Source organism: Arachis stenosperma, chromosome 4 (genome assembly GCF_014773155.1).
Source record: "Arachis stenosperma cultivar V10309 chromosome 4, arast.V10309.gnm1.PFL2, whole genome shotgun sequence".
In the NCBI taxonomy this organism is placed as follows: Eukaryota; Viridiplantae; Streptophyta; class Magnoliopsida; order Fabales; family Fabaceae; genus Arachis; species Arachis stenosperma.
Window position 1 is genome coordinate 7282690 of NC_080380.1, and position 144179 is coordinate 7426868.

The window sequence follows — 144179 nt, forward strand, 5'->3', positions numbered from 1 at the left end:
CTGTGATAGAGTGGCATCAGATAGATCGTGTTCTTCCGCAGTTTGGTGGGGTTCAGCCCCCTCCGCATCCAGCCCTGAACATTGACTTTTTGATGTCCAAGGACGGTAGAGGCGGTGATCGATGGTTCCCGTCTACTTTGCAGAAGTGGCATCTCCTTTGGGACTCTCGTCAGGACTGTGTGCTGAGGTTCGACGTTGTTGCCGACCCCGGACCGTCGCATGCGTTCCTTGACTGGTGGAGTCAGCATGGGAAGAGGTTCTTGTCTCCGGAGACGCAGTTGGGAGATCCTAGAGCAGTTCCTATTCCATTTGAGGCCTCACAGCGGGGTCCGGGGCGAGTTCCTGACATGGATCGTCCTGAGGACGTGCCGGACAGGCGTAGGGTTGAGAGGAGGATGGGTGTGGGGACACGGCGGAGCCAGCGTGAGTGGAGGTGGCCTGATCATGCTGTGCACGATGATTACGACGCCGGTCCCGCTAGAGGCGGAGGACGAGGCCAGGGAGGTAGGGCGAGGGGTCGTGCTGACCATGGGGACGACGACGACGATCAGCATGGGCACGTTGGTGGGGGTGGTTCAGGGGCTGCTGCAGCTGCTGGTACTAGCACACACGATCAGGGTCATGCAGGTGAGTGGTATGGTACAGAGACAGGTGACGGGGCTGACACAGGTGACGCTGTACTTGGATCAGGCCCTCTTGGAGATTACTTCGTTGGTGTGCCAGCCGATGACCAGCCTGAGCAGGGGGGGACACCTTGGCGCATCTCGGGATCACAGTGGTCAGACTTTATTGGGTCAGACACGCTTGTTGGGGACTTTGGGAGTCCACGCTTCCTAGAGGAGATCACCGCCATCATGCAGGGGGACGCGACTCCACGCAGTGGTGGTCAGACCTCAGGCACACAGGCCCCGTTAGATGTTGATCTGAATGAGCCTCCATCCTCATCCGCTGGTCACCAGTTCTGTCTCGGAGGTACTCCTCCATCCGCCTTCACCGCTGCATTAGAGTCTGTCGCAGGGATTTTCGCGGCACCCCTGCATGTTGCGCCACCAGCACAGCCTGCCCCACAGGATGACCAGGATGACATCGAGGATGAGGAGCCGTTTATCCGCCGAGGTCAGAGGGCACGGGTAGCCCGTCGCTGTGGTACTGGGTCGCATCTGTTTAGATGATTCACGTTTCATGTATTTTTTTCCTTAAAGTTCAATCATGTATGATAGTGATTTGTACTTTTTTTGTTATGTTATAGTCTGTTCACCTATTTTTTTTTTATTTGTGTTGTGGGACTTTGATTATGTATGATCAATGAATCTTGAAACAGTTTAGTGTTTATTTTTTCTTATTAAATTGTGCATCTACGGAACGTGTAGCATTATTCATAATTAAAGAAGCCATATTCATTACTACTCACAACAATCAAAGTAAAAGACATGCGCACTAATGTAAATAATACTGACACTAACAACATGCGAACTAATGTAAATAATACTAAGACGAGCAACATGCGCACTAATGTAAATAACTCTAACACTAACAACATGCATACTAATGGTGTCCTGTCTGAGACGATCCTCCAACCTGTGGGCAACTACATTGTGTGTGTCCGGGTTGGCGACATAGGCCGCACCTCTTTGGCCGATTCGGATCTGCCTCGTCCATATTCGTCCGTATCCTAGTGGATCTAGGACGACCCTCTCTGGCACGCCTCTTGTCAGGGTCTGGAATCACCGTGGGCTCGTCGTAAGGTGGCCAGAAGCCCTCCGGGATTGGAGGTGTGAATCCCATCCGATACACACTGAACACCGAGCTAATCTGATAGACGCTGTGAACGTAAGAGGTCCAGGTGACCCGTGAGTATGCACAGCATGCAAGTGCGTGCTGACACGGGAAATGAAGAGCCTGGAAGTACCCGCAGTCACATGTCCGAGAGGCAAGTGATACTCTGTAAGTACCCAAGGAGAAAGAACCAGTCGGAGTGGTCTCTGCTACAGTGAACTCGGAGTTATCCCGGTCATACAGCGTCATCATAAAGCACCTGGCCGTCTTCATGTTGGCCTCAATACACTTCACCAAATGCTGACTGAATTGTTGTCCTGTTCCCATCTGGGCCTCAGCCTCTCTTCCCTTGCGAACAAAGAGTTCCGCAAGCCTACCATATGTTGCCTTCACCAGGGATGCTACAGGGAGATTTCTGACCCCCTTCAGGATAGAGTTCACACACTCGGAGATGTTCGTCGTCATGTGACCGAATCTCCGCCCCTCATCACGATGCTGAGTCCACAACGAGTAATCAATCCGGTTCGCCCACTCACACATCGCCGGATCTTCAGATCGCAGGATATCAAACCAGTAATCAAATTCAACCTCAGTCTTCGAATACGCCGCGTTCACTAGTAGCCTCCTAGCGTCTTTGCCCTTGAAGGTTAGGGCAAAATTAGCCGCTACGTGTCGTATGCAGAATGCACGGTACGCAGATGGCGGTAACCAACCGCCGTCAGGGGCCTCAAGCGCAGCCTTGATGCCGTTGTGCCTGTCCGATATAACCAGCAGACCGGGCTGCGGGGTCACGTGCTGTCGAAGGTGCGAGAGAAAGAATGTCCAGGATTCCGCATTCTCACCCTCTACTAGTGCGAATGCGACAGGTAGAATGTTGGAGTTCCCGTCCTTTGCAATCGCGATGAGCAACGTCTCCCCATACTTCCCATACAGATGTGTGCCGTCAATGATCACGAGCGGCTTGCAATGACGGAATGCCTCGATGCACGGCGGGAAAGTCCAGAAAAGCCTGTGGAAGTACGCTTGAGACTCGTCCACTTATCCTCCAACTCGAACCGGGCAAGTCTTAAGGACCACAACACTACCAGGCATCGTCAGCTGCACACCCAACACCCACCTAGGCAGGTCGTTGTAGGACTCATCCCAGTCACCGTAGATGAGGGCAATAGATTTCTGCTTCGCCATCCAAACCCTCCGGTAAGTCGGCCTAAAACCAAAGTGCTGCCATGGCGTTCAGGAGCACCTTTATGCTCACGGATGCATCGGCCCTAACCATTGGCATAATGAACGCCGAAATCACATGATAATCCAAACTCCTGTGGTCACTCGAGATGGATGTGGCCAGGCAAGTGTGAGGTCCATTGTACCGTTTGACCTCCCAAATGCCCTTGCGCTTCCGGAGACTCAGTCGAATCAACCATGTGCACCCATTCCCAAACTCGGAACACTTTCCCACATACCGGCGGTGATCGGACTCCACCACCTTGTACTGTACCCCTCACCGGATGATGTAAGTCTTCACACTTAAAAGGGCCTCATCTTTATCCTGGAATTGCTGACCAACCTGGAACTCTGTCAGACCAGTAGTCCCTTCCGCATCTCTAGCTCCGAATCCAACAGCGTGCCCTAAAACCCCCTCATGTCTCATGACGTCCAAGTCCAACGAGGAAAAATGTGGTGGATACTGCTGTGTGCCAGAGCTAGAACCACCTACCTCCAATGCAGGCCCAGTCGCTCCAATATCATCAGCGCTGTCATCGTCAATCATATCCGGCTCGACGTCATCCTCCTCTTCATCACCCAAAAAACCGTCTCCAACGCCAACAGGTGCAACTCCCACTAAAGCGTTCGACAAATTTTCCCTTTCCACTACCTCGTCACTTTCGGTGACATTGAGGTCAACAACAAAAGACGGGGAGGCGACAGGTTGGACCACTGGTTCGTACACAGGGACGGAGGAGGAAGCAACGGCAGGCCGGGAACTAGAACCTGCTGGATTCGCTATAGTGTTCGTATTCCTGTTCGAACCGCCGGAGCTGGATACAACATCAACCAGCCGTGCCAACAACTCCGGTGTCCTCACCTCTGGAAACTGCCGCCGACAAAGAAACATTACTTGCAAGTCCACATCATTATTAATCGTGAAGCAATCATACTTCACGGTATTCTGTAGCACCGTGACTGGAATGCGATAGAAAAACTTCTTTACCCGCTTCGCACCATCCAGACCGAGCTTCATTAGTACAGCGCTAACAAGGTCATCATAACTCGTCGTAGATGTTACGACAATACATAGAGGATTCTTATCTGTGAACTTTACTCCGGAACGAGTTTTTCTATTAACAGATCCTCTGTGGTGCACCAAAACCACAAAACTCTCCTCACTAGCCATCTTATTCCCTCTAATGAGACTAACTCACGTTTGGAACCATATATATACAGCCCAGTCTCACACTAATTCGAACCGGTCTGGTTCGAACTATGATTTGTGTAATTCGAACCAGCCCGGTTCGAATTACACGGAAACCGTCTCTCTCTATAATTCAAACCAGCTTGGTTCGAATTACGTTCATTCTTAATTCGAACCAAGCTGGTTCGATTTATTACCAACCAAAAAAACCTAATTCGAACTCACCTGGTTCGATTTACTAACAATTAGAGTTCGAACCAACCTGGTTCGAATTATATAAAAATACGATCTGGCTTATTGCTGAAACGATTTTTGCTTTGGCGTATTTACGTAATTTTTTGAGTCAGTTGGCTTATTATGATTTTTTACCCTAAAATTTAATAACAAATTTTCAAACATACCTATCTAAAATTTTGATTGACCTAAAAGAATTGAGAGAGTAATTAACCATAGTTAAATAGTGTACTCTTGCATAATATTAGTTAAGTAACCAGTTTGCCCTCAAAGGCTCAAACCATGCCTTATCCACAAAGAAGAAAAAAGAGTAAAATTCCACCCCAACCCTTAATTATTTTGCAAACTTTTATTCCATTCTTCATCAATTGAAAAATAACATTGTAATCTTTAATCACTATTTCTGTCGAACTTTTTGTCCCCTCTATTAATGTCTTCATCTATAATTAATAAATGTTACTTACATATACTGTTAACTCAATATGTGTCAAACAACTATTTAAAGGGAACAAATCGCCCTCTATGACTCAACAAAAACACTGCATTTTGCCCCCCTCTTCAATAATTTCTCCGAACCTGATTTTGCTAATGGTTTAGATAATTTCACTATCAGCGAAAAAGGTAGGACAAATACGAATCACGACCGTAATTGAAGGCAAAGCCTCCGGTACAGTTCTAAGGGATTGAAATTGTACAGAGATTACAGTGATGAGCTTGCTATGAATGTGCTTGATTCGTCGGAGTTGTTAGAATTTAGTAATGATAGGATTGTGAATTGTAATAATAATGGTAATGCTATGATTGAGGTTAGTGAGAATTGTGTGGTTGGTGATGGTGATGCAAAATCGAAAAGTAGAATGGATCAATTGGATAATGTGGAGAGAGCAGATGGTAATGGATTATCAAATTTGGAAGGAGAAGATTCAATGCGTATGGTAAATAATAGTGATATAAAATTGGAGAGTGGATTGTGTGGTGAGGGTAGGGGAATTGAATCAATTTGATGATTTTAGTGTGCAATTGAGGTTGGAAGACAACGAAAAAAGAGAGAATCAGAGAATCGAGGAGGGAGGGTTGTCCAATTTTAAGCATTCAGAGGGTGAGGATAATGATAGATAATGATAGGTTATTCCTCTATGACCCTTGGCTCAAATGACTTGGATGATTTTCTGCTAGATAATGATAGGTTTGATCGAAGTTCTTAGATGTCTATTTTTTTCTACGAGAAGCAAAAATGAAACAATGAAGTTAAACAACAAAAGGAAGAAGAAGTAAAGTGTTTTTGACCTCTTCAAAACGCAGCATTTTACTGAGTTATCAGGGACGATTCATCTCTTTAAATGATTGTTTAACACGTGTTGAGTTAATAGTACACGTAAACAACATCCGTTAACTATAGAGAGACATTTATAGAAAGGGCAAAAAACCCGACAGAAATAATGGCTAAGAACCGCAATATCAGTTTTCTTATGAAGTGCAAAATTAAAGTTCGCGAAATGATTATGGACCGAAGAGAGATTTTACTAAAAAAAAAAGACACATAATCAGGGAGCAATTTTTGGGACACAAAATTGACAGTGGGCCTTTAAAGGAAAAGGAGTGTGTGTGATAGGGTCTTGACAAAAAAAAAAAAAACGAAATAAACCCCACAATCAACAAATCGTTTGAGTAGACAGAGGGCAAGATTCTACGGCCAATTAGTCAAAACTACTTTGTATTAACAACAATTATCTATCAAATAAACGAATAGCAATTTCATTTCATCCTTCAAAGTCAAATCCTCTCATCATTGTTAAGATTACCCGGTCTCAGACAGGATTAGAAACAAATAAACAATGGAAAAGTAAAAAGGAAAAAAGCATTCAAGCAAACACCGAAGAAAATTTCAGCCGAAATAACAAGGACTAAGGATTAAAACATAATAAGGATAAACCACAAAAAATGCATCCGAATTATTTTGTCGCTGATAAAAATGCTCCCAAATTTTGTTATCGACAAAAATATCCTTAAATTATTTAAAAACTTAACAAAAATGCACATTCGTAAATTGAGACGTTCTTTGTTAACGGAAAAGGGTAATGTATGTGACAAACAGAACTTCTTATATGACAAGTGAAACTTAGACATTGGTATGTGAACCCGTCACGCTTTTCCGTTAACGGAGCAAGTTATTTTTATCATGACTGGGCATTTTTGGCACGTTTTAAAATTATTTGAAGATATTTTTGTCGATAATAAAAATTGGGGGACATTTTGTCGGCGGAAAGATAATTCGGATACATTTTTTGTGGTTTACCAGCACAATAATCATAATGGAGAAGTAGGTCCACTCCTATTGCCAGTCCTTGCGGATATCAAAAGTGTAATTGATCTCCAAGTAGCATATATTGTCATCATCAACAAACTGAAAAAGGCAACAAAAACAAGGAAAGAAACAAATATGAAAAACTCAGTTAGCTGCAATAGAAGTTTCTACTTTCTACACAAGAATTTAATGACTTGTGAAGCAAACAACATTTATTAAAATAGTAAAACAAAAGTGTCTCAAATTTGAATTTTAAATTAGTAGTTGAGGGTATACACATGAAATCCGGCTCCAAATTTATTAGAGCATTTATTGGTAGGCCAATAGATGCAATAGAGAATAATTCAAGTTAACTTGATATCCAAAACAATACTTAAATAAGATCATATATCATATATTTTCTTGTTCTCGTTATTCTGAATGGATCAAACTCTTTTAAAGTGAAAAAGTAGGTAAAGTGAAAAAAATGAGGATCTAATCCCCATGGAGCAAGGTAATCGGACTCACACATGATGAAAATTACAAATTTAACTGTGATTAAATTCTCACTTTTAATTTTACCAATCTCTTTACTTTAGATGATCTATTTTCTGTCTCTAGATACTAGATAGTGCCACATGAAAAAGTAGGATAAAAGTAAGTAAATTCACACACAAGTTACCGATTTTGCTTTTTGTATTTTTGTCTTTGTCTTAACTCATTATCAAAGAGTATGCAGCATGCACATCATAACCATAATCATAATATGGTAGAAGTTTACCTTGCTTTTAGCTACATATGTCCCTCTGGCAAAAATCCCAGAAGGTGTTGTCTCTTCAGGCATCTCATGCGTGTAAGGTTCTGTTTGGGGGCTGAATGTTCCAATCATCTCTTTCGTGCTATCAACTGCATCCAACCGAGGCTCAACAATCACATTAGTTCATCTACAAGTAGTTATCTCTTTGCCATCATAATTTGATTCAAAGTATTTCATCACAACTTGTGTGTATCATCATTCAAAGTATATATGATCTTAGCATTATTGTCTGCTTATTTGTTCAAACGTTCAAATTAGATATCAGCCAAAGAGAGTATAATAAAAGAAACAACAAAGTTAATAATGTTGTGTGTAGAAGTTGCATACCCTTTAGACCAGTCTTCCAAACAGTGTTGGTGTATTTGAGGCCTGAAACAATGTTATTGAGGACCTGGAAAGTGAACATAAGCCTGTATTTGCTACCTTCTTTCAAAGTAAACCACAAACCATTCGGCGTCCCTCCCTCTGGTATTGGAAGAACAATATCAGGTCTACCAGCTGTCTTTATTGCAAGGCTCAAGATCTTCACTTCTGGCTCCAGAGTCTCTGATGAATCATCAACCCGATAACGCATGAGAATTTAGTTCATGCGAGGAAATGAAGCAATTTAAGAGTGTTTTTAGTTTGAATTTCATATTTTAGAACTTATTAGTATAGAAATAGAGAGACATTAAGGGATAGAATTATACAAATTTGTTTGGAGAAGAAAACAGATTCAGAGACAAGAATAAAATGTCTCTTGTCTCCATCCCAAGAATAATATGGATATAATGGGGATAACAAACAAACAGAGAAGAATCAAGGCTCATAAAGATTATACCAATGAAGAATTAAATCAAGTTAGGGCAAAGTGACATTCATTCTGTTCTGGATCATGTTTGATGAAATGATTGAAAAAATATCTAAACCTACCTTCATCATACAGAAGTTCATACTAACCTGAGGCCCAAATACTACAAAATTTGATAGATAACAATATAGAGGGACAAAAAACTGAACAAGTTAAATTTAAATGAATTTAAATAAAATTACCTCCAACAGAATTGATGTCAACACTTCCAAGAAGCTGCTCCTTCCACCTCCTCAAGCTCTCATCATCCTAAAACATATCATTAATTAAGAGAAAAGAAAGTAAAAGAAAGAGAATAGTTAATTAAGGGAAAGTTATTATGGTACCTTATCCTTTTCAAGCTGCTCCTTTAACGTGCACTGAGGACCCAATTCAATCTTCTTATCATGATCATCATCTTCATCCTCTGTTGCAACAATGGAACTCTCACTCCTGTGCCTTCTGAGTGTTCCTCCTTCTCCTCCTCCAGAAGCTCCTTCATCGCCACTCTCATAACCCCGAGAAGGGGTGTTATCATCTGCGGCACCTCCCATTATGTTTTTGGAATTCAAACCCACTCCAATGCTCAACATGAATCAATATCCCATATAAAAAACACGACAAAGTTGTTTAATTTGTTGGATTCTGTAACAGAAAAAGAGAAGAAAAGCAACAAACAAACCCCCACCAGTGGTAGAATCTTCCACAGAACGAGAAAAAAGAAAAAGAAAAAGAAAAGAAAGAAGGGTTTGAAGTTGGAAGAGGTAGCTCGAGGTGCAAGAAAAGACGCCAAGAAAGCAGAGGGAGAGAGAGAAAGTTCTCAACTTTGTTTTGTTAGGAAGAGAAGTGAGAGAAGAAGAAGGAAAGGGTCATGTGGTGATCCGAAAAGAGAAGAGATTGAAGCAGAAAAAAATGGAATGGAGTGAGAGAACGTGGCGCTCACTCTGTTTTTTTGTGTAGAAGCGACCTTTTTCTTTTCCTCATCTTCAAAACTTCAACGGATAAATATACATTTATTTTTGTTTTATGCACAATTTTTATCTAAAAAATGTTTTGTCTTTTTGTGGTGGTTTTGTATGAAATGAAATCATTGTAACTATAATAACGTTTAGGGAGAATGATAAATTAGTCTGAGAATTTAATTTGTAGACAAATTCGTTTTTGAAGATTGAAAAATATAAAATCGCCTTTTACTATTTAAAATGTGTGATAAATAGGTCTTTTTGTTTAAAGTGTTCTTTCAAACATAATAAAAATAGTTTATGTGAGATTTATTTGGCGTGTTATGTACTTATGTATCAATATGATATTGTTAAAAAAGTATTGTGTCTATTATGATATTTGTTATGTATGTTGTGGGTTAGAATTTTTGGGTAATATAATTAGTGAGGGACATGGAAAATAGGTTATGTGGAGTTTAGAATTTAGGTAAGTATTGATTTAATAATGTTTAGAGTTAATTCTGTTAGATAAGTTTGGTTCAGTGTTAACTATCTGGATTTTTTGTGATGAACAATATTAAAGATAGATGATGTTTTTGTTGTTCCTGTTTATCATTATGGGGACTATTTTTCAAATGATTCTACTAGTGAGTTTATCTACATGGTAAAGTTGATAGATTTTCACCAATGGACTTGAATTTTGTAAATTTCAGTAATTTGATAACATTATTTAAAAGACTGGAATATCAAACATATAAAGAGACATACTGGTATGATATAAAGAGTACGGATATAGAGTCAGGGCTGTATATACTAAGGGAAAATGCAAGAATCAACCAGATGCGGTAAGCTAAGATGAAAAATAAAGACACTGATGAGTTATATACTTTTTTCGATCATTCTATTAATGATTCTGAGCTTGCAGAGGGTGCTAGTAAGAAAAATATTAAGGTAGATAAAGATGTCATTCGAATTGAAGTAGAGAAATTGAATAACTCGTCGTCTGATCATGATAGTTATGAGAATGCGGATGATGAGTTATATGCACCTCTACCTCCCGGTTATGAAAGTAATAGTGAGAGTGGTGAATATAGTGTCAGTAGGACTATAGCTGCCAAATGGAAGAGGAAACAACTGTTTGATTCCTTTAAGAAAATGACCCAACCCAAAAAAAAAATCAAAAAAACAAGCAAGACGTGTGTCTCGGAAGACAAAGTCTAATGCAAGAAAGAATGAGCCTGCTCATAAGCCCGACACAGGTGGGCTTGCAAGACAGCCCAATGAAGTTAGGTCTGTAAGAGAGCCCCATAAAACTAAGATGGCAAGGTCAGTAATTCTAGACTATATCAGTTATGTAAACACAAATTATGATGACATTGTATGGGAATATAAATCTGAAGAGTTTCATACATCTATTTCATTTGAGGAGTAGGAAAACAAATATTATTGGCCTGAATTCAATGACCAGTATAATTTTGGAGAAGGAATATTTGAGTTTGGAATAAGATTTGCTACAACTGATAAGTTTAAAAAGGTTGTAAAGGATATCTTTATTGCTGAAGGCAGGGAGTTGGCTTAGATTAAGAATGATAGAAAAAGAGTTAGGATTGGATGCAAATATGAAGATTGTTCTTGGATTGTCCATTTGTCTTACAATAAGCAATTACAATGCTTTCAAGTGAAGACATATAAAACTGAGCACACTTGTGCTAAAGACCTGAAAAATAATGTAACTGATCAACACTGGATCAGTAAAAAAGTGGAGAAAAAGATGCTAACACACCCACATATGATCACTCATGAAGCTATTAATTTTTTGAGAGAAGAGTTTGATCTTACCCACATCCGAAAATGGTGTATAGAACAGTAAAAGAGGCAAAGAGAGGATGACTAGCACTGAAAGTGAACAATATGGCAAATTGAGGAATTATTTGTTAGAAATACACAAAAGTAATTCTAACTCTTTTGCATTACTAGATGTAATTCCTCAACCACAAGCACCCCCTACATTTTTGACAAATTGTATGTTTGTTTCGAAGCCTGCAAACTCGGATTTAAGAGTGGCTGCAGACCACTGCTTCACCTAGATGAAGCATTTCTTAAAACCTATCATAGGGGACAACTACTCTCGACAGTTGCACAAGATGCTAATAACCAATTTTATGTGGTTGTATATGCAATTGTAAGATTTGTATCGAAAGAATCATGGAAATAGTTCCTAACACTCTTACAAGAAGATCTTAGTGATGTGAGCAACTATGGTTGAAATTTTATGTCAGACCAATTGAACGTTAGTTCCTTTTTTTTTGTCAATTCTTCTATATTCTATGAATTGTATTTGTTTGTAAACTTAACAAATTAAAGATGGTTTCAATTTTATTAGGACCTGCTTCTTTGAAGTCATTGTAATTATTATAACGTTTAAATTAATTTTTTAACAAATTTTAGATTTTAGATTTTATTTTTTAACAATTTTATTTTTAAAATATCTCAAAAATTAATTTTGTAAAATAAATTTCTCCCTCTATGGAAAATATTTTGTTTTGTAGTAAAATTTATTTAGATTTAATTATCTTATAATAAAATATGTTAAAATTTATTTATAATTAAAATTTTGATTAAAAATGATAAAAAAATATTAATTTATCTGACAAGAATAATAATTGAAAATGTCTAGAGAATAAAATTGGTCAAGAATAATAACAAACCGATGACTAAGGCAGGAAGAGAAATTTTCTAGATTACAAGTACAACAAAATGCATCGATTATTATTTTTTCTCTTTTTTATAATGGAAACTTTAATAAAGACAAAGTTTATCTATCTATAATCTATGCTTTAACTAAAGTAATGCATCATTATGTAGAACATATAAGACATAATAAATTCTTGAATTAAAAGGATGTCCATAATTTATTCGAAAATGGTAACGTTAGGTAGCAAAGCATGCCTTAATGATGGATATAGAAGAAGGGAAGTTTCTTCAAACGTTTGCATCTGAAAGCACTATATATAAACCAATCACCACCACTTGCTGTTCTTGGATTCATTGTTCCTTCCAAATTCATCAACTTCCTTACGTCCAAAATGTGGATCAAATCATATCATCAAAGTCACAATTAACTTTCACATGATATATGATCATCAATTCCACTTTTGAAACCTTGCATAAGATGTCAAAACAGGGGAAGATAGAGAAATGACTAGCTACAATATTCTTTTTACAATTAAGAAATAATGTTCAATTTCTGAACTAATTTTTTTTTGTATTGAATTAGATTTTCAGTCAACTTTAATAATAATAATAATAATAATAATAATAATAATAATAATAATAATAATATAACAACGCAGATACAAGAAGTAGTCAAAGAATATTTTAAGAAATCTATGCTACTAACCAAAGAAAGAAATCCTCATAAAAAGGTGTATTATATTCGGTCTTATCTTGGGCTAACTTTATCAACAATTTTATATGTAAAACCCACAATTGTTTCACTCTCTTCCACACGTGTTTAGGCACCGTGACGAGGCTGCAAACCAAATAGAAACTTATTAATTATATATAATTAAGGAAAAAAATTAAGCACATTGACTTTTAAGTTTTAACACAAAATTACAATTTGTAGTAATTTGAAATCGAGAAAAATATCAAAATTAGAAGCCAACTCATCAATAACGAGTTTAATTTGTATCATAATTATGTTCCAAGTAAAGTCAAGTGATTGAAAAAGACATGAGAGAACCTATAAAATAATAATTAATCTTAACGGCATAGTGTGTGGTCCTAACTCCTAAGGGGTTAAATTTATGATACCCGCCTCATACGATTGTGAAATGCATTCAATGACGGACCTTGATACGTCTATATGATTACATGAAATCATGATAATATGAATTAGACTGAGTGAAGTTATTAATTATTATATATTGAAAGTTGCAGCAGCATTTTTTAAGGTTTTTGTATACACTATTCGTACCCCAGGATCCATTTCCCGAGACAAATTTAATTTGACATCATGTTGTTTGACTTTAGCCTTTCATGCCAATTTGAAGAGTTTGAAGAAAATAGTAAATTCAACAGATTATGGAATTATTTGGAACTCTTTTTGTTTTCTGGTATTCACTTGTGCTTAATATGACAATAAATAAGAAAAGAGTTGATGAGCTTTTATTTTTTTTCCCTGCTGCTATTTTCGTGTAACATAATTTTGATGGTCCATTTTATAAACTTAATTAGTCAATGAGCCTTAACTTACACCGCATTCTACTCCTTCCTCATTTTAAAGGTCTCGGACTCAACTCCTACCAACTGCAATCGAAGAAAAAAAATTAATAAGTATGTGAAGGGTGTGTAGGTGTGTATTATACCTAAAATTAAAAGTTGTCCAATGCATGACCTTCTTAAATTGAATTTGTTACTAATGCTATTGTGTTAGTATTTACACGGCTCTTATGAAGCAGCAAGTTTCATGAACAATAAGGAGGCAGTTATGGATAATAAAGCAAGCACAACCAACAAAACTTTTTTTGCTTTTTTGTTTCCAGATTTCTCCGCCGTAAATAAGGCGATCTTCTCCGCCAACTGTGTCAGCCTTGATGTTATTATCTGCGTCACAACAAACATAGAAACAATTTCACAAACAAGCATGTGTGCTACAAGGTTAAGGTTCTCGGAAAATATAAACAAATTAAAAAGAAAGAAAGAAAGTTGATGCTTACCAGCCTAAATGGTTCCAAGTGGAGTAATGGCTCCATAAACATCTCAATATTTCTGAATTCGATATAAAAACCATAAGAAAATACTTATAGGGAATTAATTTTGTTCTAATATGATAAAAGAAATATTAAACCACTAGCATGAAAATATCTTTATACGATGATAACTAAGATGTGCTAGATAATTTGACTAAACTGTTTAACATAAAAACATCTTCACGTGAATAATCGCCTTAAGCTAAACATACTTAATTACAGCTTTTCCGTGGTAAGTTTGGCAAATGTGGAAGCTGAAACCATTGCCTAGAGGGACATGAATCTTTTTCCATTCTGCACCCAACAAAGCACATAAGAATAGCTTGGTATGCAAGTAAATAATATAATCATGAAGAGCAGAGAAAGAAGGAGAGAGTAATAACCAAATTTCCAATGGACACCAACGTTCATGCCATCATGCAGAGTTGGTTTCACCACAATTTGGATGTGGTTTCCAAGTATTTTTATCAGATAACCGAAGAATTCCATCACTTGCTGCAATGCAACATCACACTAATTTTACTTTTCTCTAACTATAGAATTTGTGGAGAAAAAATAAAAAAGAAAAACAGAACATAAAAACAAAATACAGAATTTTATTGTTTTTACTTTTACTATTTTGTCTTCACAGAATCTTAAAAACAGAAAATATAAACCAAATGCACTCTAATTTGTACCCTTTTTCCATGGAAGGCTTGGAAGAATGAGAGAAAATTGCAGACACAGCGGCATTCATCAGCAAGTATATCAGCTAAGTCTTGTGTGTCTTTATTCTTGAAGGCTGAATACAATTTCATAACTGCATCCATGGCTTCATTGTTGTTACCTTGTGATTCTGATTCTGAGTAGTTCTTATTATTAGCATCATATGCAATGAGGGACATGCTACCTCTCTGCCTCTCATCACAACACAAGTTTCTATGTATCAATGAATTGTATGAAACTAGAGAAACAGAATTTCTTCTATTCACAAGAACATTTCTTGACAAGTTCCTAGCTAGAGAAACATGACATGATGAATTATAGGTATGTGAAAAGGAGATTATTTCTCTGCATTTCATGGGGACAGTGAATGAAAATAATGGAGCCATGCAAGATTGGCAAAATCTAAGAATGTTATGTTCAATTCATCACAAAAAGCAAAGTTAAAGAATATTTGATGGCATGAAAAAAAGGAAAAAAAAAAAGCTGTTGGTCCCAAACTTGGAAGCTTGGTATCTCCTATGAATAATATCATTGCTTCACATTTATATTATTTCAAGCACTCTCCTCAGGAAGACACTTTTAACTTTGGTTTTAAAATAATAATAATAAAAGGTGACTTTTATTTTATAATTTTTATTATTTTTCATCAATATCAATGCATTTTGATGACTTCTTCACTATTTTTGCTCTGGGTCGTTTATACATCCGTAGGTCAAATAACAATTAGAGTTGGCCCAATAGAAAAAAAGTTTTGTAGTCTACACCCGAAAAAAAAAGTGAAATGCACTTAGTTTTCTATTTTTCATGGATTGTGAAACAAGTCCACTCAATGCAGCGTAACCTTTACTGGGTTTGATTCTGACAATAAAATAAAAATAAAATAAGATATTAAAAATAAAATATAAAAAAATTATATAAAAATTAATATTTTTATATTTTATTTAATAATAAATTAAAAAAATTAAAATTTAATTTATTATTATTTTTTTATTTAAAAATGTAGAAATAAATATATAATAATAAAAAATATAATTATAAAAAATTAATAAAAATAATAAAAAATATTAAAAATAAATTATATTTTTTATTAGTATTTTTATATTTTTTTAATAAAAATAAATATAAAATATATCAATTTAATATTTTTAAATATAATATTTTTATTTATATTTTATCTGTCAAAAATAATTTTATGTTTCAGTATTTCATACATATAAACAAAACAAACGCAGCCTTACATATATGCTAGTTTTCCAATTTTCATACAATTAAGATGCCATAGGCAATTCCACAGTTCAATCTTCGTCTAAATTTCTTTTGAAGGGACTTAAACCCCACTTCGATTCACGATATATCAAAAGTTGTTCCAAGATTTTTCGTGCTAAAGAAACATTTTTCGTGCAAAGTTTACACCAATCTAATCATCCATCATCATCATCATCGTTCATATTTCATCTTTTTCTTTACAGTTTCTTTTATTTCATTAACATCAATGCTTATGCCTTTTGACAATGCCTCAGATTGCGGTTTGAACGCACCTTTGTCCGTGCATGAATATAAAAAAATTATCGTTAGTGAAATTACGTACTACTGTTCACTAAAATAAAGTAAATATCAAGAAGAATTACGATTAATCTACCTCAGATTTTGATTAAAAAAAAAGTAACAAAAAAAAAGAAGAATTCGATATTTCTTAAACCAATAAACATTTCAGTGTTAATTATAGTGATTGAGCACGGGTGATGAGTGTGAAAATTGTTGCAGCGCGTGCTGAAGCAAAATTGAGACAAGTTATAAGTAGAACAATTCATGGAGTGGCAGCTTATTAATTCTGCATTCCAAAAACGGGATATCTATAATATCTTCAACTTTTGCTGTTATAACTTTTCCATACTTCATTTTTTTATTGAGGAATGCTAGGGCCAGCAATTTTGGTGTTTTGTAACCATCAATTGGCTATCAATAGTGTTTTTAATGGTATGATATTACATTTAATGGTGAGATATTACTCATTTTTGTTTTGATAGTTAAGTGCTGGTCAAAAAATATAAAAGTTGCTGCCCCTAAACTTTTTCTTTTTTTTTTATTAATTATTAAGGTGAACAAAGAGCAAGTCTTGGTAAACAACATTACATAAACTAACATTCAATATAAAAAAACATTCGAAACTCTTAAAAATAAGAACTTTCGAAATTCAATTAGAAGAAATATCCGAAATCCAATCTTAACAAAAATTCATTTTTAATAGAATTCATATTGAACTTGTCAATTGACTGATATAGTATTAGTTCTTTAATATTACTCATATTATGAAGTATGAATGAGTTGCTTCATTCTTTTCCTAGCTATAAGTCTATAACCAACTTTCGATTTTTTTTTTTCAGTGCTACTTTTTATCCATTATGATATTATCAAATAATTTAAGATCCAAGCAACCTTAGTTGGCTGAAACTAAATTGACCTCTTGAATCATAGATTGATGATACCATATATATATATATAAGTCCAATCTAATAGAAATAGCATTGTTACAAGCGCTTTTGTTTAATTTTATTTCCATTATAAAAGTTTGCGAGTAAACGGTGTAAGGGGACCTAGTATGTTTCTAATTTGGGACACAAAAGGAAGCACCAAATGCGTTGCCCAACACAATATAATAAAAGGAAAGTTCCAAAAAGAAAGATCAAATTGAAAACGATGTGTTTGCCAATATAAGTGGTCGTTCTCCAAATACATAAAGCATGTCTCCCAAAAGCAACTTGAACAATTAGTCCCCGCTCTTGACTTTCAAACTCAATTGCACCTCCACCTCATTACTAGTGTAAGACTCGCATTATGCGCGTATCAAATATTGTTTCATTGTAAAAATTTATTAGTATCTATTTTATTAATATTAATAGTTGTTAGTTTTAATTTGAAAAAGTCTTGAACATAAGAACTATTTTTTCAATATTAATAATAATAATAATAATCTTTTTTCTTATTTTCTCTCCTAAGAATTGCCCACGAAACTAATGGGTTGATGATGATGATTAAATAAGTCACCTCCAATAATTGATAAATTCTAGGCCGTTTCTAGTGTCACAAATAAATCACTCTATAGTTTGAGTACAAATCAGAAAAGATAATTTATTTCTATTATTGATCACAAATATTTTCAATCATCAACTAGAGATCAATACTCTTAGGGTCCGTTTGAAAATACCAAAAAGTTATTTTTTTTATTTTGACTTACAAAAGGTTATATTAATAGTGTTTAGTATATTTTTTTAGATAAACTTTTAACTTTTTAAAAAGTTATTTAAGAGCTTTTGAAAAAGTTAAAAAATTGTGACTTTTTCTATTTTTAAAAACTATTTTATCACTTGTATTTAATGCACAACTTTAATACAAGAACTTCTATAATAACTTTTTAAATATAAAATAACTTATTTAAAAGTTATTATTAATAAAAATCTTTATATTTTAAACTCTTTTTTCAAGAGAACTTATTTAAAAAATTTAGCCAAACTGATCCTAAATTGATTTTTAAGAAATATTTGCTCGAATACTTTAATTTTAACAAATTTTAATTATTAAATTAATATTAAATTTTTTATATTGTTAAATAAATTAGTCACTCATAAAATTTGCTACAAGATATTAGATTTTAGTATAGAGAGTTTTATTTAATTTGGTCCTCGTTTTGTAAGAAAAAGTTTGTTATATTATTTTGAGTGAAAATCAAACTTGGTTCAACCCCATTCAAAGTTTTCTCGTATCGTGACGTTCGTTTATATTCTCATACAAAGTACAAACTGTTCCTGCGCTATAAATCGAGGAGAGATGTAACTCGTCCTATTTAAATTTGAGCTTATCTTCACTTGGAAGAGATGAGTTACACGTCAAGAGCAACGGTGGCGGCAAGCGCCTACAAAAACAATTCGACATCAAATTAATAAAAATAAAATATGAGTATAATATAATACAGAGTTATTGTGAATAGCGTACATTTTACATAGTTAGAATTTAATATTTATAGAGTGTAATTTTCTGTGGAGAATTTGAGATATTTGTTTGATCTCTTTAGTTTGTTTCTGTTTTGTTAATTTTTAACAAATCGATGGTAGTTCGATTCTAATAATCTGAAAGTGAAATCTATTCCTCTTTTACGGGTACCTTTTTTCTATAAATGCATTAAAGATCTTCGAATTAGATGAGCATTAAAAGAGAATTGAGTTCGAAAAGTGCAAAGAACTGAAAAAAATGCAAAATAAAAATTTCGAAAAGTAAAACTGACTGGAATTGAAATGGTTTGCATTGAATTTGACTCAAAGCAGAGTCAGATAGAATGTCTCTAGGATATGAGTGTGAAGCAAAGTTTTAACCCCGATTTTCTAAGACTTTCTAATATTTATAACTCATTTCCATAACCGACCATTAATGACATGATGCTACCTTGGGTGAGAAATTTTGGATAATCGCTCTTTTGCCCAAGAACGTTACCAACAAATCTTTAACTCAAATAAGGCTTTCGATCTCTATAATTCGTGTAACTGCTCGATTCTTCATTCGAATAACTACTCGATTTGTCTAAGTGCGTGTGTTTTTTTGGCTTCTACTCTCTTTTCGACACTTCACCAACATTTCGAATCAGCTTAATCTTTCGAAAATAAATATTTCAACTAATTGTTTCTGAATAGATTATTATTAGCGAGATTCTCTCTAATTAAAAATAAGTCACATTTATTATTGTATTTGAATTTTAATTTGTAGACATAGTTGGATTGAGTTATAACAATCGTATCACAAACTATTTTCATGTTGAGCAAATTTTTAAGATAGATGGAGCACGTGAAAAACAACTTTTTCGCCATTAACCAGAAGTTCCATTATATTCGTGTTGAGAATGAAAAGAGAGAGCTTATATTAGATAGCTAGAGAACGTGAACGGAAAAAAGACCAATAACTATAATGAAGTAGTGGAGAATGAACCCCATATTGATGTTGAGATGGCAATAAATTAAACAAGGGTAGAAATAAACGACTCAAAAGAATTGAGAAAAATAAAAGATAATAGAAATTAAATAAAGTGATTGGCTTTTAGTTATATGAATAAACTTTGAAATACCATTGTGATAGTTAATGTACTTGAAACTAAAAGATATTTTTTTAGGAAAGATGTTTTAAATTCTTTTTCAAGGATTATATTAAATCAACCAACAGCTGATAATGATGGCAAAATTATTAAAGCTAGATATATAACTTTAACAATTGTTACCCCTTCAATCGACATCAATAGGAAGATTAGCAATTCATCTTTGAGACCTCATGAGCTGATATATGAATTGAGCTCGAATCAGTGTGTATGTTAAGATAAGATAAGATGTGGTTATAGAAAACCAAATAGAACACTCTAAGTTCTAAATTCTAATATACTATAGTTGACAAATCACTATCTGAAACCAAACGAAGCAGCAATTTCGGGTTTGATGAGTCACAAAAGTGATCGTGTCACAGCCACCATGCACATGTCACTCCCCATTATTACGTGTTTACACGCTGGAACCATCATTATTATGCTACTATCTCTTATCTCATTTAATTTTGTGGACTTATTATTTAATGTTAAATTGATATACGGTTCTTCTTCTTAAATCTTAATCAATATTTTGAATTAAAATTTGAAAAATTGACAATACAATTTTAATTTTATGTATTTTATAATAAATTTAATTTTGATATTATAATGATGTAAAAATATTTTATAAAATCATTTAATTATATTTATTTTAATGATTATTTATGCAATTGATGAGTATAATACTAATAATATATTAAAATTAAATTTATTTTTATTATATATTTGATGTTGATCAAAATTAATTACATCTTACAGTAAGTCAACCAAGTCTTATAAAATAATTAATTGATGAAAAAGAATAGAATAAATAGGAAGATGAATACATGAAGCATGCACGAAAGGAATCTAGGTCCACGTCATCAAGTTTGGAATGATTCAGAAAGCTGATTAGAAAACGGTACCTAAGCAAAGCATGTTAGGGTAAAAGAGGGAATCAATCACGCCATGAGAGTTGATGAGACAGCCAAACAAGGAGACATTCAAAGGTGATATCCTAGTAAGCGCTGACGTGTCTAGTCCTTATTGGATGATGGTCAAGTCTTTTTTCTTCTTCTTAATGATGATATTATTTCACGGCCAATTAGTGTGGCCACTCTCCTCACCGCCCTCTCTAAACTTTTTACCCAAGCTTTGTTGCTTTATAGGCAATCCCTTTTATCTTTACGGGTGTTCATAGATCGGATCTGATTCAAAAATTATGGATATGGATCCGATTAGTAAGGTTATTGGATCAGATCGGATCTGTACAATGATAAAATTAGATTATAAATTTTGTATATATATCCGCAATCTGCATATTTGCGTATCCATAAAAATAAAAAAATAAATAAGTAAATATTTTTTATGTTTTATTTCAACTAATAATTATCATATATATTGTATTATTTTAATTTATTATGTAAGAAAAATATGTTTTAATATTATTTTAAGAGTAAATATATTTAAAAGAATAGAAAAATGAATTTTATTGATTTTTTTAATAAAAATAAACTTTTAAAAATATTTTTGTGTTTTGCAAATATATCTGATATTCGATATCCGATCCGCAGATCGAATCCAAACTTAAAAACCGTGGATATTGAATCCAATCCGATGATTTTAATGAGGATCGGATCGAAATTTTGGTCATATCCAATCCAATTCGATCTGCGTTCACCCTTAATCACCTCCAAGATTTATTAGGTTAAATATGACAACACAACAATTCAATTTTAAGTTGATTTATTTATTAATATTAAGACATATTCTTATATTCAATGAAGATTTATAAAATTATTCCTTTTTTATTAACTAAGAATTATTACTATTATTCTAATAACCGAATTGACTAGCAAATTGATCGGTTTAACCGAGTTAAATAAAAAATTCGTTGTAATAAACCGGTAAAAAATGGATAAAACCAATTAAAAATTGGTGAATTAATTCAACTCGTCAGGATTTTAATTGCAAATATTCTATTCATATTTAGAATATGAAGCGTTACCGTTGGTTTTTGGTCAAGATCTTTATTAAAAAATGTGGTTATTAGATACAATAATTTACTACATCACATACCTTTATCAAGATCTTGATTAAAATTATTTAACATCTATCGTCCATCTTACTTAACAAAATATACACACTATAACATATTTTTCTTAGTTTTAAACTTAACTTTTAGAGTTCATTATAGATAAGTTATAATCCGATCCTAGTCCTACATATATACTGTACTCATAGTACCCCTTAGGTGAATATATTACGAATTCATGCATTATTTGAAATTGAAGTGCATCAACTTGATTAGATTTATTTTACTTATGTTCTGATACACCCCATAGTAAAACAAACAAAACTAGAAAAGGAACAGCTGCAAGAATTATGGAAGGGAGAAAAGTACATATATAGAGTAGCACCCTTTGCATGCATGTGTGTCAATAGGACATAGGAATGGACCTATCTCTCTGCTTGGGGTGAAAGGATATTATATTAGCGGTTCAGCTCATAAAAAGAGATCTACATTATTGGTTATTATTCTTGTCATTAAAAATCAGAAATTATAATTTGTTAGTGTTAAACTTTTATTATCTATCCTCTTCTTCTTTTAATTTGTATACACAACCACATTATATATCTAACCACTATATTATGTGTACATAAAAAATTAATCACTCGTATAATTAATAAATCAAAATACAAAATATATGTTGTTCTGGTCCAGCTCAACAAGAGCTGAAAATTTATTAGATGGATCTATGACCCAACAGATCTATAGAAGTTTGGACAACTGATAAAAATTTTCAAATAACTAGGCTTAAACGGAAGGGTCCACCAGACGAAAAGGAATAAATTAAAGAAGAGAGACCTACTTCTCTCCACGGATATGTCACCACAACACTAATTTAGCCGCTTATCGTACGGATATTTACTTTGACATCAGAGTGTCCTTGCAAGTGGTCCCATCCACCAATCAACTGAGGACTCACAAGCTCAAGTCCTCATCTCAGCTCCCGTATTCAGATCTTGACCCACACTCCTAATGACCACTCCTCAACTGATCCAACGAATAATCGAATAATGGCGTTGTCTATACAAACTTGACGCAAGCTGAGAATGGAAGTCTTTCACCACCCGGAGGATGAGCCAGGAGAAGAGATGAACAATGAGTGGCATGGGCGCCGCCTCATGAGTAGACTTAAGTACGGGGACCTCCCGGAGGCGATCAACCCCTTCTGATAATGGCCATTCTCATGAGCAGTCTCCCAAGAGGCGTCCATTTGGGGGTGCAGGCAACGACAACTTCTGGATCATGTAGAAACTCAGGCACATGGTTCAAAATCTCGAACGAGAGTTGACGGCAAGAGACCGTTACAACCCTAAGGTTCGCCGAAATAGCCGCTCACGCGTAGAGGCTCGGCCAAGCCATTCTCGCACCCGGTCCCCGTTGAAGGGATCGGAAGAAAGATGGCATGAGGGAGTGGAGGACGACGGGAGCAACCAAACTGACAGTCGTACCCAGCCCTTGTACTCCCGAGACAAATCGAGAAGCCGGGAAGTAAGGATGAGCGGAAAAGAAAATGTTGAGATCCTGTGGTAATCAGTGCCACTCCCTTCCACTCTTCCATCCTCAAAGTCTGTCTATCTAAGAACTTTGATAAACCGACGGACATGAGGTATGATGGTACCAAAGACCCACAAGAGCACATCACGGCCTTCGAAGCCAGGATGAACCTGGAGGGTGTGGGAGATGCGGTCAGGTGCCAGGGTTTCCCGTGACCCTGGCTAGGCCAACGATCCATTGGTTCAATTTCCTCCCACAAGGTTTATAACCATCTTCTCGGACATTTTTATGAAGTTTCTAGCACAGTTCACCACTCGCATCACCAAGACAAAATACCCGATCAACCTCTTAGGGATAATACAACGAGTTGGGCGAGTCCACGAGAAAGTATCTGGATCATTTTAATGATGAATGCTTAGAGATCGATAGCTTCACGGACTCTGTGGTCAACTTGTGACTCACTAACAGCTTACTGAATAGGGACTTTCAAAAACACTTAACTACCACATATGTCTGGACAATGCAAGAGATACAATGCGTAGCAAGAGAGTACATAAATGATGAGGAGGTTAGCCAGGTGGTAGCCGCCAACAAACGGCAGCAAACTACTCCTTCCTCCCGTCACGCTAGCAACCCAGAAAAGCAGAGGGATGCTCCAAGAGATATAGAACTGGGGAAGCCATTTAAAACCTTTCTCCAGATAGAAAAATTTACGAATTATACCCCCTGATCGTCCTGATAATGAAAGTTTTCCAGTGGATTGCGGACAGAGACATCTTGCCCAAACCAAGAAAACTGAAAGACTAGACCAGAGGGAACAAGATCCTCTATTGTGATTATCACAAGGATTTTGAGTACAAGACACAATATTGTTTTGACTTGAAGGACACGATAGAGCAAGTTATCCGAGAAAGAAGCTGAATAAATTTCGCAGTTCATCTGGGAACCAAGAAGAAAAGAAAGGGAGTGTTTTGAAGAGGACCGGGGTCGGACTGTCAAGCTGAAGCAAGACCCTCCAGAGTATTTGGACACAATCCCAACAGTGGTGATGAATGTGGTGGTCGGTAAGAATGCCCCACCAAAGGCAAGGTCAGCAACAAAGAAAGATGCCAAGGTACTTGCCGTGACAACCGGGGAGAAACTTTCTCCTAGAGAACTACCCGAAATATCATTTGGCCCTGGAGACTGCTGGTGTCACAACCTCTTGGAGGACCTGCTAATAGTGGTTTCAGCGATAATCGAGACAGATTTGGTTAAGCGAATTTTAGTTCACACAGGAGCAGACTTGAACACATATTTTAAAACATATTCTACGCCCTAGGATTGAAGGAAAGTGACCTCAAGGACCACTGCCACGGAGTCGTAGGGTTAGGCGACAAATATATCAAGTTGGACGGCTCTGTTGTTCTGTCGATCTATGTTGGTTCCGGGGTAAGTAGAAAATCTACAATGGTTGAATTTGTAATCCTAAGAGACTCCATGACGTATAACATCATTCTTGGGAAGAGAACAATTAACGACCTGCTAGCGATCATTTGCACGAAGCTATTAACAATCAAGTTTGTGCCAGATGACGGGTCGGTAGGAAAGATTCGGGTAGATCTGGGGATGGCTGTCGCTTGTGATAACGCTAGCTTATCCTTACGAAAGAGATCCAAAGAAGCAGCCGACGTATTCTTGGCAGATCTCGACGCTATCATTGACGAGCACCCAAGACCAAATCCCCAAGGCGAACTGTAAAAGTTTTGGGTAGGGGAAACGGAAGACAAATTCACATTTGTGAATCGCAACCTACCTTACGAATTGAAAGGACCTCTCATAGAAGTCATCCGAGCTAACGGAGACCTCTTTGCCTGGATTCCAACTGACATGTCTAGGATAGACTTAAATTTCATGTCCCACCAGTTGGCCGCAAGACCAGAGGTGCAGCCCGTCACGCAGAGGAAGAGGAAGATGTCATCGGAAAGGGCAAACAAGATAGCCAAACAAACAGCTAATTTATTAGAAGTCGATTTTATCAGGGAACTGGACTACTCCATATGGCTCTCGAGTGTAGTTCCTATGAAGAAGACAAATAAAAATGGAGAATGTGCGTGGACTACTCGGACCTTAACAAGGTCTGTCCAAATGACTCATTTTCACCCCTTAATATAGATGCCTTGGTGGATGCAGTAGCGGAGATAAGTTTTTGAGTTTCATGGATGCTTACTTGAGAAACAATTAGATCCCGATGCACCGACCTGATGAGGAAAAGACGGCGTTTATAATGCTAGGAGAAACATATTGTTACAAAGTCATGGCGTTTGGCTTGAAAAATACAAGGACAACCTACCAAAGGTTGATAAATAAGGTCTTCAAGGACCACATAGGTAGGTCTATAGAAGTCTACATCGATGACATGCTAGTCAAAATGGATGAGCCAGATAGTCTGGTAGCCGACCTATAGATCATCTTCGACTTTATTCAAAAACACAATATGAGGCTGAATCCCTTGAAATATGCTTTCGCCACGGAAGCAGGGAAGTTCTTGGGATTCAAGATCACCCAGAGGGAAGGGGAATAGAAGCTAACCTAGACAAATGAAGCTGTGCTTCGCATGACAAGCCCCAAGAGTGTGAAAGATGTGCAAAGATTAGCAAGCAGGTTGACAGCCCCATCCCGTTTTCTCGGCGCATCAGCTGCCAAAGCATTGCCTTTTTTCAACTTGATGAAAAAGGGAATGGCCTTTGAATGGGGACCATCTTGCGATGAGGCTTTTAAATATTTTAAGAGGATCACCAATTCTCAAAAAGCCAAAAGAGGGGGGAGCCCTTATGTAATTAGAGTCGGCGCCAAAGCTCTAATAGGTCAGAATGTGCCTTTCTCCTTCAAGTGTTAGCCAGAAGGGGTGACGACTTCGAGCCGGTCTCATATTGAAGAAGGTTTCCTTAAATCTGTGGAAGGAGTCTTCGAAGAGGCCGAAGATCCTCCAGTTCTGCATGGCTCAAAAGGAGAGGTATCCTGTTTTGTGTTTACCCTCTTGAGAAGGGTTTTTGAGGAAGAAGAAGATGAGAAAAACCTCTACAATGGTCGTGAGTTCCAAGTATTCACAAACCATATCAAAGCAACAAATGGCGGCCCAACTGTTTGGGTGGAGTTGCGAAGGTTCGCGTATATTTAAGAGGGCCATAACGAAGGGGGGAAGGGAATTCGAACACCTAAGGTGGCAAACATAAATTTGTACACCCACACCCAATCAGGGATGCAAAGAGTGTCGAGATTGAGTTGGCAATTGCATTCCCTGGGGCCCGGTACTAGGAGTTCGTAATTTGCCTCCTCGAGACCACTTCCACACAGTGCTCCTGAACCGCAGAGCTCTTGTAGTTCCTCTGCGGTTATCCTGAAAAATGTGCTCATGACATCGGTAGTGCACCACATGTAATGATTCACAGAAAGTCACTATGCCATACCTACAGTGGGGCACCGCTTAAGTTAAAACGTGAAGTTGGGGACAGGTCCTAAACCAAAGCTAAGTCATTCTACACTAAAACGTTGTAGCCTAAAACCACCATAGCTTAAACCATGATAATTACACCTATATATGGTATCCCTTAAAAACTACTTAACACATACCAGAGCAAGAAGCAATAGCAGTAAAAAGAGATATAACAACAATGGCAAACAAGGAGTAAAATAAGCACAAAAATAGTCACTTACCAATATTTGTGATGAAGAAAAATAATGAAAGCAAAAAATGGCAAGTTTCCTACGGTGGCAGAGCAAAATCCCCAAACAGTACCAACAGTAGCAGTTGTAGGAGAGAGGATGAGGAACGACAAGAGTGGTGATGGTAGTTGTGTGAAAGAAAGAGAAAGAGGAAAAGAAATGATAGAATGAAGTGGGGAAAGTAATTATAACGGAAGGAGGAGAAGCGCAAAAGGTCAAGGGCAAAATTGACTTTTCCACGCGCTTTCAAATTACTCTTAAAAGACATCTAATGCTTCGGGTACGAAAACCGAAGCGACGTCTCAGAACAACAGTTGGGGACAACTCACGCGTACGAGGAAAGCACTAGAAGCGTGAGTCCCACTGGCGAAGTCGCCATTAGATGAAGTCTATATTACACGAGAACACGATCTAAGCTAATGCACCAATCGTAAGTTCTACAACTTGACGCATTGGAGACACTATTCTGGCCTAGCTCAACAAGAGTCGTAGGTCCACCAAACAGATCCACGACCCGTCCGAGTAACAACATGTCCATCACATGACACGATCTTGTTAGTAGAAGTCTGAACAACTGGTATAAGCTCCCAGACAACTGGGCTCAAACGGGAGGGCCCACCCAACGAAGAGGAATAAAGGAGAGGGACCTATCCCCTCTCCACAAGTACGTTACCATAACCCTAATCTAGCCATTTTATCATACGGACACTTACTTTGACATTGGAGTGTCTTTACAGGTAGTCACATCCGCCTATCAACCGAAAACTTATGGGCTCAATTTCTCATTCCAATTTTCGTATTCAGGTCCTGATCCACACTCCCAACTACCACTCCTCAACTGATTCAACAAACAACCAAACAAATATTAAAATGAATTAATTAAACAATATAAATATTTATGCATAGATATATATATATATATCTATATAAAAATATATATTAGTTAATTTAATGGTTAATTTTTTTGTACACATTTTTATTATCTAATTGTTAACTAAACATATATACAAATTATATATATTTTTTAAATTATTCAATTAAAAGATGTAGAAGAATCCGTGTGGCAGAAAGAAGCTATATTTTGATTCATTTGAAACAATTGAAGTAGCTAGTTTTGCCCTAGTCTTGATAAAATTGGTTAGATTACCCAATTTACATGTTACTTATAGAAGTATTATTTTGGTTTTTCAACAAAGAATAATTCTATTATCAATATAAATGACATATGGATTTCACTATCCATCAACAAAAAAATAGTCGTGACATAAGTTTTACAAAAATATCCTATCTATGATTATGAAAATTTGCACTTAATTAGGATAGTTATGTTCATTAATTTCTTTTTTAAAATTAAGAGCTTCAAATACAAATATAACATCATACGAGTTTGGGACATGCAATTATATAGAAGGAGACATTTTAGCTTACGTTGATGATTGGAATATACATTATCTTGGTACTATAGATGATGAGGGCTATCATGGATATCCACGATAATGTTCAATAATTTTCTAACAAACATAATAGTGTCTTACCGCTGGGGAGTAATAATAATAAGACGTATATAAAAAAGAAATAGAAACAAGAGAGAAATACTAATTGTGTGTATGGTGATATGTCGCGCAATGCATCTCTCTTGTTTTATGAACTTAAATTACATATTCTAAGAGCAAATAAGTGAATATATAATAGTATTCATTCTGTCATGAAACCGAAAAACTGACCTGAGCTTTGTTATATACAATTAAGAGAAATTTTAGGAGGTTAACATTTTTCTTTGATTTTGCCTTGAATCAATACTGATTAAATTTTTTTTTACATTAAAAGTGTATTATTCTCTTAGCATTATCTATAATTAAAATATGATTTGTGTTTTCATATTGCATATCCTTATTTGTGCAATTTATAATTAGAAAATTTAAGATAAAATAATTTAAAATAAAAATTTAATTATTAAATTTTTTTATTGGATAAATTTATCTTTTTCCAAGAAGGTAAATAGATTAATATTTATTTATGTATGTATAAAAAGATCAATGGTAAGAAAAAAATTTATTATTTTAATTTTGACAGATTATTTCAATTCATAATAATTTACATAATTAAAAATTCTGAGTAAAATAAAAGAAATTTAATTTCAGTATATTGTTAATTAATATATAAAATATTTATATACTTATTTAAAATTTTAAGTTTAATTTTAATACACTAATAGTATAAATATTTTATGAAATGAATACTACATATCCAAATATTTTTGTTAACTAAGTCCATTTAAGTTGATCTAACATCAACAAAAATTAGTTGTAGGTAGTATTACTTTAAATCTTATTATTTAACTTAGTTGGATCAGAATTGATTCATAAAAGACTTAGATGTGTCGTATTGTTCTTATAAAATTATTTAATTATATATGCTTTTTAATGATTATTTACTCAGTCAATATAAAAGATAAGGGTAAAGTATTAAATTGGTCCCTTACGTTTGAGATGAATTCTATTTTAGCCCTCAACATTTAAAGTGTCCTATTTACGTCCAAAATAGTTTGATTAGCATCAATCAAGTTCTGTCGTTAAGTGTGAGTGAAATTGTTAACGTCGTATTCGATGTGACAAACTGAAGAGGTAGGGATTAATAGACGTGCAATGGTTCTCGCATTGAGACGGAACACATACTTACTCTAAGACTGACTCTTCTTCTTCTTCTTCAGTAACATTTAAGTTCCACCAAAGCAGCTAGTTTGAAACCCTTTGTCTCCAAAAAAAGATCGTGTCAAATATTCCGTTATCAAATCTCCTCAACCCATTTGGTTTTCACAAGAAGAAGAGTTAAGTCTTAGAGTAAGTATGTGTTCCCTCTCAACGCAATTGTACGTCTATCAACCCCTACTCCTTCTTCAGTTTGTTACGTCGAACACGATATTAATAATTTCACTCACACTTAATGGCAAGACTTGATTGATGTTAATCAAAACTATTTTGCACGTAAATAGAACACTTTAAACGTTGAAAACTAAAATAGAATTCTTCCGAAATGTAGAAGACTAATTTAGTACTTTACTGATATAAAGTTATATAATTAAATATGAATTTAATTTTAATACATTAATAATATAAAATATTTTATACAGTTATTTAATCATATTTATTTTTTAATAGTTAATTACTCAGTAAATATAAAAAAAAATTATTTTTATAAATATAATGTTATATAACTGAATATATGTGTAAAAAAATTTTATATTAATAATATATTAAAATTAAATTTATTAAATATATATAAAAAGTTAATTTATTTTGACATAATAATATATAATTAAATAAAATAAACATTTTATATATACATATTACAGAAAACATTATTAAAAAATATAAATGTAACTAAAGAATTATGAAAAAATTAGTATTCTAAAATAAATTATGAAAACAGTGTTATTTGGAGAGCATGATACGATCTGACATGGCACATCAAGGGCCTGAAGTGGGCCCCATGAAGGGTGTACGATGTAGAAAGCAGGGGGTATGGGGGTCCACGTGGATTTTTCATCTTTTTCGAAAGGCCTAAGCGCTGTTTGGCAATGAAAATGGCCCATGTTCATGGTATCATAAGCTGTCCACGCAATTAAACCTTCCTTCTTTCTTTCTTTCTTTTTTTCCTATTTTCTTCCGATGTGGGCTCCACATTGTTCATATGTATTTTGGACCGTCATGATGACCATTCATGATGGGATTGGGCGGGTCCCAATCATGCACCGTCCTAAGTCCTTTCCTTTGTACCCTTTCCATTGGCTATTCCTCTTAACTCCTCTAACGTTAATGTCAATTTGACAGTTAATTCCTACAATAGGCTTTAGAAAAATACTTGAAGAAGGTAGTACAATACCCATTAGTTAGAAACTTAGTTACAGTCCACTTCATGTGAAATTGATAATTAAAGATGGTTAAATAATTTGACTAATTTGACTAAATTTTCTTCTAATAACTATCAGTTATCAACTTCACGTGAAGTCAATTGCATCTGAGTTTTTACCTACCCATTAACCAATGCCTTAATTTGTAGATGTGTAATAATAATATACATGTAATCTATTGGGAGTCATTTTATTAGGAGAAGAGGTAGCTTCTAATATGGTGAAATTGAAATGTACATTTAATTTGTTCACTATTTATGATTGATCATTTTATGGGGTGTCTAGCTGTCGAACTTTAGGGGTATGAGGAGGAGTGGGTCGAGCTATAAAGAAAAGAAAAGAAAAGAATAGAATAGAGCACATATTTTGAGAGGCAAGTCCTTTTGAACATGAATGCATGATAGTAATCAATCACCTACGTGGCCCTCTCCACAAAATAAAAAGACATGCCCGATCTTACAAAATTGGGTCTCGTACATTTTCGCTTGTCACCTTATGCGATATGAGTAAACAACAACATTCATAGTTTTGAGAAATATATCTTCTATAAGGGGTTGGATCGAGATCCAAAGTAGCTTTTTTCTTACAGCGCACAAGCTCTCAATTATTTGAAATTTCCGATCCATATTAAAAAAAAAAAAAGAAGATACGGTTTAATTGATGAGTCTTAATAAGCATGCATCATCTAATTAATCAGGAATCACAAAATCTAATCTAGTGATAATATAGATTTATAGTGTCATTTTATGCAATATTTTTTTATTAGATTTGCACCATTGAATTACTTGGTGCATCATCACCGATTACATCAACAGGTTGGTCATTTTTTTCTGGTAAAAAGAAACTCAACATCAATATTATTGGCAGAGTTCAATGTAGTTCAATACATGAAAGAAAATCAAGAAAGTATACAATTTAAGAGTAAATAAACACACAGTTACTTAAGTGGTTTCTATGATGATTCGCTCCACATTAAAACATAATCAAGATTCCTAAACGTCACCTTTTGAAATCATCTTATTTGTGAACATGATTAAATTTTTACTAATCCAAAATGAATATATGTTGGCAAAGAATATAAACCGATCGAGGTTCGTCATGATGTTGAAACTCTTGAAGAATATAATCCAGCACTATTAATAGTTAATTTGGTATCTTCTAATAATAAATAATAGTGAAAAAAAAGCTGCGACGAATTAGTATTTAGTATGAAGATGAAGAGATACCGTAGAAAATAAAAAAAATAGATACGGGAGAAAACAAAAAAAAATAGCAGTAAAAAATACACGTATTAAATTCACGGACAAGAACAATCTTGTTTCCTTCGTATATTAGAAAAAATGGTCATGTATTTATTGTCAAAATGGTAAAAGAAATTTGAATGAGTATACGTGTGTACATATTGTGATATCTTGAAGGGGAAAGAAATACACGAAAAGGAAAAAATGAAACAAAATGAAAAAAAAAAAAAAGAAACATATACAACTAGCTAGACACACATAATTGGCGTCTTTTAATTTGTGTCAGTGTCATGAGCCGTCTACATGAAAAAGATTCTTCCAATAAGTGATGACACCTCACTCACACACACACTCTTTGAGTAAACACGTATTGGCCTCTATCTCTAATCTCTATATAAACCTCTCTCACCTTCACCACCTCCTCACAACTCAACACTCACTCCTTTCTCTCTCTTATTCATTCCTTTCTTTAAGCTTTGTTTCTTCAATTCTTTCCAAATGGCCAGTGTTGAGGTAAATTAAAAACATACACACAGTTTCTCATCTCTTTCTTGTACTAGATACCCTACTTTATTTTCTCTACTTTTGTACAGGAACATCATGGAAAATTAATTAACTAACCAAATATTTCTATTGTTCTATATATCTTTAATTATATTGTCAATGTTAGTTTGTTAATTAATTAGTTCTGACGATCGACCAATCAGTTTTATTTTTCTGATGTGCGAATATGGGATCAACAAAATAATACGGAATATTGATCACGCGTTAACAGTAATCAAGACACTTTACTACTTTTGTTTTCTATTTTATTTTTATTTCCCGTTGGTTGTTTAATTTTTTCTAACTTTACTTTATTGTTCTTGTTATATATTTTCTCATATACACACACATAAACCAATATAAAAACTAAGTGGATGGTCATGATTAAGCAGCTTAAATCAGATCAACGTGTTGCATTCATAGGCTTCTTGATCAGGAACGATTTTCCACTGGATCCATGTGATCTCGATTTCTTTCCTGGTCACGAATTTAATTTATTATTTTTAATCAAGTTGCATGTATCCAAGGTAACAAGATAATCGAACAAGTAGGGATGTAAAAAGTAAGAATAATTTTATAAGTAAGATTGAACCTACATCTACTATTAATAAAAAATAATCTAGGTAACAATGATCAGAGCATGACATGAATGGATGGATGTTGTGCGCAGGTAGCACAACAAGCACCAGTGCAAGAAAGTAAACCAACTGAGGTTGAGGTTCAGGAGGCAGCACCAGCTGAACAACCAGCCACCGAGGCCGCGGCCCCGGAGGCTCCAGCAACAGAAGCACCGAAGGAAGAAACCAGCGAGGAACCAAAAGAAGCGGAGGCTCCGGCAGTTTCAGTTGAAGAGGTTGAGAGCAAGGAAGAAGTAGTAACAGAGGAAGCGAAGAAGAGTGATGAGGCAGAGACAGCAGAGGAAAAAGCTGAAGAAGGCAGTGAAGAGAAAGCAGCAGAGGAGCCAAAAGAAACTGAAACGGCAGTAACGACAGAAGAAGAAAAAGAAGAAGCAGCTCCGGTGGAAGAGAAGAAAGCAGATGAGGCAGCAGTGGAAGCAGAACCGGAAGTTGCTATTGAGAAGGCTGAAGCTTAATTACACCAGAGTTGGTTGTTGGAATCGGGTCTACCTTTTCTTCTTTGCATCTTGAGGTTGGAAAGTTCTTTTCTTTTTTCTTTTTTATGTTATATTTTCTATGGTGCTCAAGTCTTGGATATTTAGCAAAATGTAAGCACACCACTTGCATGCCAAGTTGGTGGATATGAGAGAAAATTGTATGGTTTGTTTTATGATGCCTCCTCCTCTAGGGTTACGAGTTTGTTATGGTGTGTTCCATGTATTTCTCTAGGCTTCAATAAAATATTCTTATTTTATATTATATCATTCTCTTGCTTTCTTTTTTTAAGATCTTTCATTGCCAAGTAGTTTTCTTTTCTATGATAGTTATAATGGCTATAAATGGACCATCAACTATGAATTTGACATCTAGTTTTATTTTGAACTATAACAAGTTTAACCGATAAACTAATGACAATAAATTTTTTCTTTTATCACAAGAACATAAAATGTACTTTCCATAACAAATAATATAGATAAATAAAAAACTAACTTCTTAGAATGTTATCGCTTTTTGACGGTGAATCTCTACTTCCAGTAGAGATGAGAAATTTTCCTACAGGCTGTGGTGATAGCAGCATGTTGTAATCCTCTGATCTACGAAGGTGAAGGGAGGCAGTGACCAATTTAAGGTTCCTGCAACAAAAAAGAGAGCAAATCGTGTCAGGTTAAATAGAAAGCCCAATACGGCTAAATAGAAAACGGTCAAGAAGGGTCTTGGAGCAATAATGGGCCAAAAAAATATACAAATGACCGAATTTTTTTTCCAATTTAAAAAAAAATTATAAAATTATGTTTTTATCGTAGCAGTTAGTGTGATAGTGTCTCATTTTGATGCTAAAATTAGTTTTTAGCATTTGTTTTAAAAAATTAGTACTAAAATTTTAGTCCTAAAACACAATTTTAATCCATTTAATACTTTAAAAAAGTGGAGACACATGTTTGTCTTCTAATCTGAGTGTCCCTTCCAAATACAGCCCTACTGACACTTTTTATAGTCACGGTAGAAAACACCTATCTATATCATAATTTCGTGTGTGTCACTGGGTGAAAGAAAGGACTTTTCTAAATCAAAGACGCTGAACTTCCACAAATTAAGTGCAGCAAGAGGATATTAAACAAAATAATCAATTTGGTTAAACATGCATAATGGATTTGAATATTTAACTAAGCACTACTATTTTGATCACAGTTTTTAAAGCAGAAATAGATCTACCTTTAAGAGCATGTTTAGTTAAGTGATCATAACGGGTAAAAAATTTTCATAGGCACGTCAAAATCATCCATCCATAGTCCATAGAGATTTTGACCTCATGTTTGCTCAACATAACATTCTTGAAAAGTTGGCGAAAAACCGAATGTAACTATTTAGCACAATTACCAATAAATAAATTAGAAGAAAGAAGCCAAAAAACTCCCAACTCCCAAGTATTATAAACTGCTACATAAAAGTATGAAGAAAATAACTGAATTTCCATTCTTTCTTCTTTTTCCCTAAACTCATCTAGAAGTATTCATACCAACCAGAGAGGAATATCTAAAATCTAATGTAAACCCATATTTAAGCCCTTGACATCTAATGATTTTCTGTCACTGAAACAAGTGCAGTTTCTCTCCTGTGGGTTGCCTTGGCTGGAGTAGACGAGAATGCATAAACCCATAAATAGGTTAAATAGTGAGAATGTTAGAAATTCTCAAACTCCTAATAGATTAAAAGGAGGAAGAGTTGCCCCTTGAACATGATTTTGTCCAAACTTACATGTCACCGGGGAAGATGAACCAAGACCAACACCTATTTACCAGAACAATGACCACATCACCACCAATATAATGAAATTTTCTTTTTTAATCCTGTTTTATTTTTGACACTAGACCCCGATATAAACATTTGACAGAGCAGCGATGACATTCCAACCCTGAATTGATTCGGGAAACAGAACTACAGAACCTTCTCACATTATCCAATTCAAGGATAGAAGGAACAATGATGCTATAACTGTACAAAGCAGAGCAGTGATACTTCTCTGTGCAGTCAAAACGAAAACCACTTGTAGCCCCCAAATTGCAAATGTATTCTCACCAGGTACCGAAACTGCAACCGATGTGTTCTTGAGTGATGATTCTAAGGCGATCTTGCATGACAGCCTTGGATGAATATGGCGGGAAACACAGCCTGTAAAAGCATGTGTGCGATGAAGGAAGGCGGTCTTCAGTTTCCATAGACCTGTAAATGTACAGACGGGAAGCTAAACCACGGAAACCTTCAACTGGCAGATATTTCACGGATGTCCAAAAGAACAGAAGAATCTTCCGTTGTTCTGCTGGCATTCTACCAACAATCTGCCAAATTTTTTTGGACGGAATATAATGTTAGATTTATTGTATTTCTGCAATTCATGATCCAAATAGAAAAATTTATAATATTAAATAATCATACAGTATAGCTCAAACTGGAAAGGATATGAAAAAAATGCAATTCATTAGCATATGGCTTCACAAAAGTACAGTGGCCAAACTATAGAAGTACTTTTTTTTCTTTTTTCTTTAAACAAAGCATCACCAATTATGATTAAAGTTAAATATTTTAAAATCATAGTATTTGGGGGCAAATGAACTGAAGGGAGACATCTGTGTGAGTGTGATATGTACTCTAGAACTGGTACCAGTAAGTGGCTATTATGTAAAAGAGTAGTGTGTAGAAAGAGGTGTTCTCAGCATGCGCTGAACATTAGAAATTTCAGAAGAATGCATATGTTAATCTGAGAGATTCAAGGAGGGAGTTAGGTAGCACCTAAAAAATTGAAGATATCAGGACTAAAGGAAGAGAGTTAGCTAACAAAATAGAAGAAGTTGTATCATAAATTCATAGTTGTATCAGTGGCTGATTTCATGGCTTGAACCTAAAACCGTGAGGTCATTCGGAAACAACTCAACTGTTGCTCCAAGTTCTTCAAAATGGGGAAGTAAAATTACATTCACAAAAGAAAAAGTTAACAAAAAGGGAGAGGAGAGAGTGGAGCAGAAAGGATGTAAAGACATGTTAGTTCCAGAAAACCAGTATCATTAATACCTCCCAAAACCATGATATTTGACAGTCAGTCTCTTTATAGCCATTATACTCAGTATGCGCCTTCCAATCTTCGACAGAAATAGTACTTTCGCTCCCATGGAGCATCCAATCAAGGTCTTCAAGCTCTAAACTTTTAAAGAAGAACGGCTGTTGCCTTGAGTTAGAAAGGATATCACCAAAACCCTTGGCAAAATGTGATACCTGCTCAGATATCGATGTCTCAAAATAATTTTGAATAAGAAGAGAAACATACTTCTCCCTGTTCTTACTATTCACTACAAGGTTTTTCCCACCAGAGCAAAGTTCAACCACTTTCCTGTGTCCTAATTCATCCACCTCTCTCACAAACGTCAGTCCTAAAGCATCTGAATCAATGAAATCAGCATCCATCTCCAATATTTGCTTGCAGCTACTGTACAAGTAAGGATCTGCCGCCTGTATATCTTCTAAAGTAACAGACTTTCCAGCCAATTGCTTGAAAAACAAACGGTCAAAAACAATACCCACTTGCACCTTATGCATTAAAGCTAATGCAATAACACGACCAGCAAAACTGAAGTACTTTAGATGCAGAGGATCTACCTTAGATGCTGCAAACAAGAAGACATAGTAAACTTGGCTATGCATGAGTGCTTTATTAATATTCACAGATGCATTATATAGAGCAAGTTACAAAAATGCTCAACATTGAACAAGGAGCCATAGTCTCCAATGAAAACACATTTGATTCCAGTTTAATGGTAATCATACATGTTCAGAATACAGAGTTGATAAATCTGCAAAAAGAAAACACAAGAAATGGCAATCCAATGATTCATCGATTCTTGAGAAGCTAAGTAATAATAAGTAGCTGCTACATCTGAGTAACCAACAACAAAGTTGCATGCCCAGTGTCCACACTGAGTTAATGGGTGGACTGGCTCAGTACCATTCTGAACCTTTCCCATTTAATACAGATAACAGCATATTTGAAGATGAAGATTGATTTATTAAGAAAAATATGATTACAAAAGAATGTAACCGTTATCCAAATATCAGTATGCATGGGAAACACCACCAAGAACAAAGTATTGTCCCATAAAATAAGGTAGGCAACAAAATCAGAGCAGAAGTTGTTATAATGTCTTATCATGAATCATGTATGTTTGAGTAATACCCCAAATCAATTCCTAAGAAATTTTTCGTTGGACATTTTAACCCTCAACAAATTTTAATCATCAAATGAATCCCCAAACTTTAATTATGTTAGAAAAATCAGTCCTCACGTCCGATTGTTTGTCTATAAAGGACTGATAGGAGAATTTAAAAATTTTTAGGAACTGTCTCTTTACTAAATAACGATAAGAATTGAAATGTCTAACTTCTTGCCAAAATTTGACGCGATGATTAATTTGTCGAACATATAAAAAGTTACGGATTAATTTGGTGATTAAACTTCTTTAAGGATTAAAGTATCCGACTAAAAGTTCCTCGGAATATATTTGGGTTATTAATCTTTTATACTATCACTATACTATGCATGGAAAACAGCAGAAGAAAAATGGTTGGACATATAGAATTAAGATGTACCAGGATTAGGGTAAAATCTCCTGCAATCATTTGGGCATGCTACAAAAAGAGCATTTTCTGGATTAAATATTGCTTGACACACCAAAAGAAACCATTCCCTCAGCACACCCGGTCCAGTAGCTTCCTCATTTTTGAATTCCATAAATAGCCCAGCATGCAGAGATGCAGGCTTTGCTTGTGCTATATACTCGTAGGATTCGGCCAATAATTGAGACCTATCAATAAGCATCTCATGTAACTCCTCATAGTCTTCTTTGACATCAGGAAACAACAGCATTGCCAGATGCCTCCTCACCTCAAAATTAGTCACAGATCTGTGATCAAGAATCCACTGGTGATCATCACTTCTCTTTGCATATTGGATGACAAGTATACAAAGCATACTTCGTTGATTCATCAAAACCTTCCAAAATTTTTCCTCCGCCCCATCATATAGCTTGGAGATTTGATACAATTCCTTCAAGATAGAAAGATATTGAGAACATCCAGAATACGTCAAACCCACATCCCGATCCCGTCTTAGTTTGTCAGACAAGAATTCCTGCATAGAACGAAGGCATTGTTCCATTTTCTCCAACATTTGAATAAATATAAGGTGAAGGTAATCCACCTCTTCTGCAAGCAAGATCCCCTCATGGCACTTTTCATCCAACCCCATACCCCTCATAGCTTGCAATTGGGTAATTCCTTTCCTCAAAGGGGTCAAGAAAGCTGCAAAGTCCGAAACATCGGTCTGCAATGGCCCCGAACTGTTGGGGCGCTGGATGCATAACTCCAAATCCCTCAACAACCTATTCGAAAGCTCACGAACAAAGGGGCAGATATCCTGCAACAAAATAGACCCTCCACCTTTACCATGCTTACCTGCATAAACATGGCAACAACCAGCACTCTCTAACATAGACCCCAAAGTATTCCGGCAATGCAGATACAGAGGATCATCACACCCAACCCTCATAAGCAAACTACACAACTCCAACACCACACTCGCACACTGACCTTGATAAGGTTTAGCCATGTTATTGCGACAAGAATTCAAGAAATGCCTGACAAATAAATCACCACGTTCCTTGTTACCAGCATAAGGAGAAACATAAAGAGTTACCAGCATGGAAGGGGCATTCGAGGCGATGAAAATGTGGAAATAAGATGCTGTAGCATCATCAACCTTAGGCGCCATGTTCATGTAACTGGTGATGAGGCTCTTGATCACCTTGGTAGCCTCGTGAACAATTTCGCCTCTACAGAGCCTGAAAACAAGACTGACCATGTTTTCAAGAACCTGCCACGCCTGAGGGTGCTCCGTACTCCTCATGCGACCAACCAGGTGGAGGTTTGCGTCGTTCTGAACCCCACACTCTTGAAGAGTGTTCTCCCACTGGAGTTGTTTGCCTCTGTATGTTAAACCCTGCTCGAAAACAGGTATACCGGTCAATACCATGATTCTCTCGTGGATCGATTTCACAGTATCGTGAGGAGATGCTTGCATCACCACAGTGTTCCCTCGCGACATCATTCGGACGAAGAACTGTAACCGCGACCCGGACCTCGACCCGCTCCGAAACTGAGCGGCTCGCGACGAAGAAGGAGTCGACGACGAAACCCTAGCATCCGCCCCACGGTACCGCGAATTTGAGGCGTTTTTCGTCTCTTCTCGCTTAATCCCGGCAAGGAATCCCGCTGCATAGGCGACCTCGGGGTCGCCGCCGGCGAAATCCGCGCTGGCATCTGCCCCATATTCATCACCGTAGTCATCGAGCTTCCGCTTGGAGGAGTGGTTGGCGCGTTGGAGTTGGAAAACACTATCTGCAGTCGTGGTTTCAGTGATGGGCATGTTTGCCGCCGCCGAAAAGTCACGTTGCGGAGAGAGAAACAAAGCGATGTCAGTCTTTGAAAAATACGAAACGCATGCAACCAAATCGGAAGCGATTAGAAGCCGTTTGGCTGCTTCTTCTTCCGGCGAGAGGTTAAAAGCGTCTTTTGACGGAACAGCGTTTTAGAAGAAGAAGCGATCACAATTTCTTGGCATTTTTTTGTGTTGGGTTTATCGTCATCAATGAACTCTTTACGAAGATTTTCAGTACATCATGACTCATGACCAACAAAAATATAAAATGGAGTAAATACTCAACAATTTTTATTCTTTTAAATTTTACAAATGTTTCTAGAATCTTAGATCCGACATTTCATATTTTCATTACTTAACAAAATTTTATTTTTTTAAATTTTATCAAAAGTTTGTCCTTTTGTAGTTTTAATTAATTTTTAAAAAATATTACTGTAAAACAATTATAATAAAAACTAAATTAATTATTAATTAATAAAAACTAATTATTAGTGTGGGAGAGGGGGCTGCTCTGGTGTGGGAAGGACACACAAGACTCGTGTTGCAACCGCTTTCTTGGGGCCGAGCGTGCTATCCGACGGTTCCCAATGAATTTTGCTTACGTTAGTTCGCATGGCTTTTGTGTGATATTTAATATTGAATAAACTGTCATTATTAGGCAAAAATACCCAAAAAAAAATTAATATTATACTCATAAAAGATAGACTTCATGGAACAAAAATAATTAAACTCTAAATTTTTGTTAATTTTTTAATAAAATTTTTAAATTATCCCCTTATTTATTTTCTTTTACAAATTTCTACAATTCTCACTACTTGATTATCACTACCTTTTCTTTTCCTTTTCCTAGCCACAATTTACCGTCATTTATGAATTTTATTGCTATACGGATCGTGCTACTCTTGAATGTTAGGGGAGTGGATCTTCTCCAGTGAATAAAAAACTGGATGGTGTGCAGTGTTTAATCTAACTATTCATCACACTCTCTCTCTTATTTATTTCTGGTCCCACTATTAAAATCAAATGTGAAAGATTACACTGTATTTTGTCAAGTGTTAAAAAAACTGGAGAGGATCCATTTCCTGAATGTTAGAAATTAGTATCCAAAAATTTTAGTCACCTTCTCTATTATAAAACCTTATCCCTTATTTTTCGAACCAACCGCCTCTACACCTCGCCTCCCTTGCCATCACGGACCCTTCCTCCCTCTCCTCCGCCGCTTCCGTAGTCTCACATCCACCAACCTCACAACCATCTACCTTTTTCGAAACTTCTTCATCGACGATCTCAATGTTTCTCTCGGCCAAATCAGTTCTTTCGACTTGCCATTCCTCCACTTTCTGAGTCTTTCTTACATACCGACTTTTTCTTTCATTAGGTTGCGAAATTTTACCCTAAAGTTTCCAAATTTAAAATTATTGGCATGTTATTGAATCTTTGAAGTTACACTCACAGACTCAGAACTCATCGCGAGCTGCTTTTCTATTCTTATAGTGTTCATGGATCGGATCTGATCTGCATATCTGCGGTATTTATCCGAATCCGATCCGAAAATTGCGGATATGGATCCGATCCGCAAGACTTTCGGATCGGATCCGCACATTAATCGGATCGGATTGCGAATTTTGTGTTGGTATCCGCATATCCGCGTATCCGCAAAAATAAAGAAATAAATAAGTAAATATTCTTTTTATGTTTTATTTCAACTAATAAAAGTATTTTTTTTGTGACTAACTAATAAAAGTATGTTTAATATTATTTTAAGAGTAAACATATTTAAAAGAATAGAAAAAATGAATTTTATTGATATTTTTTAATAAAAATAAGTTTTTAAAAATATTTTTGTGTTTTGCGGATATATCCGATATCCGATCCGACCCGCAAATGTGCGGATCGGATCGGATCCAACCTTAAAAACTGCGAATATTGGATCCGATCTGATCCGATAATTTTAGTGCGGATCGAATAAAAATTTTGGCCATATCCAATTTGCGTTCACATCCTTGAAGAACTCGACCTTCGGTTATCGAAAGCGTGAGGCCAGCCTACCATTCCTGGTGATCATGGTGGTGGTGGTGGTGGAAACGTGTCAAAGAGCGTATACCCATTCGTGACAGGTTCCGAGTCATGCTTCTGAAAGCGTCGCGAATTGAGTTATAGGCCTGAGTTTGAAGCCGAGTCACGGCAATTCCGTAGTGCATAATGATCCCTCTACTGCTAGACTAATCTAGCGCAAACATTGCTGGTGGAACGAAGATCATGTATCCGCCGACGCTGACTTCGGCAGACTCCACGTAGTAGAACGTGTTGAGCTTCCAACTCCTGCAAGTGCTTTAGTGACAGTGACAGTAAGTGAAAACAAGGAAGAGGAGGGAAGAGGTAGTGGTAATCAGAAAGGTGTTGGTGGCAGCAGTGAGAGTTGTGTAAATTTAAAAAAGAAAATAAAAAAGAATAATTTTAGAATTTTATTAAAAAAATATATATTAGAATTTGATTATTTTGTAACACGGAATTCATCTTTTATGAGTATAACATTAATTTTTATTTTCGATAAATACTTTTATCAATGTTACAAAATTTATGATACAAATAATAATTTATTTTTTAATATTTCTGTCATATGAATAGTTTTTTTAGTGATCATATCTAATTAAATTAGTCTAATAATTTGTTAACAAAATAAAAATTATTTATGAAAACATGAGTATGAAATCATGTTCTTTTTTCTTCATTTTATTTATGTTGTTGCTTCTCCTTTTTGTTATTATGTTACTCTAGTGTTTTTTTTTTTAAAAAAAAAACCTAATTCTTCTTCTTTTAATTTTTTTACTTCTTCTTCATTATTTTCTTCCCCTTTTTTTCCATCAATATATTTCTTCTTCTCTTTTTCATGTTTGTAATAGTCTAATAGATACAAAATTTTAGATGAAAAAGAGAGAAAAGTGGTCAATTATGATGGTCTATGAATTGAAGAAATGCTGGAGAAGACTACTGCCATACTTTTACTTAGGAGTGTTCAAATCTAAACCGATTTAAATTAAATCGTTTATCCAATCCAATCTAAATCGAAAACCGATTAAAATCGCACTAATTCGAATTTAATTGGATTCTATTTTTTACAAACCGCTGAATTGGATCAAATTTCGGATCTATTTTTCATAACCGATCCAATCCAAACTGCACAATGTGTTATAATAATATTATTTTATTATTATATTTACAATTATACTTATAACATGTTCAATTTGTTATATATTTTTCTATTATTCATGTATTATTATTATTTAATAAATATTTTATGTTCAAAATATTATTTATTTATTTATTTTAACTAACCTATAATTTTATTTCTATTGTTATGTTATCGTTGGCTTTTTAAGATATTGTTAAGACTTGTTATGTCATTGTTGGTTATTTAAAATTTGATGTTGAGACTTGTTATATGTATTTAATTTTTTTAATTTAAAAAACCGCAAATCCAAACCGCTTGTAATCGGATCGGATCGAATTTCCAAAAAAAAATTATTCAATCCAAACCGCACCGCACATAAATTAAACGTTCGAATCGGAAGACTTTTTCCTTTAAAATTGAACTAAATCGCACCGCGAACACCCCTACTTTTACCTACCTTTTATTCTTTTTTTGTCTTTTCTTTTCTTTCTGTTTCTGTTTTCCTAAAGTTATTTTTCTTGTTTTTATAATTCCAGTTTTGGGAATGGTGGCCGCATAGAATAAAAAGAGATTAAATATTCAAAGTACTTTTTGTAAAGATGTAGAAAAGAAAAACGGAAGATAAAAAGGAATTTTTCTACAATTTGCAAGCATTAATTTGGTTTCTTTACATATAAAGCGAGTGCGATTCATTCAACAAAGGATACATATCTACCCATTAGTTTCAAATTATTTTATTTTAATAGACATATCACATATTGCAAATTTCTGATGGAAAAATATTTTGTTCTTTTCTCTACAAGGCAAATAGTCAAATACATTAGAATGTAAATCAATTCATACTATATTTACTACTAGATAATTTCAAATAAAATATTCTATGTAAATCAATTCATACTGTATTTACTATTATAATATATTTTAAATTTAATGTGTATATAGTTATCCCTTAGTTTTTTAAATATTTAAAATGAATATAATAATTAATTTTACAAACATAATATTATATAATTAAATATTTATATTAAAATCTTTATCGTAAAAGTGACTAAAAAATTCATCGAGGAATTATTAAATAATTACATGGTTTATTAATTTACATTTTGAAAATATTTTGCTGTATATAAAACTTGCAATTAAATTATAACAATTAAACACACAAAATGTATAGATAACTTTGTGAAAAAAAATTATACCAAAGGAAATTCTCACAAAATAAATACAACAAACAACATTTCTCGTATGTGTTTTTAGATTTTTATATATTATAAAGTTGTCTATAATTCTATATTCTACAACTTTGTGTGTGAAAAAGAGTGTGTGAAAGTGTGAATGGCATGGATTGATTGAGTGTGTTTTTCTCATTTCACTTTGGGAGTGAAGTTGTGGAATTCATTGCGCAGATTCTTGGTACTTTCCATTTACTGTTTCTTTTTCAACTCATCTTTTTTGTTTTTTATTACTAATTGCATCAACCCCACACCCCATACCTAGGCTTTATCTCTGCTAGGTGCTAGCTACTTGGTTTACCCTCTTTTTCCTTCCAGTGCTTCAATCTCCAGATATTTAACCAAAAAAAAGTAATAAAGTTAGATGAAAAATAAAAATTAAAAAATATATTGTATATAATATATTTATTTTTAATATTTTTTATTATGTAAAAGTAATTTTTTAATAGAATATAATTAGAATCAATTAAGATCAATTAGCATTATTTAATATATTTAAATATTTATTATAAAATATTACGTCTTTATTATTTTGATTCTCTTACCACCTATAAAAAACCTTTTATATTGTATCATTCTAAATAACTTGAATATAGCGTGAGAGTTAAGCGGAAGGAAGCAAGCAAGCAAGAATGGATGCAGATGCATTGACAAAAGCGTTTGTTGAACACTACTACACGACGTTCGACAACGACGGCGCCGGACTGGTGAACCTCTACCAGCAGGACAGCTCCATGCTCAGCTTCGAAGGCCAGAAGATCCAGGGCGCCAAGAACATCGCTACCAAGCTCACCTCTCTCCCTTTCAACCAGTGCGTTTACTCCATCACCACCGTTGACTGCCAACCCTCCTCCGCCCCCAACGGCATGCTTGTCCTCGTCAGCGGCAACGTCCAGCTCGCCGGCCAGCAACACGCTCTCAAGTTCAGCCAAATGTTCCATTTGTTACCAACACCACAGGGAAGCTGCTATGTTTCGAACGATATATTCCGGTTGAACTATGGTTGAAGATAGACTATGGCATATGTGATGATGTAAAGACTATCTTTGAAAGATACAAAGCTAATTTCTTTTATTAATAAGTAGAAATAATAGCATATTTAAGTGAAAACTTTCAACGTTTAATTAATTGTATCGTCAAAACTTGGCTGATCATATTTTTTTTTGTCAGGGATCCAGGCCAAAAAAAGTCTAGACCTAAACAACAGCAAGCCCAGCCCAAGAAGAAATTAACCCTGCACCTAAGCTAGTCGAGAGTGGAGCTCCCTCCTTGCAGCAGCTTTCTCCTAGCAACTTGCAGTCACATGACTAAATGAAAATTGTGCATAGTATCGTTTGGCTTATACCAGTGCTATTGTATCCCTGTTTAGTAGGCTTGCTATCGAGAAGACATTATCCCAAAAACTAGAAGAAGCACGAACTGTTGTGCAACTAAAAATTGCAAAAACCCTGAAGGAATATCGAAACCTCTATGCCGTGCAACATTGCTTAGCCAACAGAATGATATATCCTGAGTCTTTAAAGTTGTTAATGCTGTATGGATTAGCTCTTTGTAGATCAATGGCTCTTCGCGGAGGGTTTGGTGATGCTCCCCTGGATGAAAGATGTGCTTAAATATGAAGCCTACAACAGAGCTTTTCCTTCCGAAGCCACAGCAAGGACGTCTCCTTGAACACCCTCCAGCAGTCAGCAGCTCAAGTTGCGATCTCGATAGGTTGCCGAAGCTGTAACCGCAGCTGACCCACATCAGGAACACCAATCTTCGTGGCCACATTACCTTGGGATGCATGCAGACCCACTACCACAGATCAGACAAAATCGAAGATGGATTGGGACTCAATGAAACTCAGCATTCTTCCCTTAATGCCACCGATCTTTCAAGTCTTCTCTCCCTCTTTGGAACAGCGCCAGAACACCCAGATCCAAACAAGGAAGGTAAGGAACCAGCAAACATGCTGTATCCTCGTCTCCCCAGGATGGAAGTTCCAAAATGCATAACCGAATTACCCTCAAACTTTCAACCTACATACAAAATAATTCCTTTTTGATTCAATTGATTCACTGCCAATCCAAAACAAATTACATGCTCATGATCTGTTTGCCATTTGCAGTGACATGTCGTTCTCTCTTTTCAAAATGTTCGTGATGGTTTGCAGCTTGCACCTGAGCCAATCCTGTTGAAGAGAACCGTCGGCTGAAAGCTTGGCTACTTCATGTGCTAAGGCATTCCCGTCTCTAGGAACCTAGTTAAACCCATAATTTGAGATGTGTCGTGCTAAATCCAAAATGTCATCCAAAATAACTTGAATTTCTACAATTGATGCCTTTGATTTTAGAGCTTGGATGAGAATCAAACTGTCAGATTCAAAAATAATTCTTTCCAATTGAAAGTTTTTTGCCATTATTAGTACTTTTCTAACCGCTAAGGCTTCCGCAGCTAAAGGCGAGGTGGCCGCTATTTTAGAGTTTGAGGCTGTGAGAAGATTTTCAGCGTGATTTCTAAATACTGCTGCTATTGCTCCTCCAGAAAGGGCTGCAAGAAACGCTGCATCAACATTGCACTGAACCCACCCTGGCAATGGCGGTCTCCAGGTAACCCTTCTAACTGTCCTTCTATCATTAACAAAACCTTTTGCTGGTTCTTCTGCCATTTCTGCAAATTCTGTTTCCATTTGCTTAGCCTTATAGATTACTAATAAAGGATTAGGTTTAGACCTCTGATGTACTGCATGATTTCTTGCTTTCCACACCTCCCATGCCAAAAAACCAACCCTGCTAATACACAACTCATAATCAGTTCCTGTACATGCCTTCATATTTTTTAAAAGATCCATAATCCATTTTCCAAAAGATGAGACTGTATGAGCTGTAGGAAAACACTGAATTTGAGCTCCAAACCACGCAGCCCTTGTCCAGGGGCAAAGCAGCAGTGCATGCTCAGTGGACTCTGGTTCCTGCAAATAAATAGCACAGATAGGACTGCTAGAAATTTTTTTATTATAAAGGTTTTGAAAAACCGGTAATATGTTATGTGAGACCCGCCATAAAAAGGTTATGATCTTTTGAGGCACTTTTAAATTCCAAATGTCCCTCCATAATTCCTTGAAGTCATCACTGATTGATGGGCTATTGTTATTACCAATACTCTGCTCTCTCCTGGCAACATGATATCCCATCTTGACGGTGTACTTCCCATCTATTTTAAAAAGCCAACTAAACGTATCTTCTCTACCAATAACACTTACCCGGGTTCTAATGATCTTTCCTATAATACCTCCATCAAAATGTTTCCTTAACTCGTTAATATTCCACCCCTATCCTTCATTAATTAGCTCCTTTACAAAAGTGACGGCATTATTCATAACATGAGGACTCTTCTGCATGTTCAAAATCCAGTTATCTTCCTGGATTCTCACTTTCTCTCCATTTCTAATTAACCATCTCCCATTTCTCAAAAGGAAATCCTTACCCTGCACAATACTTTTTCAGATCCAAGATGCTCCCCTGCCTGCCTTGGTTACTTTAAAATCCTCATTCGGAAAATATACAGCCTTAAGCACCTGAACCCACACCGCATTAGGGCATTTAAACATTCTCCATGCTTGTTTTGCTAAGTGTGCAATATTTTGACTATAAAAATTCTTAAAACCAAATTCTTCCTCCCTTTTGCTAGCACAAATTTTATCCCAACTCCTCCAATAAATATCCCTATCCTTACCAGTAGAAAGCCACCAAAATTTTGCCACTTTCTGACTAAGACGGTGACAAAAACCTTTAGGAAAGAGGACAACATTCATAGCATAGGCAGGTATCGCTTGAATAATCGACTTAATGAGAACCTCTCTCCCAGACTGACTAAGGAGTCTTTCTTTCCACCCTCGAAGCTTATCAGACACTCGCTCCTCAATCCACCTCAGAGCTTCATTCTTAGATCTGCCCCACTGAGCTAGAAGACCAAGATACTTACCTGGTTTATCCCAGGCAGGTAACCCTAAGATATCTTCTATTTCTACTCTATTTCTGATCGAAATCTGATTACCGAACGTAATCCCAGACTTGTCAACATTTATTCGCTGCCCCGAGGCTTCCGTATACATATTTATAGTAGTTATGAGCTGATAAATCTCCTCCGCACTATCCTTCAAGAAAATAATGCAGTCATCCGCAAAGAGGATATGAGAAATGGCTGGGGCGGTAGGGGCAATTCTAACACCGAAGATTCTACCCTCTTCTTTAGCCTTATCCATAAGGATAGTAAAAACTTCAGCTGCTATGATAAACAGGTATGGTGATAGGGGATCTCCCTGCCTTAGTCCCCTCTGTGGCACAAAACTTTTTGACAAAATACCATTGATCTTGATTCTATAAGTGACCTGTGAGACACAACTCATAATCATTTTAACCCAGTGCGGATTAAACCCAAAGGCTCTCAGAGTAGCTTCTAGAAATGACCATTTAACCCTGTCGTAAGCTTTGTTCATATCAATCTTAACAGCTAAGTTTCTGGAAGCCTGCTGCCCTCTTTTATTTAAAGCGTGAAACATTTCCTGCACTATCACCATGTTATCTTGAATGAGGCGTCCTCCCACAAAAGCACTCTAGATAGGTGAGATAATCGTATCTATTATTCTTCTAAGCCTAATAACCAACACCTTGGAAATGATCTTATATATAAAGTTACAACAGCTAATCGGTCGAAGCTGATTCAGAGTTTCTGGGTAATTGACCTTAGGGACCAAAACTATAATAGTATCTCCAATGCTGCTTGGTAGGATCCCTTCCTGAAATAACTCTTAACAGCTTCACAAACCTTTTTCTCGATAATTGCCCAATGCTTTTGAAAAAATAAACCATTTAATCCATCTGGACCTGGTGCCTTAAGACTTCCAAGGTTGAAAGTAACTTCCTTAATTTCCTTATTAGAGACCTCTTTCATAAGCTCTCGATTCATATCGTCAGTCACTCTAATAGGGATTTTGCCAATGCATTCAAACATAACAAGGTTATCTGAAGCTTTAAATAGATTCTGAAAATGAAGTACTGCCAGGTTAACTATATCGTTCTCCCCACACACCCATTCTCCACTATTATCCTTCAGTTTCTCAATCCTATTCCTGTCCCTACGTTGAATGGTAGATGCATGGAAAAAAGCAGTATTCTTGTCACCAAATTTCAGCCATTTCACTCAAGATCTTTGATCCCAAAACTTTTTCTCTTATTTCCACAATCTAGTAATCTCCACTTTCATAGCATTAATTTCCTGTTGTTGCCTATCCGAGTACTCGTTTTCCTCTGCTTGTTTAAGGCTATGCAAAAGTTTTTGTATTTCAACATCAGCCCTCTTAAAGTTAACTTTACTCCATTTGGCCAAATCATGCTTACAATTATTCATCCTTCGAGTTAAGATTGTCCAATGCTCAACCGTACTATTACAAACACTGTTCCATCCTCTGCTTATGACATTACCATAATCAACATGGTTTGCCCAAAAAGCCTCAAATTTAAAGCATCTACTCCTTAGTCCCCTGGGTTTAACATTGAGAACTAAAGGCGTATGATCAGAACTAATAGCTGGTAAGGCTGAAAGAGTGGCATGTTGGAAAGCTTTTCTCCATTCCCAATTAGCAAGTACTCTATCTATCCTTTCTTTAGAAACAAAATCATTCCTTGGGTTACTAAACCATGTGTATTTTGACCCTTGTAACTCCAAGTCCATGAGAGCATTCTTATCTACAAAACATCTGAACGCTTCGACCTAACTAGTCGATTTTGGATGCAAACCAACTTTCTCATGTTGTGCAATTACATCATTGAAGTCGCCAATGAAAACCATGGGTACATCCAGATTATTATTAGCATAAGTTAACTCTTTCCATAACTCCTTTCTTCTCTTGTGATCGGGATGGCCATAAACAAAAATTCCTTCCCAATCTCTATCACTAACAGTGCTGATATGAGTTTTAATAAAGTTTTGACACCAAGCATAAACATTAATATGTACATTACTTTTCTAAAAAAGACACAGCCCCCCGGACAACCCCGGAATTCCACACAAAACATATTGTCAAAGCCTAATTTCTCCTAATCCTAACACAAGTAAGATTGCTAGCTTTAGTCTCCATAAGGAACAAAACAGACGGCCTGAGGGATTTACAAATATTTCTTAGTTCAGATACTGTCGAAGGGGCCGCCATCCCCCGACAGTTCCAGCTAACAACAATCATGGTTGCTGGTGGGGTATGATAAGGCCCGCCTCCTCAGCCATAACTGTTCCAGCATCATCTTTAAGCTTCTTACCTGGTTTCTCCATTCTTAGCTGTTCGTCCTCCTCCGTCATGTCAACATAGACTGGTAGGCTGCATATATCCCTTTTCTTTTTAGAGTTTAGGTCCAACCCCATATCAAAAGCCAGCTCCAACACACGTTGATTGTCATTCCTTTGCTCCGACACAGCAGCAAGCTCCTCATCCATGTCTTGCTTCTCCTCAGCTAGTTTGACGTAATATTCCTCCCCATTCTCCATGTGTCGAATCATGGTTCTACCAGCTGCAGTAATGACTCTCTTCATTTTTGGTTTTTCCCTGTAGCTCCACAACTGACTAGTGCCATGCTTTACGATTCGTGTCTCCATCTCTGAGTGCTTATTGATTGCCATATTGCCATGTTGGTTAGTCTGGGCCTCTTTCTTGCCAAAAAGCTTCTCTAATTCTTTCCTGATTGTTAACTTTTTGAGGTTCCCCTAAGCAGCTTCCTCCACTTGTTGGTGATCACAACAATCCTCCATCTGCTTAGGCTCACCAAAATGCACCTCATCTAGCCCTGTCTTGATACCAAAAGGTTGGCACTTCGTGCTTTCGCCGACTCCAAGATGCTCTTGACGCCCTTCTTTAAAACTCTGAAGATTACAAGGTCCAGAAGCCTCCTGCTCCATAAAGAGTGTGGCATTGGGCCTAATTGAACGATTAACCTCACCTATCTCTTGGAGCTTACCTTTACATTTCTTGACATCAGCTTTAGCGGTTGCAAAATTGTCACCCCTTCTCAAAGCTTTGCCACCTGAAGACACATGTTTGAAAAGCAAATTTTCTAAGACCTCTTCAACACACTGTCTAGATCCCTGGCTTTCCCTACCTAACCTCGTCTGTTGCTCAGTATTTGCTTTGAGATTTTTCTGAAACCCTGCTTCTAGTCCCCTGCCCGTAGCACTATCTTCTGCCACGTGTTCCTTCATACACTCCATTCTTACTCGCACCCCCTCACAATCCTTGTTAGCATCAGTCCATTCCCTGTTCAGTTCCTTGGAACCCTGCTCTGTTCCCTTGGCTGAGATGACCCTGGCTCAATTCACCCCCAAACCCAGTCCATACCTTGGTTTCATATGATCACAGCTAGCCATTGCCATTGGATTTCTATATTCCTTCTTAGCATGACCTAGAATTCCACAATTCAAACAGTAACTGTCCTAGATCCTCTCATACTTAAAGTCAACCCAAATAGTTTGACGATTTTGTGTTGCTAACCAGAAACCAGTTAGCAGAGGCTTAGTGATATTCATTGTTACCCTTACCCTCAAAAATGTTCTCTGTAGTGTATCATGCAATCTGGAATTTTCTGTTTTCATCACAATTCCTATTTTGTTACCAATAATTCCCGCTATTTTTCTTGTTATATAATTAAGTGGAAGTTCGTGTATTTGTACCCATAATTCCATATACCTATGATCCACTTCATAGACTGATTGTCGTCCATTCCATATCTGCAGGTTAAGAAGACTCCCTCGAATACTCCAGGACCCTCCGTTACGTATTTGGATCCCTTTTCGCACATCCTTGAAGCTGATGAGTATTTTATTCCTGCCGACATCGGAGATGGCTACTCCATCCGGATGACCCCAAATTTTCAGAAGAGCTGCCTTGCAATTATTGAAGCTAAGTTCTTTGTCCGAAAGAATCTTCCCCACCATATTCAAATTTTCAGGAACAAAGCTGTCATCCTCTTCTAGGTTGATAGAAATAACTTTTCCATCAACATATTGCTCCTTGTTGTAGGCCATATGTAGTATTGTGAGAATAAGAGAAAGAAGTTAGAAATAGGAGTTTGTGCAAAGATGTGGACAATAAGCGGGTAAGCACAGAACCTTTATTTCAGGAAACACTCCATATGAGAGAAGAGTTCTCCATGAGAGAGATAAGGCGGTTCAACAAACAGAACAAGAAAACATGTGTTAATACGTAGAGTGTTCTTTGGCTGATCATGTTTGGTTTAAAAAAATTGTGCAAGCTTTTATTGAGCGAAACGCCAATGCATCTTTTTTCTAGGACCTATGAAGGCAAGCCCAATTGAATTGGACCCTCTGCGTAATAAATTTATTTTAGGTTAACTAATTTTGATTGATAGATTGATTAATTTATTTATCTGTTTAAATAAGTGCTAAAAGATTTGAATTCTATTTTGTGTACATAACAATTTATTACCAATAATGTCAATGAGTTATAATTCAAATAACTTATTTATTCTTATTTATTCTACCAAACTGTGCATGCTTTTCAATATTTTTTGGTCTTGCTCTTCACGCATTTGTTTTCCGTGTTGACCAAATAAAAGTAGCTTCATTTTCTAAGGCCCAACAAACCGCACTACCTATCGTCATTGTGTACAAATTTCAGACCCAAAAAAATGGCATAGCCCACCTCTCCAACAAAAAAAAAAGTTTTGAAAATTTAATAATGAAAGAAAATTCCACCTTAGATATGAAAATATTTTATCACATCTTCTGCAGCAAATAAATTAATCATTTCATTTATGATGGATATCCTTGATGAGAAAACAAATTTTAATAAAATTTCTTCGATTTACATTATAAATTTTAATTTGGATAATTCTACAAAATCAGTACAATTTATTATTTTTTATTAGTGATTATTTAATAATATTTAAAAAATATTGCCAATTATTTAAAAATATTTAAATTTGTATATAAAGTAAAATTGTAGATCCGTGGATCCTTTTCTTTTAGTTCCATTTTTTATGTTAATTAGGTATTCAAATTAATATAGGCTAGTAGATCTCTTAATAAATAGGAACTAATTTAGAAAACTAGATTTACAAATATATACCATCGTTCTTTATTTAGACATCTCGAAGTAGGATTTAATTATTAAAAAAATAAAAGAGCAGGATTTAGAGTTTATCTAGTCTAATACACCAAAATGTCCAATACGAAATTCAATATATAGGAAAGTAATAAATCTAATTGTCATAGATAAGTATCACCGTGGTACATACTAAATAGTGAGTAGTGAGTGACTAAGAGTATATTTTGCATATAATTCATGGCCACTCAATCCACAATCTATGTTTTGTTCACAGAGCATGCATGCGATTTTTTTCTCTTATTTTATTAAAAATATTATTTGCACAAATTTTATAAATATTTTCTACTTTTAATATATCCTATTATTAATATTTTCTACTTTTAATATAAATAATATATAAAAAATATATACACAAAAAATTAGTGTAGATAACATACTCTAACATTTACACGTTATTTTGAGCCACTTGACTTGAGGGATCGTGACCTTGGTTGATTGATACATAGCATTATTATAGCCAATTTATTATACACAAAATGAAAACAAGTAGAAGCGAATCAAATTCATGAGACAAGGATATATATGCTGAGTAATCACGTAAGAGAAGACAACCTTATCCTACTCTATCTATGCATAGGATCAAATTAACCCACCAAATATTTGTCGAACGATGACGTTTCTTCATGCTGATCTGTAACTACATGAAACCAAACATTGGTATTGCTGGTCGATTTAAGAATTCATCAGACTTTTTTGTTCCTATATACGCACTGCCGCATAAAATTGAATTATTAATTATCATTAGAATATCTCAATTCAACTCAATGCATGAATGTTTTTCCTGAAACCAAGTTGGATTGGTCTTTGAAATTGAATCTTGCCCTCTGCATTCAGTATAATTTATTTAGCAACGATAAATTTTTAAATAAAATTTAATATTGTGATAGATTAATTTTTTATTTGTTAAAAAATTAAAAAATAAATATTTTTCTTTTAAAATATTAATGTTATAAGTATAAAGAGTGTATAAAATTAATTTTATATTAAAAAATAAAAAAATAAAAAATTTATAAAATAAAAAATGTATTAATTTAATATTTTAAAATTTTAAATTAAATGTAATATCTTCTCATTTCATATTTTTTCATTTTATTTTTTTCAAAGTCTTTTTGATGGTCAAAAACTTTGTATAATGGCCCAATAAATAATAACAAATAAGATGATTAATCGATCTTATGGTTAAAGAATATTCAAAAATAAATTTACACATGTAAAAGTTTAAATAGTATACATGTCGAATATTTTTATTGTTTTCATACATTTATCCCTTGATTATTTAGCAGTCAGCTACTACTGTATATATGAAAATCAAATCTTTTTCTCCAAAATTAAAGAGTTATCTCCTTTTCTCTATCTCTCTATCTCTATTTACTATCTCATTTCTTCACTCACTTTATCTCTCTTATATATCATTATCAATAATTAATTACAATTTGACGATTAAAATGTACAACGTGACATGGTGCGGAATTTGAATGCCCATAACTGAACCGACAAGTGCATCGAGTCATACCAAGTAATACCTCAAGTGAGTGAGGGTCGATCTCACGAGAATTGGTGGATTGAGCAACAATAGTCGAATGAATCACTTAGTCAGGCAAGCAAAAAATGGTGTTTTGAGGTCCAAAAGCATTAAACAGTACTTCAGAAAGTAATAAAGTAAACAGTAGAATTGGTGTGAAATATATGTGAGAAAACAGTTAAGGTTTTAGAGATGTTTAGACTTCCAGATTAAAAATTCTCATTAACCACCTTGATTTTGCAAAGATTCTATTCACAACAACTTTAAGTAATTAGACTCCAATTTCTTGGTAATTTAATAATCTTCTAACTCAATTAACCGCCAATTCCTTGGTCACTTAATTTCATTAGAGGGTTTAAGTTCAAATCCTAGTTTCAAGCCACACAAAATCCCAAAGTCCCAAAAATAATATAATTAAATGTCACGCATCACATTAAATTCAGATAATCAAATGTTCATGAGAATTTAGTTTCAAGCTTATAATTCAAGTGATGTAGCTTTTCTAAGAATAAATAAGAATTCAAGTTAGAAAAGAGTTATTTTTTAATATACTTTAATCCATGGGACGAAGAACGAAACTAATTCTTGAATGTAAATCAATGCATTAATCAGAAGTAGAAAATAATAGTATGAATCAATAAAATAAACAAAGCTCCTAACCTTAAAGGAGAGGTTTAGTTGCTCCTGGAAAAAGTAAACCCTAGCAGAAAAAAAGTGTGTAATTCTAAAAAAGTGCGAAAAAGGAGAAGAAGAAATTAAATCCTAAGCCAATATCTCTCCTCCTTTTATATATAATCCTAATTAATGTAAAATATATTTTCTAAAATCTAAAATATATTTTCTTCATTTAAATATAAATTCTCAAAACCAAATAAAATCAACGAAATCATAAAAAGATCATCTGGAGGTTCTCCTGGGCCAAGAGTCTGGCGCCAAACTTGAGGCCACTATAACGGCATCCAATAAGAGCTTTACGAGTTTCTGGCGCCAAACTTGAGTTGGATCAAGTTTAGCGCCACCAAGGACGCATCAAATGTGACGTATTGTGAGTCCTGGCGCCAAACTTGGGTTGGATGAAGTTTGGCGCCACCTTGGTAGCGTTTGGTGCCGTGATTCTAGAAGAAAACTATAAATTATTATATATTATTGGAAAGCTCTAAAGGTTGGCTTTCCAATGCCGCTGGAACTGCGTCAATTAGACCTCTGTAGCTCAAGTTATGCTCGTTGGAGTGTGAGGAGGTCAGGGTTGACAGCATCATCCACTTTCTTCCTTTTCTTTTACACGAACTCTGTCAAACTCGCTCGAATGCCACCTGTAATAAATCAAATTGCAAAACAACTCAAAGCAGCATTCATGGTGACTTAAAACACCTAAATATTGATTTAATTCAATAATTTCACATGCAAATTCACTAAGAAAAGATAAGAAAGATGCTCGCGCATCATGACATTCTCTAATTGCACCTAAAATTGAAATTGAAACATAATTATATAATATTACTAATTTAACAACCAAAATGTCTCACATAACACTCTCTCATTGAAATTAAGAGAAACTATTTTTTTCAAAAATTAATAAATTTTCTTCCTACATCCTCTTATCTACCTCTCTCTCCTTCTCTATTTCAGTATTTCTCTCTGCCCTTCTCATTCTATATATAACTTATAATTTATATTTTATATTACTAATTTGACAAATCAAAATGTGTCACGAGATATTCATTCATTACAATTAAAATAAAATTTTTTCTCTAAAATTAACAAATTTTTTCTCTCTTTCTTTATCTTTCTCACTCTTTTCTCTTTTAATCTTTATTTCTCTCTCTACTATTTTGTTCTAAAAATAAATAAAATTAATAAAATAATATAATTTAAATAAATTCATAAAATTATAAAAATATATTAAATTTATAATTAAATATTATTAAAAAATATTCCCATAATATTATTCACATAAAAAAAATTACAATATACATTTTTACTTTTCTTTCTTAAAATATTTATTTTATATAATTTAGAAAAAATATTAATATTGTGATCAATAATTAGAATCAAGATTCAATTGTTTAAAAAAATTAATTTTAAATTAATTTTATAACTATTAATATAATTTTTTTTATTAATATCTAATTATATTTTTATATAGATAAAGAAAAAAATATTATTATTTTTAAATAATAAATATGAAAATTAATTATTTTTATTTGTGCTACAAACTTAATACCTAATCAAATATAAAAGTATACACATTAAATTCTTTTAAAATTTAAATAATAAATGTTAAAATTAATTATTAATAAAAAATTAAACTCTTTCACATAAAAATAATAACTAAAAAATTTATTATTTATTTTTTTAATCTATAAAAATTCTAATCTTTTTAACCGATGAAAATTTTTGTTTCTTAGACCTTTTTATAAAAATAATTTATTTGTGTACAAAAAAATTAACATAATTTTAGAAAAACTATATTCCCTTAATATTATCACTAATAAAAACACTAGTACATATTAATATGCAACTATCATTTTTACAGAAAGAATATCGTTATAATCATCTTCATTTGTGTAACAATCACCATTAAAATATCTTTTAAAATATGAATTGTATACTACATATGTTATTTTAATTTGAGCAACATTTTATTTCTAAAACGCCGCGGACCTATACCGAGCCATTATTTATTTCTCGATTTGATATAGGACATGAGATGATAGTGCCTAGTGAGAAAAGAAAAGATCAATTGACCCAGAGAAACGAATGCATATGGAATTGAAGTGGTCAATAGTCAAATTGTCATTAATCTATTTATTGATTAATTTATTTAATATTTTGAAAGTACTAGTTATCCATATTTTAAAAATACTATAATTCTAGTAAAAAATAGAAAGAAGTGAATTGTGATTAAATAAGATATTGAAATCCTTCTTTGTTTATCATTAAAAAAAGAAAACAGAGAACTGATATCTCCAACCATAAACGAATAAACGATGATGATTCCACATTCATCATTTGTCACTGCCACGTATGTAGCCATGGAATTGGTCAATTACTCAATTTCACAATCTTTTTGTCTCCAAGGTGGACCAATGTTATTTGTGTAGAATTTATTGCATGCTCTAAAAATAAAAATCAAATGAATGCTTTTATATATTTTGTTTCACTTTAGTAAGGTGAATCACTTTGAAGTTGGTTTTCATCTTAAATATAAAAGAGATTATTTTATTTTTAAACAATTTTTCAAATTTTGGGAAACAAAACTAATCATATTTAATCAGTGTTATTATATAATTGGTTTCAGTAATATTTAAAATGTACATTGTTAAAAAATATAATAACAAAAAATTCAGTCATATTTTATAAGTAGTGTACTGTTTAGTGTTTACTATGTTGTTAAATAGTTCAATTTACTAATACTTTTATATGACTTATCAAACAATAGTATTAGATCTCAAAATTATATATTGTACTCTAAATCACAAGCCATATTCAAGTCTTGTAAATAATTAAAAGAACAAACACCGAGTTACAAATAATACAGCTAGTTTATAATGTTCATATACTGAAACGGCAGTTAATTAATACAAAAAAATTTAGTGAGAAAACATAACTCAGTTAGCATATAAAAAGAGTTTGTTCAAGTTAGGTGGTTCAGCTAAGAAGTTGGCAATGTATTGCTATTATTTTGTTAAAAAATTCGTTGTATATGTACTTCAGAATAATATGCCTGAATTAACTAACCAATTCATTCTCCAAAGTTATCATCCTATACTGTCAACACGTTTAAAACAGTGTAGATATATACACGTTTAGAATTAGGAATAAAAAATAATATTTTCTATCAACATTTAGAATGGTCGTAATGGATACCCATTAAAAAAATCCAAAAATAAAAAACACCTCCGAAGTTCAAATTCAAACCAATTCAAATTAAACGCTCATCCAATCAATTCAAATCAAATTGCAAACTACTGGATCAAATTAAATTTTTGATCTACTTTTCATAACTGATTAAATCCAATCCAAACCGCACAATGTGTTATAATATTATTATTTTATTATTATATTTACAAATTATATTTATAACATATACAATTTGATATTCATTTTTATATTATTGATGTATTATTATTATTTAATAAATATTTTATGTTTAAAAAGTAATTTATTTATTTATTTATTTTAACTAACTTATAATTTTATTTCTATTGTTATGTTATTATTAATATTTTTAAGATATTATTTAGACTTGTTATATATATATATATAATTTTTTTAATTTACAAAATTACAAATCCAATTCAATCTAAATCACTTGAAATTGGATCAAATCAGATAAAATTATTTTAAAAAAATTATGCAATTCAGATCTCATCAAAAATAAAATTAATATTCGAATCGAATTAATTTTTAACTCAAAACCTATTAAAATCACACGGCACCTCTACTCCAAACAGGACTATTGATACACTCTATCTTACCCTTTTCATGGGTCGTCTGTTCGTAACTATATATAGCCGGATCCTTATTTTTATATATTATTTATCCTGTCTCTGTAGACGGTAGGAAAACAAAAATAGCATGTAGTAGTTGGAAATTAGGAACAAGTTAAAATTCATGATACACTTTAACTTCTTAAAGCACAGCTGCACTCAGCGCGTTTGCCTATATAAATTTCTTGAAGCATTCTTTTTATTACGTCGTAACACATTCAATAATTTCCAAAGGTACAAATACATAAATGTGCCAAGTTCCATAATAATTCGGTCATAACTGGACCCCATTGGTTGGAATCAAGGACCCTTTGTCCCCACTCATTATCATATTGCCACCACTTCCACATGGTGGACATATGCATTATTATAAGTCGCTCCAAATTACTATTCAATGCAACAGTTTACAGCGTTCTTCAATTAAAATGATCCACGCACAATGCCCTCAAGTAATTCAAGTTAGAAATTCTAACTAAATTGTAACTATAATCTCATCCCAGAAACTAATCATATGCAGGACTGACAAAAAACAATAATCCAAATTATTATTAATAAGAATCCAATTCAATTTCAGCTGTTATAATTGTCACTGCTGTATAATTTGTTTGTGTAAATGCTTGAAGGTTCCAATATATATATTAACAGAATATTTAAATTCGACAAGTTAACAATTTCGCAAATTAAAATTTTATTTAAGAGTTTATTTTTAGTCAATAAAATTTTATTTAAGAGTTTAACTTGAGTGAACTAATAAATTAACTACTGAACGAGCTCAAATTTGTTAATTACAAATATATTCTAATTCTTGTAAAATTATAATGTAAGATATATTTAATATATAAAAAAAAGAAAGAAAGAAAAAAACCAATTTGCCTACTTCATGGTACCTTGTGATTTGTGAAAATTGAAGAAATAAAGCCCCACACTCAATTATTATACATGTATATAACAACCTATCTCCTATAATAATTCTTTCCCGTTACAACATACAACCGAAAATCCCAAAGCAGCATATTCCAAGATGAGCGGAGAACAGACGGGGTCGGTGGAGGAGCAGCAGAAGGGCATGAAAGCACCACTGCTGCCAGTCCAAGATTCAGCATCACACAGCAGCAACCAGCAAGTGATGACCCTGAAATCATTTCTAACACTGAAGAACTTGTACATAATCCTAGGACCCTTGCTATCCCTGCTGATATGCTTGTTGGTAAAGCTGAAGGATGCTCCGGCAAGTAGCGTGAAGATGCTGGCGGTGATTGCATGGGTATTCGCGTGGTGGGTGACGGAGGCGGTGCCGCTGCCGGTGACTTCGTTGTGCCCCCTGTTCCTGTTCCCTCTCTTTGGAATCGGTTCTGCGGATAGTGTTGCTCACTCTTACATGGACGATGTAATCACCCTTGTTTTGGGTAGTTTCATTCTTGCTCTCGCTGTTGAACGATACAACGTTCATAGAAGATTGGCTTTGAATGTGAGTCATCCATCACTCTCTTCTTTTCATTAGGATCATCATCTTTATTATCAAAAAAATTAATTTATAATTAAGATAAAGATCAACATTTTTATTGGGATTTGGGAACATGACATGGGACCCACAGGTAACGCTGTTGTTTTGTGGCGACCCGCTAAACCCAGCAATGCTACTCATGGGTCTGTGCGCCACCACATTCTTTGTAAGCATGTGGCTCCACAACGTGGCGGCGGCGGTCATGATGATGCCGGTGGCCACGGGTATCCTGCAGCGGCTACCACCGCCCAGCGAGCAGTCGGAGGCGGTCAACAAGTTCAGCAGGGCAGTTGTGTTGACTGTGGTGTATGCTACACCCATCGGAGGGATAAGCACGCTAACGGGCACGGGAGTCAACCTTATTCTGATTGGGATGTGGAAGAGCCTTGTGCCTGGTGCCAAGCCCATTAGCTTCAGCACCTGGTTCTTCTATGGCTTCCCTGTCGCTGCTGTCTTGCTCATTGCCTTCTGGTGCATCATGTGCTCCCTCTATGTTCAAAAGGGCTCGGCCCGGGCCTTGTCTGCTTACTTGGAAAAAGCCCATTTAAGGAGGGACCTTGAAGCTCTAGGTATGTAAAGATTTTTTTGTTTTTGATATTGAAATGATAATCTGTTTTTTTTGAAATGGGGATGGTTGGAATGTTATTTTTAAATATAAAATTGTTTGATTAAAAAAGTAAAAATTAGACTCTCTGATTTGTTAGAGGTACAAAATTAGACTGTTTGATAATCAAATTATCTAATTTGTGAGAGTTACATAAATCAAACTATCTAATTTATATTAAAAAAATAATAAAATTTAAAGTACAGATATCAAACCCTTCAATTTATGTACATTCTACCATTTTAAAAAATATCAAAAATTACAGTATTAAAATATATTATTATTTTTATTTTCATACTTAAAAAAACAGCCGTATGTAACTCTTTCATTTGTGGCTTTCTTTTTAATATTTTCTATTCAACATTTAAATCTACCTCTCATTCTCATGAATTATGTGTGTCTAACTATGTGGCACGTATAGGGACCAAAAGCGTCACCCTTAGTTCTTGTTTTTTCTTTTCTTTATTTTTTTTATGGCCTAAACATAAAGCCTCACCCCTCGATGGGGCCATTTACCAAATAATACTTAGTGGACCACAATTTTCCATCTTATTTTTTTTCTTCCTTTTATGGTACATGCACCACAATTTTCCATCTTATTTTTTTTCTTCCTTTTATGGTACATGCACCACAATTTTCATACCATGTTTTTCAAGTGGTTACCGTTTGCTAAACGTTTTTTTGTGTATATATCAATCAATTATCAATAATTAAATAAAATGATGTTGAAAAATAGGTGGATCACGTGTTTGTGTTTAACTTGGTTTTGTCCACGGGGGAGTTCAAGGATGTAAAACTTCATCTTTTTTTAAATACGCATTTAATATCTGACAGTTAGATATGTTTTCAACTGAAATTAATTAAACTCTTAATACAGCTAAACATATTCAATAATATGCCCTCAATTATTTCTTAGCAAACTTAACTGTCACTATAAGATGCATTTATCATCATTCCACGCACCTATTTACATATTGCAAAATTCTAGCCAAGCTATAGTGATACAATTGAGCAAGGAATTCCGAGGTTTATTACTTGGAAAACTAAAACATGAAATAACGATTGATTGGAAAGAATAGTAAAGGACAAATCGGTAACTGCCTATCCCATTGAATCTGCTAACTGCATTTTTAATCAACACATAACAATATTAGCTACAGAATTAGAAGCTTATGCAATTTTAATTTGGATTGTGTAATGGGGTGATTACAGGTCCAATGTCTTTTGCTGAGAAGATGGTCCTGTCTGTTTTTGGGGTGAGTGTGAGACTAAATTCAAATTCCAATTCCTTAATTTTGTTTACAAAGGCATTAATATAATTAATAACAAGGGGTTATCTATGATGAATATAATAATGTAGCTGCTGATCTTACTATGGATGACTAGAAATATCACAGATGATATTCCTGGATGGGGATCTTTATTCAATAACCTTGTTGGTGACGGAAGTGTTAGTGTAAGTACCTTGTCCACTTTCTTTTTAGCTCAACAAAGTTATCAATCTAGAGATAGGACTTGGTGTATTTGTTTCTTGATTTTTGATCTCTTATGCATATATCTTTAAATTCGGTTTAGTAACTTTCTCCCAATCAAAATATTTATAACAAAATTTATTAGAAAATAAAGATAAAATGAGAACCAATTTGAGTTGGTCGAGTAACCAGTTCACTGGTATGCATAATCAATTGTCGAGTTTTATTCGAATCTCTTAAACTAGAATATCATGGGAAATAATGAGAAGGACTTTATACAAGATTGCATTGGATGTAGGTTTTGGTAGCTGTGTTATTGTTCATAATCCCAAACATGAAGCAAGAAGGGGAGAAGCTAATGAGCTGGAATGAATGCAAGAAGTTACCATGGAACCTAATATTACTGCTAGGAGCTGGTTTTGCCTTAGCAGATGGAGTGCAATCTAGTGGGCTAGCAGATGTGTTTTCAAGAGCCATAGATTTCTTGGAAGATGCACCATTCTGGGCAATTGCACCTGCTGTCAGTTTAATTAGTAGCATAATCACCGAGTTCATAACTTCCAATGATGCTACTGCCACACTTATTGTGCCACTATTGTACCACATTGCTAGGACTATGCATGTGCACCCTCTTCTTCTCATGGTTCCCGGAGCAATTGCAACCGAATTTGCCTTCTGGCTTCCAACTTCCACACCTTCAAATGTTGTTGGATTTGCCACTGGTCACATTGAAATTAAGGACATGCTCAAGCTCGGTGTCCCTCTTAAGGTTGCCGGGATTGTCGTCCTGTCCATTCTCATGCCCACACTAGGTGCGTTACATTTAAAATAATTCATTTTTTTAAAATATTTATAAGTTTAGTAATTTGGTTAAAAATGATACTCATGTTGTAACTTGTAAGTCTTGCTCTCGATCGCAGGGAGTGTTGTTTTTGGAACAAATGATGGAACTCAATGGGTGACACAGGCAAAAGCTCCTATACGGACTTGATTGATTCCTTCACCAAATTCCAACTTGGTTTGTAAAGTTTTGGTGTGTCTATCATATATATATATATATAGGTAAGTATTGGAAAAAAAAAAGGAAGATAAAAAAAAAAGAAATACCCTCCCTGTTGTCCTGTACATAGTAGTATGTCAATAGGAAAAAGAAAAAAGAAAGAAGGGAGAGAAAGATCTCCGTCTCTATTTGTTTCTTGATTTTAATTTATATCTTTGTTCTGTGGAAGAGAAGATTTTATCAATTTATGTTGTAATTTGTTTTCTTTCACCAATAAAAAAAGAAATTGAAGATTTGTTTTACAGGTCAATCCGCATGTTAAATTGCAATCCAATTAGTTCAAAGAATCTTCAATTTCCTATAATATATTCTGTATATTTGCAGCTGTGGTTATATTTTAATTGTAATGATTTCATTATGACTTAGCATAGTGTGTTAGTTTGATTTGGTTTCTTTCTCTCTTGTACCATGACATGGTCTAATTAGCGATTTATATTTTTCAGTCAACGATGATAGATACTTGTCATTGATTTGTAATCAAATATTCAAATGCAATGAATAATAAATTTTATCCAAATGGCACACCAAAGTTTAATAACATATAATAGATCTATAATACAATCAATAGAAAGTGACTGGCTAACTTCAAAATAATGTGCGACTGCTAGGATTTGTGTGCATAAAAGTCAAAATAAAGTGAGAGTTGAATGTCTTTTGGTAATAATTAACGAGTGAGAATTAACACATGAAAATTCGAGTATTTTTTAATTGGGTGTCTTTACAATGTTAATAACGGAGAGGATGAGAATGAGAAATCAAAATTACACTGAAGATCTAGGAGAAGAAATAATTTTCCTAGAGGATGACGATATCAAATTTGGTATGGAGAAATATGACCATAGCCTGGTGGGGAGAATTATGGCAGACAGGAGTTTTAGTTCAGGGACGATAGAGGCAGCCTTCGAAGCTATCTAGAATCATCGAGAGGGACTTAGGATTAAATTCTATGGAGATAATATTTTTCAATTCTTCTTTTCACAGGAATCAGATGTAGTTAGAGTGAAACGAGAATCTCCTTGGCTATTTAAACAGTTCATCATTCATCTAAGGAGATGGAATTCGAACATGAATATTGCTGAACAGAATTTTTCAAATATCCCAATGTAGATTCAGTTATAGGGTTTCCTGAATTCTATAAAACAAAGGAAGCGACAAAGAAGGTGGGTTCACGGCTAGGAAAAGTGTTGGAGACGGATTTGTTTTCAATGAAACTTAGAGAGAATTGTTTGTTGAAGGTTTGAGTTAATGTGAATGTAACAAATACCTTGAAACAATCAATTAAAATAGTTAGTCCTGATGGAACAATTTCGATAATCCTTCTAAAATATGAATGACTAGAAATTTATTGTTGATTCTGTGGTTTTTTGGGCCACGAAACAAGAAACTGTAGTAAAATACTAACTTTTGGAGGATCAGAAAAATAAAAAAAGGTGAAAATCGGATTTGAAGGCTGATTTAATAAGGAGGAAATTAGAGGAGCTAAAGGAGAACTTCAACCCTACCAAAAATAGATGGGAGTCTGGAACAGAGCAAGCGAATCGAAAGTTCACACCAGCTAGCCTCATCAAAAGCTTCTCTCAATTAGTCGTAACAGAGAATCATTGGAGTCATACCTCTCCTACTTAGCAATAGAAAGAAGTGAGTCCTCAGCAAGATAAGTCCCCGTTGCTGAAAATCAGTAATAGGGTGGAATATAGAACACAAGCCTTTTCTGTTGCTCATGGTGCGACTGGAGAACAGGAGGAAATAGAAGTTTTCAAATTGGCAGCATTCAACAAAAAAACAGAGGTTGCAACAAGAGACCTAAACCGAAACACCTGATAAGGAAGAACACTATTGAGGAGAATAATAAAAATGTTGCTGATACTAAAAGAAGGCAAGAGGAGATGGAGGAATGGCAGGACGGTAAGATGATGAGTAGTGAAATTGAAACTGTTGATGAAAGAGAGGAGGGTGCTACCAAAATCAGACACCCACAGCGATATGAAAATGATGATGTGGAATTATTGGGGTTTAAAAAAATTCCTGGCAATTCACAACATTCAAGGGATCCAAAGATTCTATTCCCCCGAGGTGATGTATCTATGTGAGACAAAACATCAAATTTTCGTTCGTGGAGATGCAGATGAGAAAGTGTGGATACAAAAAGAGTTACTGTGTTAATCCGCATGGAATGGCAGGAGGGTTGGTTGTTGCATTGATGGATAGAGTGAAATTGGAGATCCAGATGACGAAGGGTTTCTTTATATGGGTTTCAGTAGATGACCAAGAAAGATAGATCACTTGAAAGGTATTGGGAGTCCACCTAAGCACTATAAATCAAATTCGAGAGAATCAATATGATGAACTGCTCAACATACTCAATCAAACAGGAGATAGATTTGTAGTTATGGGAGATTTCAATGCAATATTGACAAACAACAAAAAGGAGGGTGGTAGTAAAAAATCTCTACAATTTATTAAGAGTTTTTGGAGATTTATTAATAGGAGTGGTCTGATGGATATGAGTTTCACAGGTGAAAAGTTCACTTGGTGGAATCACAACTGTAAAAAAAGGGGCCAACAGAAAATGGTTAGACCATGCTTTAATTTCTAAAAAACTAAGAGAAGAATATCCGATGACCATTGTTGCTCATTTAGAGGACTCGGGATCAGATCATAGGCCTCTCATGCTGATCACTAATTCAAAAATAGCGAAAAGTAAGAGGAGGTTTAAATTCCAAAAAAGACGGTGTGGAAAAGATATGGTTACAAAATAATTAGAGAGACTTGGCCAATTTATATAGAAAGATCTCCTATGTACCAACTGTTTCAAAAACTGAAATTATAGAGATAAAAACTGGTAAAGTGGCAATTTTCAGGTATGAGTAATAGTAAGAAATTGATTATGAGATTGGAGGACAGGCTCACGGTTTCGAAGGAGCATCCAAAGCTAGTTGAGAAGTCTAAAATTTTAGAGATTGGGGATGAGTTATCCGAAGCCTATCTTAAAGAAGAGAGGTTCTGGAAGAAAAATCTAGAGTGAAGTGGCTGCAGTGTAGGGATAAAAACACTAGATTTTTTCATTCCTATAATCAGGTCAGAAACAGAAAAAATAAGATATGGAAGCTAGAAGACGAGAGTGGGTTATGGTGTACCACACCAAAATCCATAGGGGCGAGGGCTTAGAGATACCTTCAAGAGTTATTTTTAGCAGGGGATATTCAAGACCCATCCGATGTGCTAGGTGATTTGAGGAGAAAAGTGTCAACTGAGACTAATCGCAATCTGACAAAGCCAGTAACAGATGAAGAGATCAGAAAAGTTATTTTCTCCATTAATCCAGATGCTGCCTTGGGAGATGATGGCTTTACAACTAAATTTTTTAAATTCTATTGGGTTGTTATCAAGTCAGAAGTGTGCAAAACGGTGAAAAGCTTCTTTAGAGATAACAAAACTATCAAAGATTTCAATCATATTCAAATTTGCCTCATTCTTAAGATCCCAAATGCTATGTCTATGAATCATATTAGTCCCGTCAGCTTGAGTACGATTTTCTATAAAATTATCTCTAAAATCTTAGTACATAGACTCCAGCCTCCCATGATTAGAATTATTAATGACAATTAGAGCACTTTTATCCAAGGACGACTTATTAGTGATATCATTATTGTAGCTCATGAATCCATGCACTTTCTTAAATCTAAAAGCTATGGTGATTATGATTTAGCTTTAAATATTGCGACGAGTAAAGCCTATGATAAGGTGAAATGGAACCTTGTGTGGTTTGTTATGAAAAAGTTGAGTTTTTCTGATAAATGGATTAATTGGATGAAAGAATGTGTGTCCACTATCTCTTATTCTATTGTCGTGGATGGTTTTCCTATTGTTTTTTTAAACTATTTAGAGGGTTTTGTCAAGGAGATCCTCTCTCCCTTTATCTATTTCTACTATGTGCAGAAAGTTTTTCTTTTTTGTTCCATAAAGAAGAACAGAATAACCTATTTCAGGGACTTTACTTGAACAATAGATTCCCTTCTATTAATCATTTACTATTTGCAGATGACTTGCTTCTTTTTTGTTAAGCAAACCAATTCAACTGTACAAACTTAATGAATACTCTACGAGTTTATGGTGATCTCAGTGGTCAGAGAATAAACCTTAATAAATCTACAATTTTCTTCAGTAAAAATACTCCTCAGTAGAGTAAACAAGACCTGACCAACGTATTAGGTATCTCTAATGTGGGTGCACAAGACAAATATCTAGGATTATCTTCTACCGTCATGAGATCAAAGAGAGACCTTTGCTTATGTCAAAGACAAAGTTGCAAAAAAGTTGAATCACTGGAAACGTTCTTTTTTTGTCGGCTAGTGGAAGAGAAATACTGATAAAAGCTGTAAAGACAATCATTCCAATCTACACACTAAGTTGTTTTAAGCTTCTAGAATCTCTAATTGATGAATTGCAGAAAATAATGATAATTTTTTTATGGAGTCAAAGATAAAATGAACGAAAATTACATTGAATTGGTTGGGATACTTTGAGTAGACCAAAAGATGAAGGATGCATGGGTTTTAAAGATTTAAAGGCCTTCAACCTAGCAATGTTAGTCAAACAAGGTTGACGACTACTAACAAAACCACATTCACTCTTCTATAAGATATACAAAAATAAATACTTCATGCTTATCTCGTTCTTAAACACTCAAGCAGGAAATAGACCATCCTGGACCTGGAGAAACCTCCTGGAAGGAAGGACGGTGCTTGAAAAATATGTTAAATAGCAAATGTCAAAACAGGGATCTATAAAGCTCATAAATGACCCATAGTTGGATTTAAACTCCCCTTTCAGACTCTGTCCCAGTGAAGCTAGAAACCTTGATCTCTTCTGAGTGAAACAACTTCTAGATACATCTGGAAACTAGAACCTACAATTGATTCAAGAACATTTCAGCTCAGAAATTATAATTCAAATCGGTCAAGTTTCAATAGATGAAGTAAAAGACTCCCTCACCTGAACTCTAAATAATTTAGAACAATATACTGTCAAATCGGAATACTCCAAAGCATATCACTTCTTCCACCCCCAATTGACCTTTTTCTAAAAAGATTAAAGGAAAAAGGAATTTGAAAATCTGTTCAGAGTTTAAAGTGCCAACCTAAAATTCGTGCTTTTGTTTAGAAACTACTTCATAATGAACTGACAATAAAAGAGAAACTCCATGAACGCCTTTTTCATGGGGATGAACAGTGCCTCCGTTGTATTACTACTCTGAAATCAACACTCAATACAATAATTTTTTATTCTCAAATAATAAGTGTTTGGGAGGACTCACCTTTGAACAGCTTGATCCCCAAACTTACAGTTTCAACCTTAGCAATGGTGGATAAAACTTGGGAAAATATTAATGAAACAACCAAACTTCAAGAATATTCTTTAGGGAGTATGGATCGATCGAAGTCGTTAGATATTTGAAGGCAACGTAATAATTAGAAAAATTCTATCCAAAATAACGAATTCTTTAAGGACCAGAGACACCACTACCAATTTTTTTAATTCACTTTTTTATTTTATGTTTTTTTTTTCTAAGTTTTTTGCCTGATTCTACTTTCAATTGGAAATATCTTAATTTTCTACTATGTTTGTATTCTGGTCTCATAAACAAATGTATTATTTACTTTTTTTTTTTCACAATAAAATATCCAATACTTTTGATTAAAAAAAAAGTGATTGGCTCAAAATTTTAAGCCATATTATCACAAAGTACTAAGCAAGTTTGTTGATAAAAATGATGAATCCACAATCAAAGAGATCATTATTAAACTACAACTAATTAATAATACATAAAATTATCACTGAGACCTTTACAAAAGAGCAAACCAAACAAGAATAAAAACAAATGAAACCACAACTTATTCACCATCAATAAAGATCACAGAGAGCTATCATGACTAAGGATGGAGCTTATAAATTACTATTCAAAATATGATTTTAAATTTTGAATTATAGTTGAATTAAATCATAATAAGCAAATGTTTAGTGGTCAAAAGTGTTGACCATGTTTTTTTTTTTCTGGTCTTGACTCTTTAGGTACGAGGGTTTTTTTTATCCTCTATTTTTGTTTTTCTAACAAAATCGATAGTTATATTTTAGCAGTTTGTAACAAGGATAACCCAAACCCATGATATTTTGGGCTTCAAATTTGATAGAGTACATTGAGTACACTATCCTTCTGTGTCTTCTTTATTTTTCTTTTAAAAAATATTATCCATATTCATTAAATCATTATTTAATTTTTTTGATGACGATGAGAGAAAATTTTTTATGAAAAGTAATTTGACAATAAAATAATTAAAAAATGATACTATCAATTAAAGAATGAAAATTTTTATTTTCAAAAAATATTAATCTAACAATCTAAGTCTCAAACTTTTTCTTAAATTAATATCCAAAAACAAAAAAATATGTTAGAAATACTTTTATTAAGAACTTAAACAGATAAAATAAAGTATATATAAGTAATTGTATTTCTGATAACATGCTTTTTTGCATAAAAAAACTTTGTTGTTTTAATTTAACTAAATTTTTTATATAAAATTTTAATGTCATATTATAAAATATTTCTCTAAAAATATTTAAATTAATAAAAAAAACAAATAAATAATTATACATATATGACAAAAAAATTAGAACACAAGGAAAAGTTTTTTCTTAAATTTCAAACAGACAAAACATATGATAAAAAATTAAAAATATTAACCGTGCATGCATTAATTGAAATGAAACGACTAGCTTAAATGCATACGTGCGAGGCTAATTGCAATGAATAATTATTGTAGGTGACATTAGTGGATTCCAGAAATGTTGTGAGCTAGTAAGTCGTAACTTGTGAGTTGAGTTTGGTAGGTGAAGCTGAGTGTCTTCATCTGTGACTGTAGTTACTGTGGGCTACCAGCACATGGTTCCCTTCCAAATTTGCGCCGTATCTTTTTTGTTGAGTGTTCAAAATTCCCAATATTATTTCTTTCATATCCCATCATTTCAAAATAAATTATGATATCCTAATTCCTTACTTAGTGCGTTGAATTGGCCCCATGCAGGTGTCCCCTTCCTCTTGTGACCAATGTCCTTTCATATTTTAATTATAATAAAAAATGACTGAAATTACATTTTGTAACTTAATATCATTTTATTTACACTAATATATATATATGAACATTAAACCTTTTAAATATAAATATTCATTGATTATTAATTAAATAATTGAAATAGTTTTGTTGCCCGTGTCTATCCAAATCACATAGTTTTGTACTTTATCCGATTCATCAAATCTAGTGGCAAACAGTAGCCTTTAACCAGTGCCAAGTGGACACCAGCTAAGAAACATGCGTATGTCGGTAGGTTACTCATATCTTCAATTCTTCAGGTTATTTCACCTTATTACATTACACAATTATTTGTATTCTTTATTTTTTGATATTTTTATATAATTAACCTGGTCAATTTATAATATTACATACATAGTACAATTTTTATTAAGAAAATATTTCAAAGGTTAGAAAATTTATAACATGCTTAGTGATTATTTGATAGCTAAGGTCAGGGCATAAATGATATTTTATTAGTCACTACTATTCCTTTTATTATATAATATAATTATTAATTGATAAAAACTCTTTAAATATCAGAGAATCAGTTATATTACCAGAACAAAACTTAGCTTGGTAAAACGACAAAAAGGGGAGTCTTAAGCAATAAGTAACAAGTAAGAAAATATGAGATCTGTGTTTATTACTGATGTACTTTTCGAAGAATAATAAATTGAAGCATTTACTTAGTCACCAAAAAAATTGAAGCATTTACTTAATGATGAATTCGTAATATGAATGAAGTTTGTGGGCAAATTATTAAAGGATAGGCACACGCTTTACCGTTACCTTATTTTCCTCTTTCTCTCTATAAATTGCAACCACCCCGAACCGCATTCTTCGTTCACACAATAACACAAACACTTGGTCTTCAAGTAAGAATGGCGATCACGAGGCCTCACCACGTCATCATCCTCTCCGTACTACTCTTTGCTTCGATCTCAGCCTTTGCTGCTTTAGTTGGAGGCTGGACGCCAATCAAGGACCTCCAGAACAACCACCATGTGGCTGAGATCGCAGATTATGCAGTGTCAGAGTACGACAGGCGTTCCGGTGCGAAACTGAAGCTGGTGAAGATTGTTAAGGGAGAGAGTCAGGTTGTTGCTGGAACAAATTACCGTCTTGTCCTCAAGGCGACCGACGGATCCAAGACTCAAGACTATCAGGCTGTCGTGTGGGAGAAGCCATGGGAACATTTCAAGAATCTCACTTCCTTCACTCTTCTTCATTAATTATAGTCATCTTTGTTGGTATTTTAATTAATAAAAACTCTTATGAGCTTCGTGTTATTATTATTGAGTATTATGTTATACTAGTGTTATTATTATTGAGTATTATGTGATACAAGTGTATTATATTGTTAATTCGAGGTATCAGAATTATATTTATTGCTTTGTTTCAGGGAAAATTATAGAAAATAGAAAATAGAAAGCGAGATTGGCGTTGCCTCTTATGCGTAGATTTTCTTGTCGCTTGATTGACTTCAGAGTTTAGGTTGTTAAACGGGTCGATTCTATTTGTTCTTTTTCGAACTGAACTTCAGTTCAGTATCCTCTACAGAAACGGATAATGACGTATTTATTTATGGATTTAATTATAGAATTAATTATTTTTCTAATTTAATATTATATATTTTTTAGAATTGGTTTTTATTTTAAATTTGATATTTTTTATGTTTTAAATTCTAAATTTATATCTTAAATTTTTAAATATAAGGATTAAAAAATAATTTAAGAATAAAAATTTATTTAATTAATTAAAAGTTGATTTGTTTTGGTTATTCTTAACGTACTATTAGATTGGATTATAATTTATGAGAATTTTTTTCCGTCAATTTCTCTGAACAAATTCAATGGGTCATTAAGACATACTTATCAACAACCGTATATAAACACATCTTTATGAATACACGATTGAGTGAGAGAAAGTACCTATTCACTCTAAAGATTATAATAGTTAGAGTACTCTGAATGACGTATATTTGGTTGGGTTTTTCCAAATGTTTATAATTTTATTGTGAAGAAGTACAAATAAAAATTATTTAAGTACTAGAAGCATATGAGCCTAAATGCTTGTTTTTTTTTTTTTTACACGGGCCTAAAAGCTTCTTAAAATGATATGTTGTCATTGTTGGATCCCTCTCGAACTTGAAGGCCGAAGCTTAGGCTCTCTGAGTCCATTTCAAAAATTGGGTTAATGCTTTGAGATTATAGTCAATTTTGTATCCGGCCCAAAAATAATTGGTATGAGATTTCACCTTTTAATTAATTTAATTTGTGAGTTTTAAACTAACTTTTCAAGTCAAAAAAAAAGAAAAAAAATTTTGAGTGAGTAGGTTAATTATCTCACTTATTTGTTTAAATAAGTATTAGAATTTTAAATTTTGTCTTATATAACAATAACTTATTGATTAATAACAAACCCTTATATAGAATTGTGACATTATTATTATTACTACTTGTACTTAAATATGAGTTACCAAAATAATAAAATCTCAATCTACTTTTATTTTTCCTGACCAAAAAAAAATATTTTTATTTATTTATTTTGATGTGTGTAGACTTAGGAGGATAGTTGTTTTTTGTTAATGACAACATTGTTGGAGGGTAAATCTATAACAGAGACGTGAATAATGGCTATAAATATTACACGGTAGCGAATTCAGGAACTAAGATCACGATTCACCATTCACCATTCACCATTCACCATTACCTACTTTCTTTCCTCTCCTATAAATAAATTTCCAACCATCATGCATAGCCCTACCAAAAACCACAAAACACAACACAAATTCAAATCTCTTGGCTACCAAAAACGGTTACCAGCCATGAGAAATAATGGCTACTACCTCGTCTTCGTCCTCGTTTCCCTCCTCTCTACTTGTCTCTCCGGCATGGCTTCTTCTCTTGGCGGCCACTGGACGGCCTTGAAGGACGTTAATAACTATCCACATGTAACCGAGCTTACAGAATTTGCGGTGACAGAGTACAACAAGCAATCTGAGAAGAACCTCAAGCTGGTTAAACTTGTGAAGGGTGATATGCAGGTTGTTGCCGGATTCGCTTCGTGTTGGAGGCCAAAGATGAATATGGATCCAGTAATTATGAGGCTGTTGTGTGGGAGAAGACATGGGATCATTTCAAGAGTCTCACTTCCTTCACACCTCTTTCTTAACATCAAATGATATTTGTATATATTGTATTGTACTTTTTATTGTCTTTTAGACTAATTAAGTGGAAAAATTACTATATATTAATTTTTAAATTTGGATGAATATTCTTTCAATTATTATTATCCTCCATCGCTATAAAACTATATATTACAGGGCAAAGGTAGTCATTTTGACCAGAGAAATGCGAAAGACAAGAAGAAATTAGACAAGTATGTAGAATGCACATAATCAAAGTTCATATGTAAAGTAGTAGAGAAGTTTTAAGATAATTTTACAACTACATACATGACAACACCATCCCCCATACCCATCCCGTCCTTACCCGAGCGTGTTTTTAGCCGGATCGGGTTTAGGTAAAACTGGCATCCAATCCTATTCACTCCAGTATATATATATAAATGATTAATAATATTATATCATATTTAAATTTTTATTTTAATTTATGTTATGTATATGATCATAATTATTGTATAAATTTTAAAATTTAATTTTATTTATTAAATTTTAATCATTATATGGGTGAGTAGGAGCGAGGTGGACACCTACAAAAACGAATTAGGGTTTAACTTTTTATTACCTGCAAATAGGAACAAGACGAATTTTATAAGATTATTGTAGAGTAGAACAGAGTCGAATAGAACAAAAACTTCCCCGTTATCACCCCTACATGTAATGCACTAAACTCTGAATACTTATAGTCTCCATCTAATAAGTGAAACTAAACATTTTTTGGTATTTTTGAAAAAATCAAGCAACATTTATTGTGTTATTTGAAACGTTTGCTAAGTAGCCAACAAGGATTGCAGTCAACTAGTAATTATTTTTTAATTTTTTTTTGAGACACTACAAGGAACATGCCGAATAGCGGTAGTGTTTTTTGAGGAATTGCGACAGCTGCAAAATAACATACCAGCGATTCAATAATCATTACTGTTTAGGGTACAAAAATTTGATTTTGCGTCGATTTTTGAAGAATCGCTAGTATAACCGTCACTAATCAGGTTAATGATTTTGCAGTGGTTTATTGCCGCTATTTTAGTAAGCGGATTTAAAAAATAATTTACGACAATTACACGATCGCCATAAATTTATGTGTGTTTTTTAAAAAAATTACGACGGTTTTGAACCGCTACAATTTTATATACAAACTTAAAAAATAACCAACTACAATAGTTTATACTTTTTTTGCTATAACTTGTTTTCTTTACATCATATTTATTAAACTTGAGATATTAACATAAAAAATACTAAATAAACAATATTAAACTCATAGATATATAATTCTACAATATTAACAAATTATTTACTCAAAAAATATTAAACAATACAAAATTTTTATGTTAAGAAAATTCTATTAACTACATCAAAGCTTTTAGTTGATGCTTTGATCAAATTTTAAAGTAAATAATCCTGTCTACATATCTAAACCTTATTTTAGGAAGAAAGTGAAAAAAAGGTGAAATTTGAATAAACAATGGTGTTGACATTTGCTTCCATTTTGCCATAGTTAATGTACATGTAGTAGTAATCTATTGAATAAACAATGCCAATTAGTAATCTGTTGAATAATTTACCAGATTAGATTGGACTAAGTTCAACAATAATGAATAAAAGCTTTTAACATACCTTACTTAAAAGGCGTCAGTTATAGGGTCATAGCACAAAAGAGCATCATAACATGAAAGTATGAACCCAACATGATGATTCTAAAAAAGGACAGTGGACATCAATTACAAAGAAATATATAATCCAAAAAAAAAATATATTGTGCAATATTAAAAATTTTCAAGTATTAATTAACTTTATTTAAAAGAACTTGTATAGACAACCATTCATATCTCACACATAACTCATATCTCACACATAACTCATAGATGGATAGATAGAGATATATTAGAAAGCAAATCATAAACATAAAGAGAAAAAAAAAAGATTGCAAAATAAAGATTATTACTTCTATTTCCTCATCACATGAATTATTAGTAAAATATCCATAAAAAATGATAAAATCACAAAGACACAAACTCTATGTTTTCTCTTTGCTCATGCACCCACACAAATATTTATGCCATGATAAATTAGCAAGCAAACTCCTTACTAAAAATATCAATAAAGTATTTAAGCCAAACAAAAGTAGTAGTTACTTTTAGTATGACATAGCCTCAACTACAATTTTAAAAAAAATAAAGAACATAATATAAAGGTGCTAAATTTATAACAAGAGATTAAATCTGATGCATTTGTACTATTAACAATTCAAATTATAGCTATGCATGAAATTCTATTACAATAACACTACTTTTATTGAGCCATATGTTATTCACCTCTGCTTCCATAGTACGGAGTTTATTGTGCCACTTTAATCCATCTTCAATCCATCATTCTAATAATGGTCTTCCCTGGTGAATAGGTGGATAGACAGCAAAGACTCATGTAAAAAGTGAAGGTCTAAGAAGATATTCCATACTAATTAAGGCCGTCAAACAGGCTAGTCCGATCCATTTAAATCTAGCCTGTTAAATTTGTAGGTTAAATAGGCTGATTTGTTTAAGTCCACTTTATTCGCAGGCCAAAATTTTTTAGTCCAGACTGTTTATGGTTAGCTCGATGGGTTAAATGGGCCAGTCTATTTATCATTTAATTTTATTTTTTGAAAAATATTTTGACAAAAAATACCACTTTTAGGTCAAAAACTTTTAAAAATAACATTTTTTAGTTGATGAGTCAGATTTTCGGGTCGGATCAGGAGAAATATCGGCTAAAAGTATTGCTTTTTTTGAAAACAAATGTTAAAAAAAAAATAAACGGACCACCTGTTTAGCCTGCAGGCTAACCTGTTTAACCCGTCATTTTTTTTTTGGTTAATCGGGCTCAATCCGTTTAACCCGAAATTTAAACGGGCTTAATTTTAGAGGTAAAGTCCACCTATTTAAATGAGTAAACAAATTGGTCCGATGAATTTAACCCATTTTGACGACACTAATACTAATATTAATTTATCAATAAAAGAAAAAAAAAGTAAAAAAATCAAACTAGTCTTTGAATGAAATTATAAAGATAAAAGGAAATTAAGGTTTGTTTACTTTTTCTTACAAATTGCACAAAGGAGTGTGCAATACCTAATGCTCTTGTAAGACAAAAAAGCCATTTAAGCTTTGTGAAAAATTTTAATTGTTCAATTATTAAAAAGAATTATTATAAATAGCCAATTTATTATGCAAGAACAGCTCACTCACTGACAAGAAGTGCTATTATTCTACTGTTGCAGTAAACTATTTTCTTTTACATCATTGAATTATGTTCCTCTGCATCTCAAAATAAAATCAGTCTATACACACAAAAATGATAAACAATCATACATAATTGATGACTAAATGTTACGGACTAACATACTTTAAAACTTATATTGAGAAAACTCTCAAATCAAGAGCCCTTTGCCTTCATAATTTTTATCCAAAATAAATAAGATAGTAAAGCAAATATATTGTGATTAGAAACATAACTTCCAATTGTAATGCACAAATTTCCTTCTCTATATATACCTGTGGATATAATAATAAAGAAAAACACATTGATGTACAAAATTAGCAAACTAAAGAAAAATACCTTTAATTAGCAAAGGCAACAGTTATGAACTGAAAATAGCATCAATTGAACATAAACCAACCGAAGAATAATAAAATGAATCCAGTTTCTTATATATAAATTTCAATAACAGATTCACATTAAGCTCTAAGTATAAAATAACAACCCAATAAATTAATAAATCGCAGCTCATAGTCGTAGACACTATTATGGCAATAGTTTAAAACTAGTTTCGGAGTTAATAAAAAATTTTAGAACAAAATCAAATAAAAAAGAACAAACCAGAAGAAAATGAGCAAAGTAGATGGAAGGAGGCACTAGTAGCGAGCAGATGCTAAAGCGTGTCCTATTAAATTACTCTTCTACTTTAGTCTATGACAACAATAAAGAAATTTTGTGGGCTACAAGACTTCTTTATTGTTGTCATGCACTAAGGTGAAAGAGTAGTTTAATATGTCCAACGTAAAGCTTTTGTCAAGCGAATTGGATTAGCAAGCACAGATGTTGGAGAGTAGCTAGCACAAATCTGAATTGAAAATAGCATCAATTATACATAAGCTAACCAAAGAGTAATAAAATAAATCCATTTTCTTATACATAAAATTCAATAATAGGCTCCCATCAAGCTCTAAGTACAAGATAATAACAACCCATCAAATCAGTAAATCATAGCTCATAGTCATAGATATTATCATGACAATAGTTACCAAAAAAGGCAAAATAATTCAATATGTAATCAAGAGCAAGGCTAGTTTCAGAGTTACTAAAAGGAACATTCAAAAGTGAATGAGCGAACCTACAAGTTTATTATTTAAAATTAAAACTCTAGCTTATTACTATAAAAATTACAGCTTTCTGAATGGAGGTGGTGCTATTTCCATTACTACAAGTAAATCTGTAAGCTATTTCCTTTTACATTATTGAATTATGTTCCTCGGCATCTCAAAATAAAATCAATCTATGCACACAAAAATGATAAACAAGCATACATAATTTAATAAATGTTACGAGCTAACATACTTAAGCTTACATTGGGAAAATTCTCAAATCAAGAGTCCTTTGCTTCTGTAATATTTTCATCCAAAACAAATAAGATAGTAAAGCAAATATATTATGATTAAAAATATACTTCCAATTGCAGTGCACAAATTTTCCTCTATACCTATGGATATAATCAAGAAAAACACATTGATGTACAAAATTAGCAAACTAAAGAAAAATACCTTTTAATCAGATAAGGTAGCAGTTATGAATTGAAAATAGCATTAATTGAACATAAACCAACCGAAGAATGATAAAATGATTCCAGTTTCTTATACATAAATATCAATAACAGACTCACATTAAACTCTAAGTATAAGATAACAACCCGTTAAATTAGTAGATCGCAGCTCACAGTAATAGACATTATTACGACAATAGTTACCAAAAAGAAAAAGCAATTAAATAGATAAAAAAAGGCAAAAGTAAAACTAGTTTCATAGTAAATAAATTTTTTTAGAACAAATCAAACATAATAGTGGATGAACCAAGCATAATCAATCTTTTGATAAACTCCTAATCACACCATAATTAGTACCATTAAACATACACTAATTTTATAATAAAACAGAATAATCAAACTAAAACTTTAAAAGAGGAAACACAATTGCTTATTAAAATCCATGAAAATAAAAAAGTTGAGCTCATCCTCTTTTCACCAAAAAAAAACTAGCAAACAATTTGTGTTCATATTCCATAAAACACCAAAATGAACAAGATAATGAGTTAATGTTATATCTAAGATTCTGGGAACAGAAAACGGAGTCAAGGATAATATCGTCAGCGGGTGAAAACTGCGAAGAGGATGATGGCGGCTGCAAACTGCGTGGAGAGTGACTGCAATTATGACTGCATGAAAGACCATGACTACGCAAAGTGAGAGATTTGCATCACATAAGACGACAATGGATTGGTGTCTGCGAGAGAGGGCAAGAGACAGGAAAAAAGGGCAGAGGGTGCAGGGGGCTGAAGAGCTCACAATGCACAATAGGACAGAGGAAAGGAGGCACCGAATGCAAGAGAATGGAGAGGCAGAGATGAACTGGGACACAATGGTATGGATGTGGATCGGTGGAAGAATGAAGGGTGATAGATGATCAGGAAGGGCGCAATGAGACTGCGGCGGATAAGCTTGTAGTTCAAGTAAGAGGGATTCAAAGAAGAGAGTTGCGCTAATAGGTTTTCAATTCAGAGAAAACACGTAGAGAAAATACTATGGGTGGGTTTTAATTGATAAAGGTTTCATTTAGGAGTAGTTTGACTCCAAACTGCCGCTAATTCTAGTGATTTTGCTGCACACCCCCCAAACAGATGCACAACCGCCGCAACCTTGCTTGCCATTTAGCGATGGTGTTTTTGAACCACTACTATATAACCGCCGCAAACTCCCGCATCTGGTGGCTTAATGGGGAAACATGAATTCAAATGATAATGAGAAACAATACAGTATAATGAAACTATATATAATCTAACTTTATAAATTCTTATCTCTCTCTCCCTCTTCATCATCTTTAAAAATTCTATTAATTTTTGTCATAATTAGATTAAGAGGAGCGTTAGGATTAATAATTTTTGTATTTTGTAACTATTAATTGGCCATCAATAATGTTTTTAATGGTGTGAGATTATATCTAATGATGAGAAATCACTCATTTTTCTTTTAATAGTTAAGTATTGGTCATAAAACATAAAAATTGATATCCCCTTAAACTTTTTTTTAGATTAATTCTTTTTTATTGTTATTTTTTTCCTTTTTATTAGACTTTATGTTCCTTAATTAATTGCGGTTGGTTGCACCATTAATAAATTTTCTTTGTCTTTTCTATTTGAAATTGTATAAATAGTAACATTTGTCAGTAATCAGTTGATCGCTTAATATGTAAAATAAAATTTGAACTAACCGGATAAGTAAATGAATTAATCACCAATTAAATTGCATGGTAGAATTAAAGATTAACTAGTTTTACTATATATATTATTGTCATTTGAGAACCACGTACACATCCTGAATTAATTAGAAAATTTCTCTGAAATTGAGACTAGAAATCAGAGATCGAGATTAGAAACTTTCATAACAATAAAACTTAATAGATACCCATTACAATGAGTTGGGTTGTCAAATAGATAAAATCAAGTTATATATGTTGCGGTAAAATAATATGATTTGGTTAATATTTGAATAAATTTGAACAATTTAAAAATAACACTATATTTGTCATTTTTATATTAATTTATATCTACAATTTGCTATAAAACCAAAAATAATATTTTAGGATAACAAATACCTTACAATATATGCATGTATTAAATTTTAATCGTATGTATTTTTTGTCTTCCCTTGTATGTTTTTACTTTTTATTAACAGGTCAGTAGCTAGTTAATCAATTGCGATTTTCTAACCTTTGTAAGAGTCTATTAGGCTATTAGCTAGTGAATAAATTATTGTATAACAAGATAAGATTTTAATTATCACTATTTACTTAAACTAACTAATTAATTGATCACTCGATTTAATTTAGACATATTCATCAAGAAATAGATTTGTTGAACTAAATTTTGAGTCCGTCCCAAACATAGTAAATTAGTACACTAAAATTCAATTTTCCAGAAACAGTAAGCACGGAAGATTTGAATCCTAATCACCTGAAAATTAGAGGGTAAATACCCATATCAACATAGGCATATATTGAAACCAGGAACTAACATCACGTTTAACCATTACTTACTTTCTTCATTCTACTATAAATCCTCATCATTATTATCACCATCCCACAAAATAAAAAAATAAAAAATAAAAAACAACAAAAAGAAGAAATTCAAAATTCTCAAGAAAAAGAATAATAAACAAAATGATTAGCATGAAACAACACTACTTCCTCCTCCTTTCCCTGCTCTCTCTCCTCTTCCTCTCGGCTTGTTTCTCTGCCTTGGCCACTTCTCGGCCGCCGGTAGCCCTGGGTGGGCGCTGGACCCACATCAAGGACGCCCATAAAAACCTCCGTGCCGTGGCGACAGGGGAATTCGCCGTTAAAGAGTACAACAAGCAATCCGGGACGAACCTGACGTTTGTACAGGTTGTGAAGGGTGACACGCAGGTTGTTGACGGCACCAACTTCCGCCTTGTGTTGGCCGTGGAGGACGAGAAAAGCAAGAAGATGGATTATGAGGCTATTGTGTGGGAAGACATCCATAGGCGTTACAGGAACCTCACTTCCTTCAGAGCTCTTCTCCAGTAGAATCATATTTATTTCTATATATTGTTACATGCGTGATATGTGAAAATCAATGCAAATATATATTCCATAAATAAGTGGGTTTTACTACCCCATTTCATTTAGTTGGTTAGAATATTCTAGCTAGCTACTTAGTATTGTTAGGTGTTTGTCTATATTCATAACGTTAAATAAAACAGTTCTTTTTTAAATAACAAAAAGTAAAAATTTTATGAAATAAAAAGCAGAAATTTCTTTAATTCCTTACTAAGGGTCAAAATTATGTAAAGAATAATCAATAAAATGGATTGAGTTTAATTTGTGCATGTTTGTGAGCAATAATAAATTAAACATGGGAGCATTCGTTCATTGATGAAGATCTACATAGATGAATTTACTATCAAGAAAGAAATGGTGCAAGTTCAAAGCTTTGTAGCTCGTACATAGGCGTGGTCTGAAGCAATCGAGCCAAGTACTTGTTAGTGATGGCTCCATCGTTGGCCAACAACTCCAGAGAGTAGATTGCGTATGCGAATCCCGTGCAACTGAGGATGTAAGCGAGCTTCAAATTCTTCCCATTAGATCTCTTGTTATGCTCCGCGATTGCAAATTTGGCCATCTCAATCACCGCCGGGTCGTCCACATCCAAGTTCAATGGAAGAATTAGAGTCATCCGCCGCCCGGTGGCTGAGACAGGCACTGCACCAACCAAAAAGAGGGAGAGGATAATACTAGTAATAAGGCGGTTAGTTTTCATGGTAACCTCGTTTGGTGATGAGGTGTTTTGTGCGGTGGCGTGCTGGTTGCAACTTATAGTAAGGGAAGGTTGCCTCTTCAATTAACCTACGGGATTTAGATATTACTTAATTATGAAAATAAAACATACATTTATGCCCAAACACTTTACTTAAGAGTCATAATTATGTAAACAAACTACCATAATCTATCACATGATATCCATAGACTGATAGACATGTTATGTGATGATTCAGATGTAGTAGTAGTGACGTTTACAAAATTAAAATATAAAAAATATAGAAATTAACTTTTAATTAGTTAATGTTAGTTTTTTTTTAATTCCGATAAAATTTCTCTTTTTTTTTTGAGAATTATTTAAGGTGTATAATTTATAGGTATCTACTCAAATAAAAATACTAAAAACATCTTCTTATGAAGATTTTAGTGTTAAAAGTGTACTTTATTTATTTAACCATAGTTTTAAAAAAATATTTTTACAATGTATTAAAATCAAACTTTACAATTCAGTATCTAATGGAAAAAAAGAAATATCTTCGTATGAAGACAATTATAAAATTTTCATAATAGTATCCACTTAATATATATAGAGTAATACTACATAACCATCAGCAAATATTATTTTTTTGTTAGTATTTAGTAGTAATAATTTGTACTTATATTTTAAAAAATTTTATACACAAAAAATATATAATTTATATCTATTTTTATCAAAGTTTAGACACAAATTAATATAATTTGTATTTATATTTTTTAAAATTTATACACATATATAAATTAATAAAATTTATTTGTTAAAGATAATTTAGTATTTATTCTTATAAAAAATAATAAAAATTGTTAACTCCGAAAAATTTCTCTATATATATATATATTATATGCACTTTATTCAAGGATTATTATATACTTAAAGTGAAATTTTAACTCTTTATACTTATTTAAATAGAGAAATAAATTAACCACTCGACTAATATAAATTAATTGAATATCCCGTATATTTAAACAAAGTATATTTATATTTTCATTTTTTACGATACTTTATTATAATCGTTATAAAATATAATTATGAGAGCATCTTCTATACCAGATCTAATTTCAATTTCATTTGAGCCTTAAGATGACACTGTAAACATTCGTTCCTCAATCAGCATAGTCATTATTTTAAAAAGATCACAGCGACATAGGTATTAGGACGTCCAACATAAATGCATGGACGGATGACAGTCATGGTGAAAGTTGAAAGCTTTGTAGCTTGTAGGTGGGGTCTGAGAAGATCTCAATTAATCGAGCAATGTACTTGTTAGTCTGATCAGCTATGTCGTTGGCCAACAGTTCAATGGTGTAGGCGTTGCTAATTGCGGATGTGAATGCATAGCAACTTAGGATTTGTGCGAGCTTCAGGTTCGCATTGGTTCTCTTGTTATGCTCTGTTACCGCGAAATTTGCCATCTCAATCACCAAACCATCATTCACGTTCAAAGTTAAAGGAAGCATTATACTCATAAGCGATGTGGCGGTTGTAACGGTGGCAAAGTGGAAGAGGAACAACATAATAAGGCAATAAGTTCTCATGTTATACCTTCTTTTAATTAATGATACCATCATCTATTTGTGCTGCTGCATGTATATATATAAAAGGAAATTTTGTTGGTTGCTGGCTCTTCAATCCGTTTACGGGATAAAGTTTTTTAATGATCACAAAGGTATATTTGTCCTATCACTCTTTTAAAAGTGTCTACTTGGTTAAGATAATAAATTTATATGTATCAATGCGTTAAAAATATAAATAAATGACGTAAAATATATTTTTTACATTAACATTTAATTTTTTTAAAAATATATATCATATCGTTATTTTTATTAAAATATTTTTATAGCGTAATAAAAATAAAAAATATATTTTTATTTAATTTTATAAAAAAGTTTAACTGTTTTTTTATATTAAATAAAAACTTTTTTTTAAATTAGACAAAATTTAAAATTTAATTAATTTTAAATTTATATTTTTAAATTTTAAATAATTTAAAAAATAAAACAAAAGCACATCTAAAAAATAATAAAAAATAAAAAAAATGTTCATCATTTCTTCCATAAGGTTCACTATTCTTCATATGTGTTCTCCTTTTCCTGGTAAAGTAGAAGAAAAAATTCTCTAACTGTGCCAACCCCAAACTCCATCCCAAATCCTAACCTAATGTCTCATCAACATACCCTCAGTCCCTTCTCTTAATTTCTTTGCCTTACACGCCACAAACTCCATCACCCTCTTTTCTTTCATAGCGTCGCCTCCTCTTATTGGTGACTGATGTGTGAATATCTTTTTTATCTTTTTTTAGTAAATTTATATTTAAATTGTTAAGTTTAATCAAAATTTAAATATCTTTTAGCCACTATAAATACTACTTTGAGTTGTGTGAAATTTTATTTATTTCGGTGTATTCGGATGGATTTAACGGAATTTTGTAGAAAAAGAGCAAAAAGTGAATGATGTTGTCAACCATGACCTCTTTGCACCCTAACGGACATAACTTGAGTTACAGAGATCCAATCAATGTGATTCTAGTGGCAATGGAAAGCTAACTTCCAGAACTTTCCAACAATATATAATAGTATACACTTTAATTTGCTCTCAGACTGTACGGTCTTGGTGGCGCCTAACTTGGGATTTTCCAAGTTAGGCACCAAAGGATAACTTACAGTCTTACACGCCAATACCACACGGGTAGGGTGGTGCCTAACTTGGGATTATCTAAGTTAGGCGCCAGTTGAAGCAAAACAAGTCAATCCAAGGCTGCCATAGTGGTGCCTAACTTGGGATTTTTCAAGTTAAGCGCCAGCCCAAATTAATCAAGTGGTCCCAGCGCATGATGAAGCAAGCAACGAAGATCTTTATTAATTTTTTATTAAACTTTATTTTATTTTATAATTAGAAAAAGATATTAATTAGTTTTAGAAAATATATTTTACATTAATTAGGATTAGATATAAAAGGAAAAAGAATCTTCTCTTCAGGCTCTTCTCCTCTCTCATACCTCATTCTGCATTTTACAATTTTTGAGAATCCTTGTTTTTTTTTTCTAAACCATGAGTAACTAAACCTCTACTGTTAAGGTTAGGAGCTCTGTTTATTCTATAGATTAATACTATTACTCTTCTATTTTAATTCATGTATTGATTTCAAATTCAAGAATTATTTTTGTTCTTTATCTTATGAATTTGGGTGGAATGAAAGTATGACCCTTGTTCTAATTGAGTTCTTGTAAACCTTGGAAAAATAATTTACCTGAACAACAGCTTGAAAATAATTTCTCCTAAATCACTAATTATCTAGACTTAACGGAATACGTGACATATATAATCCTCTTATATTTGGGTAATTAGGGTTTCTGTGGCACATAAACTAGAATTGAACTTAGTCCTCTAATCGGAATCAAGTGACCAAGGAATTGGCGGTTGATAAAGATTAGAGGAGACTAAAAAGGTCTAAGGAATTAGGGTTTAGTCACATATAGTTTGCCATGAATTGAATCTTGCATGATTAAAATAGTTGGTAAAAAAAGTTAATTTGAAAAATAAATATCTCTGAAACCTTAACTGTTTTCTCCATATATTTCGCAACCCGTTTACTGCCTGCTTTCTGATTTTCTGAATTTACTGTTTGATGTAATTGAGAACCAAACACTCTTTTCAGCTTGTCTGACTAAGCCAATCACTCAATCATTGTTGCTTGATCCATCAATCCTCGTGGGATCGACCCTCATTCACTTGAGGTACTACTTGGTATGACCCGGTGCACTTGCCGGTTAGTTTGTGGGTTATAAATCCTCGCACCAAGTTTTTGGCACCGTTGCCGAGGATTGACTGTGATTGACAACTATTAGTTGTTAGATTGCTTAGATTAGGCATTTTAGCTTTGATTTTATTTAATTGTTGCTCCTTAATTTTTGAAAATTATAACTAGTATTTTTTCTTAATTTCTGGAATTAAGTTTGGTGTTACCTAGTTAATTTTATTTTAATTTTCTTGTTAACTTTTTTTAAATTTCAAAATTTCTAGCTTAATTTTAATTACAATTTTCAAAAATTTCTTTTGCTTTAATTATTTGGTTGTTTTACTTTTTTCCTTTTACACAGGTTACCTCACTGGAAATTCTCTGCACTCTGACGTAGAAAATTTCACTTTCTTGTTTTCAGTTTGTATATGAGCAGGAACAGGGACAAGGGACCTCTTACAGATTTTAATCCTAAACTTGAAAAGACTCTGTGGCGACGCTGGCAACAAGCTAGACTTTACAAGGCTAATGAAAATCTAAGTGAGACCTTTGAAAAGAATGCTACAGAGTCCACTATGGATCCTAATCGTGCTGTTAATGCCAATGTGGTAAATTCAAATGAGAATGAACAACCTAGAAGAGTGCTTGGCTCATACAGTGCCCCCAATCTAGATCTCTATGGGAACAGTATTGTGGTGTCTCCTATAGCTGCAAACAACTTTGAGATGAAACCTCAGTTAGTTACTCTGGTGCAGCAAAATTGTCAGTATCACGGACTCTCACAGGAAGATCCAAACCAATTTATCTCTAACTTCCTGCAGATTTGTGACACTGTAAAAACAAATGGAGTGAATCCTGAGGTTTACAAGCTCATACTCTTTCCGTTTGCTGTGAGGGATAGAGTAAAGCTGTGGCTAGATTCTTAGTCTAAAGAGAGCCTGAACACTTAGGATAAGGTAGTCACTGGATTTTTGTCCAAATTCTTTCTACCATAGAAGCTGACTAAGCTAAGGGTGGATGTTCAGACCTTCAAGCAGAGAGATGGTGAGACCCTCTATGAAGCCTAGAGGAGGTTCAAGCTGATGACCAGGCAATTTACCCCTGACATGTTTTCTAAATGGACCCAGTTGGAGATCTTTTATGAGGGCCTCTGTGAAATGTCCAAAATGTGTTTAGATAATTCTGCAGGTGGTTCATTGCACATGAAGAAAATGCTTGAAGCGACAACACCAAGTGGACAAGTGATAAGTGGACAAGTAGCAAGTATGGAAGCACAAGTTACTAAGAGGCCAGTTGAAAAAGAAGTTCTTGAGGAGAAAAATGAGGAGGTTGAACACGCTCCACCTAGGCGTGCAGACAATCCTTTTCTAATCACTCTTGACACACATCCAACCTTACCTAAAGCTCATGAATACAAGCCTAAGATGTCATATTATCAGAGACTTCAAAAGGAGATCAAGGACAAGCAGTTTTTAAAGTTCTTGAAAGTCTTCAGAAAGTTGCAAATTAATGTTTCTTTTGCTGAGGTTTTGGAGCAAATGCCTCTCTATGTCAAGTTCATGAAGGAGTTGTTGTCAAAGAAGAAGCCTTTAAAGGGAGATGAGCCAGTGGTCTTGGCTAAAGAATGTAGTGCCATAATTCAGAATAACTTTCCAAGAAAGATGCCATATCCAGGGAGCTTCCAAATTCCATGTACCATTGGGAGCACCATCCTTGAGAAAGCCTTATGTGATCTGGGTGCAAGCATAAATCTAATGCCTTTGTCTATGATGAAAAAGTTACAAATCCAAGAGGCACAACCCACAAGGATAGTATTACAGATGACAGACAAATCTCTAAAGCCTGCATATAGATTAGTGGAGAATATCTTGGTCAAAGTGGATAAGTTCTTTCTTCCAGCATATTTTGTGATTCTTGACACGGGGGAGGATGAGAATGTCTCTATAATTCTAGGAAGGTCATTCCTAGCCATTGGGAGAGCTCTAATTGATGTAGAAGTGGGTGAATTAGTGCATAGAGTGCATGATGAGCAATTAGTCTTTCATGTCTTCAAAAATATGTATTCAGCAAGTAAAGAGGAGAGGTGCATGCAGACTGAGCTTATTGATCCAAACCTTCATGAACCCTCTGATGATGCACCACAAGATCTACAGCCCAAACCTCCTTTGGTGACAATCAACAAAATTTTCCCTGATATCAAACCTAATTTTGGTGTCGGAAATGCATCATCCACTAAGGAGGAGGTTCTAAAAAAGAAGAAAGTTTCTAGGGGATGGAGAAATAAAAAGATTCCCACTGGAGACTTCTTCCCAGGAATGAAGGTGGTATTCACTGCATGCCCAATCAATGCACATTTCCTCTATTTTAGTATTTACTTAAGTCCATATAAGTCTATTTTCTCAGGCTTTCGATAGTTATCTATCTACTACTGCTGCCACTTCTTTTATTCTGTTGCTCCTGTGGTACTATAATTATCTACTGTCGAATAGCTATTCGTTGTCGCCGCTACCTTTCTAATTCTGCTTTTACTGTGCTACCACTTTGCTGCTGTTGTGGTATGGATTAACACAGTAATTAAGGTTGGTTTATTCAAATTTGAATACATATATTAATTTGTTATTTATGCGTGAAACTTAAGTTCTTTCCTGAGGTACTCATCACTTTAGGACCTTATTTAAGTATTGTTGAAATTTAATTTTCTTTGTTATTTTATGTCTAATGCCTTCAAAGTATTTTGGAGGCTTGCACAACATTGTCTCTTAGTTAATTAGGAAGCTAGATTCATATTTAGTGAGACTAACAGTAAAAAATTCAATCTAGAAACTTAGCTATCTATTTGAAACATATAGGTTTTTGATGGATGTGTCCAAGGACTGAAAGGATACTCCACGTCATGGGAAAGAATATCAAGTTGGTGTAGAAAGATTTTTGCATTTTGCTTTCTCATCAACGGGAGTTCCTCAAGGGGAAGAAATTCAATGCCCATATGCAAAGTATTGTAATAGACTTTGGTTAAAGATAAATGATGTATATGATCATCTAATATGCCACGATTTTGTAGAAGGTTATAGGCGGTGGTTTAATCATAGGGAATCACTTGTTGCTATGGATGTTGAAGTGATATAGATGGTGAATATAACTGCAATGATAACATTGATGAGATGTTATGTGATAGATTTAGAGATACTACACAAGTTGATGAACAAAACATGGGGCCCAAAGAATGCGCAAAGGAATTTTATAAATTGGTAGATGAGGCAAGCCAAGAACTATACCCGGGTGTAAAGGATTCACAAGATTATCTTTTACCATCCGTCTTTACTTGTTAAAATGTTTGCACTTTGCATGGTTGGAGTAATGCGTCGTTCACTTCTCTCTTGGAATTATTGAAAGAAGGAATGCCATAATTGAAAATTCTTAGTTACTTTGATAAAATCAAGAATATAGTAAAGAATTTGGGTCTTGACTACCAAAAGATCGATGTATATCACAATGACTGCATGTTGTATCGGAACGGATATGAAAATGACTCATCTTGCCATCTCTGTGGAACATCCCGTTATATTGAGCATCATGTAGAAGAAGATGATGCTACCTCATCTAGAAAGCCCCACAAAGTTGTTGCAAAAACTCTAAGGCATTTCCCTTTGATGCCCAAACTTCAAAGGCTTTTTATGTTCACAAGCACTGTCGAAGCTATGTCTTTGAATCATAATGAGTGTGTTAAAGACGATTCGTTAAGGCATCTTGCCGATGGTGAATCTTAGAAAGAATTTGACAATCGACATGAAGATTTTGCAAAGGAGTCTCGTAATGTGAGACTTGGGTTAGCAAGCGACAAATTCAATCCATTTCGAACTTTAAGCAGTACGTACAGTACATGGCCTGTTGTTCTGATGGTGTATAATCTACCCCTTTAGATGAGCATGAAGCCTGATTATTTTATGCTATCTTTACTCATTCCTAGACCACAATCACCAGAAAATAACATTGATGTCTTTCTTCAACCGTTGATTGAAGAATTAAAAGAATTGTGGGAGTCAGGTGTCAAAATATATGATTCCAAAGAAAACAAAACATTCAACATGAGAGCATGTCTTTTGTGGATAATTAATGACTTCCCTGCGCATGATATGTTATCTGGGTAGAGTACAAAGGAAAAATTGGCTTGTCCATGTCGTAATGATGAGACTTCTTCTATCTATCTGAAACATAGTCACAAGACTGTTTATATGGATCACTGAAGGTTTTTACCCATGAATCATCCATGGAGGCATAACAAAAGATCTTTCAATGGAAAAACTGAACTCAGGTCTCCACCGCAGTTATTAGAAGGTTCAACTATATTTGATATATTGCAAGAGGTAAATAATTATTTTGATAAGAAGCAAAAGAGATCAAAGAATGGCATATCAAATTGGAAAAAATGGTCAATCTTTTTTTATTTACCATACTGGAAGTATAACATGTTTAGACACAACCTTGATGTCATGCACATAGAGAAGAATATAGTTGATAGCATAATTGAAACTCTTTTAGATATTCCCAAAAAAGGCAAAATATCATGCAACTGCTTATTTTGACCTTAAAGACATGGGTATCAGGAAAAACCTTCAACCAAAAGATACGAAGGATGGTAAAAAAAACTAAGTAAAGGAATGCTTCTCAATGACTCCAGCAGAGAAAATAAAATTACCAGACAGTACCGTTTCCAATATTGCTCAATGTGTGCATAAAACAAAAAAGAAAATTTCTGGTTACAAGACCCATGATGCTCATTTCATGTTGCATTACTTGTTGCAAGTACCAATCAAGAGCAACTTCTTGACCATGTTGCCATCGTTCTAGTTTGATTATGTTCATTTTTTTGCCAGATATGTCAGAAGATAATTAGCCTAGATGAGGTAGTTAACTTAGAAGCAGAAATTGCTGAGACATTATGCCAATTGAAAATGATTTTCCCTCCTAGCTTTTTTGACATAATGGTGCACTTGCCTATTCATTTGACAAATGAAGTGAAGTTAGGTGGTCCAGTTCAATATCGTTGGATGTACCCTGTTGAACGGTATATGTGCACACTAATATCGTATGTTTGTAATAGAAGTCGTCCAGAAGGATTTATTGCCAAAGGATATTTGGCGAATGAGTGTATAAACTTTTGTTTAAGATATTTGCATGAAGATGTTCAGACAAGATTCAATAGAATCCCTCGAAACAATGATGAGTGTGTTTCAGATGAGCTGCGAACTCCTAATTTGTTTCCAAGCAAAGGATGTCCTCTTGGTGGAAAAATAGGAGATTTATTTATTTTAGATGAAAAATCAGAAATACAAGGTCATGCATACATCCTAAATAATTGTGATAAGATCAAAGTCTACATGAGGTATTTTGTTTGATTCATTATCATTTGTTAGATCTCAATCATAACATTTAACCTTACTAACAAATAAGACTATGAATATTTGATCTCTTCAGAGAGCATGAGGAGGCAGTTAATGATAATAATCCATGAAGAACAAAGTGGGAGAAAGCCAAAGACCATAGTCAACAATTCTCAGAATGGTTTAAGATTCATGCCATGAAAAAGGATGTGCCTGGTTGGGCAAAAGGGTTGGCTAGGGGTCCAAATAGAGTTGCAAAAAGATTTTTAAGTTATATTATTAATGGGTATAGGTTCCATACAAGGCACCGTGATGCGAGACGTGAAATTCAAAATAGTGGTGTCACATTAGAGGCATTGACTCCTAGTTTTTTTAGTGTGAAAGATAAGAATCCAATTGAAGCAAAAGTAGCCTACTATGGTAGAATAGTTGATATGTTTGAGTTAGATTATTATGGCCAATTTAAGGTAATCTTGTTTAGGTGTGAGTGGTATACAGTTGCAAAAGACAACTTTGGTCTTTTATATGTGTATTTCAATAAAAAATGCTAACAAGAAGAACTATTTGTGCTAGCATCTCAGGTAAACTAATGCTTTTATGTGCAAGGACCCATATGTGAGTGTAAACACTATGTTATGAAAACAATTCCAAGAGATTTATTTAGGGTAAGTAATGACCTTGAGTCTGATTCCCTCATAATATATTAGAGGGAGCCATGTGAACCTGAAGTGATTCCAAGTCTTCCAAATGATAATGGAGAAATTAATATAGTGAGAAATGATTTACGAGCAACCATTATAGATATGGATCCAAACATATTTGCCAAACAACATTGTGAGAAAGAGTTCAAAAGCGAATATGAGTACATGGAGGACCTTGATTCTGAAACATCTTGAAAAGTTTTCATGTAGTGTTTTTTTTTATAGAATCCTAAATGACTCACTTTTCTTAGTTGTTTTGCTTATTTAATTACTTGATTCAGTTGATTATGTTCATTTAATTATTATTTAAATTACATTTTATTCATTAGAATTATTGTGTGTATGCAGAATGGAGAAAGAGTAGATTACTAAAAGAAAACGAATACTTACCTTAGGCCAAAAAATGAAAGGAAAAATTCCAAAAAAAAATTTCTTTGAGGTTACACAAGTGAAGTCAAGTGCTGAATTGCTACAACAATACAAGATTAAGAGAGAAAATATCATGGCTGAAAATAAGAAGGCTAGCTTGCAAGCTCAAGACCCAAAGGATCCAATAAGAAAACAAACCATCACAATAGTGGAAGATGCATTTGAAGAGCAAGCTAGGACTCCGAAGAAGAAAAGGAAGGTCCAACCAACATCACTTTTTCAAAAATGTGAGCATAATGGAAATGAGACAATGTTTGAAGCTGAAAAGAACTCTAAAACAAGGAATCAAAGGACTGCTGAACCTGATACAATGGAACAAAATGACAAATTCTGATGATGAGGAGAAGATACAAGCGAGATGAGTGCAAGTTCAAATACAAAAGGAATGACTCTTGACATGTATTTTAAGGTAATGGAGGAAGATAAGGAAAATGAGCTTGATGATGATGCAAATGATGCGGGTAGTGGAGGACAAACTAGTAATGAAGGTACTTTTCTTGTTTACCTTATTGTCTAATTATAGGTTATATTACTTCTCAATTGAATTATGTTATTTTAATCGGACTTAGGCACAATAAAGAAGAAAATCCATGGAAAAACTATGTGCAAAAAGTTCCATCCATAGATTTTAATGATTGACGGGAGGTAGAATTTTTTAAAGGACAACTTATAGGTCCAACCAAGGAGGTCATATCTGACCTCAACCAACTATTGGGCACAATAGTTAGAAACCCTCGTTTTGTGACTTTGCTATATACTAGTTGGCATAGTATGGCTAAGAAACTCAAAGAGGACATGTGGGAGTATGTCAATGTATGTAAATATGACATTATGGACAATTTTTTGTTAATTTATTTGTCACATTATTTGTGCTAACCGTTGACATCCTAATGGGTTGTGTTGCATAACAAAAGTTTGTTCTTCCCATAAGTTCAAAGCCGTGGGTAATGCGAAGATTTTGTTGTGCATGAAAAAAATACAAGGGTGAAATAAAAAAGAAATATTTCTTGAAGTACAACACAAAGAAAGAAGTGATAAAGAATCGACCATTAGAGATCTCTGAGGTTCAATTTCGCAAACTAATTCGGTATTGGAGCCTTCCGGCTATCAAGATAATATTGTCTTTTATTTCTTCCTATGTACCATCAAGCATACTATCATTGGTTCTTCATGTTCCTAAACTTAGGTGTTTTGAAAAAAAGTGACATGATATTGAAAGCACAAGAAAACATGTCTTGTAAGAATAATAATATCTCTTCTTCATGTTTACATTTAGACTATCTCTGCTAAGAATACTAAAAATAGGTCAAAGCAAATATGTTCTCACCGAATGGGATCCACAAATTTTAGAATAGTGCGTAAGCAGCTGGTAATATAACTTATTTTTTTGTGATTTCTCTGTTATATATTCATGGTGTAGTTGTCTAGTTAGTATGCTTCATATAAACTTTTCTCTATGTACTCTAGCGCTATTCGAAAGAGAACAGTGAAGAACCATCAAGGGCTGAAGTTTTTATAGCAACTCGCACAAGTAAAAAAGGAAAAGAAATTGATGCTAAAACATAAACCCCAATTATGAGTTGTCTGTATTTGTATTTGGATATGTACAATATGAATTCTAAAGTGATTTCTATTTATATTGAGTTAACGCGACTTTGTATTTTATTGGTTGTTGCTTTTTGATAGACTGAACTTCAGAACCGCTTAGAGGCAGGAAAAAATGATGAGGATGCATTTATAGGAGTGCTAGGAAAGGACCAACCAGGTTGAGTTCATTGTTATGGGGCTTCGATTACAAGAAGCTCTCTTAAAAAGGATGAGGAGATTCGCCACATGAAAGTTGAATACAACGCTAAGGACTCATCATTAGAGAAGAAGATGGATGATGTATGTGGTTTATTAAAGGTATTGGTGCACCAAATCAATCTTGGAATGAGTGATGAAGAGGTAGCAGCATTAGCGCAAGCTTCCCCAGATTCTCCTTTAGATACATCAAGTAGTAGACCAAGAAATACTCCTTGCTCCTCCAAATCAACTCACATTTCACATAAAGATGATGTAAGTAACTATCTTTTTCATTTTATTGTCATAGAGATACTGATAAAAAGAAAAAAAACAATGGTCACTATCATATTGCTCCGAATTATAGAATTTCATTTTCCATGTTGAATTTTCTGTTTGTAGTTCATGCTACTGTTGCTAGCTGAATATGCATTGTTAAAATACCATTTGTTTTTGTAAAATACAAAGTGGCTTCAACTTGTGTTCGTAATCCAAGAAAGTGTAGGCCTAGTGTTTCTTAAATTGCTACCATTTTGAATGATTTAGAAATATAAGTGTGTTTTTCATAAAAAATTATTTGTATCACCCATTTTTCTTTGTATTTTATAGTAATAACATGGCGTTAATTTTGTATAAAATGATGGTAATAAAAGAAAAATAGTCATCCAATTATATGTTATATAAAGTTGTTGGGTTGTGAAATCAAATTGGTATAGCAAATTTGCCTTTTCAGTATTAATCATATTTAGATGCAGACCAATTATCAATAAAATGATATATATTGCATGAATTTATGTATTGAAGGGAACATTTTCTTTTTTCCTTATATCTTACTAAACCATGATGCATGAGATCCCTTAATAATATAAACAAATTAGTGAGTATTAGAAATTCATGAACTTATGGAGGACCTGGATCTGCCGTATGAGTCACTACTTCAGCACTAAAAAGATTCACTCAAGTTGGTCAAATTAATTGTAATTAATTTTTGTCTAAGTGTTTGATATGATACAATACACATACCTTCAAAGTTGCTACCTCACATGCATTGCCTTACATCTTGAGCTGCCAAAATTAAAATGTAAAGTTACATCCTGAAAAAGTTGTAGGTGTTCATTTGTGTTTTATATTTTGCAAGGTAGTGATCTAAACAATTTCGCTCACAATGGATAATACATGAAGTTTTATATTTATCAATGAAGTACAAGAAATAGATAATGTAATAGTTGTTGGAATTCTAATTCATGTATTAGGAATTCATTGGTAGTTGTTATGACTTTGATTTTTGGTATTTTGTTAGAGTATATTATGTGATCACACACTTTTTTTTTGTGACAACTTTATGAAGGTTGGATTAGTTGATTTAAAATTATTCGTCATTGAAGATTAAAAAGAATAATTAGGATATTGACTAAACTTATAGCCACGCTTTGAAAGAGTGGCTATATTGTACAGTAGTTATCAACAACCATGCTTTTAAAGCGTGGCCATATGGCCATATCTTTCTCTGTTGCCACGCTTTTCAAACGTGGCCATATCTCCCTCTATTGCCACGTTTCTAAAGCGTGGCCTTATTTCCATTTATTGGCACATTTCTAAAGTGTGGTAATATCTTTCTCTATTGCCCCGCTTCTAAAACGTGGCCATATCTCCCTCTATTGCCACGCTTTAAAAGTGTGACACCCTAACTTTTAGCACCTCATGATCGTACTAAAAGCTTAGGCATTACTTACCTCTAAACCTTTTTATTTTATACTATCTTTATTTAATATCATGCCTTTGCGAATACGAACCGAAACTTTAATTAAAAAAATGAAAAGTCTTCACTTTAAATCTCTTAATCACAATATATATATATATTCACATAGCAATATATACATAGACTTATTCAAAGATCCTCAACTACAAGTCCTACCCCTCTAAAAAGCCAAACATTAAATGACGAGGGAAAAATAAAATCTAAATTAAACTAAACATAAAAGAAAGTATGAATACATATATGTGTAAAGCTCCGTAGTTCAGTCGCGGCTCCGCGCCAAGGATTCCTGAACCTGTTACTAAAAAGAAAATCTGTAAGGGGGGTGAGAACTTCGTCCTCATAGGTTCTCAGTAGGGACAGCGAATGCCGTGAGATTAAGGAAATAAGTTGCAAATAATTACTTTATAACTTTAAAATAATTACCATTAGAATTCCTGAAAACTTACTTTAAAGACTTTAGTTAGTTCCATTCAAATTATATTATTCTAAACAAATCCCAGTTACGTCACTCAGTTTTTGAGTTATAGTAATAAGTTCTCGGCTATCTTAATCCTTGACACATACAGGAACCAATAAGCATGAGCACACACACAATACAAACACAAACAGTTCACACATAAATCAAATACGAGAAATTCACAAAAAACATAGCACAGCATACAGGAAGACTTAAGTAATTCACGCAATGCATATGATCAATGCCTTTCTTATGCAGGCCTTGAGCTCATGCGTCGATTGTCTACCCGCAAACCGACGTTACTCGAAGCGAACCCTGAATATGGTTTCTTTACCGTGTCAGTCAGGCACAATTATCATCATGGACGAACCCATGTCAGTTAGGATATCTTGGCATCACGGTAAAAAACAAACTATCAGTTAGACGAACATTCCCGCATTAACAACCTTAGGCTATCAGTTAAGCGGGCCACTTCCGCATTAGTAATTTGGTACAAGGCCCCTTCAACATACAATATGCTATCAGTTAGGCGGATATTCCCGCATTAGCAACCTTATGCTATCAGTCAGGCGGGCACTTCCGCATTAGCACTTTGGCACAAAAGCCCATTCAAACATACAATATTCAATTTTGCTTTCATTCCTAATTTCTCATTCTTTTTCTTTTTGTCATGCTTCCGCATCTCCAAATAATCAATCACACATCTGCATCACCACATATTTATTCACACTTCCGTATCACCATATTATTATTCACACCTCCACATCTCCAAGAAGGTACACGTTTAGTCGCTCATCCCTCGTAACGTCAAAATGATTAATTTCTAAGTATCCAAACTTCTTTAATATTTAATCAAGATAAATGTAATTTTTTGATAAACCGAACTCAATTCTCTCAACAGATTGAAATTAAAATATTATACTTTTTTTAATAAATCAAACTGAAAACAAGAATCTTTTCTTTATACGTCGAAATCAATTAATATGATTTTTAAATCAAATTTTCTTTTAAATAACGCTTTAAACAAAGCCTTGGTGTTTTATAAAAAATTTTGCAATATTTCTTCTAAAATTTGGGATTTAGCACCCTCCAAGAGTCCCAACCAAATCATTTCTCAAATATTCCGAATATCAAATTCTTTTCATTAGTCAAACCGTTTTTCTTTTGAAGGTAAGACACTTTCTATTCCAATAAAATTAGCCACGTTTCAAATCTTTTACTTTTGAAATTAAAGGAAATTCATTTCTTCATTCAAATTTTACAAAACCGTTCGACAATATTCGTTTAGCATTTAATACTAACCAAAATCATCTTTTCGCATATTTTTACCAGCCTTTCATCAGCACTTACTCACCATCATACTAACACCAAAATCACTTACCATTCACTTCTGCAACCATAAATTCCAGCATCAATCACAGTCTCGATCAAACTCAATTTATAAATTCAATTCATATTTCAATTCAACAAGCAACACTAAATTTATCAACATTCACAATCAAAATATAACCAATTCTCATCAATTAGACATACAAAACACGTATAAATTATTTGTAATTACTCAATAAGTTTTTTGGCATTCTTGAATTAAAAACTTTTAATTTAAAACGAAACTCCCTACCTTCGCTTGAAATAAAAACAACGGAAATTTCGGAGAAGTTTTCTGACCAAGTCGCTGAAGAAGAAAACGTCAGAAATCGCCTGTACCTCCTAGAACTCCAATTGTCCGAACTCAAGGAGAAGAGGAGCTAGTTACCATCAACTTCTACCAGGCAAAAGTAATGCCAACGTGTAGAGGAGGAGGATATGAACACTTTTATCGGATTAGATTTTTTATTGGAGTTACAAATCTCAAAAAATTGGAGCAAAAAATTCATGGTTTCCATGGAAGCTCACATTCTCTCTCTCGGCCTTTCTTTCTTCTTTTACCCAAGTTCAATTCGGTAGTGAAAGCAAAGAAATAAAGGTGATAAGGTTGATAGGAATGAATTGATAATTTGTGGTGACTAATGCTTCATTAGGTGTCATTGATTAATAAATAAAAGTGGCATGTGTATATTACACCCGAAACGATCTCACCAGTTCAGAGGCTCGACACCGGTGGCACGGTGGTTGTTCGAACCAAGACTCTTCAGGCGAACCATTTTCTAGTGAAATTCAACCTAAAGAGCAGGATAATGCACTACAATGTCGAGGTGAGTCCCGAATCGCCGCTGCAACCGGGCCATCCACCGAGGAGGATATCAAAGACTGAACTGTCATTGATACGTGACAAGTTCCTTGACCATCCGTAGGTGCCGCCAGGGATGACCACCTATGACGGCCAGAAGAACATTTTTAGCATGGTTATTTTTCCGGAAGCTCTTTTGGTGGAAGTATCCAAGGGAGAGAACAAGAAACCCACAGGATTCACCGTGACGTTGACTCTAGTAAAAATCCTTGAAATGAGTAGGTTGGATGATTACATCCGAGGCAGGGCATTGTCAATCCCCAGGTGAATTCAACAAAATGTACGGTTCCTGTTGGGCGCTTCTTTTACCCAATGGACCCAAAGTTTAGTGAGACGAATCTTCAGCCTGGTGTGATTGCTGTTGGAGGGTTTTAGCATAGTCTCAAACTAACCCATGAAGGACTGTCATTGTGCTTGGATTTTTCGGTTTTGTCTTTCAAGAAACAAATGTCAGTGCTGGATTTCCTTGAAAAACAGATTACCGGTTTCAATTTGTTTAAATTCGGGACGTATAGAAAAACCGTTGAAAATTTGCTAATTGGTTTGAAGGTTCAGGTCTTCCATCGGAAGACCAAACAGAAGTACACAGTTGCTCATCTAACTGGCAAAGACACGTGACAAATCACTTTCCCTGCAGTGGATGCACAGGGGAACCCCACCGGGCAGCTTAGCCTTGCTGGCTACTTCCACGATAAGTATCAGATTGATATGAAGAACAAGGATATCCCTGCACTTGTTTTTGGAGGTAACAGGACCAGATATGTGCCAATGGAACTTTGTGACTTGGTTGAGGGTCAGATGCATCCCAGAAAGCATTTGAGCATGGATGCTGCGAGGAATTTGAAAAATTTGTGCCTGCCTTCATCGACAGTGAGGCAAGCTGCAATACTGGAGATGGTGAATTCAAGCTGTGGACCCTGTGGGTAGGTGTTCTATGATTTCATGATTATGCTGTTTTTGAAACTTGAATTGTTTGGTTTACTTAATTTAACCTCTACTTGATTTTAAGTATCGAATGACAATGCTGCATTGTATTTATAATCATTGACATGCCTTTGTTAGCTTTAAGCCTTAACTTCACTGGTACAAAGGGTTTGCTTTCACGAGATCCTTAGAGAGATGATAATGCATTTTGATTTGCATGCTGAAAAATGAAAATGCCATCAACTATTTTTTCTTTTCCTTCAGTATAGAAAATAACATGAACGTTTTTCCAAAACATATAAAATTTTCAGAGCAATAAAAAATTCTAATAAAATAACACAAAATTAATACAAAAAAAAACAAAAATTCTACAAAAAACAACATGAAATTTCAGAAGTCAAAACAATGCAAAAATTCTACTTTTCTTTTTTTTTTTTTCTCCAAACATGGTTCATTCGTTTTCATTCCAAATTTTCCACTAAAATTCTTGTATTGATTTATTCCTTTGATTAAAATTTTCTATTTTCATTTATCTTTATTTGAACAATATTACAATATTGAATATATATGTGGTGTAAATGATATATCTTTTATATATAGTTGTTTGTTTTTTATTGTCCACGGTATCTTTTAAGATAGAATTTGAATCTCCAATACTTAATTAAACAGATAAATTGACTATTCGACCAACTAGTTAATTTTATATATCGTTGTTTTGCGATGCAAATTGACACCAAATCTTATTTGATACATTTAATCCACCATGGAAGTTGTGGTCATCATTTTTTCTAAGCCAAAGGCCTGCTTTTTAGTCATTCCTTTAATCGTTGTGATATTGGAAGAGATTATAATAATTACTTGTGCTATGAATTAATTAAGGTATTTTCCCCCCAACAATTAAGGTCTTACAAGGTGAATAATTATGTGCATGTTAGTTAAAGTTTTCTCTGCTGGCTATTGGGCTTCAAAGAGAGGCCTGTTAAAGGCCCATTAATGAAAGAAAGAGAATCTTATAAGAATCACACGAAATCCCTGTTCTTATTTGTTTACATAAAACTTAAGAGCAGACAATATGGATAAACATCTTAAAGAGATTATGACACAAAACATTAATTAATAGTGCATGAGGACAAGGGATTGTTGGGTAAGATGCTCTTATTGTTATGAACTTTATACTGAATAAAATTTTGGCCTGCCGGGTCGGGGGATACCGTAGAAAACCAAAAAATTTTTTTTTTAATTTTTTAATTCAATAAACTAATGATTAATTTATCACAAATTTAAATATTATTTAAAAATTTATTATTAATTAATAAATTATTATATATACAAAGTCGAATTTAAATTTGTGACACTTATTTAAATGAATTAAAGAATTAACCATTAGACTAATTTAAATCAATTCATTGAATGGAGGCTTAATTAGCAAGAAGTTGCTTCTTTTGATAAAGGGCTTACTCATTTAAAATAATCCAAACTCCAAACAATTATTGCGTTATTTTGTAAGCCTCACACCCCAGAATTCTTATAATTGTTAGCCTTGCAAAGCCCAGTGCTTTAGGAAGCATGTCAAAATCACAATCATATAAAGCCATTTTATGAAAATTATCCACTAGCCTTTGTCATTGCTTTCTTCTATTTAGCCAAAGAATATTATTACATTCAGAATTGGTTGGGCCCTGCATGCAACTAGTTAATACTTAATAGAGATGCATTCCTTTATGTTTCTTATTTTTCTAGACATACAATGGTTTAAAATGTAGTAAAGACTGAAGAAAAGAGAATGATTCCACTACTAAAATCGGATTTTCAACAAGAAGGGACTCATTCATGTTTCGTTTTTTTATTTTATTATATTTATTTAATTTTTAACTTGATATTTTATATATCAAAACTTGCATTGTGTTTTTTATATACTATGTACTCTTTAATTTATTCTATGTGATTTTGGTTGACTTTTTTTTTACTAATTGTATGGAGTAGAAATATAAAATGTAAATTACAATACAAAACTACTAATACATTTCAAATGATAACAACTTCTACGTGATAAATTAGTATGAAATTAACAACTAATAATTCATGAAAATACTATAGATCATGATAAACTATTACATTACTTTTCATTTTCATATCTCAATTCATCTCGATAAATTTTGATTTATACATATCTTTTCTATATTTGCAGCCAATAAATTCTATATCCTCCAAACTTTCTATATACTATGTACTTTTTATGTATTCTTTAATCTATTCTATGTGATTTTGGTTGACCTTCTTTTTACTGATTTCATGAAATAGAAATATAGAATGTAAGTTACATGAAAAAACTACTAATGCATTTCAAATGATAACAACTTCCACGTGATAAATTAATATGAAGTTAACAACTAACAATTCATGAAAATACTATGAATTATAACAAATTACTACATTACTTTTCATTTTCACATCTCAATTCATCTCAATAAATTTTGACTTATACATATCTTTTCTATACTTGCAGCTAATAAATTCTTTATATCATCCAAACTCTCTATATACTATGTACTCTTTAATCTATTCTACGTAATTTTGGTTGATTTTTTTTTACTAATTTTATGGAATAGAAATATAGAATGTAAGTTATATGACAAAATTACTAATGCATTTCAAATGATAACAACTTCTACGTGATAAATTAGAATGAAGTTAACAACTAACAATTCATGAAAATACTATAGATTATGACAAACTATTATATTACTTTTCATTTTCACATCTCAATTCATCTAAATAAATTTTGATTTATACATATCTTTTTCATACTTGCAGCCAATAAATTCTTTATATCCTCCAAACTTTCTATATACTATGTACTTTTTATGTACTCTTTAATCTATACTACGTAGCTTTGGTTGACATTCTTTTTACTAATTTCATGGAATAGAAATATAGAATGTAAGTTACATGACAAAACTAATAATGTATTTGAAATGATAACAATTTTTACGTGATAAATTAGTATGAAGTTAACAACTAAAAATTCATGAAAATACTATGGATCATAACAAACTACGACATTACTATTCATTTTCACATCTCAATTCATCTTAATAAATTTTATACACATCTTTTCTATACTTGCAGCTAAAAAATTCTTTATATCCTCTAAACTCTATACACTATGTACTTTTTATGTATTTTTTAATCTATTCTATATGGCTTTGTTTGACCTTCTTTTTACTAATTTTATGGAATAAAAATATAGAATGCAAGTTACATGACAAAACTACTAATGCATTTTAAATAATAACAACTTTTACGTGATAAATTAGCATGAAGTTAACAACTAACAATTCATGAAAATACTATCGATCATGACAAACTACTACGTTACTTTTCATTTTCACATCTTAATTCATCTCAATAAATTTTGATTTATACGTACTTTTTCTATATTTACAGCCAATAAATTCTTTATATCCTCAAAATTCTCTCTCTTAAAAATTCTATAATAAAATAAAAAAAAAGATAAAGTTACCTTTAAGATTAAAAAAATTCTTTAAAATAGGAGGGTAAAAAATATTCAAACCATAAAAATTCTAATTTATTAAAACACAATAGAAATTAAAATATAATAAATATCCTAAAATTTTTAAAAAATATTTTATTTGAATTAATTTTTTTTAAAATTTGTTAAAAAAATAAAAATAATTTTATATTTGAATATTTTATATAAAAATATTTTTTATTTATCAATTATATTTAGGTATAATAATATAAAAATATTTTTTATTTATTATGTAAATATAAATTTTTTTATAAAAAATCTTTTAAAAAAAATACAAATTGTAACGTATAAAAAAAGATATTTTTAAGTACTTTTGTTTTTAATTTTTACTATTAAAAATTTGTTAAATATACTAAAAAACTAAAAAAATTATTAAAAATATTTTTTTCAGTAAAATTAATGATACACAAACAATTTTGTAGTAATATTATTATTTGGTTGGAATCATGTAGATGATTTCTTATTTTTATTTTTTGTAACATAAAATATGTAGGTTTTTTTTTTTTTTTCAAATTAAGTAATAGTTAGTAAATTGTCACTATTATCTTCAGCACGGTCTCAACCATTGGCTCATCAACAGGTCTATCCACCTTGTATCTAAAAATGAGCACATTCTTGAAGGATAATAGTACCAATTTCTTTAGCCATAAAAATAAACACATTTTGCAGGGTAAAAGTACCAACAAAAAACAAAATGGGTTGGTGCGAATGCTAGAGAGTTGGATACTTCTGGTTTCAAATTTTGGTATATAAGAAAGATGAAGAATAGAAATGGGATTGGTATTATTGTGGATAAGTAGTGAAAGAAGGACGTAATAGATGTCAAGAGGGTGGGAGATCGGATAATCTCTATCAAACTTGTGGTGGAGGGAGGTGCTTTTCATGTAATTAGGCCTATGTACCGCAAATGGGTTCGGACGAACAACACAATATAAGGTTTTGGGAGGATCTAGAAAGTTTGGTCAAAGACATACCTTCGAGAGATAGGATTTTCTTAGAGGAGATTTAAATGGCCATGTTGGAAGAGAAGTGACTGGGTATGAAAGTATTCACGGAGGCCATGGTTTCGGGGTGATCAATGTCAAAGGTAAAACTATTTTGGACTTTTTCTCAACCTTTGACCTTCTCATCGCAAATACATGTTTTAAAAAGAGAGACGTACATCTTATAACCTATAAGAGTGGCATTACAAGCTCTCAAATAAACTTTTTCTTGTTGAGGAGAGTCGACCGAAAATTTTGCATTAATTGTAAAATTATTTCGGGAGAGAGATTGACAACACAACAGAGGGTGCTTGTCATGGATTTTCACGTTGAGCAAAAGTTGAGAAAAAGATATCATACGAAAAATCTAAGGACGAGGTGGTGGCAGATGAAAGGTAAGGAACAAATAAGCTTCCTAAGATGGGTAGGAGAAGAGGCAAAGTGAGATGGGTATGGAAGCGCGGAAGAGATGTGGAGAGAGATGACAGAAGTTATTAGAAGAATAGCAAAAGAAAGCTTTGGTGAATATAAAGGAATAGGACCAAGAGATAAGGAGTCCTGGTGGTGAAATGCGAGTGTACAAGAAAAGATAAAGATAAAAAGAGAGTGCTTTAAAGAGTGGTCTTTATGCCGCAATGCAGATAATTGAAAAAAATATAAGGCAGCTAAGAAAGAGGAAAAAGTGGCTGTAAGTGAAGCAAGAACAAGAGCATATGAGGGTCTCTGCCAGTCTTTAGACATGAAAGAAGGAGAAAAATGTATATATAGAATCGCAAAGAGCCGTGAAAGAAGAACGAGAGATTTGGATCAGGTTAAGTGCATAAAGGATAAGGATATAGAGGTGTTGGCTCAAGAGGAGAAGATTAATGAAAGGTGGAAGAGCAATTTCTACGAGTTATTTAATGAAGGACAGAAGACTCTTTTGAGCCTTGGTCGGTTATGCACAAGGGAAGAAATTTAAAACTTTGACTATTATCGAAGGATTCAAGACTTCGAGGTAAAAGAGGCTCAAAAGCAGATGAAAAATGGCAGGACAGTAGGACCTGATAATATTCCGATTGAGGTTTGGAAGGGCCTTGGAGGAAAATGCATCAACTGGTTAACCAAGCTTTTTAATGAGATTTTAATGCCAAAGAAGATGCCTAATGAGTGGAGAAAGAGCACCTTGGTACCTATCTACAAGAATAAGGGGGATATATAAAGTTGCGAAAACTTATAGAGGGATTAAGCTCATGAGCCATACCAAGAAGTTATGGAAAAGGGTGATAGAACAGAGGTTGAGAAAAGAGACACAAGTAACAGAAAACGAATTTGGATTTATGCCAGGGAGATCCACCACCGAAGCGATATACCTATTAAGAAAGATGATAAAGAGGTATCGTAGTAATAAAAGGGATCTACATATATTGTTTATTGATTTAGAAAAAGCGTACGATAGGGTGCAAAAGGAGGTCTTATGGAAGGTTTTAGAAAAGAGAAGAGTAAGGATCGTATATATTCGTGCAATTAAAAACATGTATGATGGGGCCACAACTAGTGTGAAGACTCAAGGTGGTATGACAGAGAAATTTCTTATTGGTATAGGATTACACCAGGACTCATCCTTAAGTCCATACCTTTTCACATTAGTCTTGGAAGTACTCACAGAGCATATCCAAGAGCCTGTGCCATGATGCATGTTTTTTGCCGATGATATCGTCCTTATGGGAAAGTCAAGGGAAGACTTAAATAAAAAGTTGGACTTATGGAGAGAAGCTCTAGGAGTGTGTGGTCTGTGTATAAGGCGTAGCAAGACAGAATATATGGAATGTAAGTTCAGTATAAGAAGAAAAAATCCTAATATAGAGGTAAAGATTGGAGAAAATATCCTACGGAAAGTTAAAAGTTTTAAGTATCTTGGATACATCATACATGTTAATGGAGAGATTGAACAGAATGTAAATCATAGGATCCAAGCAGGTTGGTCAAAATGGCGGAGTGCATCTGATTTTATATGCGACAAAAAAGTGCCTTTAAAACTTAAAGGTAAATTCTATCGCACTGCTATAAGACCGGTTATGCTTTATGGTACGGAGTGTTGGGTACCAAAGGGGGGCACAAACATAAGCTGAGTGTGGCAGAAATGAAGATGTTGAGATGGATGAGTGGTCATACGCAATTGGATAAAATAAAAAACGAAGATATAAGGGAGAGAGTTGGAGTAGCACCATTGTGGAAAAGATGGTTGAATCGCGTCTCAGGTGGTTTGGACATGTGAGAAGAAGACCGATAGAACACCCAATCAGGAGGGTAGATGAGATGGAAGATGGACAAGGGGTGAAAGGCAGAGAAAGACCTAAGAAGACTATCCATGAGGTGGTCAAACGAGATCTATATGTAAACGGTCTCTCTGTGGACATGATACATGGCAGAGCATAATGTCGTCGTTTGATTCATGTAGCCGACCTCACCTAATGGGACAAGGCTTTGTTGTTGTTGTTGTTGTTGTTGTTGTTGTTGTTGTTGTTGTTGTTGTTGTTGTTGTTGTTGTCGTTGTTGTATATTGCAGCAAAACTGGGAACGTCACAGCATCGTCTGTCATAAGAGACTAGAAGGGAACCATGATAACTGGGATAGTTTCAAGAATTTCAGTAAGTTCCAGTCTTCCTGCAGAAGCATATGCCTTCAGAAGAAAAAAAATCTTCAGTTGGAAAAGACCCGGATAGAAACAGATTGCCAAATTTTAGCACAAGCAATAAAATCAAATGCAACAAGCAGGCTTATTAGACAACGGAAGGTAGATTAAGTCAACTATGGACCACAAAACTTCCATATGAGCTAGTAGCAATCATTGAAGACTGAAGAGGATGAAAGTGCAACCACCTATCAACGAAGAAATGTAGGGGGAACGGACCAAAATCAGCAGCAGCGGCAGCCATGGAGCACATCAGAAGAGGCACGGGGAAGACGATGATCTGAGTTGGGACGGGTCTTTGTCCGAGTCGAGTTCTTCTTGGAAGTTTTGATCCGGTCTAGTTGGACCTGACCATAAAAACCCTAATATCTCACATCTAAAATTTAAAATTTTAAATACAATAATAAAAAAATTTATAATTTTTTTTGTGACTAAATAGAAAAGAAAGAAAGAAAAAAAAAAACAGAGACAAAACCAAATTAATTAGCTAGATTCATATCTAAATCTATTAGATGTTGAAACTCACTCCATGGTTGACTCCAATTCGAGTTAATGTCCACGTCTGATTTAGTCATACAATTTGCAACACTATTTACATTCCTTTGAATTAAAAGAATAAAGACTCTCCAATTCTTTCATAACCTCCTGTATATGTTGTCAAATCCCATTCTGGAATATCCTTACCAAACATTCTTTGGTTTATCAAGAAAAGAGTTTCTAAACAGTTTATTTCACAAATAATCTCACAAAATTCACTAACCCAAGCTAGAAGTAAACATCTCCAAATCGCGTACAATTCAACAAAAAGAATACTGCATATACACTTCGACTTTTCCAATGCAACCTTTCAACCAACATCCATCAGAATTGCGAATGATACAACCAAAACCAACATAGCCAAAAAGAACAAAACAACTAGCATCACAATTCAGTTTAACAAAATAAACTGAAGGTGAAATCCAATGCAAACAAAGCGAAAGAAGAGACAAAAAATTTATAATTTAAAAAATAATAACTAGACAAATAATTTATAATTTATAAATAATCTCTTCATATCTAACAACTTTGTTAATAAAAGTAAAAACTAAATCTTTATTATCCTTGTTAATATCTAACCATCTCAATTGTACAATATTATATCCAAATTTTGAATTTTTAAATATATACAAATTTTAAAAATAACACCTAAACAAATAGTTTATGATTAATAATTTATAAATTAAATCTTAACAATTTTCAGTGACGATACTTAAATAAATAATCTTCAAACTCAATATTAAGTGTCATGTCAGCAAAAGAACTTTCTAAAAATTAACAACCAAATAAAAATATATCAAACTATATACATATTTTATATTTTAAAATTCAAAATTAACATTCTCATAAAATTTTAAACATAATTTATAAGTTATTTTATATTCAAAAAATAGTTATAATTTAAAAATTAATGATTAATTTTTATAAACATCAATCAAGATCAACAAACTAATTAATTTTATAAAAGCAGTAAGAAAACACATTTATTCAACGAAAATGGATTTATTCATCGAAAACAAATTTTGGTCAACAAATTAAAATCCTATAAGCACACAAAAAGGTTTAATATTACAAATACATTTATAAAAACTAAAGTTAAAATAATAATTTAAATAGAAAATACTAAAACAAATACATTCAAAATTTTAGAATAAAATCTTGAAACAAATCCAAATAAATAAATTTATATAGAAATCAATATTGAATTTTCTAAGTTTTGCTTTACTCATCTATTATAATCTATGTAAGTGTTTATATTTTAAAAAAATAATTAATTATCTATGATCAATTTTTAATTCAATAATGTTGTACTTAATAGATTTATCATTCTTTTTAAGAGTCCTCTCGTTCCTAATTTCAACAAGATATCCAATAACATCTAAAATAGATTAAAATAAAAAGGGTTCGTTGTGAATAAATTTACTAAGAAAAAAATATAACAAAAATTATCAATGAATTAAATAAATTTATCGCTTAATTTATTTTTTTAAATAAAAAATTTACTAACTAAATAAGTATAATTGAACCTAGAAACATTGATTGAGGGTGTCAAAACTCACAAAGTTAAATTCGTATTGTGAGATACTTGACGATTCAAGAAGTTTGCATACATTAGTATGTTGGTTTAAATTAATTACATATTCATGATGTGTAGTCTTAAAGTCACTCACATTGCGTCTAACACTAAAATATGTGATGTGATAAATTATTCCTTCTCTTAACAAATTTATAGATCGAGACTCATGGGCCTTTTTAATTGAGGCATGTATTTTTTTTCTCCTTATAATTGATAAACAAAAATCAAAGAACAATGAAGAAGGATAAATAAACACATTTGAAATATCAATAATATAAATTTTATATTAATTAAAAAAAGTAGAAAATTGAAGTCTTTATCAAGCCAAACTATCTCAATTAAGTATGACAATGAAAATTTTTGTAATTTAATAATGTCTATAACTTTATCACTCGTATTTGTAAACACAAATTTTTATGGTGATGATTTATGTAGTTGTTAATGACGTTGTTAGAGATGACAATAAATTATTTATAAATGTTTTTCTTAACTTTGTTGTGTGTCGTATTAGTTGAATCGCTCTATTTTAATGTGTTCAACTTTTTTTATTTAAAAAAAACTTATACAATACAAAATAATCTGCTCAAATTTTCAAGGGTAAAAAAAATATCAATTATGTATTTCTTATATGTATGAGATAGTATCTTACATTTGACACAAAAAGTCAAAGAAAACAAGAAAAGAAATTTATATCTACAACATTTATCTTCAAGAAGAAATACATTTTCACTTAAAAGAACGAATAAAACATGTCATTAAAGAATTGGATTCACTTAACAAATTTACAATAAAGATGGGGATACAACTGAGTTAGCTTTAGCAAATCCCAATATATTTTCTAAATTTTACAGCAGCAAATTTTCTAATTTTCTCTTTCGCCTCTTTAGATATTTTGTTAATTTTGTTTTTTATAGAACAAATAAGTAGAAAAAACAAAGAGAAAAAGATAAAGATGAAGAATGAGAGTGAGAGTGAGAGAGTTTGTTAATTTTGGAAGAAAAAATTTATTTTAATTATAATAAAAATATATCGGCTGACATATTTTGATTTGTCAAATTACTAATATAAAATATAAATTATATATAGAGTGAAAATGGTAGAGAGAAATAGAAAAAATGAAGAGAGGTAGACGAGAGAATTTAGGAAGAGAATTTATTAATTTTGGAGAAAAATATGTTCTCTCAATTTTAATAAAAGAGTGTCATGTGACATATTTGATTATTAAATTAGATAGTAATATATGATATATAATATAGGTATATTTTAATTTCAATTTTAATATTTTAATTTTAATTTTAATGCAATTAAAGAATATTATGTTGTACATTTTGATTTTTAAATTAGTAATTAGTCATTGATATTGATAATTATATATAAAAATAGATAGAGTAGTTGAAAGAATGAGAGAGATAGAGAAAGGAAGAAGAAAGAGGGGAGAACTCTTTAATTTTGGAGGAAAAGATTTGATTTCAATTGTAATGAGAAAGTGACATATGACACATTTTGGTTGTAAAATTAGTATGGAAGAGGAAATAATTTTCCTTAATTTTGGAGGTAAAGATTTAATTTCAATTATAATAAGGGAGTAACATATGGCACATTTTGGTTGTAAAATTAGTAAGGAGTAGAGGAGAATTTCTTAGTTTTGGAGAAAAATATTTGATTCTAATTGCAATAAAAAAGTAACATATGATATATTTTAGTTGTAAAATTAGAAATATATAATAGATAAAGGATCAACACCAGGTACATACAAGTCCTAATAAAATGCATGAATAACTCAATGCAAATTCTGGGACATAATTAAGACCTTTTCTCACTGATTAATCCTTCCATGTTCTAGATCATAATATATTAATATGAATTTCAACAAGAAAAAAATAGTCAAGTCATTCACAGCATGATCAGTATATATTCAGAATTCTTCAACACAACCAACAGAAATTATTATTACTGTGAAACAATAAGCTTTTGTGTTTTGAGTGCTTTGATATCATTTGAACCAATACCCTGCATTTACCACATGGCAAGATTCTTAGAGATACACAAATTTAAATGAGAAACCTGTAAAGAAAACAAAAGACAAAAAAAAAAAAGAACATAAAGAGATGGAAAAGGCAAAAAATAATAATTCACCCAAAGAATTTAAACTCAACATATAGGAACTGATGAAAATGTTTCCCAATACCCATAAAGTAACATGAAGTTGCATGTCATAACTAATTAAAGAGACATGAAGCACCTCAAATTATCGCTTTCCAACCCGCAATGTTGACCTTATAGTTGGATATAGCTCAACATTTCATCTCCTCAATTTCATTAAAATACTTCAGAATCCCAAAAAGAAAAGGTAAAACACTGCAGAGAATTTTGTCCCAACTCCCATCCTCATCTCTCAGGAAAAAAAATTTTCACCATCAGATCTCTATTTAAAACAGTTTTCGCATCAGATCACTATTTGAAACAGTTTTCGCATCAATTCCCGCATTTTAGAGAATTTTACCATCTCTAATCTACTTATTATTTTATTATTTGAAATGATAGTGCACTTACCAAAAAAAGTGAGTGCATCTAATTCACATAAAAAAATTATAACGATAAAAAGTTATTTCATCATTTAATTTATTTTAAAGATTTAGTTTTAGTGTATTTTTAATTGAAATAATTTTTTTATATAGTAGATGCTGTAAAAGAAAATATCATTTCTCCTTTTTATTTTTTTTTTCAATTTTATACTTTTATGATAAAAATTTTGGAATGGTTCCTCAAATTATAGCAATCAGTTTTCCTTTTCGCTTAGACGAATTGAATGTTAAATGTAATTCTTTTTTCCCGTTCCTTCATGTTAGAATATTTATTATAACTTATAGGATATTATATTTTTATTATTTTAATTTTTTTAATATTCATAAATATTTTTATATGATATTATTTTACATAATTTAAATATAAAAATTTATTTTTTTATTATTTTCTCTTATCTTTCTAACGCTTCAAAACACGATCACCTTTTTTAACAATATAGGAAATGAAATTTCCACAGACGTTCATTTGAAACATAAATAAACTATGCAGTAGTGAGAAAAAAAAAGATTTATACAGGGAATTAATTTTTAATTAATTAATATTAGTTATTTTTAATTATAATTTTTTTTAAATATTTAAAATTTAAAATTAAAAATTTATAATTTAAAATCTAAAATTTAATATAAATAAAATAATTTAATAAAATTGAGGGATAGTAACTAAAAAAAATAAATTCCAAACGTTATTCAAAAAAATATATATTACGATTTATGTATGGAAGTCACATAAAACGGGAGTTAATAATAAGTAGTTGAGAGTTAATAGTTAGTAGATAAATATTTATAAAGTTAGTGGGTAATATTTCTATAAATAGTATATCTTTTGTGGATTTGGATTCTCTAAAGTTTGAATTTCACTTTAGAGAGTAAAGTGTGATCTCTCACCATTGATTTTATATGTGGGACCAAGAATAAACATAAAAGAGAAACTATTCAAGGGTGTAAGATCACAGTTTATTCTCTAAAGTGAAATTCAAACTTTAGAAGATCCAAATTCATCTTTTGAATTATGTAAAAACAACAATTTTAATACATATTTTTTTATTTTTTTTAATTTTATCTCTCATTTTTTGTTAGGGAGCAATAAAAAATGCTACTTGAACATGCATATGGATGAGTAGCACTAATCATGAAGTGTTTTATTGTTTATTTATAGAGGAGGAGGAGGAAATGGTGCAAGTTCAAAGGTCTGTAGCTTGTAGGTGGAGGATGTGATGATCTCAAGTAATTGAGCCGTGTACTTGTTAGTCTCGGCTCCATTGCTGGCCAACAGCTCAAGGGTGTAGGTGCTGCTAAATGCCGATGAGGATGCTCTGCAACTAAGCACTTTTTCTAGCTTTAGGTTCGCACTAGATCTCTTGTTATACTCTGTCACTGCGAATTTCGCTATCTCTATCACCCAAGATTCCTTCACGTTCAAATTTATAGGAGGCGTTACACTCATAAGCGATGCTGAGGAGGAGTAACAGAGAGGAGTCAAGAGGAAGAGGAACAGCATAATAAGGCAATAAGTTCTCATGCTACCTTCCTTTGATGAAACAATAATCTATTTGTGCTGCTGCTACTCTGATTCACATGTATATATATATAAGGGAAGGTTACGTTGGCTCTTGAAACCGTTTATGGGATACAATTTTTAATGATGACAAAAGTGTATTTAATTTGCCCTAACACTTCCTTAAAAGTCATAATTATATATTTAAATAAGAGTCGTAACTTTGTAAAGAAATTTGAATAATCTTCTGATCCGATCCACAGTAAAATTGCTCTATATTTGAGGGGACTTGTTTTTTATTATGCATAACATAAGCATGAGAGAATTAATTAAGTGACTTGTATTATTAGATAAGCATATTCTAATACTTCTATTCTCTCATTATTTGGTTGTATATAATTAAGTGGTCTTGATTAAATTCTAATTATTAAAATTTTTTAGTTGAATTTTCTAGCATGGATGAGGGATGCAAATAATAATAAAAAAATTATTTTAAGTGTGTTTTTAAGTTTTCTTTTTAATAATTTGTATCTTGTCGCACTACAAAAAAAAAGGGTTAAAATGGCGGTTTTTTAAGGTAATTACGGCGGTTACAACCGCCATTATTACCGAAAACGGCGCTTCCAAGAAACGCCGGAATTCTGGACGCCATTCTGGTTATTACGGCGGTTTTTTAAAAACCGCCATAATAACCAGTGGATAATACGGCGGTTTTTTGGCGGTTAAAATGGCGGTTTTTAACCGCCATTTTAACCAGATAAAACGGCGGTTTTGTTGTTGTTTAAAATGGCAGTTTGTAACCGCCGTTTTTACCTGGGTTTAATGGCATCTTCCTCGTTTAAAATGGCGTTTATAACCGCCGTTTTTACCTGGGTTTAATGGCATCTTCCTCGTTTAAAATGGCGTTTGTAACCGCCGTTTTTACCTGTATTTAATGGCATCCTTTTCGATTAAAATGGCGTTTATAACCGCCGTTTTTACCTGTATTTAATGGCATCCTTTTCGATTAAAATGGCGTTTATAACCGCCGTTTTTACCAGGGTTTAATGGCATCCTTTTCGATTAAAATGGCATTTTTAACTGCCGTTTTTACCAGGATATAATGGCACCATTTTTGTTTAAAATGGCGTTTTTAGCCGTCGTTTTTACCTAATTACAATTTTATACTTTTTAAAATGAGATTGAAACTATATATTTAAAGTGACATTTTTAGAACTTAAACTTTAAAATCTCATAACCAAAAAGCATAACCTTAAATCAAACATCATAACAAGATTTTTAATTCATACACAATCTCCGAAAATAAAAAATTATAATCCAAAAACAAAGTATCAAAGATAACATTTTTCAATAATTTGTCTTAACATATATCTATAATACTTAATACATAAAATCTTTATCATACAAGATCATGCTTCTTTGTTGTTCGCTCCAGAAGACCTACTTCCTAACTCTTTTGGTGATGGAATCTCACTCTCTTGATCCAATCCCTACAACAAAAATGTAATTATGAGTACAATAAAAAAAGATATCAAATTGAATCTGAAACTATTAATATAAATTTATTCAATCAAAAAAGAAAATTGCACTTTTGCACAATAAATCTTCTGTTTTGGTAGATCAAAAAGTAAAATTTATCAATTTAAATTAATAAAATTCTAATTAGATATGTATACACAACCTATATGAAAATTAATTTCATCAGTAAATATCTTTATAAAAGTATTTATTTACCAATAACATAGAAAGTAATGTTATTGATGATTACCAATTCCTGATATGTTATTGAATATTTAGATTTAAATTAAAATTTTACCAATACATTACCTGTTGAAACAATTCGGTGAAATCTTATTACATATTCAGAATCAATAACTTTTATTTTTATTACAAAATACTAAAAATTTGAATCTTTGTTTTTTGCTTTTGTGATAACTCATTATGCCTTGTCATATAAACTAATTTTTCTTTCAATTTAAAATTTCAATCCCAAAAAGAAAGAAACAAGCAGGATTACATGGAAGAGGGATATAAATCCACAAAGCAACCTAAATATGTGACTTAAGTCTCGTGTAGGGTCTTCTCCGTTCACAGTTTCATAAAACAAGGCCAATATCAATTAATTATTCAGTAGGGGAAAAAAATCAATGAGACTATTACCTTTATATTGAGCACAACCAAAATACAATACATGCAAGAATGAAAGATAAACTTAAATTGTCAAAAAGCAGTGATTTATATATCTTGTAGATAGCTTCAGATTTGCTTTTGCAAATAAATGCAAACTAACAACATCAGACTGAAGATCCAAATCACTAGAACTTGAAATTGTTGCATGTAGATCTCCACTTACAGGACTCAAAATCTTAATCTGTACATGTGGAGAGAGAGAGAGAGAGAGAGAGAGAGAGAGAGAGAGAGAGAGAGAGAGAGAGAGAGAGAGAGAGAGAGAGAGAGAGAGAGAGAGAGAGAGAGAGAGAGAGAGAGAGAGAGAGAGAGAGAGAGAGAGGGGGTATCAACATTTAAATCAAACTTGTTCTGTAGTCACCAAAAATAAAAATACCACAGCCTCTTCTTACCTGGCCATTTTTCCTAGCTACAGCTAATATCTGCAACAACAGCAACAAAAAAAGAAAAAGGAGATAAGAAAACAATGAGAATCCAGCTTTCTATTTCATATCTTCATTGTCAAACTCAAAAGAAAATTCTACCAAACAGATAGGACAGAAACAATGATTAAGATAGTGAATGCTATGTAGAATAATAATCAAGTGACATTATCAAATCACAAAATTCATGTTGACAAAACTTCCCTTACTACAAAAATAAAGAACATTTGACAAGCTCATGTAATGGAATAGACCATGATACATAAACTGAAAGAGAAACAAACCAACGCAACAAGGTAAAAAACTTACACGAAAAGATCTCATTTCTAGTATTTGTAAGAGCACTTAAGGAAACAAGATTACTATCTTAATTTCCAAAATCAAGCTAAATGCAAGATAAATACTAAAAATAAAGAATAGATTGTTGCAACAGTGAAGTAAACATTTAATTCAAACACTTGAAGAAGCAAACCAATGACAATTGCTGGAGAACAGCAGCAAAAATCAGATACAAGGTAAGCAATTTTTGGTTAGTTAAAGCAACAAAAATCAGATACAGCAAAAAATCTGTTTCACATGAAAAATTATCTCCAACAAATTCATGTTAGTTAAAGCAAGTTAGTCAGTTATCTAAATAATCAAACAACTGGTTTACATAAGAACACAAAGACGCACTATCTGTTTTCAATTAATTCTTATTTCTTCATTCCTTGGTCAAATGCAAAATCTGGTGGCGCCTATTTGAATAATTGATTAAAAATCAGCTGAAAGTCTCAAAAACAAGTATGACAAGTGAGTTTAATAGTCAATATAGGGTATCCGAAGACATGTAAAATTGAAACTGAAAGTTTAAATATAAAAAGGGGTCAGCAAAAACAAGCTATGTGAATTAAAAAGAGGCCTAACATGTGAATAAGGAATAGAATATACTAAACATCTGACTGGTGATTGAGAACATTTAAAAATGGAGTGCTTTGAAAACTATTTTAATCCAGAAACTGCGCCTTAAAAATTGAACCAGCAAACAAGAAAAAACAAAAGCAGAACGCAATTAAAAAAAACTAGACAAGCCATATAAGAAAAACTGTACAATCACACAATAAACAAATAAAATTTCACGCAACAGCAAGAAGCATAACAATTCATAAACCAAAAACCTAGACAAGCCACCACAAAGCTTACAAACCAACTAAAAGAAGAATGACAAGAAGCATATACCATCATACGAAGCTTTCAGATTCAAACTCATGCTCAATCCACACAAGAAAATGACACCCATACTTCCAAAACCAATAAAATAAATAAATAAAAATCATTCAGCAATAAGAGTAACACCTTAGCAATTGCTTTGGGTGGATATTCTGCTCCAAGTTTTGGATTAACACACTGCTTGACTTTATCCTCGCTAAGTCTTAGTGTAGCCTGAAATACAAGTTGCTATGATAACCTAAATTGGAAGATATATAAAATTTAATACATCTCAATTAACAAACCCAAACTTGTCTAAATCAGAATCAGATACAGATGCAAATTTAAACAAGTCAGAACACTAAATACTTGAATCAACATAACAAAACCAGTTCAGATAAGAAGTGGTCTTTAATCAACATAACCAGTTCAGAACACTAGACATTGGCACTAGATCTGAGATCAGGGAGAGAGAGAATGAGAAAGGAGGGGGTAAGGTTACGAAAACAACTTCGCTGGCTTTGCATGCAGTGTCGATGGCAGATGTGAGGAAGGAAGATCCAAGATCCAAGATCCAAGATCTGAGATCGTCGACGGTTGAACACAAGATCCGATCGGCGTCAATCACTCCCGCACCAACGTCAATCGAATGCTTCAACACAAGACCCGATCGCGGAGCTGCAGAGAAACAAAAACCCCCAAAAATCAGCAACAAAAACAATTTTGAAACCAAAACCCGAGCAAAAACGAAGAAATCAGTAACTGATGGAGAGGGAGAGGTACCTAGAGAACTTGAGAGTGAGAAATCAGTAACTGGCGGAGAGGGAGAGGTATAGAGAAATCGTAACCGGCGGAGAGAGAGAAGCCCGAGAGGGAAGAACGGCGTTGTCGGAGCACGGAGGAGACGAAGGAGAGAGAAGGGAGATCAAGACCGCCGAAATGTGTTTCGTTTAATGAGGATAGGGTTGCAATTCTATTGTTTTATATACGCGTGAAAACGGCGGTTCAAAACCGCCATAATCACCAGAACCGCCACAATACACAAAGTTAATTATGGCAGCAACCAAACATGCCATAAAAACCGGGTATTACGGCGGTTCTTTAAAACCGCCGTAATATCAATGCCATTTTAAACTCTTTTTTTTGTAGTGTCAGTATGTCTCTTTTTGAGTTTCAAAACCTTTGTAAATGGATGTTAATAGTGTTGGTGACATAAAAAAATTATTTTCTGTAGTCTTGTATTCGGTTTTATTTAGGGGCAAGCAGGAGAATGGATCTACCTTAGAGAATGTGGGGCAAGTGCGTCATTAAAATTTTGTTAAGTTATATATAGTATATGGAACAAAAATTTATTTGTCTCTACTCAATAAAAAAATTTGATCTCATTATCATTTTTTTAATCTATTTCTGTTTTTATAATGTATAAAAAAAAATCTCACTATTTTATAATAATACCATATTTATAAAAATAATTAAATAATAATAATAATAATAATAATAATAAATAATTAAAAATTAAGTCAGTTATTTAAATTTAAGTACTAAAAACAATTTTTTTTATACTCTTTAACATTCTAATTCTCTTCTGTTATTTTTTTTTTTATTTTCTAACTTCTTAGTAAGACTCCTTAACTTTATTATTTAATTTCTTTTGATTCAATTAAAGATTTATTTTTATTTTTTTATTTTTTAATTCATTCAATTATTTTGTATTTTATTTTGTAATTATATTATTATATATTTTTATTACATGGTTAAATATTATTGAATAATAAGATCCATTAATAATTTAAAATTTGAAATATAGTAATATTAACTAACAACAAATAACAGTTAAAATGAAAAGTAACATCTAAATATACGAATATCTATTGATGTTTCTTCTTTTAAAATTAGTTCTAATTTTTTTAGTAATAACGACATCAATTAAAAAAAATTTAATTATGAATATTATAAAGAGTCAATTTCATAATCTTATAAGACATGAATTTTTAAATGATTATTTATTAATATATATAAAAGATAAAATATTTAATTGTATTAATAATAAAAAAATTATTCAATCTTTTTTAAATATCAAATTTAAAAAAATAAAATTCTAAATTATATATTATTATTTAAATTACTATATAGGTATTTTAATTTATTAGTTAAATAACTAGAAGATTAATTATATTTTATAACAATAAAATATAATTATAAAATTATTATCATATTATATATATTTTGTCCCTATTAATAAAATTTTTTGGATTCGTCACTGAAGACAAGCAAAAGTTAAACACAAATGTTATTATGATAATTTTTCATACGAGTTATATTTTCGTATGTTTTAATTTATATATTTATTTTGTTAAAAATTAATCAAAAGTGTCGAATTTAGTTCATTATTATTAACTAGTTTTGCTAGACTAATAAAAGATAATATTTGTGTCTAACTTAAAATTAGTGTGTAATGTTTTATTATAATTTATTATGTGTCTAACTTTCACATAATGCATTTTTTACTCTATAAAGGGAACTAAACTCATGTAGATTTGCGGGTAAGAAATACACACACAAATCAAAAGTACATTTTAGTGAAAAGATAGTTAGGGAATTAGTGATAAGTCATAATGTTACTTGATATACTAACTTAGTAATTAGTAGTTAATTGATTTACTAGTTGTAACAATAAATTAGTTAGACAAGTAGCTTATAACAGAAATTTTAGTTAACCCCTAATTATTCTAACTCAGTTGGTTAGAAGACCAATATATATATCTGACTGTTGTAACAATGTAAAGTGTGGTTTATCATTGAGTACACTGAGAGAACAAGTACTCTCATTTTCTTCTCTCTGTTTCTACTTTTGTTCTATTCTCACACTCTCCTTCCGCACCTTCAACATGGTGCGGTGAGCGTGGAACCCAAAGGGGTGAGAATAGAAGGAACAGCGATTGAGGAAAGAGAAATTCAGAATTCAAATCAAAGCACACATCAAGTGCACGATCTGAAACCTAGTGATGGATCCAAATCAAAATTCAGAGCAATTCCGAAATGAACCAAGGCAATTCCTTCCAAGGTCTCGATCCTTAAGGTATCGCGGCGTTCTTGAACCAGATTTCATCGATTCAGGCTCACCTCAACAGGAATGGCAGCAACCCTAGCCAAGATTTATCGAGCCACTTCTACCTTCATCCTTCTGAAAATACTGGTATCTCCCTCATCCCTACCATCCTTGATGGCAGGAATTATAGTAGTTGGAGCAATGCGATGTTGTTAGCCCTAAAATCGAAAAACAAGTTGAAATTTGTTGATGGAAGTTTAAAGAAACCTGATAAGAATGATCCATTGTTTGAACTGTGGGATAGATGTAATACATATGTCTTAGCCTGGATTAAAATCTCGCTAAACCCTGAAATCACTCGAAGCGTGATGTGGAGCAAGGTTGCATTTGAGCTATGGGAGGACCTGAAACACAGGTACCATGAGGGTGATAGATTTAGAATTGCAGAACTGCAGGAGGGGCTCTACGGAACAAGACAAGGAGAAATGAGCGTGACACAATACTTCACAAAACTGAAGTCACTGTGGGAAGAATTTGATGACTTCAGGCCAATTCCACCTTGCAATTGTGAATCTGTGTGTACTTGTGGATTAGGAGAAATGCGAAAATATAGAATAGAAGATCATGTAACTAGATTCCTAAAAGGACTTAATGAACAGTTTGCGAATGTTAGAGCTTAGGTCATGCTGATGGAGCCACTGCCAGATTTAAAGGCTGTGTTTTCCATAATGACTAGACAAGAAAGGCAAAATCAGATCATGGATGATACCATAGACCCCAAGATCTTATTACACTCTACCAATTCCTTCAACACTGCTGAGACCTCACAAGGCAGAGGGAGAGGAAAAGGTAGAGGAGGTAGATTCCAAGGTTCTGGGAGAGGACAAACGGGAAGAGGTAGGATGCAGTGTTCATACTGTGGTAAAGGAGGCCACACAGTAGATATATGTTACAAGAAACATGGTTTTCCCCCATCTTAGACAGAGAAATCTGAATTCAAATGGAGGTTTGGGGGCAGTGAATTTTAGTGCTGAAATAAATGGCGATGGCATTGATGATTCTGGCTGTGTGGAAGAAAATGGAACTTCCAATGTTGATTTTACTCTAGAGCAGAAATCAGCCCTACTAGCTTTACTCAACAGGGGAGAGGCAAAGCAGATCCACAGTGCTAACCAAATCACAACCCTGGAACAAGTACCTCATCAAGGTAACTTGGTGCATATCATGCATTTTAAGTCAAGCGTGTTGGCTTTAAACATTTTTGCATCAAAACATGGTTCTTGGATAATAGATACAGGAGCTACTGTTCATGTATCCTATTGCCTAGAAGATTTTCAAACTCATTTCAAGATAGCTCCTATAATCATTCGATTGCCTAATGGTGCACAAACCATTAGCAATATAGCTGAAACTATCAAATTTTCAAATAAACTGTACCTCAAAAATGCATTATACGTCCCATCTTTTAATTTCAAATTGATATCAGTATCAAAAGCCACAAAACATTTGCATTATAAAATGAGTTTTACTGATGACGATTGTGAGATACAGAATTTACTCTTGAAGAAGACGATTGGAGCAGCTAGAGTGTGTGGTGGCCTTTATACCTTGAACTGTGATGCTGCGCGATCAGAAATTGCACAGGTATCAAATAAAACTCATGTAGACATGCCAATACTGAATATTTCAAACACAAAGCTGTGGCATTTTAGGTTAGGCCATGCACCATTCCGTAGAATGAAAGAAATGAAGAAATTTTTCAAATTCATTCATTGTGACAGTGATGTACAGCCTTATGACTCATGTCACCTAGCAAGGCAAAAGAGATTATCATTCAATAATAGCAGCACAGTTTCATTAACTTCCTTTGATTTAATTCATGTGGATGTTTGGGGCCCGCTAGCCATTCCCTCTACGGGAGGACATAGATATTTTTTAACCATAGTGGATGATAAAACAAGGTTCACTTGGGTATTTTTCATGAAAAACAAAACTGAAGTTGCTAATCTCATTAAATTCTTTGTAAATTTTGTTAAAACACAGTACGATAGCAAAATTAGATGTATAAGGTCCGATAATAGAACTGAATTTTTGATGCACTCTTTCTTCAATGAAACTGCCATATTACACCAAAGATCATGTGTTGAAACTCCTCAACAAAATGGTATTGTTGAACGGAAACATCAACACATTCTTGAAATAACTAGAGCAATTTTCTTCCACTCAAATGTACCTAAGTGTTTTTGGCAATATGCAGTTTCATATTCAGTTCACATCATGAATAGACTACCATCAAATTTTCTTAACAATTTATCACCTTATCAAGCTTTGCATAACTCTTTACCTGACATATCTCATTTAAGGGTTTTTGGGTGTCTGGCATATGCCAGTACACTCCAAGCAAATCGAAAGAAACTGGATCCAAGATCCAGAAGGTGTGCCTTTTTGGGTTTCAAGGAGGGTACCAAGGGATATCTCTTAATTAATCTAAAGACTAGAGAGATATTTACTTCAAGAGATATGTCCTTCTATGAAGATCATTTTTCATACTTAAGCACACACCCTGACCAAAGCACATATACTGCATCTTCTATTCAGTTCAAAACTGACCCCTTTGCATATGATATCATTCTTCAACCTCACACAACACACCCTAATCATCAAGCATCACATACATCTAACTCACACACTAAGACTCTCAACAATAATAATAATGCCCCACAAAATTTCAATTCAGCACATACACCACCAATTCAATCTTCATCACCTAATCAAACAAATATGCCACAAAATCACACACTTGCACCTCAACATGCATCACCACTGCCGCTGTTAAGAAAATCAACAAGAATTCACAGAGCACCATCACATTTGCAAGACTATCATTGTCTAAATGCTACCACTTCTCGGCTTCCACTCCGAAAATCTGAAAGGTACCCTTTATTGAATTATTTGTCATATGAAAAATTTTCTGCATCACATACTGCATATTCTCTAGCCATATCTTCTAACATTGAACCCAAGCATTACAGTGAAGCAGTTACTCAATCTTGTTGGGTTGATGCTATTAAGAATGAACTCCAAGCTCTTGAGCAAAGTCAAACTTGGAAGCTCACTTCACTTCCACCCGGCAAGAAGGCAATTGGCAACAAGTGGGTTTTCAAAGTGAAATACAACCCTGATGGCAGCATTGAACGCTACAAGGCACGATTAGTGGCGAAGGGATTCACCCAAGTCCCTGGGATTGATTATTGGGACATATTTAGTCCTGTGATGAAGTTGGGCAGCTTGAGAGTTGTCTTGGCTGTGGTTGAGGCAAAGGGATGGTTACTCAAACAAATTGATGTCAATACCACATTCTTGCACGGCGATTTGGATGAAGAGGTGTACATGAAACCACCTCAAGGGATGGACGTCAAAGCTGGCCAAGTGTGCAAGCTTGAAAAATCGCTTTATGGTCTAAAACAAGCGAGTCGACAGTGGAATACAAAGCTGAAATCTGTTCTGGTTGAGTTGGGTTTTGTTTAGTCAAAGGCTGGTTATAGTTTGTTTACTAAGCAAACTGGATCTGGATTCACCGCATTGTTGGTTTACGTTGACGATTTGATATTGGCTGGAAATGATTTGGGAGAAATTAATGCTGTCAAAATAGTCTTGGATGATAGGTTCAAAATCAAAGACATTGAAGATTTGAAATTCTTTATTGGGATGGATGTTGCGCGATCGAAAGAGGGCATTCTTCTTAATCAAATAAAGTATACTATGGACATCTTGAAGGATGCTGGCATTGAGAACTGCAAGCCTGCTTCTACCCCTCTGGACTACAGTACCAAACTCGGCAAAACTGAAGGCGTTCCCATCTCAGATTCTACTTAATATCGAAAGTTAGTTGGCAAATTGCTCTATTTGACTAACACCCAACCTGACATTAGCTTTGCCATTGGAAAGTTGAGTCAATACCTTGACCACCCCACTACTTCCCACCTCAGTACTGTCCATCGAATTCTCAGATACATCAAAGCTTCCCCTGCCACTGGCATAGTGTTCTCGGCCACCTCTGATCTCTGTGTCACTGGATTTGCTGATTCTGATTGGGCGGCATGTCCTGATTCAAGAAGATCTGTGACAACCTACTACTTCTACATCGGCACTGCCCTAGTTTCATGGAAGAGCAAAAAGCAAGTGACAATTGCTTGCAGTTCAGCCGAAGCTAAATATCGGGCGCTCGCCACTGCTACTAAGGAGGCTATTTGGCTCAGTTTCATTTTGAAGGACTTGGGAATGCCTCTCACCAAGCCCATCAGCACTTACTACGACAGCCAATCTGCAATTCACATTGCCTCTAACCCGGTGTTCCACGAGCGCACGAAGTACATAGAGGCCGATTGCCACATTGTATGCGACAAGTTCCAAGAAGGTCTCATTCACCTTCTTCCCATCTCCACCACTGAACAGGTTGCGGACATCCTGACCAAACCGCTACCTCCGTCCATGTTCTCCACACTCTTTGGCAAGTTAGGACTGGTCAACTTACACACTCCTAATTTGAGAGAGGGTGTTACTTGATATACTAGCTTAGCAATTAGTAGTTAATTGATTTACTAGTTGTAACAACAAATTAGTTAGACAAGTAGCTTATAACAGAAATTTTAGTTAACCCCTAATTATTCTAACTCAGTTGGTTAGAAGACCAATATATATATCTGACTGTTATAACAATGTAAAGTGTGGTTCATCATTGAGTACACTAAGAGAACAAGTACTCTCATTTTCTTCTCTCTGTTTTTATTTTTGTTCTATTCTCACACTCCCCTTCCGCACCTTCAACACATAAGACATAAGTCATCGAAATAAACAATTATTCAACTCCGCCGCCAGGAATAGAGAAGTATAGGAAATGAATCTTCAAAGACAGTTCATTTGAAACACAAATAAAGTAGGTGAAAATTTAGGTGAAGTCGACTGCACGTAAAATTGATATCTGAAAATCGTTAGATGAAAATTTAATCAAATTAATTAAATCATCTAACAGCTCTCAAGTATCAACTTCACATGAAATCGACTACACCTAAGTTTTCACCATAAAGTAACTATCTATTGAGGGGAAAAATAAAGGAAAATAAAAGCAACAGCGACGTAGGTCCAAGTGCAAACTTTCCAAGTGTTTATTGTTTATTTATAGAGGAGTAAATGATGCAAGTTCAAAGCTCTGAAGGTTGTACGTGGATGATAAGAACATCTGAATTAATTGAGCCGTGTACTTGTGAGTCTCGACTCCATCGTCGGCTAACAGCTGAAGGGTGTAGATGTTCCTAATCGGGGATGCGGATACTGCTCTGCAACTAAGGACACTTGTGCTAGCTTCAGGTTCGCGTTAGATCTCTTGTTATGCTCTGTCACTGCAAAATTCGCCATCTCAATCACCAAGGTCCCTTCACATTCAAATTTATTGGAGCCAAGAGGGAGACGAACAGCATAATATGACCATAACTTCTCATGCTACCTTCCTTTGATGAAAGGCTCAATGCCATGTATGTATATATATAAGTGGTGCACGAAATTGCAATCACACTTTTGCAATCCCGCACAACTAACCAGCAAGTGCACTGGGTCGTCCAAGTAATACCTTGCGTGAGCAAGGGTCGATCCCACGGAGATTGTCGGCTTGAAGCAAGCTATGGTTATCTTGTAAATCTTAGTCAGGATATCAGAAATTATCAGGATTGATTGTGAAAAGCAAAAGAACATGAAATAAGTACTTGTTCAGCAGTAATGGAGAATAGGTTGGGGTTTCGGAGATGCTCCATCTTCCGAATCTCTGCTTTCCTACTGTCTTCTTCATCAAACATGCAAGGCTCCTTCCATGGCAAGCTGTATGTAGGGTTTCACCGTTGTCAGTGGCTACCTCCCATCCTCTCAGTGAAAATACGTCCCGATGCTCTGTCACAGCATGGCTAATCATCTGTCGGTTCTCGTTCAGGCCGGAATAGAATCCAGTGATTCTTTTGCGTCTGTCACTAACGCCCCGCCTTCAGGAGTTTGAAGCTCGTCACAGTCATTCAATCATTGAATCCTACTCAGAATACCACAGACAAGGTTTAGACCTTCCGGATTCTCTTGAATGCCGCCATCAGTTCTAGCTTATACCACGAAGATTCCGATTAAAGAACCCAAGAGATATCTACTTAATCTAAAATAGAACGGAGGTGGTTGTTAGGTACACGTTCATAGTTGAGAATGATGATGAGTGTCACGGATCATCACATTCATCCGGATTAAGAACAAGTGATATCTTAGAATGGAAGCAAGCATGATTGAATAAGAAACAGTAGTAATTGCATTAATCCATCAAGACACAGCAGAGCTCCTCACCCCCAACCATGAGGTTTAGAGACTCATGCCGTGGAAGGTACACAAAGAAACGTGTAAAAATGTCATGAGGTCATAAGGTACGGATACAATGTCAAAAGATCCTATTAATAGTAAACTAGTATCCTAAGGTTTACAGAAATGAGTAAATGACAGAAAAATCCACTTCCGGGCCCACTTGGTGTGTGCTTGGGCTGAACAATGAAGCATTTTCGTGTAGAGACCTTTTCTGGAGTTAAACGCCAGCTTTCATGCCAGTTTGGGCGTTTAACTCCAAGTTTTATGCCAGTTCCGGCGTTTAACGCTGGAATTTCTGAGGCCGAATTGCTACGCCGGTTTGGGCCATCAAATCTTGGGCAAAGTATGGACTATCATATATTGCTGGAAAGCCCAGGATGTCTACTTTCCAATGCCGTTGAGAGCGCGCCAATTGGGCCTCTGTAACTCTAGAAAATCCACTTCGAGTGCAGGGAGGTCAGAATCCAACAGCATTTGCAGTCCTTTTCAGTCTCTGAATTAGATTTTTGCTCAGAACCTTCAATTTCAGTCAGAAAATACCTGAAATCACAGAAAAACACACAAACTCATAGTAAAGTCCAGAAAAGTGAATTTTAACTAAAAACTAGTAAAATATAATAAAAAACTAACTAAAAGATACTAAAAACATACTAAAAACAATGCCAAAAAGCGTATAAATTATCCGCTCATCACAACACCAAACTTAAATTGTTGCTTGTCCCCAAGCAACTGAAAATCAAAATAGGATAAAAAGAAGAGAATATACTATAGACTCCAAAATATCAAAGAAACATAGCTCCAATTAGATGAGCGGGACTAGTAGCTTTTTGCCTCCGAACAGTTTTGGCATCTCACTCTATCCTTTGAAGTTCAGAATGATTGGCATCTATGAGAACTCAGAACTCAGATAGTGTTATTGATTCTCCTAGTTAAGTATGATGATTCTTGAACATAGCTAGTGTATGAGTCTTGGCTGTGGCCCAAAGCACTCTGTCTTCCAGTATTACCACCGGATACATACATGCCACAGACACATAATTGGGTGAACCTTTTTAGATTGTGACTCAGCTTTGCTAGAGTCCCCAATTAGAGGTGTCCAAGGTTCTTAAGCACACTCTTTTTGCCTTGGTTCACAACTTTATTTCTTCTTTTTCTTTTTCTTTTCTTCTTTTTTTTTTCGAAAATTTTTTTTTTTGAATACTGCTTTTTCTTGCTTCAAGAATCAATTTGATGATTTTTCAGATCCTCAATAACAGTTCTCTTTCTCCTCATTCTTTCAAGAGCCAACAATTTTAACATTCTTAAAACAGCAAATTCAAGAGACATATGCACTGTTCAAGCATTCATTCAGAAAATAAAAAGTATTGTCACCACATCAAACTAATTCAACTAGTTTCAGAGATAATTTCGAAATCCTGTACTTCTTGTTCTTTTGTGATTAAAGCATTTTTCATTTAAGAGAGATGATGGATTCATAGGATATTCATAACTTTAAGGCATAATCTTTAAATTTTATTAATTATGAATTAAGAACAAGACTCAAAAATAAATATAAGATTAGACTAGAAATAGAAAAAAAAAACGCAAAAATAGGCTCCTAATGATAGAGGTTTTCACAGAGTTAGGACTCAACAACCTTGATTTTGAGAAGTGGATGCTCCCTCAGCTTGAGAGGAGAGCTTTTGGCGTTTCAATTCTTGGATTTCACGCCCCTGCTTCTCTTGTTCCTTCAGCAATTTGCAGAGCATGCAGTTTTGATTCTGCTGTTCTTCCTTCAGTTGCTCCATAGTCTCTTGCAACTTGTTAATAGATGCTTCTAGGTTGGCCCAGTAGCCAATTTCAGGGAATTCAGGGAGGAACTCATGCGCCCTCCTTTTGATAGAGTTGTCTTGCACTTGCCCTTCCATTGACTTCTTGGTGATTGGATGTTCAATGGGTATGAACTCATCTACTCCCATCTTCACCCCAGCTTCTTTACAGAGCAAGGAGATCAAGCTTGGGTAAGCCAATTTGGCTTCAGTGGAATTTTTATTTGCAATTGTGTAGATCTCACAAGCAATCACATGATGAACCTCCACTTCTCTTCCAAGCATAATGCAATGAATCATCACTGCTCTCTTGATGGTGACCTCAGAACGGTTGCTAGTGGGCAATATAGAACGCCCAATGAAATCTAGCCAACCTCTTGCAATTGGTTTGAGGTCTCCCCTCTTGAGTTGGTTTGGGACACCCTTTGAATTGATTATCCACTTAGTTCCAGGGAGGCATATGTCCTCTAGAACTTGATCCAACCCTTTATCTACTCTCACCATTCTCCTATTAAAGGAGTCAGGATCATCTTGCAGTTGAGGCAACTTGAAGATTTCTCTTATTTTGTCCAGATGAAAGTACATAACTTTCCCTCTGACCATGGTTCTGTAGGTATGGTAAGCGGTTCCAGTCATTCTCTGCTTATCTGTTAGCCACAGATTTGAGTAGAATTCCTGAACCATGTTCCTTTCAACCTTTATTTCAGGATTGGTTAGAACTTCCCATCCTCTGTTTCGAATTTGCTCTTGGATCCCCGGATATTCATCTTCTTTCAGATCAAATTTTACTTCCGGGATCACTGACCTCAGACCCATTATTTTGTGATAATGGTCTTCATGTTCTTTGGTTAAGAACTTCTCTTGATTCCAAAGATTCTTTGGATTATTCTCTTTCTTGCCTCTTAAATTGGTTTGTTTTCCCTTAGGAGCCATGATCTTGATGAATCTTGGCTTAGTGATCACGGAAAAGCACACCAAACTTAGAGGTTTGCTTGTCCTCAAGCAAAAGAAAAGAAAGAAGAGAGAGAGAGGAGGAGGAAATTCGAATGGTGTGGTGGAATGAGGGGCTGAACGTGTTCTTTAAAAAGGGGGGGAAAGAGATTTCGAAAAAAAATATGAATTTGAAAGAAAATTTGAGAAGATATGGAAAGGATTTGAGGAAAGGGTGAGTTTTTGAAGAAGATTTGGGATTAATTTGAGATAGATTTGAAGAATGGTTTTGATTTGTGAAGATTTGAAAGTGAATGATGAAAGGTTGAAGTGCATTTATGTAGAAGAGTATGGGTAAAAAGAGGAAAGTTTGAAAAAATTTGAGTTGAAAACGAAATTGTGGTCCCCCCACCTTTCTGGCGTTAAACGCCCAGAATGCCACCCATTCTGGCGTTTAACGCCCATTGGATGCCCCTTTTGGGCGTTTAACGCCCAGCCAGGTGCCCTGGCTGGCGTTAAACGCCAGAAATCCTTTATCACTGGGCGTTTTTCTGAACGCCCAGGATGCTGCACACCTGGCGTTAAACGCCCAGAATGGTGCCCATTCTGGCGTTTAACGCCCAAAATGGCACCATTCCTGGCGTTAAATGCCCAGAATGGTACCCATTCTGGCGTTTAACGCCCAAAATGCCCCTTACTGGCGTTTTTTCGCCAGTAAGCTCATTTTCTCTGCTTTTTGAGCTGAATCCTTCTGTAACTCTGTGAATTCCTTCATTTTTGATACTTGCCTCTGTAAAAACAATTCATACAACTTCCTAATGACTGGGTTGCCTCCCAGCAAGCGCTTCTTTACTGTCTTTAGCTGGACCTTCACTGGGAATCACTCAAGTCTCAGTTTTGAGCATTCCTGCTCAAAATTGCTTTCAAGATAATGCTTGATCCTCTGTCCATTAACAATGAACTTTTTGTCAGAATCAGCATCCTGAAGCTCAACATATCCATATGGTGACACTCCTGTAATCACATACGGACCCCTCCATCGGGATTTGAGTTTTCCTGGAAACAATTTGAGCCTGGAGTTGAAGAGCAGAACCTTTTGTCCTGGCTCAAAGACTCTGGTTGACAATCTCTTGTCATGCCACTTCTTTGCCTTTTCCTTATAAATTTTAGCATTTTCAAAGGCATTGAGTCTGAACTCCTCTAGCTCATTTAGCTGAAGCAATCTTTTTTCACCAGCTAACTGAGCATCCATGTTTAGGAATCTGGTTGCCCAGTAGGCTTTATGTTCCAGTTCCACGGGAAAATGACAGGCCTTCCCATACACCAGTTGGTATGGAGAGGTTCCTATAGGAGTCTTGAATGCTGTTCTGTATGCCCACAGAGCATCATCCAAGCTCTTTGCCCAATCCTTTCTCCGGACTATCACAGTCCGTTCCAGGATTCTTTTTAGCTCTCTGTTAGAGACTTCAGCTTGCCCATTTGTCTGTGGATGATATGGAGTTGCCACTTTATGGCTAATTCCATGTCTCACCATAGCAGAGTGTAGCAGTCTATTGCAGAAATGAGTGCCCCCGTCACTGATTAGCACTCTGGGAACGCCAAATCTGCTGAAAATGTGTTTCTGGAGGAATTTCAGCACGGTCTTGGTATCATTAGTGGGTGTAGCAATTGCTTCTACCCACTTAGATACATAGTCCACTGCCACCAGAATGTAAGTGTTTGAGTATGATGGTGGGAATGGCCCCATGAAGTCAATTCCCCATACATCAAACAATTCTATCTCTAATATCCCTTGTTGAGGCATGGCATATCCGTGAGGCAGGTTACCAGCTCTTTGGCAACTGTCACAATTACGCACAAACTCTCGGGAATCTTTATAGAGAGTAGGCCAGTAGAAGCCACACTGGAGGACTTTAGTGGCTGTTCGCTCACTTCCAAAATGTCCTCCATAATATGATCCATGGCAGTGCCATAGGATCCTTTGTGCTTCTTTTCTGGGTATACATCTGCGGATCACTCCGTCAGCACATCTCTTAAAGAGATATGGTTCATCCCAGAGGTAGTACTTGGCATCTGAAATTAATTTCTTTCTTTGCACACTGCTATACTCCTTGGGTATGAACCTCACAGCTTTATAGTTTGCAATATCTGCAAACCATGGAGCTTCCTGAATGGCAAAGAGTTGCTCATCTGGGAAAGTCTCAGAGATCTCAGTAGAAGGGAGGGACGCCCCAGCTACTGGTTCTATTCGGGACAGATGATCAGCTACTTGGTTCTCTGTCCCTTTTCTGTCTCTTATTTCTATATCAAACTCTTGCAGAAGCAACACCCATCTGATAAGCCTGGGTTTTGAATCCTGCTTTATGAGTAAGTATTTAAGAGCAGCATGGTCAGTGTACACAACCACCTTTGATCCCACTAGGTAAGATCTAAACTTGTCAATGGCATAAACCACTGCAAGTAATTCCTTTTCTGTGGTTGTGTAGTTCTTCTGTGCGTCATTTAGAACACGGCTGGCATAATAAATGACGTGCAGAAGCTTGTTATGCCTCTGTCCCAACACTGCACCAATGGCATGGTCACTGGCATCACACGTTAATTCAAATGGCAATGTCCAATCTGGTGCAGAGATGACTGGTGCTGTGACCAGCTTAGCTTTCAAGGTCTCAAATGCCTGCAGACACTGTGTGTCAAACACAAATGGTGTGTCAGCAGCTAACAGGTTACTCAAAGGTTTTGCAATTTTCGAAAAATCCTTTATAAACCTTCTATAAAATCCTGCATGCCCTAGAAAGCTTCTGATTGCCTTAACATTGGCAGGTGGTGGTAATTTTTCAATTACCTCTACCTTTGCCTTATCCACCTCTATTCCCCTGCTTGAAATTTTGTGCCCAAGGACAATTCCTTCAGTCACCATAAAGTGACATTTCTCCCAGTTTAAAACTAGGTTAGTCTCTTGGCACCTTTTCAGGACAAGTGATAGGTGGTTAAGACAGGAGCTGAATGAGTCTCCATATACTGAAAAGTCATCCATGAAGACTTCCAGAAATTTCTCTACCATATCTGAGAAGATAGAGAGCATGCACCTCTGAAAGGTTGCAGGTGCATTGCACAGACCAAAAGGCATCTTCCTATAGGCAAACACGCCAGAAGGGCAAGTAAATGCTGTTTTCTCTTGGTCCTGGGGATCTACTGCAATTTGGTTGTAGCCTGAATAGCCATCCAAAAAGCAGTAATAGTCATGACCAGCTAGTCTTTCTAGCATTTGGTCTATGAATGGTAAAGGAAAATGATCCTTTCTGGTGGCTGTATTGAGCCTTCTGTAGTCAATACACATACGCCACCCTGTGACTGTCCTTGTAGGAACCAGTTCATTTTTTTCATTATGAACCACTGTCATGCCTCCCTTTTTGGGAACAACTTGGACAGGGCTCACCCAGGGGCTATCAGAAATAGGATAAATAATCCCAGCCTCTAGTAATTTAGTGACCTCTTTCTGCACCACCTCCTTCATGGCTGGATTTAGCCTCCTCTGTGGTTGGACCACTGGTTTGGCATTATCCTCCAATAGGATCTTGTGCATGCATCTAGCTGGGCTAATGCCCTTATGATCACTTATGGACCACCCAAGAGCTGTCTTGTGCGTCCGTAGCACTTGAATCAGTGCTTCCTCTTCCTGTGGATTTAAGGCAGAGCTTATAATCACTGGAAAAGTACCACCCTCTCCCAGAAATGCATACTTCAGGGATGGTGGTAATGGTTTGAGTTCAGGTTTGGGAGGTTTATCCTCCTCCTGAGGAATTTTTGAAAATTCCTTTGTTTCCTCTGGTTCTTCTTGATCAGGTTGAGCATCTTTGAAGATGTCCTCAAGCTCTGATTCTAGGCTTTCAGTCATATTGATCTCTTCTACCAGAGAGTCAATAATGTCAGCGCCCATGCAGTCATCTGGTGTGTCTGGATGCTGCATAGCTTTCACAGCATTCAACTTGAACTCATCCTCATTGACTCTCAGGGTTACTTCCCCTTTGTGTACATCAATGAGAGTTCGTCCAGTTGCTAGGAAAGGTCTTCCTAGAATGAGAGTTGCACTTTTGTGCTCCTCCATTTCCAGCACCACAAAGTCAGTTGGAAAGGCAAATGGCCCAACCTTGACAATCATATCCTCTATTATGCCTGATGGGTGTTTAATGGAGCCATCAGCAAGTTGGAGGCATATCCTGGTTGGTTTGACTTTCCCAGCCAACCCAAGCTTTCTGATAGTGGATGCAGGTATTAGATTGATGCTTGCTCCAAGATCACATAGGACTGTCTTGGTGCAAGCACCTTCTAATGTGCATGGTATCATAAAGCTTCCAGGATCTTGAAGCTTTTCTGGTAAGCTTTTCAGAATGACTGCACTGCATTCTTCAGTGAGAAACACTTTTTCAGTTTCTCTCCAATTCTTCTTATGACTTAAGATCTCTTTCATGAACTTAGCATAAGAAGGTATTTGCTCAAGTGCCTCTGCAAACGGAATCTTTATTTCAAGAGTCCTTAGATAGTCTGCAAAGCGAGCAAATTGCTTATCCTGTTCCGCTTTGCGGAGTTTCTGAGGATAAGGCATCTTGGCTTGATATTCTTCAACCTTAGATGCTGCAGGTTTATTCCTTACAGAAGTGGTTGAAGAAGCTTTGTTAGAGGGATTATTATCAGCACTCTCAGGTGTCTGATCCTCCCTTGGCGTTTGGACGCCAGGATTGGGTGGAAAATGGGCGTTTAACGCCAACTTTTCCCCCTTTTCTGGCGTTTGAACGCCAGAACTAGGCAAGGAATGGGCGTTTAACGCCAGCTTTCCTTCCCTTTCTGGCGTTTGAACGCCAAAAGTGTTCCTCTCTGGGCTCTTACTGTCCTCAGAGGAATTTTGAACAGTGGTTTGGTCATCCTCTGTCAATTGTTCCTTGTTTGGCTTTTTGCTCTTTTGAGCAGTGGCATTCAGTGTCTTCCCACTCCTCAGTTGAACTGCTTGACATTCCTCTGTTATCTGTTTAGATAATTGCTGTTTTGCTTGATTCAACTGCAGTTCTATGTTCTTGTTAGCAACCTTAGTATCATAGAGCATTTCTTTAAATTCTGCTAACTGTTCTGTCATCAGGAGCAATTGTTGATTAAGCTCATTCATCTGTTCTTGAGGATTAGGATCAGTGACTAATGCCATGACCTCCTCTTTTGGAACGAACTCATTGCTAGAATATAAGTATTGGTTTCTAGCAACAATGTCTATAAGCTCTTGAGCTTCTTCAATTGTCTTCCTCATGTGTATAGATCCACCAGCTGAGTGGTCTAAAGACATCTGAGCTTTTTCTGTGAGCCCATAGTAGAAAATGTCTAACTGTACCCACTCTGAAAACATTTCAGAGGGGCATTTTCTAAGCATACCTCTATACCTCTCCCAGGCATTATAAAGGGATTCATTATCCTCTTGTTTAAAGCCTTGGATGTCCAGCCTTAGCTGTGTCATCCTCTTTGGAGGGTAAAAATGATTCAGGAATTTGTCTGATAACTGTTTCCATGTTTTTATGCTTGCTGTAGGTTGGTTATTCAACCACCTTTTTGCTTGATCTTTTACAGCAAATGGAAACAGTAATAGTCTGTAGACATCCTGATCTACCTCTTTATCATGTACTGTGTCAACAATTTGTAAGAACTGTGCCAGAAACTCAGTAGGTTCTTCCTGTGGAAGACCGGAATACTGGCAATTTTGCTGCACTATGATAATGAGTTGAGGGTTTAGCTCAAAGCTGCTTGCTTTGATGGGAGGTGTACAGATGCTACTCCCATATGCAGCTGTAATGGGGTTAGCATATGACCCCAGAGTCCTTTTGGACTGATTAATTCCACTTGAGTCCATGATGGACAAAAGGGAAATGATAATGATTGCAAAGAGATAAATTTTGTTTTGTTTTTTTTTTTTGAATTAAACGAAAAAAAATAAAATAAAACAAAAGAAAATTAAAGTAAAAATTCGAAAATCAAAAAGAAAATAAGATCAAAACAAATTGAGAACTGAATCAATTAGTTAATTAAAAAGATTTTGAAAACAGCAATTAAAAAGATATGATTGAAAAGTTTTTATGAAAAAGATTTGATTTTTGAAAAGAGGAAAGAGAAAAACAACAAAATGACACCAAACTTAAAATTTTTAGAAAATCAAACACAAGTTTTCGAAAATTTTAAAAGAAAAACACAAAGGGGACACCAAACTTAGAATTTTTTAAAGATCAAAAAGAGACTAAGAAAATGCAATTTCGAAAAACTAAAAGAAAAACAAAAGCATGCAATGGACACCAAACTTAGAATATGAAACTAGACTCAAATAAAAGACTCTAAACCTACAAAAATAAAACAATCCTAATCTAAGCAACAAGATAAGCCGTCAGTTGTCCAAACTCGAACAATCCCCGGCAACGGCGCCAAAAACTTGGTGCACGAAATTGCAATCACACTTTTGCAATCCCGCACAACTAACCAGCAAGTGCACTGGGTCGTCCAAGTAATACCTTGCGTGAGCAAGGGTCGATCCCACGGAGATTGTCGGCTTGAAGCAAGCTATGGTTATCTTGTAAATCTTAGTCAGGATATCAGAAATTATCAGGATTGATTGTGAAAAGCAAAAGAACATGAAATAAGTACTTGTTCAGCAGTAATGGAGAATAGGTTGGGGTTTCGGAGATGCTCCATCTTCCGAATCTCTGCTTTCCTACTGTCTTCTTCATCAAACACGCAAGGCTCCTTCCATGGCAAGCTGTATGTAGGGTTTCACCGTTGTCAGTGGATACCTCCCATCCTCTCAGTGAAAATACGTCCCGATGCTCTGTCACAGCATGGCTAATCATCTGTCGGTTCTCGTTCAGGCCGGAATAGAATCCAGTGATTCTTTTGCGTCTGTCACTAACGCCCCGCCTTCAGGAGTTTGAAGCTCGTCACAGTCATTCAATCATTGAATCCTACTCAGAATACCACAGACAAGGTTTAGACCTTCCGGAATCTCTTGAATGCCGCCATCAGTTCTAGCTTATACCACGAAGATTCCGATTAAAGAACCCAAGAGATATCTACTTAATCTAAAATAGAACGGAGGTGGTTGTCAGGCACACGTTCATAGTTGAGAATGATGATGAGTGTCACGGATCATCACATTCATCCGGATTAAGAACAAGTGATATCTTAGAATGGAAGCAAGCATGATTGAATAAGAAACAGTAGTAATTGCATTAATCCATCAAGACACAGCAGAGCTCCTCACCCCCAACCATGGGGTTTAGAGACTTATGCCGTGGAAGGTACACAAAGAAACGTGTAAAAATGTCATGAGGTCATAAGGTACGGATACAATGTCAAAAGATCCTATTAATAGTAAACTAGTATCCTAAGGTTTACAGAAATGAGTAAATGACAGAAAAATCCACTTCCGGGCCCACTTGGTGTGTGCTTGGGATGAACAATGAAGCATTTTCGTGTAGAGACCTTTTCTGGAGTTAAACGCCAGCTTTCATGCCAGTTTGGGCGTTTAACTCCAAGTTTTATGCCAGTTCCGGCGTTTAACGCTGGAATTTCTGAGGCCGAATTGCTACGCCGGTTTGGGCCATCAAATCTTGGGCAAAGTATGGACTATCATATATTGCTGGAAAGCCCAGGATGTCTACTTTCCAATGCCGTTGAGAGCGCGCCAATTGGGCCTCTGTAGCTCCAGAAAATCCACTTCGAGTGCAGGGAGGTCAGAATCCAACAGCATTTGCAGTCCTTTTCAGTCTCTGAATCAGATTTTTGCTCAGAACCTTCAATTTCAGTCAGAAAATACCTGAAATCACAGAAAAACACACAAACTCATAGTAAAGTCCAGAAAAGTAAATTTTAACTAAAAACTAGTAAAAATATAATAAAAACTAACTAAAAGATACTAAAAACATACTAAAAACAATGCCAAAAAGCGTATAAATTATCCGCTCATCAATAAGACAAGCTAAGGTTGTTGCCTCTTCAATCCATTTATGAGATGCAACTTTTAATGTTCAGGAACGTATATTTGTCCTAACACTTCCTTAAAAGTTATAATTACGAAATAGGAATCATAACTTTGTAAAATAATGGGTGAACTATCAATTCAGTTTGTGACCAATTTTTTTAAATGACAATGCGACCTATCAAAATAAAAAGATCCACTTCAGTTTCTGTATTCTATTTTTGTAATACAACGCGGTCTTTGTGGGTGTTTTCCTGTCAATTCTAAACAAAAAATACTAACGTATCAGGTTTAGAAATGGACAGGAGTTTAATTATCTCTAAATTCAAATTGGTTAGAGGTTTATTTATTCTTATTTTTTAAACAATATTAATATACAGAATAAAAAAATAATTAGAAAAAATATTATTTAAAGAATAAGAACAAATAAATTTCTAACCAATTTGAATTTAGAGACAATTAGACTTCTGTCCATTTCTGAATCTGATCACGTCAGCGTTTTCTATTCAGAGTTGACGGAAAAACACTCACAGAAACTGCGTTGTGTCACAAAAATAGAGGATAAAAACTGAAGTGAATCATTTTTATCTTAAGAAATCGCGTTATCATTCTAAAAAATAAACAAAAATCGAGTTGATAGTTCATTCTAAAATAATCTTGACTAATCACCTCATCCACAGAATTGCTTTTTTTTTTTCTTCTTTGTGTGGGGACATTAGTAGGATTTTTTATTTAAATAAATGTTATAATGACTGAATTAAATACTTTTAAAAGTTATTATCGAAATTTGTTAGCCTTTCTTATCTCGTTTACACTAAGCTTTCACGTATCTTGTTTACAGTGTAAACGAAATAAGATGTAACACCCTACCATACTTAATATTATGCTTAAGTCATAAGACTGAGATAGTAAGGTATTACGACCTCTAAGAATAGTAATATATATATATATATATATATATATATATATATATATATATATATAATAACAATAATAAAGAAAAAGTTATTTAACTAGGAGCCTTGAAAAATGGGTAAAACAAAATCGCAAAATAAAAAGCGCAACGCTCAGGAAAGGATTACTTGCGTGCTAAGAAACCTAACAGGAACATGATAAAACAATAAACGAAAGAATAAAGAGAAGTCAAGGAACAGCATAACTAGCCCCTGACTCAGCCTGCGAAGCTAAGGCTGGCCGGAGGATACATATATACATATAAACATACATAAGTGTCCCCAAAATATACCAAAATATCAAAGTAAACTCCTATCTCTCCCTTAACCTCTAAGAGGAGCAGCGTACATAAGTTACTTGGAGAGTAAGCTACACATATATATATACATATATACAAATAGAAACCAAAATACACCCAAGGACTACTTCGCTTTCCAGGATCCAGACACCTAGTGAGGAGCCTCTTGACCTGCATATGAAAAACAACAATACAATATGAAATGAGAACCGGAGGTTCTCAGTATGGTAAAAGTGTCACGCGTATAATAAATAAGGTCCTGAGAATACCATAGACAATCCTAGAACTATGTTATACAATTATCCAACTTAATTACTAATTAGAAGCTATAAATAGGGGTAGGTATTCTAAATCTATCTAACTTACTCAATTTCAATCCTAATCTAACACCAAACCATTTCTCCATTTCCTCCATCCCTCCATCATCCATAATGCAACAGAAACAAGCAACCAAACAGGGTCACGCACAAGTAATGAGCAGATAGTACAAATAGCAAGTATAACAGATAGCAGGTGATATATATCAATTAGTCAAACCCAGGAAACGCATAGCAATCAAAACAAACAAATGCATACGATGCATATCTGTCCTATGGCTGATGGGGCCCATCTGTCGGTTATCCAGCCAACCCGACAAGTTCGAAAACCTTAGACTGTCCCCCGTTGCACATCCCCAAGAGTCTATGCATAGAGTTCACATTCAATCATCATATAAATCACTCAATGGGGGTTATCCATATCCGGGAATTTATACGTGCCTGGTCACCCTTACGACGTATGGTTAACAGAGTATCGAGAATCAACCTGGAACACGTGGTGGCGAGCCACGGTTTTTACCCAGGAAAATTCGTATCTCAGATGTCATCATCTATAAGCCATTTCATAATCATAATCATTATTTAATCATGCATCAAGCCATGGCATGTTAACTCCTTTTATTAACAACCTCCCTTTCACATTTTTCATCATCATTCCCATATAATTCATCTTGATTACCCTTTCCAGGTCCTGACCAAACTATTTATCAAATTCTTCTCAAAATTCTTAATATCGAATAATCTTAAAATCAATCCAACTCTAACATTGAATCAATCACATCACACGAAGATTAAACTTTAACTTCTCGAACCCATGACTATCACTAAGACATCCTCGACACTCTATTTTCTTTTCTGTTTTTAATATAACAAATAAACTCAGAATTGCATAAACTTTATGCCCAGGCGTTCATCTTGAAATAATCTTTCTAACAAACCAAAGTTCATAATTTTTTGATTTCTCTAGCCTCAGCAATAAAGAAAAAACTGTGACTGCTCTACAGTGCATAAAACCAGAAAAATAGCAGCAGCATGTGATATTTAAAATTCAATATAAAATCCAAGTTAAATCCAATGACTTTAAAAATTAATGTAGTTAAAATTTACTCATCCAGGTTTCTTTCTCAATTGGTTTTGAGTTAATACTATTTTTAATGAAGAAGTTACATTGCCTGAAAGTTAAGTAAAAATGAGTTAAAATCTATTTTAGAAACCAACAAGCTTAGTACCTTTCAATTTGAATAACTTTTATTACAAAACTCTAATTAAGCTAAATTTTGGTTTGGGAACTCCTAACTCATGCAAGAAACAAGTGTGTCTTAGTTGCAACCCAATTGCTATTCAATTCTAGGAGTTACAAGTATTGGAAGTTGATGCATAGCTTGCTGGAAATCTGTTTCTTTTCAGCTTTGACTATCAACATTCAAAAATTCACATCTCCCAATCCTTAACTCTTAAAATTCCGAAGTTTTAGAGAAATAAATAAAGTTAATCAAATTTTATAACAAAATTGGTTTCGCTCCAAAACTCAACTCGTAGAAGTCGCAGCAAGATAAACAAGTTGCTGCCCTGTCTAACCTTTTCTGCTGCAGGACAGATTTAACAACCTAACTTAAAAAAATTTGCCATAAATTGTATATTTAACAAAAAGGTCCCAGATTTTCCAGTTTAGTTCTTTATATTCCTAAGTTTAGCCCAAACTTAGTCTCATGCAATTCCGATCATTACATAATTAGTTACAGCATCTGCAATACCACCACAACACAACTCTATATCCTTATTAACAAACACCAATCCTAATCCATCATAAATAAATATAAGAGCATACCATTAATAACTTCCACACCTCATAATTCTAATATATACCCACCAATAAATCTATTTCAACAATATTATAAGGCTAATCATTAAATACAACAAATAATTCAACTTATCCTATGGTTCCTCTAACCTAAGTTTTCACAACACCGTAAATATTAAATGTACGAAACTTAAACCATACCTTGACCGATCACTTAATTCACCCAAGGCAGCCTCTCAACACAAAATTACAGCCCCTCCAAGCTCAAGTAAAACAGCCACAAACTAAGCTTTGATCACCAACAAGCCTCCAAATATTCCCAATTAAATTCCAATGCATATATACCCACTTAATCTACACCTAATATATATACATATTCCAATTTCAGTTTTCCCATAATAAATACAAGATTAAACTAGGGTTAGGGTATTGGTCGGCGAAATTGTGAACTATACTTTTTCACAACTCTCATAATCCCTGGTAATGGCTCCAAAAACTTGGTGCGCTCAATACCATGGCATTACACAACTTCGCACAACTAACCAGCAAGTGCACTGGGTCGTCCAAGTAATAAAACCTTACGTGAGTAAGGGTCGATCCCACGGAGATTGTTAGTAATGAAGCAAGCTATGGTCATCTTGTAAATCTTAGTCAGGCAAACTCAGATATATATGGTGATGAACGAAAATAACATAGAAGATAAAGATAGTGATACTTATGTATATCATTGGTGTATGAGCTTCAGACAAGTGTATGAAGATGCCTTCCCTTCCGTCTCTCTGCTTTCCTACAGCCTTCATCCAATCCTTTCTTACTCCTTTCCATGGCAAGCTCGTGTAGGGTCTCACTGTTGTCAGCAGCTACCTCCCATCCTCTCAGTGAAAGCGATTGCATATGTCCTGTCACGGCATAGCGGAATTCATCTGTCGGTTCTCAATCAGGCGCGGAATAGAATCCAGTGATTCTTTTGCGTTATCACTAACGCCCCCGCCCTCAGGGTTTGAAGCACGTCACAGTCATTCAGTCATTGAATCCTACTCAGAACACCACAGACAAGGTTAAACCTTCCGGATTCTCTTGAATGCTGCCATCAGGTCCTGCCTATACCACGAAGACTCCGAAGAATCCAAGAGATATTCACTAAGCCTCGAATGCTTGTAGAACAAGAATGGTTGTCAGTCACCTTGTTCATAGGTGAGAGTGGTGATGGGCGTCAATCATCACCATCATCATGTTGAAGAACAAGTGATATCTTGGTAAAAGAACAAGCGGAATTGAATGGAAGAACAATAGTAATTGCATTAATACTCGAGGTACAGCAGAGCTCCACACCCTTAATCTATGGTGTGTAGAAACTCCACCGTTGAAAATACATAAGAACAGGGTCTAGGCATGGCCGAATGGCCAGCCTCCCAGAGGTCTAAGATAGCATAAAACAAAGATAGCTACCAAAGTCTACTAATACAATAGTAAAAGGTCCTATTAATAGTAAACTAGTAACCTAAGGTGTACAGAAATGAGTAAATGACATAAAAATCCACTTCCGGGCCCACTTGGTGTGTGCTTGGGCTGAGCAATCAAGGAAATTCGTGTAGAGACCTTTTCTGGAGTTAAACGCCAGCTCCCATGCCAGTTTGGGCGTTTAACTCCAACTTTTATTCCTGTTCCGGCGTTTAACGCTGGAATTCCTGAGGCCGGATTGCTTCGCGGGTTTGGGCCATCAAATCTTGGACAAAGTATGGACTATTATATATTGCTGGAAAGCCCTGGATGTCTACTTTCCAACGCCGTTGAGAGCGCGCCAATTGGGCTTCTGTAGCTCCAGAAAATCCACTTCGAGTGCAGGGAGGTCAGAATCCAACAGCATCTGCAGTCCTTTTTGGTCTCTGAATCAGATTTTTGCTCAGGTCCCTCAATTTCAGCCAGAAAATACCTGAAATCACAGAAAAACACACAAACTCATAGTAAAGTCCAGAAAAGTGAATTTTAAATAAAAACTAATAAAAATGTACTAAAATCTAACTAAAAGATATCAAAAACATACTAAAAACAATGCCAAAAAGTATACAAATTATCCGCTCATCACAACACCAAACTTAAATTGTTGCTTGTCCTCAAGCAACTGAAAATCAAATAAGATCAAAAGAAGAGAATATGCAATGAATTCCAAAAACATCTGTGAAGATCAGTATTAATTAGATGAGCGGGGCTTTTAACCTTCTGTCTCTGAACAGTTTTGGCATCTCAATCTATCCCTTGAAATTCAGAATGGTTGGCTTCTTTAGGAACTCAGAGTCCAGATAGTGTTAATGATTCTCCTAGTAAAGTATGATGATTCTTGAACATAGCTATTTATTGAGTCTTGGCTGTGGCCCAAAGCACTCTGTCTTCCAGTATTACCACCGGATACATACATGCCACAGACACATAATTGGGTGAACCTTTTCAGATTGTGACTCAGCTTTGCTAAAGTCCCCAATTAGA

The 144179-nt window shown here is 34.2% G+C and overlaps 12 protein-coding genes and 1 long non-coding RNA gene across 13 annotated transcripts; 5 read left to right on the forward strand and 8 right to left on the reverse strand.

Annotated features, from left to right (window-relative positions):
• Positions 1-1545: 1545 nt before the first annotated feature.
• LOC130974518 (uncharacterized) lies at positions 1546-2961 on the reverse strand. Its single transcript, XM_057899392.1, has 2 exons — positions 2894-2961; positions 1546-2785 (listed from the first exon to the last, which is right to left on the reverse strand). The coding sequence occupies exons 1-2, from the start codon at positions 2959-2961 to the stop codon at positions 1546-1548; spliced, it is 1308 nt and encodes a 435-aa protein (XP_057755375.1).
• A 313-nt stretch (positions 2962-3274) lies between these two features.
• LOC130974519 (uncharacterized) lies at positions 3275-4168 on the reverse strand. Its single transcript, XM_057899394.1, has one exon. The coding sequence runs from the start codon at positions 4166-4168 to the stop codon at positions 3275-3277; it is 894 nt and encodes a 297-aa protein (XP_057755377.1).
• Positions 4169-6153: 1985 nt separating this feature from the next.
• LOC130973340 (rho GDP-dissociation inhibitor 1-like) lies at positions 6154-9314 on the reverse strand. Its single transcript, XM_057897823.1, has 5 exons — positions 8698-9314; positions 8554-8620; positions 7849-8067; positions 7486-7610; positions 6154-6824 (listed from the first exon to the last, which is right to left on the reverse strand). The coding sequence occupies exons 1-5, from the start codon at positions 8941-8943 to the stop codon at positions 6753-6755; spliced, it is 729 nt and encodes a 242-aa protein (XP_057753806.1). The 5' UTR covers positions 8944-9314; the 3' UTR covers positions 6154-6752.
• A 3437-nt stretch (positions 9315-12751) lies between these two features.
• Positions 12752-15175, reverse strand: LOC130972995 (uncharacterized). The gene is made up of 7 exons (XM_057897358.1): positions 14723-15175; positions 14429-14540; positions 14258-14339; positions 14013-14064; positions 13737-13899; positions 13550-13602; positions 12752-12823 (listed from the first exon to the last, which is right to left on the reverse strand). The coding sequence occupies exons 1-5, from the start codon at positions 15134-15136 to the stop codon at positions 13744-13746; spliced, it is 816 nt and encodes a 271-aa protein (XP_057753341.1). The 5' UTR covers positions 15137-15175; the 3' UTR covers positions 12752-12823; positions 13550-13602; positions 13737-13743.
• Positions 15176-32643: 17468 nt separating this feature from the next.
• LOC130976597 (uncharacterized) lies at positions 32644-34188 on the forward strand. The gene is made up of 2 exons (XM_057901506.1): positions 32644-32782; positions 33483-34188. Exons 1-2 carry the CDS (start codon positions 32768-32770, stop codon positions 33903-33905), a joined length of 438 nt encoding a protein of 145 aa, XP_057757489.1. The 5' UTR covers positions 32644-32767; the 3' UTR covers positions 33906-34188.
• A 1105-nt stretch (positions 34189-35293) lies between these two features.
• LOC130976596 (E3 ubiquitin-protein ligase UPL5-like) lies at positions 35294-40668 on the reverse strand. The gene is made up of 3 exons (XM_057901505.1): positions 38566-40668; positions 36997-37586; positions 35294-36266 (listed from the first exon to the last, which is right to left on the reverse strand). The coding sequence occupies exons 1-3, from the start codon at positions 40397-40399 to the stop codon at positions 36003-36005; spliced, it is 2688 nt and encodes an 895-aa protein (XP_057757488.1). The 5' UTR covers positions 40400-40668; the 3' UTR covers positions 35294-36002.
• A 4776-nt stretch (positions 40669-45444) lies between these two features.
• LOC130974520 (nuclear transport factor 2B-like) lies at positions 45445-45819 on the forward strand. Its single transcript, XM_057899395.1, has one exon. It carries the CDS (start codon positions 45445-45447, stop codon positions 45817-45819), a length of 375 nt encoding a protein of 124 aa, XP_057755378.1.
• Positions 45820-60928: 15109 nt separating this feature from the next.
• LOC130974028 (tonoplast dicarboxylate transporter-like) lies at positions 60929-64871 on the forward strand. The gene is made up of 6 exons (XM_057898749.1): positions 60929-61449; positions 61577-62054; positions 63302-63345; positions 63450-63545; positions 63860-64373; positions 64482-64871. Exons 1-6 carry the CDS (start codon positions 61003-61005, stop codon positions 64550-64552), a joined length of 1650 nt encoding a protein of 549 aa, XP_057754732.1. The 5' UTR covers positions 60929-61002; the 3' UTR covers positions 64553-64871.
• Positions 64872-68116: 3245 nt separating this feature from the next.
• LOC130973717 (uncharacterized) lies at positions 68117-70537 on the reverse strand. The gene is made up of 3 exons (XR_009084253.1): positions 69939-70537; positions 69617-69703; positions 68117-69530 (listed from the first exon to the last, which is right to left on the reverse strand). It is a non-coding gene; the product is annotated as an uncharacterized LOC130973717 (long non-coding RNA).
• A 2040-nt stretch (positions 70538-72577) lies between these two features.
• LOC130973625 (cysteine proteinase inhibitor 1-like) lies at positions 72578-73146 on the forward strand. Its single transcript, XM_057898244.1, has one exon. It carries the CDS (start codon positions 72633-72635, stop codon positions 72981-72983), a length of 351 nt encoding a protein of 116 aa, XP_057754227.1. The 5' UTR covers positions 72578-72632; the 3' UTR covers positions 72984-73146.
• Positions 73147-82263: 9117 nt separating this feature from the next.
• On the forward strand, positions 82264-82953 carry LOC130976863 (cysteine proteinase inhibitor 1-like). The gene has a single exon (XM_057901803.1). The coding sequence runs from the start codon at positions 82399-82401 to the stop codon at positions 82783-82785; it is 387 nt and encodes a 128-aa protein (XP_057757786.1). The 5' UTR covers positions 82264-82398; the 3' UTR covers positions 82786-82953.
• A 208-nt stretch (positions 82954-83161) lies between these two features.
• LOC130974521 (cysteine proteinase inhibitor 5-like) lies at positions 83162-83518 on the reverse strand. The gene has a single exon (XM_057899396.1). The coding sequence runs from the start codon at positions 83516-83518 to the stop codon at positions 83162-83164; it is 357 nt and encodes a 118-aa protein (XP_057755379.1).
• Positions 83519-84741: 1223 nt separating this feature from the next.
• Positions 84742-85089, reverse strand: LOC130974522 (uncharacterized). The gene has a single exon (XM_057899397.1). It carries the CDS (start codon positions 85087-85089, stop codon positions 84742-84744), a length of 348 nt encoding a protein of 115 aa, XP_057755380.1.
• Positions 85090-144179: the final 59090 nt, after the last annotated feature.

Excerpts from the sequence above, each read along its gene's own strand:
- LOC130974518 (XM_057899392.1), bottom strand. The coding sequence starts at position 2,961 with ATGGCGAAGCAGAAATCTATTGCCCTCATCTACGGTGACTGGGATGAG. Across the intron at positions 2,786-2,893 it reads TCCTACAACGACCTGCCTAG|GCTTTTCTGGACTTTCCCGC; the intron begins GTGGGTGTTGGG and ends GTACTTCCACAG.
- LOC130974521 (XM_057899396.1), bottom strand. The coding sequence starts at position 83,518 with ATGAAAACTAACCGCCTTATTACTAGTATTATCCTCTCCCTCTTTTTG.
- LOC130972995 (XM_057897358.1), bottom strand. The coding sequence starts at position 15,136 with ATGGCTCCATTATTTTCATTCACTGTCCCCATGAAATGCAGAGAAATA. Across the intron at positions 14,541-14,722 it reads AAGCCTTCCATGGAAAAAGG|CAAGTGATGGAATTCTTCGG; the intron begins GTACAAATTAGA and ends GTTGCATTGCAG. Across the intron at positions 14,340-14,428 it reads TGGTGTCCATTGGAAATTTG|AATGGAAAAAGATTCATGTC; the intron begins GTTATTACTCTC and ends TGTTGGGTGCAG.
- LOC130973625 (XM_057898244.1), top strand. The coding sequence starts at position 72,633 with ATGGCGATCACGAGGCCTCACCACGTCATCATCCTCTCCGTACTACTC.
- LOC130974028 (XM_057898749.1), top strand. The coding sequence starts at position 61,003 with ATGAGCGGAGAACAGACGGGGTCGGTGGAGGAGCAGCAGAAGGGCATG. Across the intron at positions 61,450-61,576 it reads ATAGAAGATTGGCTTTGAAT|GTAACGCTGTTGTTTTGTGG; the intron begins GTGAGTCATCCA and ends TGGGACCCACAG. Across the intron at positions 63,346-63,449 it reads TGGTCCTGTCTGTTTTTGGG|CTGCTGATCTTACTATGGAT; the intron begins GTGAGTGTGAGA and ends ATAATAATGTAG.
- LOC130974520 (XM_057899395.1), top strand. The coding sequence starts at position 45,445 with ATGGATGCAGATGCATTGACAAAAGCGTTTGTTGAACACTACTACACG.
- LOC130974522 (XM_057899397.1), bottom strand. The coding sequence starts at position 85,089 with ATGAGAACTTATTGCCTTATTATGTTGTTCCTCTTCCACTTTGCCACC.
- LOC130976863 (XM_057901803.1), top strand. The coding sequence starts at position 82,399 with ATGATTAGCATGAAACAACACTACTTCCTCCTCCTTTCCCTGCTCTCT.
- LOC130974519 (XM_057899394.1), bottom strand. The coding sequence starts at position 4,168 with ATGGCTAGTGAGGAGAGTTTTGTGGTTTTGGTGCACCACAGAGGATCT.
- LOC130973340 (XM_057897823.1), bottom strand. The coding sequence starts at position 8,943 with ATGTTGAGCATTGGAGTGGGTTTGAATTCCAAAAACATAATGGGAGGT. Across the intron at positions 7,611-7,848 it reads TTGGAAGACTGGTCTAAAGG|TTGATAGCACGAAAGAGATG; the intron begins GTATGCAACTTC and ends GGTTGGATGCAG. Across the intron at positions 6,825-7,485 it reads CATATGTAGCTAAAAGCAAG|TTTGTTGATGATGACAATAT; the intron begins GTAAACTTCTAC and ends TGCCTTTTTCAG.
- LOC130976596 (XM_057901505.1), bottom strand. The coding sequence starts at position 40,399 with ATGCCCATCACTGAAACCACGACTGCAGATAGTGTTTTCCAACTCCAA. Across the intron at positions 37,587-38,565 it reads GAGATTTTACCCTAATCCTG|CATCTAAGGTAGATCCTCTG; the intron begins GTACATCTTAAT and ends TCTTGTTTGCAG. Across the intron at positions 36,267-36,996 it reads AAATATCATGGTTTTGGGAG|ATTGTTGGTAGAATGCCAGC; the intron begins GTATTAATGATA and ends AAAATTTGGCAG.